The following is a 139,195-nucleotide window of genomic DNA, read 5'->3' on the forward strand; positions in this document are numbered from 1 at the left end:
CCTCTGACTGTTTAATAACCAGAACTTTAAATGTTCTGTAAATAGTCTGATCTCGTATAACGGCAGGTATTGTATCCCTACAGGAGAATAGTGCCTGAAACGGACGACACAGTCGTCTCTCAGCCTGGTTAATCTGCTTTGATTCTGTTTTCCTAATAAATTCTGGTAATGGAGGAGGAGCCGGTCCATTTAGGATGTTGAATACCAGAATAGAGTCCGCACACTTGACCAAGTTATCCCAACTCATGTGCGTTTTTTGTTGTTGTTTTTTTTAAATCCTTCTTGGTCCATTACCTCCACCTCCTCAGTTATTTCCCAGACTTGAGACCAGATGATGTCATGAAAGAATGGACCAGACCTCCTACCCTCTTAAAAACTTCTCAGGGAGAAAAGAACATGGAATCAATTATGCGATCATTAAATCTTCTTATAAGATGTATTTTTACTTGCATAAATCTTTTTGTGTGTGTTTTGTAGCATTGGATTGGAGAACATTGTATTTTGTCTATATAATCTTTATTAACTTTTGATTTATTCCTGTATTGATCTTGATTTCATTTTTTTCCTTCTTACCTGCCTACCTGTGGACTGCTGATGGAGATTAGCTGAGAAGCTGGAATCTGGTTCAGTGCATCTTTGCTCTATTAGAGTTTGATGTTTTTTTCTGTAAATTGTTCCTGATTAAATAAATACATTTCAAAAACTTGGTAGTGGAGTCCGGAGTGAGACGGGGTGTGGGTGTGAACGCGGGTAAAAAGTTACCTGATATTTACCTGAGGAAGCCGGTAGTAAATAAGGCGTTGTTTGTTTGGGTGAACTCTGTCCTTGTTACTAGGCAGGATTACTGCTTTTGTCTAAGAGCAATGGAGGTGAATATGTTTTGGTTTTTCTTTTTTAGCTTTAATTTTTTTTCAGCTTTAATGATACTTTATGAATCCTAGGAGAAAACTGTATAAACAGGTTATCTGTTCACTGAGTCTGAGAGACTGCATTTATACACCTCGTAAATTGGGCTGAGTGATTAGATTATTTTAATCTAATTGCGGGTTTTTTATATTAATATTGCGATTTAATGCGATTTTTTTTTCAGTTTAACTTATGTCTTTTTAAACATATTAGGGCTGTACGATTTTGCGAAAAATCTAAATTGTGATATATTTCAACCATAATTGCGATTTAATTTTGACTTTTCTCTGCATTAACTGCAAGCAACAAAAATTTATTGCAAATGCGATTAATTTTTCAGCCCTACTTGTAAAAAATCAGTCATGTATCATTCAGGGAACCGGCTGAATGAAGAGCAATTTATCAAAGAAACAGGGAGGCTATCATCTGATGTTAAACTCAACAGAGTTTCACTCCAACGCTCAAACTGATATTTTCGATCGTCCATGGCTGATGTCTTGTCAGGAATAAATTAGACCGTATTAAAACAACATTGTGCTGAATCATATAAATCCATTTATGAATCAAAAGTTCAGCGATAATTACAACCGTTAGTGTTGCAACAATTATAAATATTACGTACAATTATTGCTGATTCTGAGCAGATGTCCAAACCACTTCACCTGACTCTAGGGATGTGGCCAAAGGCTCATATATATAGATATAGATATAGATAGATAGATATAGATAGATACCCAGCGGCCCTTGGAATTGTCCTAAAGCCCCCCCTTCAAATGACAGAGAGGGACGTCTGGGCCTCCCTACTGAAGCTGCTACCCCCGCGACCCGACCCTGGATAAGCGGAAGACAATGGATGGATGGATGAGTTGTCTTCCTCTTCTGACAGTGTAATATAACTTGCTCTAATCGCTCATCATCTACACAATCATCACATTTTCCATTACTATCGTTTCCCTATGATGTTAAACGATTCTTCTTCTCTCCTCCTCCTCGTTCAGGTGTGTTTGAGACCCTGAAGCTGCAGGACCAGTGTTGCCTGTTTGGGCGAGTTTCAGCACATTTGGGCTTTGTTTTTTAAACGCCTTGTGCTGGGGGAACAACTGGCTTTGGGCTGCTTTTAAACATTTGGCGGATTTTTAAGAAGTATTCATGGGAAAATCCTATCAAAATAGTTGTCTTTAAGTGGGAGAAAAGTAAAAGACCTTTATCACGATGTAATAAAATGACATTTCCTTGAACTTTTGTTATTCTGTTTATTTTGAAATGTCTAGAATCTGTCACCCCGGACATAATCAATGATTAATAGTCATCGATTAATCGAGTTTCACAATGAAATTGTCTTTCCCAATTGTTAACGCCCCAAAAAGACTTTGCTGTGTTTGAAACAGAAATGTTAGATTGATCTTTACTCATCAGAGAGATGATGTTTATATTAGGTTAGATGTAGGTTGGTTGCCTGATTACACATTTTGTAGAGCTACTATATGGGCAACGTGTTTGCTTTGTTTTAGTGCTATTGTTTGCTAATAGCGTGTTCTTTAGCAATAGCTGTGTGTGTAATATAACTCTACGCTTTTAACATGAGTTCAAGAGAGGTTCTGATTTGGGCTGTTTTTTTTTTTTTGTTTTTTTTTTAAGAATTTGGTGTGTTTTACGTTGGTTTCGGGCGAGAAACTGTCAGTCGGACCTGGCAACACTGCAGGACACCAACCCCTTGAGTTCAGGTTTACCTGGTTAGGACATAGGCCTTAAGGTCTGAGCATGAAGGCAAGGCAAGGCAAATTTATTTATATAGCACAATTCAGTACAGGGACAATGCAAAGTGCTTTACATGATTAAAATATAGCAAATTAAAACAGAATAAAAGCAAGTAGGAATAAAATGTAGATAGAAAATAGAACAAAAAAGTGGTGATTCAGTTTACAGTCGAAGGCAGTCCTAAACAAATGTGTTTTTAATCTTGATTTAAAGGAACTCAGGCTTTCCGCACCTTTACAATTTTCTGGAAGTTTGTTCCAGATAAGCGGAGCATAGGAACTAAATGCTGCTTCTCCTTGTTTAGTTCTGGTTCTGGTTCTGCAGAGTAGGCTGGAGCCAGAAGACCTTAATGGTCTGGAGGGTTGATACACTGATAACAAGTCTGTGATGTATTTAGGTCCTAAGCCATTTAGGGATTTATAGACTAACATAAGTATTTTAAAGTTTATTCTCTGAGATACAGGGAGCCAGTGGAAGGACTTTAGAACTGGGGTGATGTGCTCTACTTTCTTAGTCTTAGTGAGGACACGTAGTGCATGAGTTAGAGGATGCAAACAGGAGGAGAGGAAATTTGTGCAGGGGGGTTGAATCTAAGAGCTGAAACCTAAGTTTGGGAGAGAGCAGATAATTGTATTTGCAAGTAAGCTGGAGCTTTATGAGTATGAATGAGAGCAGCTTTGAGAATAAAAAAAAAAGGATCCTGCTCTGAAATGGAAAATGGTGACTTTTGTAAGCATATTCCCCCCATAGCTGCCGTGACTGGGTCTGAGAGATGGTCATAACTTGGATATACATCAGACAGAAGCATCGGGTACTCGATATGGTTCCGAGGTTCCCATCAAGGTTCGGTGGTTCCGTTGCAGTCCGTCCCCTCCACCAGCAGCAGGAGGAGGCGGAGAATGAGCATGGAGCCGACAGATGAGAGCCATGAAGCGGCTCGGTGCGCTCTGCCCTGCGGCAAAGATCTCCATCTATCAGTGCGCAATAATTGAAATGGCGCATTTGGCCGCAGGCTGTTGGAGGCATGATGAATCATGACGACAGACGCCATTTAGTCCGGAACCACGGGGATGCTGGACCCTCGTGTCCCGGTGGATCGGTGTCTGAGCCCAGCTGACGGTGGAGAACGGCACCGGGCCGAAAAAGCCCCGTTGTCCCCGCAAGAGCGCGCTGAGCGCCGGAGCGCCGCGCTCCTCTCCCCGCTGCTCGACAACAAGTCGGGGCAGGCGGACCTAATCCTGGCCCCCGGGGGTCTGAAGAGCCCCGGGCCAAACTCGTCCTGCAGCCTGCTGTCTTCTCTGTTTGTCTGGCTTGTTTCTACTTCACACCCTCTCGCAACAGGACGGAGACGGAGCCGACCGGGCCGTGAGCCGAACCTCAGCTGGACCCACCGAGCCGCAGTCCATGTCTTCCGTGTCCGTGTCCTCCCAGGTGAGCAGAAAACACGTGTTCCAACCGGATATTTGACACCTTCTGGTTAGTCCTCCTCGGTGTTGCTGACGTGAAGCCGGACTTCGTTTAAGTAACGCTGGTTTTATGTTTATGGGGTTTAAAGCAGCGATGTAGTCAAACGCAACACAATCCATCAAGAACATTAAGAAGGCTTAAAATCGGCACCGGACGCGCGTTTTAAAGATGTGGATTTTTAAACTAAAACGGAACTGTTCCCCCCTTGAATCGCTTCGTGGGCGCTACACGTTCTTCCTGACGGATACGCAGCGCTGGCTAATTTAAACGGGACATTCTACATTTCTGCCGAAAGGACCTTCACCCCCCCCGGGTTCACACAGATGCCCCAGAGAGCCACGATCGGCTGAGAGAAGCTCTGAAAGCGGCGCGCTGAGCCTTGACTGGGAACAAACAGCCCAATGTCCGGACTTTCAACCGGGGACTGGAACAAGGCGCAAACGCTGCTGCGCGTTAACCCACTTGGATTTGAAACGCGCTGGTCACGCGCCATGTCCGCGCTCTGCTTGGCTCGTGCACGCGCACATGCAGTTAGGTAGTGTGTTGGGGGGGGGGGGGGGGGTCTCTGTGGGTCTGGCTTCAGGGCCCAGACTGAGCTGCAGGCTCCTGTTCCCCTCCTGCTCCACAGCCTCATGGCGCCCAGAGAGGGGGGTGGTAATCCGGTTAGACCCTTCTTCTCCTCCTCCTCCTCCTCCTCCCACTAACCCCCCAGGACATCATGCTAATATCTCCAGAGCTGTTGCTGATGCGCTGTCACGCTGCCCTTTGGAGTATGTCAGCCGCTTCCTGTGAACACAGACAGCAGGAGATGCACTATATGGCCAGAAGTATTCACTCGCCTGCCTTGACGCACGTTTGACGTGGCGTTGTTAATCCATATGGGTTCGATATATGTTGGTTCATCTTTTGGTGGAAAGCTTTACCTCTTCTGAGAAGGCTGTCCACAGGGTTCTGGAGTGTTTATTATGGGAACTTTTGACGACTCTCCCAGTTATAAGGTCAGACACTGATGCTGGACGAGAAGGCCTGGCTCTCGGTCACTGAGGTCAGGACAGGCGTGTCGGAAGAGGAAGGGGCATCTCCAAACTGTTCCCACAAAGCTGGGAGGGTGGAGTTGTCTCTTGGTCTTCACAGACACCCCCTCCACCACTGAGCTATATTATACACTGGAGTGCTAATCACCGTCTGTTTGAACAAGTCGCTTTGAAGCCACCAGCCGCCATATTGGTACTCCCTATTTCCCCCCAGTAACTAGGGAATATGTGCGCTACAGCATCAAATAACGAGGATTTTCTCAGGTTAACATTTATAAATATATAAATAACAATATACAAAAACATATATTTACATATGTGTATACGTATATATACATATATACATATACACATACTTATATATACATATATATATTTAATATGAATAACATGTAAAATATTTCAGCACCTAATTTCCTAGTAGTTAATACTGTTAGTACATCCACTGACTGTAGAATTACCTGTGAAACGTTTTCACACAGCCAGAAAACTGCTTGTTGTTGCAACCAAATCCTATGGGATTATGTGAGAGTAGGGAGTAGCAAGATGGCGGCCAGTGACTTCAGTTTTCTCGGCAAAATCAGCACTCCAGTGTATTATATAGCTCAGTGCTCTCCACACACACGCACACCAAACTTTACACTTGGCACAATATGGTCAGAAAGGCACTGCTCTCCTGGCAACTGCCAACCCCAGACTGGTCAGATGTCTGCAGGTTTTCTCTGCTGCTAAGGAGCCTTAAGGTATCCCATAATCCTTTGCATGACATGACGTATAAGCTGTGGCGCCTCCTGAACTGTTTCATAGGGGCAGATGGGGACCACTTAAACTCTTGGGGTGGCACTGAAACTAAAAGCAGCAATTTCAGGATTTTATTCTACTGTTGTAGTAAAGCTCCTGTAGAAAACTATCTTAAAGACTTAAAGGTATACTATGCAACCGGCGTTGATTTTCCAGCGAGGCTCCCCCCAGAGGGCGAAAGTAAAAGTGCACTGTCGTAAATATGCTCAGCTGTTCTCCTGGTTTGTCCGTCAAGCCAGGCGCGGTTGTTTTGAGTTTAGCAGACAGGCGAACGCAACGAATACAAAAGTGGAAAAAACGGCAGTACAAACAATGACTAACCCTGTGAAAGTATGAACATGCACACAGAGAGAGAGAAACCATTCCAATGCAGTGTTTCCCCTAGGAATTTGGGACGACCGGCGGAGCGGGGGAGAGACAAGCTTTGCACCGCTGAGCGGCTGAGCGGAGCGGGGGGCTGAGCGGAGCGGCGCGCATATCGAGTTAGTTTTATTTTTTTATTATTATTTTTTTGGAATGTCGGCGAGGCGGTAGCGTGAGGGAAACCCTACAATGTTACTTACAATCGCATCAGCAGAAACGCGAGGTCCGCGTCAGCCTTGCAGCCTTCTATGTTCACCCGTGTACGACTCCTCTCTCTGTCCAGAGGCCTTTTCCTCTTTCTTGCCTGCTCCAACATGGGCTTTCGCTGTTTTCTCGCTGGTTCCGCCATGATAACTGCACAAATATCGCCACTGCGCTACCAACGAGCACACCTTTCACTGCGGGCGTGTAGCAGTTCTCACCGTAAAGCAAGACCGACTCTCGTGATGCACCAGACTTCTGAGCCTGTGAGTGCGGGCCGAGGGCTCCTGCAATTGCAAGTACGGTATTTCCCCCATAGACCACCAGGGCGGCCGAGAAAACCTTTGTTCAACCTGAAATGACTCATTTAATCATCCAAAACGGTATGGAACACATTAATTAACTGAAAAATGTTGCATAGTATGCCTTTAAGTAAACGCCTACTAACATCTTATGGTTTATTGTTTGATTTTTAATGTTACTAATGATCTAATGTGCAAAGACCAATAACGGTACAGTTAACATTTTGAGTTGAACAACAATTCCTTTTTATTGTGTAATTATATTAGGAATAAGGTGCAGTCTGAAGCTCCTTTCCTCCCCGCGACAAAGTTCTTACTGTTGACCCCGTGAAAGGTTACGGAACAACAGCTACACTGCAAATAAAAACTAAAAATAGGCAAAATGTTCTTAAACATAGTGTTTTTGTCCTTGATCTGAGCTGGTAAATATGATCATTTGCCAATGGAATGAGTATGTTGACCCCTAAATTAAGATAATTAGACATCCTGCACTTGAAATAAGATGATGGAGATGAATTGTTCCTATTTTAAGTGCAAAAATCTTATTCCGTCGGCAGATCATCTTATTTAACTGCTCAAATCAAGGACAGATACACTAATTTTAAGAACATTTTACTTATTTTTAGTTCTGTTTTTGCAGTGTAGGAGCAGGAGCTAGTATTAAGGGTACTCGGATGGAGCCCTCCTCACCTGTTCGCTTGTGTCCAACAGGAGGGGCGGAGCCTGTCCAGGATGTCTCTGAGTCACTCACCTGTCTCCCCCATGACGGCCCAGGGAATCCCATGCCCCGCCCAGCTCACCAAGGCCAATGCCCCCGTTCATATCGACGTGGGTGGGCACATGTACACCAGCAGCCTGGCGACGCTCACAAAGTTTCCAGAGTCCAGGTGAGACTGAGTGGACAGGTGTGTCCGTCACTGGTTTCCCTCAGGCTCCAGCAGGTTTCCAGCATCATTTCTGATTCACAGCTCTGTTTTTGTGACGAAGCTGCGAGCCGGACCTGCTAAGGGCGGAACGGGTTTTTATCAGAAACTTCTGTCTGCATTCATGTTACCGTCGCGTTTCACCCATCACATCCAGAACTCAAACAGCTCGGGAGTTTCAGTCAGCTCCACTTAGGTCTAAGAAATTTGTCGGTTTACAGAAATTTTAATTTGCAGTCGCATCAGAACAACCTAGACCAGGGATCTTTCACTCCAGGCCTTGGGGTCCAGTGTCCTGGAACTTTTGAGTTTCAAAACAGCTGAGTCAAATAATCAGTTTCAGCAGGACTCTGGAGAACTTGACGATATACTGAGGAGGTAATTTAGCCATTTCATTCAAGTGTGTTGGATCAGGGACACATCTAAAGGTTTCAGGACAGAAAACCTCGAAGACCCCTGATCTAGACCATCCAGCTAGCTTTAATCAGCATGTTTTGGCTCCTTTTGTTTCTTTTTGTAGATAAGCGAGTCTGAGCTCTTATCCTCCAAAAACTTGGCCTTGCGGGTGTCAGGTGGGTGTCCACCAATCAGGACCTGTGCCCAGCCCACTCAGAACTAATTCAGCCCCATTTTATTAGTCAGGCCCCGTCTACTCAAGACTAATTCACTCCAACTTTTTTAGTCAGGCCTCGTCTACTCAGAACTAATTCAGTGCAACCTTATTAGTCAGGACCCATCCACTCAGTCCTGCTTTAATTGTAAGGCGTATCGACTCAGGACAAATTTAGTCCCACTAAACCACTGATTAGGCCCCGTCTACTCAAGAGAAATTCAGTCCCACTTTTTTTGACAAACCCCATCCATTCAGTACTCATTCAGTCCCTCTTTTTTTTTTTTTTTACAACTATCCCACCCAGTAAGTTCAACTTAGACTAGTTTGACCCTGCCCACTCAGGACTTACTCAGTCCCACTTTATTAGTCAGGCCCCGTCTACTCAGGACTAATTCAGTGCAACCTTATTTGGCAGGACCCATCCACTCAATCCTGCTTTATTTGTAAGGCCTATCCACTCAGGACAAATTTAGTCCCACTAAACCACTGGTTAGGCCCCGTTTACTCAAGAGAAATTCAGTCCCACTTTTTTTGACAAACCCCATCCATTCAGTCCCTCTTTTTTTTTACAACTATCCCACCCAGTAAATTCAGCTTAGATTAGTTTGACCCTGCCCACTCAGGGTTTATTCAGTCCAAGTTTCACTGGCCAGAGACAGTAACCGGAATTCTTCACAATGAAATGATCTTCGAAATTATGAGTTTCTCAGTTTACAGCAACATTCACTTTAAGCTCATTAAACTCAGGAACAAACACGGAGTGACACAGTAGACTAGCTAAAAGTGTCTCAGTGGGAGTGGAACTGGGTCGCAGTTTAATGCTAAACAGCAGAAAAATTGAAAACAGAAAAAATAAAATCGGCTGCTATTTGATTGGATGCTGGGTAGTAACTGATTTTTCTTCATACTAACGATCGTTGGTGTAATACTGATAAACTGTTCGCAGGATCGGTCGCCTTTTTAGCGGCAGCGAGCCCATCGTGTTGGACAGCCTGAAGCAGCATTACTTCATTGACAGAGACGGAAACATCTTCAGGTTCATCCTGAGCTACCTGAGGACCTGCAAGCTGCTGCTGCCTGAAGACTTTCAGGTGAGCCTGCTCACACGGCCAGCCGAAGGTCACAGGTGGGCCCGTGTTTTTACCGCTTTACACTAGACTCTGGCTCCTCCTGATAAAAAATAAATAAAATGAAACGTACAGCTTCCCAAACTTCAGATCAAATGAATTTTCTCGACGGGTCAGGTCATGTTTCAGTTTAAGAGAAGCGACGGTGGATGGAACTGGGTTCTAAATGTAAATTAACCTTAATATTCAGGAGCTCAGGGAAATCATGTCATATATATATATATATATATATATATATATATATATATATATATATATATATATATATATATATTAGGGCTGAGCGATTTTGGGAAAAAATCTAATTGCGATTTTTTTTCTTAATATTGCAATTTAATGCGATTTTTTTTTCCCCAGTTTAATTTATCATGTGTTTTAAAATATATACAAACAACAAATCAATTAGTTCGCCATGTGGATTAGTTGCTAAAACACCCGCAGCATCTAAACTCAGAGCAGAAATGATTGCGTTCTGCCTACGATATATTTCAACCAAAATTGCAATTTTGACTTTTCTCCACATTAACCAGAAGCAACAAAAATGGCCTCTAAATAAAGCTGTTTGTAAACAAGGACTATTTTAAATATGAACTTTTAAATTTTCTATTGATCAGAATAGATAATAAAGAGAACAGCTTTTGATTTAATTGGACATCAATCCTAGTTGAACATAAAGTCCAACCAACAAGCAAGTCTATGTATTAAACTGATTGACCAGAACTTAATGCTATGTATGATTATACAAACTCTAAAACAAGTAATAAAGTTAGATTATCTCATTGCTGCAACTGTCTTCCCTTCCATGTGGAGGCAAACCCACTTTAAACATTTTACCAACACCTAATGGACGTGTCTAATTCCCTAATTGTTACATAGCCAAAAATTGCAGACCTCTGCGATTTGGAAATTGCGTTTTTTTAAATCAAGATTATATTGAAAATGTGATTAATTGTTCAGCCATAAAAAAAAAATATATAATATATATATATATATATATATATATATATATATATATATATATATATATATATATATATATATATATAAAAAGATTACAGCACAACAAGCTCTACTTGAGCATTCATTCCTCCGCTTGCCTGCTGCCAGATGTTTAGGTCTGGTCCAAGTTCCTTTTTTTTTTCTCTAGCAAAAGCTTAAATGACCAAAATTTATTTCACTGCGCCATTTTCTTCTGTCCCATCGTCATTGTCTGACACTTCTACACGAATAAGAACTCTGAAAAACAGACTTTTTATGTTTACTGGGTCTTCCTGTAATTCTGCTGCGGGCGGCTCCTTAGCGCCCCCTGGAAACGAGTCCATTCCTCCCTCTGATGCCCCCCCTCCCTCTCCCTCTCCCTCTGCCCCCTCAGGACTTCCCCCAGCTCTACGAGGAGGCCCGGTTCTACCAGCTGGCCCCGATGGTTCGGGACCTGGAGCGCTGGCAGACGGAGCGCGAGGCCCAGCGGGCAGCGGCGCCCTGCGAGTGCCTGGTGGTCCGGGTCACGCCGGACCTGGGCGAGAGGATCGCCCTGAGCGGGGAGAAGGTTCTGATCGAGGAGGTCTTCCCAGAGACCGGAGACGTCATGTGCAACTCTGTGAACGCCGGCTGGAACCTGGACCCGACCCACGTCATCCGCTTCCCGCTCAACGGCTACTGCAGACTAAACTCCGTACAGGTGAGCGTCAACGCTGGTTCTGTTCTCTCCCCCCGAGCCTGGAAAACAGAACCGATCAGAACCATCCTCTATAACTGAGCAACCGAGAGACCCACTGAGCTATATTATACACTGGAGTGCTGATTTTGCCGAAAAACTGAAGTCACTGGCCGCCATCTTGCTACTCCCTACTCTCACAGAATCTCATAGGATTTGGTTGCAACAACAAGCAGTTTTCTGGCTGAGTGAAAATGTTTCACAGGTAATTCTACAGTCAGTGGATGTACTAACACTATCAACTACTAGGAAATTAGGTGCTGAAATATTTTACATGTTATTCATATTAAATATATATATATGTATATATATAAGTATGTATATATGTATATATATGTATACACATATGTAAATGTTTTTGTATATTGTTATTTATATATTTATAAATGTTAAACATATATATTTAAATGAATAAAATGCAAAATATTTCAGCACATGACTTTCTCAGTATATGATATTTTTTAGAACATAACATAAAAGTATATGGCATTTGACATTTTAAAAGTCTTAAGCCCCCCCTGAACATGAGAAAATCCTCGTTATTCGATGCTGTAGCGCACATATTCCCTAGTTACTGGGGAAAATAGGGAGTACCAATATGGCGGCTGGTGGCTTCAACGCGACTCGTTCAAACAGACGGCGATTAGCACTCCAGTGTATAATATAGCTCAGTGGAGAGACCCCTCACCTGGCTCTCCGTTTGGTCCTGCAGGTCCTAGAGCGCCTCTTCCACAAAGGCTTCAGCGTCAAGGCGTCCTGCGGCGGCGGCGTCGACTCGACCCAGTTCAGCGAGTACGTGCTGTGTCGAGAGCTGAGGCCGAGCCGGTCCGTCAGCAGCACGCCGGTCCGGATCAAACAGGAGCCTCTGGACTGAAACGCTCCCCGACGGACTGAAAACGGAACCCGCAGAACCCGGTTTACCCGGTTCTGAACGACTTGACCCGCTCCGGACCAGCCGGTGGTGTGAGGGGATGTTTTATTTTATTTCTTCCCCTCCTACCTGACCTGTTTTCTAAGCTTCGTATTTAATGTTTGTGTTGCAGATAAAAAAAAAACAAAAAAAAACTAAAACCACACAGAGCTTCTTCTTCTTCTTCATCATTTTTATTTCATTTTGTAACAAAGGTACAAACGGTGTAAAACTGCATCAGGCTGAATGTAGGAAATATAAATAAGTCCTGAAGCTCAGGAGCTAGATCCAAACTAAAAGCCGTTAAAGCTTAAAGAGTCCGACTGCGATCCGTCTACAGAGTTCTACAGATTCCAGGTTCGGCCCAGTCTCAGGGTCCGCCGGCATGGGAGACCACGAGGAGGAGGAGGAGGAGGAGGAGGAATGTCGGACCTTCAGAACCTGAGAGAGTTCCTGTGTGTCGGAGAACCAGCTCCCTGCAGGGGGAACGCTCCAACACGTCACCCTAAATGGACGTCCTGCTGACAGCCGGCCGGTTGATGGTTGATGATGTCAGCAGGAAGTGAGTTGTTGAACTGTTCCTTTAAACCTTTGAGTATGTGGCTCTCTCTCTCTCTCTCACACACACACACACACACACACACACTCACACACCATGGCAGCCTCCTCTGACCGAGCCGACCATCGGGAACATTTAAAAACACTCAGAGTCCACTCAGAAGGCACCTGTTCAGGTACAGCGCTGGAGTCTGGAGGGGGGCGTGGCCGTTCTGCGCAGCCAATCAGAGCAGCTCACGGTCCAACACATGGCAACGGTCACAACAAAAGTTTAAAAAAAAAAAAAAGCTGTTCCACCTGTTCTGACCCACACACACACCTGCTTTCACCTGTTCCTCGCGGCTGCAGGGGTTTGGGTCCAGACGTGGTTCTGGAGTTAAATCGACATGATTCAGGCTCACTGTAGCTTCTCTGACCGAATCACTGAGAATCAATCGAGGTTATCGGGGGCCCATCGATACGACTGATCCGCTGGTGATCGGATCAGTCGCCTGAGAGCAGAAACAACCAAACTGTCCCTGAGTGAGAAAAGCGTTCTGACATGGTTCTGGTGCAGTTCTGGACAAAAAAAAAAAAAACTATTTAAAGGAGCATCCAGGGTGACGGAGCGGCCCCAGGCGGAGGACAGGACCGAGCTCTGGGTCGTGGCAGGCGACGGGTGGAACCGTCTTTATCGTCTCCGATCTGAACAGCTGAAATCCAACAGAACCGTCAGCGTTTCTTTTTTTTTTTTTTTTGCTTCGGGTTCTCGCACCGCTCTCCAAAAAGCTGTCCTGGTGGTTGAGAGTGCTCCTTTACCAGAACCAGCAGTGCTCTGCAACCGGGCCGTCAGGGTAACCAGCGTGGACCGCCGCGGGCGCCGCGGGCCGCTGGAGGAGCGGGGCGCTGGTCACTTCAGCAGGGCCTTGTAGAGCGTCAGAGAGCGAGCCGTGCTGCGGTCCTGCTCCAGACACAGGATGAAGTCCCTGAGGTTGACCCGGGTGATCCGCTGCCGCAGCTGCTGCCGGGAGGAGGAGGCGGGGGAGCTGGTACCGGATCCTGACGTCACCTGAGGAGAGGGGGGGGGGGGACAGGTAGAGAGGATGAGGCGGCGTCAAACTACAGAACAAAATACACAACACGTCAAAAGGTCTCTGTTCAAAGGTTCTGCTCCTGTTTGGGGTTCCGAGAGCCGATCCATCAGTTTATAACATCATTTCTCCAGGGTCACTGGTTCTGGGCAGCATCAAACTGGGTAGATCCAGAGTTACGTGGAAATAGGGATGGGCGATAAATCGATTTAATCGATTAATTCGAACTTACAATTCTTTAAGATTTCATTTTTGGAAAATCTGGATTTTATTTTGCCAATACACTCATTGGGTTTCCATGAAGAGAACAGCATGTGATGCTGAATATATGTTTAGGCAAAATTATTGTCCAAATATTGTTAAGTAGAAACTTTTTTTTACCATAATACGAGGTACTTCATTTACTTATTTACTTTTTTTTTAACTTAGTTTAAAGTTCACAAGTGCAGTGAAGCCTGTTCTTAGCTCAATGTGTAATACCACTAGCAGCAAATGTTTTGTTATATTTTCATTGTTTATAATGGCACGGCTGCCATCTTGTTTTACAAGCATGTTTCACAGCTTGTTTTTAGTTGCACTTTGAATTTAGGTCAACTCCCTGACGAAATGCTTGACATAAAAGAAAGGTTTTAAAATAATTTCTTTTTATGAAACAAAAAGGAAGAAAAAAAAAAAAATCGAAAAAAAAAAATCGATTAATCAGATTTGGTATGATAAAATCGGAGATTTATTTTTTAATCCATATCGCCCAGCCCTACGTGGAAACAGGAAGTCACCCTGTGACCTTCCACAGTGGCTCTTATTAACTTTGGCTACAAATTCTATTTTTATTATGCTATTTAAATGCAATAATATGTAATAATAATGCAGTTTTTTCTTAGAATAATTGCTTTTAATTTTTACAACAGAATGATGCTAAAAGTGCCAGTAAAATTTTATTTTAAATCAATATTTTTTCATTATGTTGGAAACAATGATTTTTTGTTTCTCCATCATTATCCACAAATATCAGCATCCCGTCCATCCTCTTTTTTTTAAACCTCAAAATAGACATAAAAAGGGTGTTTTCTTTAACAATGACAGCATATTTCCTACAGTAGATCTTTAGCAAAAATTATAACTTGTCTTTTTTCAAAAGGCCGGGCAACATTTGCGGCTCTGAACGAGTTTAATTCAGGTGGACTGTAGGAAAAATGGCTCTTTAGACTGAAAAGGTTGGAGGCCCCTGATCTAGACTCTCTGAGGAACGTGCTGGTGAAGATTCTCAGTCATCCAGGTCATGATCATTGCAAAAAAAGAAAAAAAAAGTAAAAAAAAAAAAAAAAAAAAAGGACTTTTTTCTGAAGTTTGAAGGAGATCATGGATCCTTCCTGTACAGGTGTGTCAGCAGCAGGAGGCCAGGTGACTCCCTGCCCTGGAGGCGCTGGGTGTGAGTTTCCCACCGTTCCACCAAGGAAGCCCTGCAGCTGGGGGAGGGATTCAAGAACAGCAGAGCTTCTCCCTTCTCCTGGAGTATGAGGAGTAATCTGGATCACCTCAGACTGAACAGTCTGTTCCTTTAGGACCTCTGTCAGGCCGTCCCACTCTGAGCTCAGATGATCTTTATGGATCTGAGACACCGAGTGAAACCAGCTGAGAAACCTTGTGGGAAGTCGTGAAGGTTCTCCAGCAGAACAGTCTGAACCCCTAGCCCCCGGATATGAGGGGAAAAGGGGGGGGGGGGTGTTAGTGTGAGCTGGGCAGAAGGGAGGGGTTTTTGGAGCATAAGGAATCCCCCCCCCCTCCCCTCGCTGTCAGAGCCCCAAGCTCATTTCTGCAGAGCTGCCTCCAGGGTGTGGAGGGCTGAGGGGCTCATTAGCTCCCCAGGCCGACTCTGACCCCCTTCTGTTAGGTGGATTATACCCCGGGGGGCTGATGGGTGGGGGTGGGGGGTGGGGTGGGGGGTGATGTGGCGGGGGGGGTCATGCGAGACAGTGCACTCTCAGGACAAAGAAAAGTCAGACTCCAACCTCATGGGCTGTGGGTGAGGCTTACTCTCCTGTTACTACCCACCCCCCCAAAATCACCACAAAGTCACACAAACTGATTACCTCACTGCTCCCTGAAGCTCCGCCTCCAGACTCCAGCTTGCGTTTCTTCCTCGGCCCAATGGCGGCGAGGGCCGTGAGGTTGGCATCTCGCTGTCGCATCTGAGCCAGTTCCTGCTGCTGCATCTGAAAACAGGAAGTTAGAGCGATGAGGACAGGAAGTTAGAGCTGTGAGGGCAGGAAGTTAGAGCTGTGAGGACAGGAAGTTAGAGCTGTTAGGACAGGAAGTTAGAGCTGCGAGGACAGGAAGTTAGACCTGCGAGGACAGGAAGTTAGAGCTGTTAGGACAGGAAGTTTGAGCTGCGAGGACAGGAAGTTAGAGCTGTTAGGACAGGAAGTTTGAGCTGTTAGGACAGGAAGTTTGAGCTGTTAGGACAGGAAGTTAGAACGGTGAGGACAGGAAGTTAGAGCTGTTAGGACAGGAAGTTAGAGCTGTTAGGACAGGAAGTTAGAACGGTGAGGACAGGAAGTTAGAGCTGTTAGGACAGGAAGTTAGAGCTGTTAGGACAGGAAGTCAGAGCTGTGAGGACAGGAAGTTAGAGCTGTTAGGACAGGAAGTTAGAGGTGCGAGGACAGGAAGTTAGAGCTGTTAGGACAGGAAGTTAGAGGAAGGCGTGACACGACCAGGGCTTGCTGATACAGACCCACAATAATATATGCGATACGTATCTCAATATGTTTTTGTTTTAAATAAAGTAAATATAAAAATGGCATCTCAGAATCAAAGCTTTATCCCAAATGTCTCACAGGCTAATTTTTTTTCACACTGGTGTACCATCTAGTGGCGCGCTAAATGAATTACAAACAATTTCGCTGTTAAGTGCGTAATAACTACTACAGAAGCTGCGTAGTGTCATAAATGTGACAATGTCAACATGTCCTCCATGTGTTAGCTAAAAGCTAATAGCTACGGCCATCGTGTGAAATGGTTTTTGGCATTGTTGTCAAGTTTTTTATTTTAAGTCGCTCGTAAATCCCTGTGAGTTTTTTTGGGCTCATTTCTGAACATGCAATCGCCTATTTGGACTCTAAAATAAGCAAATATAAACACCAGTAGAGACTCGGTCTTGCAGACTCTAGTTTTCTCCCGGTTAGTACTTCTTTTTTCTTTCTTGGTTACTTTCTCTTTCCTCTCGCTGGGCGAAGAGTACGTATGGTCCTCAATTTCAACAGAAAACAGCAAATAGAATGATCTACGCTCGTCTTTGCTTGTTTTCTACTCCGCCTCCACAGACAAGATGTCTTTATATATGAAACAAATGGGGAAAAATGCGTATATCTGACAAGGTTTTCCCCTTTCAGCTTCTGAAATCAATAGTGATGCAACATGGCGCCTCCCAGTGGGCACACCGACACCTATGCATTTATAAACTACTAAGTTATGAGAACACTTTCATTTTTGATTTGATGTTATTAGACTTTGCCAGAATATATATATTTATAAAAGCACTGCTTGATTTTGTTCAATAAAAGCAAAATTAGTTACACACTGTCCTGTTAAAAAAACAGCTGGTATTTACCTGCTAAAATCAAGGACAAATACACTAATTTCAAGACATTTTTACTTATATTTAGTTTTGTTTTTGCAGTGCAGAGGGAAATGTCACAAGAACACGCCCGGAAGTTTGAATTCTGTTTTGAAACGGGGATCTATAAGCAGTCCTGACCCCAGAATCCAACATGGCGGTTGCTAATACAACAAACAGTAAAGGTTCTGCATAAACACTGTTTATCAGCTCTTCTGATGGTTTGCATCTCATTAAAGCAGAAATGCACACAGAGCTGAACAGCCTCTGTCTGTCAATGTGTTGAACCCAGAAAGAAGTAATTTCCCTCAGGGATTATTAAAGTACGTCTGATTCTGAAATACAGAGGAATATGTGCCGTGTTTTTCGGACCATACGGCGCACCAAATATTCTTTGAGTACATTGTACCACATAGCATCCATCAGTAAGTACAACTTTAATCATACATACAGGTGCACCATTAGTTTTTGAGAAAATTTAAGGATTTTAAGTGCGCTTTATAGTCTGAAAATACGGTAGTCCTTAGCTAGCTGTGCTAACAGTAGTTAGCACCATACTGATTAACAATGAACTCACAATCAAAACATAATTTTTAGATCTCAGACACATGTGACGCAGCATAAATCTACTCTGACGGTAACTCTCTGGTTCAGGTCCGGTTTTTTCACCAAGCAACAACAGAACTGTAATCCAGAGGTAGACCTTTTACAGAACTTTCAGAAACCTCTTGAACTCATGTTCACCCCTCAAAAGGAGGAATTAAATCTTTAAGAACATCTCCAAATCCAAATCTGGAATGTTTCCTCTTCCCCGCTGCAGCACCAGAGCCCATTCATAGCCGTTACCTCTTTAGCCTTCTGCTTTAATCGAGCCTGCTCCGGATCCTCCTGTCGGGCCCGACTCTGAAAGAAAGACAAAAGTTCTTTAAGTTTTATTTTTTTCTACTCAAAAAAGGTTCTGATGGAAGGCGCTTTAAACCAACAAATGGTGTCATCATACAGCTGAAGTTTGACCTCTCCACTGATGTTACTGTGAGACCTGTTTATATATACTAGGGCTGTGAGATACAGAAAGAAAAATATATAGATAAAATAGAAATCATATTGATTGATATAGCGAATTATCAACAAATTCAAAACATATACACTGCAAAACATGGATCTAAAAATAAGTAAAAATGTTCTTAAAATTAGTGTTTATTTGAGCAGGTAAATAATATTATCCGCCAGTATTTTTACCCCTAAAATAAGATAATTAGACATACTGCACTTGAAATAAGACGATGGAGATTAATTATTTCTATTTTAAGTGCAAAAATCTGATTCTATTGGCAGATCATCTTATTTACCTGCTCAAATCAAGGAAGACTACATTCATTTTAAGAACATTTTACTTATTTTAAGTTCCGTTTTTGCAGTGTATTTGAAGTGCAGCCCTGGACATTTTATGCTGTTGCTTAGTGACTTATTTTTAGATGCAGAAAACACTAAATTTCAAATTCAACCAACTTTTTACCAGACCTGCACGTTTTTAAATAAGAAAAAAAGAACGCGTGCTCTCTGAACTCTTTGAAGGGGGTGGGGCTTGGTTTCTGGTTCTGCTTTGTGATTGGTTGGGACGATGTAACGACTTCAATATTAACCTACATGGCTAGAATGCATAAAGAAGGAAAAGTGTTATTCTGTTGAACTTTATTGACCCTTTTTTCTATCATCGATACATATTGTTATTGAATTATCGTCCAGCCCTAATATATCCCTGTCATCAGATGATGGAGCAGTCCTTCACACCTGAGCGTGAGGTACATATAAACAGAGCATCCGTTCCCACAGATTGACTGTCTGGTACCTTGGCGGCCTTCAGCAGAATCTCTCGCTCCTGTTCGTCCTTTCGCTGTTTCTCCATCCGCTCCAACGCCTCGAAGAACCGCAGCTGGGATCGAACGTCCGACGTCTGCTCGTAGGTCAGGCTCCCTTCATCCTGACGGAGGAAGACGGTGCAGCAGTTACCGGACCAACAGAGCCGACAGCATCCTGGCTCACGATTAACACATCAATAATATCTTGTGTTTACCCCTCCCCAATTAAATCAGTTTAGCAGGCTGGAATATAGGGCCACTACAAAGGCTACACACGCGGGTTCTTACCTTAGCTCCGTCTGCGCGGTGCTGAGCAATCACAGAGGCCTTCTCCAGCAGCGAGCGCAGCCTGGACTCGGTGGCGTGCGAGATGAGGTTCACGACGTCCAGCGGCACCTCGGTCACTCCCAGCTTCTTGGCTGAGGAGCAGAACCAGACGGACCCATCAGCACAGAACCGACTCAGCAGCAGTGAGAGCAGAAACAATGCTGACACGTCAGATCCTCCCCAGCAGCACCAGAAAAAAAAAAAACGTTAAGCATCTGTTGCTCTCTTGAATGGCACCAAAAAAATTATTATTATCACTATTCAATTACACATGTTGAAAGGGAGCCATGATGAAGCAATGGCGGTGGTGCAGTGGCTCCCCCTGGTGGTGAAGACGCATAAATTGGACTCACCTGAGTCCAGGATGCGGCGGTGCAGCAGGCCCGGAGGCAGGAAGGATTCGTCCTTACAGGACCGGATCTTCGTGCCGACTAGCTCCGAGCTTGTTGCTAGGATACGGGCATTTTCCTCGTTAAGGTTGACCCCGGCCATGGACGCCACGTCGTTGATGTCGTCATCGTCTCTGTGAGAGAGGATCTTTCAGATTTGACTCTCTTAAACTGAACGATAACTTTGATAAAACCCGGTAAAGCTGCTGAGTGTGACGTTTTGTTTTTGCTTACAGTCTTCCTGCTGTAACACGTGAGTTTGTCTGTTACATCAGGATCCCGCAGAAGAGGAGGGGGCAGTGAGAACAAGGGGAGAAAACTAACGCCGCTGACAAATTAACTGGGCTAAAACGTCAGAAACACCTGATCTGAGACAAACTCAGACGCCTTGTGAAAATGGTTTCTACACGATCCCGGATAAAAGTTCCTGCAGCCGCACTGAACCGGAAGATTCTCATCCGCAGTTTAAAACTTTAGGGCTGGATTTTACTAACCTGACTCAAGCCAGATTGATGTCGCTCCACCTAGCTTCACTCACATCCATCTGGGACATCTCCCATAGAGAGTGATTTCTCCAACCAATTTTATTGTCCAGCCAATCAGGACGCAGGGCTGGAGTTTCATAGATGTGACGTAGTGGAGAAGCGACCGTGACGTGAGACTGTTTTGATAACAATGGCGGCTCGCATCGAGGAAGCAAGCGTTAACATTGATGCTGCTATTTCTTCCGTGTTGTCCAATCTACCTAATATTGTTTCATTAAAAGAACATCAGAGAACGGCTCTGAAGGCTTTTGTTGGTGGAAACCATGTTTTCACCCTTCTCCTGACCGGATTTAGCGAGTTTTGTTTTTTGGGGCGCGCCTGTGGCGGAGCGGTTAGCGTGAACCATATTAGGAGGCCTTTAGTCCTCAACGCGGTCGGCCCGGGATCGACTCCGACCCGCGGCACTTTGCCGCCTGTCTTCCCCCCTCTTCCTGTCAGCTCACTGTCAATAAAACGCGTGCCACTAGAGCCGCAAATACATAAAAAAAATTTTTTTTCCCTGCGTCGCTCTCATCAGCGTCACGGGTTAGCTTCAGTGTGAGTGGTTGAAATAGCACGTCGATAAAGATGACAGACAAGTGGCTTATCCAATCATATGCAAGGATTTTTGATAAGGCCCAGCCTTCAATAAAGGCAATTCCTATGGCGGTGTCCCAGATGGATGTGAGCGGAGCTAGGCGGAACGACATACATCTGGCTAGAGTCAGGCTAGGATTTTACTACAGCGACCACTAACACAGTCTAGTGATGCCGATTTGGATCATTATTTAGACCCTGCAGTTACTGGCTCAAACAAACATGGGAAATTATCAGGTTTAAAACGAAGGCTTGGACTCACCTGAAGGTCCCGCCCCCTGGATCGGTCGGTTTCTTCTGATTGGCCTGGGCTCCCAGGTGGACAGGAGGTTTACCCGCCATGGTCGAGGGACCTCGTAACAGCGTGGCTGCACGCAGAGAGCAGGTATGAAGACATCAACACACCGAGAGAGCGCCAATAATCAGCCAGGTGGTTGCGTAGGATACATCCTCACCTTGATGTCTGAGTGGCTGACTGAGGACCACGGGAGAGCGGGCCTGGATAGTCTGGACTGCAGTTCTGCCCATCGCCTGGAGCAGAAACCGAGACACATCATTATGTTGTTCAGCTTCCTGTCAACATTAAATCAGCGCTGCGACGAAAACCCCACCGGAGAACACGTGGCTGAGCGTACCACAGCCGCCGTGTTAGCGACAGGCGGGTTCAGGCGGACCGTGGTTCCTGCCGTGTTGACGGGCTGCAGCGGCCTGATGATGGTGGCGGCGGCGACAGTCTGAGGCGGAGCCGAGGTGGTGGGCGGAGCCGTTGTCAGAGACTGCTGGCTGTTGAGCAGAGTCTGACGCAGAGCCGGGAGGCTTTTCTGAGGAGGTACGCAGCGTTAATCACTACAGGAAGCGGCTGGGAAAGGTTTGCTAATCTTATCCGTAGATAAAAATGGGTTTTAAAACCAAATGCCCCAGCTATAATTAATGCAACTAACTTCTAATGGTGCTACAGAACGTGTGCCCATACAGAAAATATCAGGTACAAACACCCACAGGTGCTGGGATCCAGGTTCTAAGTGTTCACTTATATACAGAAAGAAAGTAATTTATTTATTTATTTATTTCACCCTCTTTTCTCAGGTATCACTTTACTCATGTCAGCTTAAATAATAATAATAATACATATGATTTAGCAATTGTTACTCTATTGTATCTGTTGCTTTATGTCTGTTGGTTGTGCTGTTCTTTTTGTGTCTCTTTCCAGGTGATGAAGCAGACGGAAGACGTTTTATCATTCTCTCCCTTTTATCTCTTCTTTCTTTCACCTCCTCTTTCTTTTTTTTCTCTTCTTGTTCTTCCTTTACTCTCCTACTTTCCCACCATAGTGTCCACATAATTTGAAATTCTCCCCGCAGGAATCACAATAAAACTATTTAAATGCATAAATCAAGCGGAGCACTATGGCGAAAGCTGATTGCTCCACTTGTGAAAGCAAAATTTGTTGAGCTCTAACTGGCATTTAAACATCAATTCCTATTGCCACATTGCTAGACAGGACACTGGGGAAAAAAAAAAAAAAAAAAAAAATAAAATAAAATAAAATATATATATATATATATATATATATATATATATATATATATATATATATATATATATATATAGTCTTATTTAAAAATGTCTAAACCTCGACATTGACTGTTGTATTGGGTTATAACCGATCTATCCAGGCGTCTCCGCTTATACTACTATGTTCATAGAAATAAATCCAAACAAAAATCTACAGTCAGTTCTATACTTTACACTTTTAGAACATAAAATAAAAATTATTTCATAAATCTAAAAAGATTTCCTGATTGAAGCGTATCGAAGCGTGACTTTGAAACATGAATACGTACTGAACCATGACTATGGTAATAAACTTCAAATAACTTAGTTAAAGGGACAACTAATTTAGCTTTTAATTAGCAAAAATCTAACATATTCTGTCAAAGTCTAATAAACTCACAACAGAAAGGAGGAGCGTTGTGTGATGCAGCTCTAAGGAGGGGCGCAGGCCATTAACCAGCTACCGTAGTTGGGTCAAGCTAAAGACAAGCTACCGTTAGCTTGTTGACCGGGAGGTTTTTTCCCCAGACGGGAACTTTACTGACCGTTTTATGTTGCTCTCAAACATCCAGGCTTTTAAAATAAACAAACAACACTCAACCTGCCGGAGGGGTGGGTGCAGGGTCTGAAATTAACACTCGACAGACATCAAATGCGAGTAAATTCTCCCTTTGCTAAGTAGATTTCAGAGGGCTAGCTGCCACACGGCGAGTAAATGTTTGTACCAAATAAGTCGTGTTTTTCAGTCATCATTTCAGTGGAAGCTTCTTTATGTTCCTCTGCTGTCAGTATGTATGACAAACGCGCAAGTACACAAACACTCACACATGTGACGCGAGAACGACACCAGCTACGTTGTGTCGGTTTGCTAACGGCTAGCATTTAGCTCAGGCTAATTACGTAGCGGGATTATGTGGAGATTTAAAGCAAGGGTCAGTCAGAAATAATATTTTGGCTGGTAAAACATTATAGTTGAAAAAGCTTGAATATTATGGTTTATTGTGATAATTTTATAGATTTTCCAACAAAATGTGTTATCGTGACAGGCCTAATTTGTCACATTTATGAATCCCTCGCGACTTCTGCAGTAGTTATTACACGCTTAACGGTGAGGTAGTTTGTAACTCATTCATGGTGCACCAGTGTAAAAACCTAACACACCGGGACTTTAACATCTGATCGATGACATTATTAACAACTAATGAACACAAACCGTATTTTTCAGTATGTGTTATTATTTACTATATTTGACACCAAGCTATAAATTGCATTTATTTAGAAAATTATTTCACAAAATTCAAGACCAGAAACTAATATTTAATCTGGTAAGGTAACTTATTAAACTACACAGCTGCATCCACAACATGCAGAATAACACGAAACACGGTCGGTAAAGCTCCTGAACGTATATCAGTGAAGCTGTAAACCATCCGGATAACGAAAGCTACCGCTAGCTTAAGCGGTACAGGAGCAGCATAGCTTTCGCATGCCTAGAGCGCCCTCTTGCAGCTATAGACGGTACTGTTTACTCCTTGGTTCATGTTGGTCGGTATGAGTTACCATTTAAAAACATGTTATATAGATGATATACGTTGCACCTGACTATAAGTCGCAAGATCAGACAAAATGTGGGAAAAAAGTGCGCTTATAGTCTGAAAAATACGGTAAAATCATGTTGTTAACTTAATCCTATGTTAACATTGCATAACACATCAGTTCCATTTATCTAATCTCATTTCTTTGATAACTGAAGTTAATTATGGTCTAGTTAATAAACATAGCTATTAACTTATATGTATTATATGATAATAACAAACATAACATTTAATTACTGTAGATATGAGGTTTTAATTGCATTTACATCATCTGCCCTTGTTTGACAGTGCAACTTTAACCGCAGGTATTTTAACAGGACAGGTACCTTGAGGAAGGGGATGAGGTAGGGCTGTGGGGAGGACTTCAGCTCAGCCTGCAGTCGAGACGTGAACTCCTCAGGTTCAATCTTTGCGTCCTGAGCACAAACACGTGTGTTAAAGCGTGAAGACGTACAGAGAGACACCTTAGCGAGAACTCCAGGTAAACATGAAGAAAGCCAGACAATTCAAAGTTCACGATGAAAACATAAGAAAAGGCGGACTACTGATCGCTACTTTGGCCCAAATTTAATCACATAAAGATATGTCACACACGCACATTGATTTGTTCTGCGATGTAGAGCCGTGTGTCATCTGTGTAGTTATGTAACTACTGTTCGTTATAGTCCGAGTTAGTGGGAGCAAGTAGGATCCTGATCCTTGGGAAACCCCATATGTGATTTTTTTTTTTTTTCAAATCCGATTAAAAGTTACCTACTGACACAAAAAAGTTCCTGTACTTCATGTAAGACTTAAACCAGTTAGGCACTGAACCAAAATGGCCGACACAGTTCTACAGTCGCTCCAGTAATACATGGTCAACTAACTTCTTAATCAATCACTTAATCTGGATGGCATTAAATTGGCCTCTGGTAATAAAGTAAAAAAAAACCTTGCTGTTATTTTTTTAAAATCCCATATTAAACAGGTTTGCTGAAGAAAGGACAGCAGAGACCGGATTTTAACTTCTTACAAGGAGGTCCTGGACGAGGGCCTTCACATTCTTGGACGTCTCCGGGGACGGGGAGTTGTGAGACGCCAGCTTGATGAGCGTGGACAGGAAGTTTTTGCATTTCTTCACGTTTTCCTGCATTTCCTGTTGGGCACAAACGTGCGTTAAAAAACCTGCAGGGGCAGTCAGGAAACATTTAGAGCAGACAAGGGGCCGACCTGCGACACCACGGGGGCCCGGGACCCCGGCGCCGCAGCGGGAGGCGGCGTGGCAGCGGCGGCCAGGGGAGCAGGCTTGACTGTCGGCGTCACTCCCGCCGTGATCACCGTGGGGGTCTTCTGAGGCGCCGCCATCTTCACGGGTCCAGCAGCAGGAACCGTGAGGGGCTACAGGAGACAGAGGAACATGGTGAGAACCGGTTCAGAGCTTTGGTGGGACCCATGACCGGTTCTGACCCTCAATCTGAAGATCTGATAATTGGTAAAGAGCGTCCACATGGGTGTAATCTTAAACCAGTAGTGCAGCTGTTATAATTTTGTTTTTAGAGCATTGTGGAGAGGTTTAAAGCTGGGTTAGGTTCTGTCCAGGGTTCCTACAGCATAAGACAATTTAAATGTAAGACTTTTTAAGACTTTTTAATGCCACTCGAAATAAAAAGATAAGACCAACTTGACGATAAACAAGATAAACCAGGTTGCGACAACTTCACCCAAATGTTTATTTTAACATAAACCATTACTTTCTGGCCCAGTAGACATGTTTAAAATATAGGAAGAAAGCTAAAAAACACACAAATTACAGATATATTTTTAACAAGTACTGAACTGAATTCACAAACTTTGTTTTGTTCCCTACTAAAATAAACTATAAATCAGTTTTAAAAACCACAACATAACCAGTGCCAACTCTTTTTTGCAGCTATGGTCCGGCCGCAACAGTTTTTATTGGTTCCGCTATCGGGACAGAACCTATAATGGTTACGTTGAGCCGTTTGGTAAATTTAAAAATATATAATCGTGTAAATTATTTTACTGTTTGGTAAGGATTACAAAAATAAAATCCTATTTATGACCTGGTAACAATTTTAAGACCTAAGAAAGACTGATTTAAGACATTTTAATGCTAATTAAGGCCTTAGTTTTATATTACAGTATTCAATGACTTTTAATACTTTTTAAGGATCCGCGGGAACCCTGCCTGTCCACTAAAAATTGACCAAATCTGGTTCTTATCGACGGACGGTAAAAAGAAAAAAACACCGTTTAAGAAAGTGATAAGAGGTCCTGTTTGCGGTTTGCCACAAGCCATTTAGAAAACCCAATTAAGAACAAGCTGCTCTGCTCAGATCAAAACTCAACTTTAGGCCCACTTGATTTTGTAAAGTGCCTTGAGATGACATGTTTCATGATTTGGCGCTATATAAATAAAATTGAATTGAATTGAATTGAATTGAAATTTAGACTCAGGGAGGTTGACTAGTAAAATGCACTCCGCACTTTCCAGATTTTTATTTGTAAAAATGCATTAATGTGTTATTTTATTTTATCCAAGGGTTTTTTAGAGAAAACCTTGTTCCCTTAACTTCGTTTTTTGCTGTCCACATAACATCCCAGTAACATACTCCGAGGTCTGCGGTTGTAATGTGACCCAGTTAGGAGCCGCATGAGCCAACAGTTGTTTGGTGATGTCATCATGACAGAAATCGCAATCAACCAGGAAGTGACAGACACGTTCTGCAGCAGCTGATCCAAGTCACAGGAGGCCCCCCTCTGATCGGTTTTCCAGAATACAAACTGTAACTACTCTGCCTTCCTGAGGTTTGGACCGTGTGAAGCGGAGCCGTGATCCGTCCCTTCACCTGTTCCACCTCACGGCAGGTGAACTCACCTGTACAGTGGCGGTGGAGGGAGACTGGACTATTCTGGTGGGAGTGGGTGAAGCCAGCCGGACCGCCTGGGGGCCTCCGGGCGCCTGCAGACAAGAGAGAAGGAAAAATAAAAACAACAGTTAGTTTCAGAACCAAATAATTTAGAAGTTACAGATTTATTACTCAGAATTTACGACGATATTCAGTCCAGTTCTGATGAACCCACATCAGGCATGGAGAACACTCACCGTGGGGGCGGTGCTGACCCGGATGGTGGGTGCGGCCAGCGGCGCCGCGGGTCTCTGGGTCACCACCGTCTGCCCCTGCTGCAGCTTGGCCTGAGCCTGGGCCAGAGCCTGCTGAGGAACCAAGACCAGCTGACCCGTCTCGGTCCGGACCAGAACCATGCCTGCAGGGGAGAAGGATCACAGCCATTGATCGAAAGCGGCTCTACAGGCGGAAAGAATCAGAACCGCCGGGCTGGAAGTGACTCTGAAGGAAAAACCGGTCGATCTGATCCGCTGGATCCCCACAGCTTCATCAAAAATGTATTTTTTTATTTTCTGCTCTTCTCTTTGTTCTCAGCTTCCTCTAATCGGCTCTCCCACATCAACCCCTGGATTCAGGATGAAACACAGTCCAGAAAAGGTCCAGACAGTCGGAAGACGCTGTAACTACAGAACTGGTTAAAATTAAAAGTGTCTCTGCAAAAGATCAGAAGGGATTTGCATGCTTCTCTCCGTCTCTGCAGAGCGTCATGAAACGATATGAAGAATCTGCAGGAACTACGGGAAAAAAAAGCCTGATCTGGACAGGCTTTTTGGACTATTTGGATTTTATTTTGTCAATGCACTCATTGGGCATCCATGAGGAGAGCAGCAGCAATGCTGGATATATGTTTAGATAAATATATTATATAAAATTTTTTTACCATAATACATGACACTTTAATTTGCTTTTTTCTTTAAGTTAGTTTAAAGTTGCACCAGTGAAGTGAAGCCCGTTTGTGGCTCATTGTGTAAAACCGCTAGCAGCAAACTTTTTGTTATATTTTCATTGTCAAAAATGGCCGCCATCTTGTTTTACAAGCATCTTTCACAGCATTTAATTACTTTGAATTCAGACAAACTCCCAGACAAAATGCTTGAAACAAAAGCAAGTTTTTAAAATAATTTAATTTGGGAAATGGAAAGGACTATTTTTTTTATTTTTAAGCCATATCGTCCAGCCCTATTTGGGGATAGAGGTAGTATCATGGTATGGGATGGTATCAGTGGTCTTCAAAAAGTTAATTAATACTTAAATAATGGCAGCGTCAAAGGAAGAAGAGCCCAGCAGAAACTTTAGAGACTTTAAGGCCTCATCTTGGGCAGAGAGTCTTTTCCACCGTGATTGACAATATGTTAAATGTTACACTATTAAATGTTTTTTTAAGCACAGTATTTATGTTTATTGGGCTAACTGACATGCAGTCACAGCCACACAGTTACCTAGGAAGCTGTAAATAATGTTTTATTGTCGATTTTATCAATTATCACAATAGCACCTCAATACATTGCGATAACATTTTAAGTCCATATCCTCCAACCCTTTTACAAACACGCTCTAAAGACACGGCTGCTGGAACGGCCTCATTAGGGAACGTCGGGGAAGTTAGGAGCCTCGATCCAGTGATGTTAGACAGCTTAAGCTGCTTTTGGAGGAAGAGTGAGACCAATCAACACCTGTATCACGGATGGGATGATCGATGTCAGGATAGATTTCACTTTGTGGGAGAAGGAATTGGAAAGTCACAAAGAGGGGAATAAACGGCACCGCTACAAGCGAAACCACCCTGCAGGAAGACAGCCGCTCCAAACAAAATCCATTTGGCTGCAGAGATCAAGCTTTATTGTCATTATGCGTTACCATGATTAACTACACATCATCTTGATTGTATAATTTTTTTTTTTAAACTACTTGATTGCACCAGCCAAACACATCAGCGTGCTTATAGTCTTTATCAGCTAATGGGCTCATTTTCAGACGACAGCACTAACAATAGATCATTATGGTTCTGAATCCCCATCAAAGTCTCTCTCAACATGTCTCAGAGGGAAAAGCTGTTAAGGTTTTAACTGAGATCACATTTTCTCAGCGGCTGCGGTTTCGGAACCTGTCGGAAGGGACGTTAGCTCCAAAAAACGCCTCCGAGGAGTTATTAACGACGCCATGAACGAATCTGCTGAGAACCTGGGAACATTGTGCATTCAGAGAATCGGCTCTAACTGACCTGGCTTTTATTTATATATTTATATATATATATATATATATATATATATATATATATATATATATATATATATATATATATATATATATATATTAGGACTGTGCATAAAGACTGATACAAAGACTCATATTGATGTTTTTAAAAACGATTTAATATCGATATTCTGCCTTTCAATGTCAATATAACTCCCAACCCCTAGAGGGCGTTATTACAACGCGTCATTACTGTTCACAGCGAGGAAGAGCAAGTGAGACGAATTTGCGGAACGGCCAACAGGATTTTAGAAATCAGACGTTTTTGGTTTCTGTGATATTGAACATTAAACCAAATGCACTTTATTTTCCTGTTAATATGTCAGTTTTCAATAAATTGAACATAAATAAAATATGTGGCTGGTTTTGTTGATTGAATGACTTTGAGCATTAATTAATTAATAATTAATAAATATCGATATTGGAGTCAAATCAAATCAAGCTCAGTATCAAGAATCAGATCGAATCGGCTCATCCTAAATGATACCCAGCCCTTATATATATATATATATATATATATATATATATATATATATATATATATATATATATATATATATATATATATACACATACACTCACATTGGATAAGCAAAAAAATGATAGAAATTTTTAATTCTGGATTAAATAAAAATAAAAGTCGCTGGTTTGATTGATCAGCCGACAATAGAGCCCTGAAAAATGTTTAGAGTAGGGGGGGGGGCATAATTTCTCATTAGAAATAGCAGAAAATCACAAGAACAGCCTGGTGCTGCACCAATTTCCAACCTGCGACCGAACCATCTGCTCCATAAACACAGAAAACAGCAGGAGACGGCAGATGAGTCAGAAGAACGTTTGGATCTTTGGTTCAGATAAACAGTTTTAATCAACGGGTTCTGACGAGCTGGACCAGAACCAGGACCCACCATCAGGAGACCCACCAATCAGCAAGCACATCAACCCCAACACGTGATCAGGTGACCCATTGACAGGTGTGGACTCACCTGGAGGCATGGTGAAGCCAGGTGGCAGCTGAATGGTGGTCTGCTGCTGGGGCCGAACAGCGAGGGTGGTCTGGGGGGCAACCGCCCGGGTCGTAGCGGTCACCAGTCCGGGTCTCTGCGGCTGGATGGAAGTGGCACCTCCAACAGGAGCGCCGGCCGGCCTCACCACCCCCAAGGCAGGCTGCGCCACCCCATTGATGGCGGATTTGGCCCCCGCCAGAGTGGTGGCGGACCCGGTTTGGGTCTGGATGATGGAGGCCTGGGCTGCAGCTGGAGGGGGGGTGCTGGTCACCAGCAGCTTGGTGTGCATCAGAGGGTTGCTGTGGTTCAGGACCTGAGCGGCTGGAAGGGAGGGAGAACCTTTGGGGTCCAAACCATTCTGGGCGGCGCTGATCACGGGGCTGGGGTGTCCCTGCAGGGTCACGGCGGGGGAGCCCGCCGGGGACTGGGGGGCAGGAGGTCCAGGCTGTGAACCCACAGACCCGCTGGGTGGTGGGGGGCCGGGTGAGCCCTCCACCTTGACGGCCCCGGGGCTCCCGTTCAGCGACTGTACGCTGGGAGAGGAGGTCCGGATCGCCTCCAACGGGCTGGGAGCCAGGACGGCAGCCCGGGGGAAGCTAGCAGCGGGCTGGCTGCTCAGAGTTACCGGTGCGGGTAACGCGGTCAGAGGGGGAGCTCCTACCGGCTGCAGCCCGGTCCCGGTGTTTCTTATCGTCCCGGCGGTAACGGCGGAGGGAACGGTCTGTTCCGAGAGAGGCTGGTTGGCGCCGGGTTCCCGGGTCGACCCCGCAGTTTGGTGCCCTTGTTGAGGCTCCGAAGACCCCGCTTTCCCTGAGAGGTGGCCGGCCACCGCCACGTCCCGCTTCCCGTTCGGATCAGAAGCCGCGGGAGGTTTTCTGTCGCCCAGCTGGGACTCCAGGGAGCCCACCAGGTCGCTGACCGCCTTCTCGTCCACCTCGGTGGACAGCATGTCCTCCAGCGGGTCGGGGGCTCCCGCCATCTTTGATGCTTCGCTGTTGTGCAAATCGTTTTTTAGAATGTACGCATGCGCCGAGGATCCGGTTGCATTCGGAGCATAGATCTAGACGTAGCAAATGTTTTGTGAACTGTGGGAAAAGCAGAATCGGTCGGTTGGTGTTTTCACGGTAACGTCACACTATATATGGAACAACACGTCAGTCCAAAAGTTACAGCATAACACATTAGGTTTTAAATGAATCAGAGGAACGGAAAAAAAACACCAAGTATTCAACGAAACAGTCCTCAAAATGTCAACAATTTCGTAATTCTCAGGCCATATCTGTCGGTATGAATTGTTATTTATTACTTATTTTTATCTCTGGGTCCTTTACATATATCCATCCAAAATAAAATCGAATTAAAACAAATGTAATGTTTGTTTTCAGTTATCTCATCTCATCACGTACTATTTAATTGTTTAAGTTGATAGGTGTGTCAAAATCTTTATGATATTAAATAGAAAAGCAAAATTTTAGCAGTTATTTTGTGTTTTTACAGATAAGTAACTTTTCGCAGCATAGGAATGAACCATTGTATTTCATTAGTGGCCAGTAGTTTAAATAAAAACTCAGCTTCTTACTTTACTGTTTTTTAAAAGGAATTATTATTATTATTATTATTATTATTATTATTATTATTACTATTATTATTAATAATAATAATAATAATAATAATAATAATAATAATAATAATAATAATAATAATAATAATAATAATAATAATTTATTTATTTATTTATTTTAAGGGAGAATTTAAAATGCGTGTGTTCGGCCAAAGTCCACTTTCACTTCTATTCAACCAAGATCTATGATTCAGGACGCCGCCAAGTCACGCGATACTCCAAATCCCGTTATCCCCCGCGCTCAGAGCGGCGCTATGGAGGTAGAGGCAGCCATGTTGTAGCTGCAAAGCGGCGTCAGCGTCAGAGGCTACGGAACCGAAACACAGGAGAGTTGCTCCAGAACCCTCGTCTGCTGACCGCGCGGCTCGGAGCCACCGACCCCTTCCCATTTCTCTTCCCAGAGACGAGAAGCAGGCGCCATCATGAGCGGCGGAACGCCTTATCTGGGTAGTAAGATCAGCCTGATCTCCAAGGCCGAGATTCGCTACGAAGGAATCCTGTACACCATCGACACGGAGAACTCCACCGTGGCCCTGGCTAAAGGTGAGCGTCTCAGCGGGGCTCAGGGCGAGGCGGAAGCGCCGTGTGGCAGCTGCAGCGGTGGCGGTTATATCGGTTTTAACGGAAACTTAACGAGCAAACCGCTTCCAACCGGCCTGAAGTTAGCTCCTTACTGATAGCCCCTCCATTAAAGGAACATGCTGCTGTTTTTCTGCCAGACATTGTAAATACACCTCGTCTAAACAACGAATAAATATTTGTAAAACTACCATTTTAAACTTTTTTTTTTCCTTTCAAACAAAACCGTCGCCCCCGGAAATGTGCAGAATAAATGTTCTGCTGTAAATATCTAGAATAATCCATGACAGATTTGACTTGTCAAACATGAGCCCCCGTCTAACGTGGTCTACATATCCCTAAAACACAAGAATGATTGTTTATACTCCAATTAATTAAGATTTTTTTAATTGACAAACTGACTCAGAGAAGCTCTCGTCATTGTAGACTAACCCTTTGCAGTTTGACCAGTACAGAAATCTTCCATTTGTAACTGAAGTTTTGGGTTTTGTAAAGTGCAGAATCCTTTTTAAAAATACAGAATATCCCTTTTTATTTAAGCGCTGATTCAGAAACTGGGGATCTGATTATCCTCAGCATCAGGACCCTAAAGAGAAACAGACACAGCCAGGTGAGATCTAAGAAGTTATTATTACACAGAACCGTCTACAAACAAGTCCAATCAGTAATGTTTCATTTCTGGCATCCTAAAAATAAAACCCCAAATACCTTCAGAGAAGAGGTGCTGAAACTTAATGACCAGGACTATAACTGTTAATAAAATTAACCTTTCTAAAAAAGGCCAGGTGGCATCCTGACATATTTCTGTCTCTAGGTTATTAAGTAAGCCAAAGAGCCAATTGTGGCTCTGGAACTGCAGGTTGCAGACCCCTGATCTTTTCTCACTACAGCGGGAGCTTAACGTGAAACAGCTTAATCTTTAATTATTGTTATTTTTTTATATATATATATTTTTTAATTATTTTATTATTGGGTAAAAACATAAACGGAAAAAAAAATACTGATCCAAATGACCAGTCAGTCCCGGTATCTTTGTCAGCATTTATCATCCTAAGAAATGTAATATCATGTTTTTAGTACAGGGGCCATAACAGTTCTACAGGGGCACAGGCCCCTGTTGGCCCATGCCTAGAGCCGCCCCTGGTTCACACACAGGTAAAGTCAGACTCCCGCCAGGAGGGAGAACGCGCCGAGCTCCCTTACAGAATTGGTGTCGGGACAGCGAGATTCAACGGGATAAATATCAAAGGACACATTTGTTTATTTCACGTGGTGCCTGATTACTTCAATATTCTGAGGTTTAATGAGGATGATCTCATTTGTTTTAATTATTATAAATATTAAAGCTCAATGCTGCACTTTCTCAAAAGGAAACGGCTCGATGGTCATTTTCAGAAGTCCTACAAAAACACCATTTGCTTTGTCCCGTGTTAAACCATAATACTGCAACCTGATTGGCCCGAACCGTTTTTGGTTCAGTCCCCAACGATTGAGATGGATTCTCGCCCCGCTCCTGGTTAAACGTCAGCTCCTCCTGGAGGGAAGAACGGCGTTCTGTTTAAGAAAGTGATGTCTGAGCCGGGCTCCCGTACCGCCTGGAATCGGATTTAAGGATGATGGAATAAATCAGTGTGAAAAATATTATGTTCAGTAAAAGTTCCAGGTCTAACACCGCATTTATCCATTCGTTTGTCCGTTGTCTTTCCCTGCATCCCATCATCCACCTGGGGCTGGACGACAAAACGATAAGATCTCTTTTTTCTTTTTTAGAAAATCTGGATTTAATTCTGCAAATGCACTCCTTGGGTTTCCACATGGAGAATATGTTTAAGAAAATATATTGTAAAGAGGAACCGTTTTTATAATAATACGAAGCACTTTGATTTACTCATTTACTTATTATTTTTTTAGTTAGTTTAAAGTTACACCAGTGAAGTGAAGCCTGTTCGTAGGTCATTGTGTAAAACCACCAGCAGCAAACATTTGGTTATATTTTCATTGTTCACGGCAGGGCGGACTCCCAGACAAAATTGTTGATATAAAAAAGTTTTTAACATAATTTCTTTTTCTGAAATGAAAAGGAGGGATATTAATACACCAAATCGGATTTGATGTAATAATATTTGAGGTTTTATCGCCTACATCTCTGTTCATTCTGCAGTCCTGTTTAGGTTTCAGAGATATTTCCGTCTAAATGTGGAGTCTTTGCCACACCTGCTGGCATAATGGGATTTAAATGCTGAGCTGTGTTTTTTTTTTTTTTTCTGCTTCACCTCAGTCCGCTCCTTTGGTACCGAGGATCGCCCGACGGACCGGCCCATTCCTCCCCGGGACGACATCTTTGAGTACATCATCTTCAGGGGCGGCGACATCAAGGACCTGACGGTGTGTGAGCCGCCCAAACCGACATGCTCACTTCCCCAGGACCCCGCCATTGTCCAGGTAAGCTTTTCTCAAGCTGGGGGCAAAATGTAAAAAGCTGTTTCAGGTCGGGTTAAACGTTCAGAGTCCGGTTTTATTTATCACTAATGAATTTCAGCTGAAAGCGGCACCTTCACACTGAATTGACCCCCATCAGGAGAGGGAAAGGTTGTTGCAGCCTCCTGGAAGGGAACTGAAGAGAGCTGACCTGAGAATCGCTCTTTAATTATAATTATTGTGGAAACTGAGTGGTTTGTAATTCTGTGTCAGAGTTCAGGTTCTACTGGTTGATAAGCCGAAGTTCTTCAGGTTCCCCATCATAATACTTCCTTCTGGTGCCCCCCACCATCTCTAATGACTCTGGACTAACTTGGATCGTTTTAGTCGCAACAGATTTTTAATTCCTTTAGGGATCAATAAAGTAATTTTCAGTCAAATTGTGAAACTTTCAGAAGGTCAGAACTACGGCTGCACAATTATGCAAAAATGTCCTCAAAAAGCAGCAGTCGTGTATTTATTTTATTTTTTTCTTTCAGATTAAAAATGCAAAAGATTTTATAGTGAATTATGTTTTTTCATGTTCAACGATAAATTAGATATGAAAGAGTTTGATGAAGGAAAGTAGAAAAGAACAAATTATAACTCAGAAAAGCTGTCTGAGGCGTTTGCCTTAATGAAAAGACTCTACTAACCTTTTGGGTCGAATATTTTCTATGCAACAATAGGAATGTTGTCATTTTTAAAGAACCACCATTTTGTTTTAATTTTTAGGTTTAAAAAAAATAGAATAAAATATTTCCAAAAAGAGGTTGGATACATTTTCTTCTATGGGATGTTGTTGTTTGTGGAATATGATATAAAAAAGGATGTAAAATAATATTACTGCTGGTATTTTAGTAAAATTCTGGAATTATTCCATGAATAAAAAAATGATGGAAAACATCTAAAACCTGCATTTATTAGATCTGTGATTTAAAAACATTTGTTGTTTCTTGATCATTTTAAGCCAGAGTTATTAGGAGCCCTAACCTTCTCTCACTTTGGGGACCCATCATTTAAAGGTATATAGCCACGTTATATGCTTATAAAAAAAGACCAAAAACCGTTTGATAAAATAAAGTTATATACACCAAGCCTCCATCCTGATAATGTTTTAATGGACCTTTTTATGGATAAATATAGCCCCAGCACCGGTCGCAATTAGCAGATATAAACAGACGTGGCGCCATCTAGTGACAGTATCGCAGAACTATCATAATGCCAGTTTGCTTAATTAATGAATTACTTGTAATCAATGCCAGACTGAGCCTGACCCTCTGTAACGCCTCGCAGTAAAGCAGCAGCTAGGCGTGATCAAAGACCGATTAATTCATAGCGGCGTTATTAATTAAATAAACTGATCTACAGCAACTTTAAGAGCCTCATAGCAAAACATTTACTAATGTCAGTCAACTCTGGTCACATCTGCACAATCGGCAGGTTTAGCGTCCGCTTCAGTGAACCACAAAGTTCAGACATTATTCCCAGAGACATTCCAGGCTTTTCACTCTTTGAATCATATTTTTATCATTTATTTATTTGCGTTTCTTTCATTGGATTTTGGACCTTTCTGCATCATTTCTCTGGCAGATGCTAATAGCTGTTAGCCGCTGCCTTGTTTAACCCCTGCTGCACATGAGTAGAACGTACTTCCCTTAAAATCGTAAATAAACATGAAAGGCTTTATTTACTAACAAACTGAGCAAAAACAAAAAAATAACAACTAATATGCTAATAGGTGGTGATAATCTTTCATAAAAACTCTGTATGCAACCAGAGGGAGCTACTGACGTATAAATAAAAAAGTCAATGTGACTATGCACCTATAATGCAGCATAAAGGTAGGGAGGTGATTTGGTGGCTGAGTCATTAAGAGGCCAGCAGCAGCTTTAATAAACTTTATTTTTTATAATTGTTTTTAATAGACTGCTCATATTTTGGTGTTTGCTGTGAAAGCAGAAAGAGTTTAACTCTGTTCACTTATTTATCTAAAGTCATATTTTTATAGCTGCATTCATCATCATTACATATCCCCTGTTTTCCTGACAAAAAGCCCCGTTCAGAGTTCCACAGAACACCGGTTCTGACCCAGTTTCACGTTCACCAGACCCGTTTTTTCTTCTGCTCCAGTCCTCCATCAGCACCAGCTCCTCATCAGCGGCGGCCTCGGCTCCGACTCCGTTCCAGTCCTCGGGGTCCTACGGCCTCTTCAGCAGAGCTCCGGTCCCCGCCTACAACCAGTTCAGCACCAGCCCCCTGGTCTCGCCCCAGTTTGGACCTGTTGGTGTGGGTAAGTGGGTTAGAACTGAGCCGCTGTCACGGCCCGGCATGACATCCAAGGGTTCAGAGTCTGAGAGTGGTTCTGGACCAGGTTCCTCATGCCACAGGATGTGAGGAGGCGTCGGGTTAAGGCGTCAGCGTGAGGCCTTCGCCGCCCCCTCAACATGTTTTCTGCTCGGTTCTGACGGGACGGCACTGGACCGCTTACCTGACTCCGCCAGATAGATTTGCTCCGCATATCCATCTGGAAACCTTCCGTTGAAGTAAATTTGGGAAGGGGCGAAAATACTGGTTAGCTGATTGGCCTATGTTGGTGATAGACGGGCCAAATGAACCAATCAGATTCGTCGTCGCTCTGTTACGAGCGACGACGAAAACACAACCACAAGCCAAGCTACTCTTGCTGCTGCAGGTAAAGGCTCGTTAGCTCAGCAAAGAAATACTCTGTAATTCCGATAAAACTTGCTCGATAGCCACGCTAACGCTAGTTTCATCGGCTGAAGCCGCCATGTTCTTTAGACTGAACTGACGCGCTTCCCGTTGCGTCACACCTCAACCCGCCTCAAAGCCAACGCTGATTGGATGTTCGTTTGGTGAACGGCTCCAAATTTTCTTCAACGGAGGGTAGCCAGACTGATCTGCGAGTGAAACCTTGAAAGCTCGCGAGATCAGGATGGTCTCACGAGGCTACTGGACCGCACAGAAGGAACCAGAGTTCTGTGGGGGGTGGTGTTGATACCGGGCTGTGCTGATTGAACCAGAGACACGTTCTCTGTGGCCGTCTGTAAGGGAGGACGCGATGACTTGCATCCAGTCGGTTTCTGCTGCTGATCCAGTTCTAGTTTTAAAGATCCAGAACCGTCTGTTTTTCTAGTCCCCTGTAGGCTGGACCTCACGTTTTTCCTCCGGTCATGTTTAGTGGGTTCTGTTCGTCTGAGTCTCGGCTTCAAACTCATTTCTTCAGTCCAGGAACCGGTTTGACCCAAACTGGGATCTGCAGTCTGAGAATAAGTTGTTCTGGTGGGAAGAATCGGATCGATGGGAAGAATCTGTTTGGTCAGAGAGCAGATTTGTGTCCAGTTGTCACTCTGGCTGGTTTACGGGCAGAACGGGTCCAGTTTCTGCAGTGGCCCGTTTTGGGCTCCGCTCCAGCTCTGACCGTTCAGTTGCAACCAGATCCAGTCCAGTGTGGTTAGTTCCTCTGGTCGGTCCGGTTTGAACGGTCCAGCTCTGGGTCTGCGGGGCTGATTGGTGTTCTGGTGTCAGCACAGCCCGGGTTATCCGCAGAGGTCGGTCCAGTCGGCTGCAGAGAGAGTTCTGGTCTCAGTCGTCTGCTGTTCTCCCACACAGGGCGCTCCACTGCCACCTTTGTGAACTCCAGTCTGAGTGGTTCTGACTCGCGGTCGGTGGGAACTTTCACTGAAGGTAAAGACCACCAGGAAGTGGACTCTGTTCGTCCTCCAGATCAGGGGTCTGCAGCTCCAGTCCTCCGGTACCGGCGTCCTGAAAGCGGACCGGAGATGCGGACCCCTGATCTAAAGGAGGTCTAAATTTGTGTGTGAGGGTGAAGGTTGGTCTGAAACACGAAGCCTCTCCCTGTTTTCGGGTGTTTTCTGGTCCTGCTCCTGTCTTTCTCACCCACAAACACTCTGCGGTGGATTTCCTGCTGTAGTAAACAAAGTTCTGCCCAGAGTTTCACACGTAAACGTTGTTCTACAGGCTTGGAGGAGTCGTTCTCCTCAGGGTCGTTGTGATGACGGCCCAGTAAGAGTCAAGAATCGGTACTTGATCTGGATTTTTGTGCAGCTTCATGTCGGAGTTCTGCTGCAAACCAGAACCTGGTGGCTAAACTCAGAACCTTGAGCTCGTCTTTCTGCTTTTTATTCGTTTCCTTTGATTCTGGATACAGTTTAACTCGTCTGTTTGGACTGTGCAACCTTAGTGCACTGCAAAAACGGAACTAAAATAAGTAATATTCTCTTAAAATAAGTGTATCTGTCCTTAATCTGAGCAGGTAAAAAGGATAATCTGCCAATGGAATAAGATTTTTGCATTAAAATAGGAACAACTTAGGGCTGGGCGATATGGATTAAAAAATAAATGTCCGATTTTATCATACCAAATCCGATTAATCGATTTTTTTTCCTCCTTTTTGTTTCATAAAAAGAAATTAAAGAAATTATTTTAAAACGTTGCTTTTTATGTCAAGCATTTCGTCAGGGAGTTGACCTGAATTCAAAGTGCAACTAAAAACAAGCTGTGAAACATGCTTGTAAAACAAGATGGCAGCCGTGCCATTATAAACAATGAAAATATAACAAAACATTTGCTGCTAGTGGTATTACACATTGAGCTAAGAACAGGCTTCACTGCACTTGTGAACTTAAAGTTGAAAAAAAGTAAATAAGTAAATGAAGTACCTCGTATTATGGTAAAAAAAAAAAAAACAATATTTTGACAATACATTTGCCTAAACATATATCCAGCATCACATGCTGTTCTCTTCATGGAAACCCAATGAGTGTATTGGCAAAATAAAATCCAGATTTTCCAAAAATGAAATCTTAAAGAATTGTAAATTCAAATTAATCGATTAAATCGGATTTATCGCCCAGCCCTAGAACAACTCATCTCCATCATCTTATTTCAAGTGCAGGATGTCTAATTATCTTATTTTAGGGGTCAAAATACTCATCCCATTGGCAGATAATATTATTTACCTGCTCAAATCAAGGACAAAAACACACATTTTAAGAACATTTTACTTATTTTTAGTTCCGTTTTTGCAGTGTGGGCCATCTGAACCATTTTTCCTGACGCATCTGGACCGGTCCGGTAATAACTTGGTAGAGGCAGTCTGGGTTCCCAGCAGACCCTGAATGCGGCGTCTCTGTGGGACTATGCAGCAGCTCTTCTCTGGTTCTGTTTAACCAGCAGTGGCAGGTCTCTCTGTCTGTGTCGGGTCCGGTCTCTGGGGTTACTAATCGTGTGTGTTTGGTTCTGTCCGGGCTAAGTGAGACCCGTTAACCCTGCTGTCTCTCCTCAGGCCGCAGCAGTCCTGGTCTGGAAGCTCTCAGGAAGAGTCCCACCCTGGATCAGGTGACCCAGAGCGGCCCGTCTGTCCCGGCCTCCAGCACCACGGCTCCGGCCCCTGGACTGGGTCGTAGGAGCCCCCCCCATGGCCGCACCGCCCCTGCTGGTCCCTCTCAGAGCAGCCAGAAGGTTCAGCAGCAGGACGGAGTGGACAGGATGAGGGGTGAGAACCTTCGGTCTTCCTGGTTCTGGTGGATCATCACTGAGCAGCTCTGGGTCTCAGGACTGGTGCTGACACAGGGTTCCCGCGGATCCTTTAAAAGGCATTGAATTCTGTAATATATAAAACTAAAGACTTAATTAGCATTAAAATGTATTAAATCAGTCTTTCTTAGGTCTTAAAATTTTTACGAGGTCATAAATAGCATTTTATTTTTGTAATCCTTACCAAACAGTAACATAATTGACACAATTATATTTTTTAAAATTTACAGAACGGCTCAATGTAACCATTATTGGTTCCGTCCCGATAGTGGAACCAATAAAAACTGTTGCGGCCGGACCATAGCTGGGAAAAAGGGTTGGCACTGGTTATGTTGTGGTTTTTAAAACTGATTTATAGTTTATTTTAGTAGGGAACAAAACAAAGTTTGTGAATTCAGTTCAGTAGTTATTAAAAATATATCTGTAATTTCTGTGTTTTTTAGCTTTCTTCCTATATTGAATGTTTTTCAAAAATTTTAAACATGCCTACTGGGCCAGAAAGTAATGGTTTATGTTAAAATAAACATTTGGGTGAAGTTGACGCAACCAGGTTTTTCTTGTTTATCGTGAAGTTGGTCTTAACTTTTTATTTCAAGTGGCATTAAAAAGTCTTAAAAAGTCTTGAATTTAACTTGCCTTATGCTGTAGGAACCCTGTGACAGCTGACAGGGACGTGGTTCTGGGTAACCTTCAGTCTGCTGCATAAAACCTCAGAGATCTGATCTGAACTTCAGCGCTGCAGCTAATATTTTTGTGGACTACCTACGCTAAACGATCAGAACCTCCTCCGACTGGTTCTGGTAGAAAACGTCTCGGGCCGGGCAGTAAATCGAGATTCTAAGAACATTAAGATTTACTTTTTTAAAAAGATATAAGATGAGACTACATCGTTTATATCGAGGTGGTCCATGTAGCGTTATACCGTATTTTTCAGACTATAAGTCGCTCCAAAATATAAGTCGCACCATAAAGAGAGAAAAAAAAACATGTCACATTTATTTAGAAATTTATTTCACGCAATCCAAGACTAAAAACTGACATTTAATCTGGTGATGTAATTTAATCAACTACACGGCTGCATCCACAACCGGCTGAATAACCTGAAACATACCTGAGAGGATGAATGGAGAACATTAGCATAACAAGCTAGCAACTCCAACTGGGAACGTCGTTACGTTCAAAATTGTCAAAATTATGCCGAAATTAGACGTGCTGAGCTAACAGTACGACACGGATGTTTCAGAGCAACATAAAGCTGCCGTGCATCAGCCAAGTTGTAACCCGCCTGGAGAACAGAGCTGTAAGCTAGCGCTAGCTGCTATTAGCTTCATGGACAGCCTAGTACAGGGTTCTGTCGCTCTGCCGCATGAATGCAGACTGAAACAGTGAAACAACATACAAACATGTGTTCTGTCTTTGTTAATGTTTCTATTAATTTTTAAGTGGTAAAAAGAGCAGCATATAGTTTTCACAAGCCCAGAGCGCCCTCCTGTGGCTATTGACGGTAATGTTTACTCCTCGGTTCATGTTGGTCAGTATGAATTAACATTAAAATTGATATACAAGTCGCTCCTGACTAAGTTGCAGGATCGGCCAAACTGTGAAAAAAATTGCAAACTATAGTCCGAACAATACGATAATTATAGTTTTATGTATTCCAGCAGGTTGGTTTTCAGTTTTTTCACATATTTATTTACAGCTGTTTGTTAAAAGATGTTCCTGTGAGACGTTTGGGATAAACCCTTGATTCAGAGAGGCCTTTTTATAATTTCTTTATGAAAATAAAAACATATCGTGATAAATGTCAGCCTTAAAATGTCGCCCAGTCCTACGCTGCCAAAAGGGAACTTAAAGTAAGTAAAGTTTTCTTGAATTAGTGTATTTTTCCTTGATACGAGCAGGTAAATAAGATAATCTGCCAGTGAAATGAGCATTTTGACCCTTAAAATAAGATAATTAGAAATACTTCACTTGATTTAAGATGGAGATGAGTTGTTCTTATTTTCAGTGCAATAATCTTTTTCCATTTGTAGATCATTAAAACTTGCCTCATCAAATCTAAGACAAATGCACTCGTTTCAATAAAATGTTGCTTAATTTTAGTTTCATTTTTGCTGTGTAAGAACATCCCTCCTGAAACTTGATTCTTGAAATTTGAATCATGGCGTCTTCGTATTTCGGTTCTAATAAAATGAAAGGAGGTCAAAGCTCCTCTGCAGGTCGACATTTCATCAGCAGCTCCAGTCAGAGGTTTATGTTCAGGTTTATGTAACCCTGGCTGGATGTGTGACAACCTTTCCTGGCCCAATTTGTAAATTAATTTATGTTTTTATGCAGGTTGGTTTTCTGCCACAGTTTTCCTAAAAGGTTGATGTTGTTAATCAGTCGCCCAGCGTTACTAAGTGGCTTCTGTCTGTTAAGAAGTTCAGCTGACCACTAACTTTTATCCAAAAACTAAACTTGAGGGGGAGTTCTGCTTAGTCGCTCAAAAAAAACAAAATCCATCCCAGGCAGATCAAGAACAAAACAACTTTAGACCTGGGGTCCGTTCTTCGTACGTTGCTTAAAACATCCGAGATTAAATAACACATCCAAGATGATTTCATCCGGCTAATCCTGATCCGGCTAATTGGGTTCTTCCAACACACCTGTTGTTTACGATTAGTATCACTGGATTGAATTAACTGAGACAACTGCACGTTCATGCGTTTGTTTAAAAGGGGAAATGTATCGATAGTAGAAACAATGATCAGCAGCGCTGCTATTGGCTGTTCAGCATGAACAAAGAACGCCCACAGTTTTTCTCCCAAGCAGAACACGAGCTTTTAATGGAAGGTTATGCCGAATTTGAGTCATTAATTAAAACACCTCAAAATCTGTTAAAGCCAGGAGAGAGGGCCGGCAAAAAGTATCAGACAAATTAATGCGTAAATACTGTCCATGGTAGATGTTTCTATAACATTCTACAGCATGAATTTTTGCATTTTAATAATTTGATATTATTTGTTCTTTTATATCAGAGCCTCCATGGGACCCACTAGAACATGGGGAAAAAGTGAAGTACAAGAATATTCTACAAAATGGTAGCCTTTAAGTATTACACTTTATTTTAAAAAGGCACTTGTTATGTCAAGAGATCCAAATTTCAGTGTCATTCCTTAGACACGGGAAGTAAAGGACACGTGCAAACTGGGAATTTTAACAAAAAAAAAAATCTTTATCCATAAAAAATGAAAATCTTCCTTTTCCAAGTCATCCACAGTTTACACGGTAAAACTGTATTGCTCCGTGTCTAGATAATCCATCCATAGTTTTTTCTAATACAATATACGGCTCGACAGGAAGCAAGATTTTCAAAGTAAAACTAAACTTCACAATAAATTGGCCCGAACAAATCTTCTTACTGAATATGATAAAAATAAAAAGCAAACTATCATACAAATAACTTAAATATTTTAGATTTATGGCTCTAACACCGCTTTTTCCTCTTTAAAAGCCACTGTTAATTGATGTGTTTGTCTGTTTATAACAGCCACCAAGAAAAATCTCTCTACACTGTCGCGCTGCTCTAAAGGATCATGTCTATTGCGCAATACGCGATTAATTCGAAAAACTCTGCAAATTATTCTTGCACCTTCCGCAACAGGTTGCTGTCATAAAAATGGACATGGCTACGGCAGACTTCCCTATCTCCTCCGCTTATAAAGCCGTGATCTAATCTTGTTTACATGAAATAAGCCTCCTCTCGAGCAGGCTTAAGCTGGCGCACTTGTTGCTATGACAACAAGTGCAGGATGTCTTTCGAAGAACCAAACGATCCAAGATCATGCCAAATCGTCAACAATGAAATCCTGCTAACTGAGTTAGCGACGTACGAAGAACGGACCCCTGAGCTGTAAAGAAGTACGACTGTTGCACAGAACGCTGCAGACAGACTGCTGCTCCTGCCGGTCATAGAAACAGTTTTAACCTCCTGTTTCCTGCAGGAATCCAACCCGCTGCTGTCTGGCTTCACTCTCCAGTGTGTCAGGGCTGAGTTTGTGACTGCAGTAGGAGAAGCATCTGCTTTCCGATCACTGTGTGGAGACTCAACGTGTTTTGTTGTTGTTGTTGTTCCAGGATCAGACGTCCAGAGCAGAGCTGAGGGCGAGCAGGCGCGAGGAGAAGGCAGGGAGGCCAGTAAACGCTCCACAGGTTAAAGTCTGCTCCTCTCTGCAGCCATCCTGCATGCTCTCCATGTTTCCTGTCGCCTTCACCTCCTCAGGGATGAAGGAGACTACCATCATCTCCTCCATCCTTCTCTCATTAACTCCTGGAGCCACGCCGCTCCTCTTCATCCTCACCCCCCTGTGCCGCCATCTCTGCTTCTGTTTGCTCCGTTTCTCTTCGTCCCCCCCCCCCCAGCTAACGCAGAGCCTCTGTCTGTCCCCAGCCGCTGCCGGCGGAGCGCCAAGCCGACGCGGCCGAGGAGGCGGGCACCACGGGAGGGGCCGCTTCAACGTGCGCCGGGACGGACCCATGAAGTTCGAGAAGGACTTCGACTTCGAGAGCGCCAACGCGCAGTTCAACAAGGAGGAGATCGAGAGGGAGTTCCAGAGCAAGCTGAAGCTCAAAGGTTGGGCATCAACTGGTTTTACTGAGGGGAGCTGCTGCAAAGCGAACTCCTTTCTGTAATTAGAGGAGCAGCTTTTAATTCAGCGGAGCAGTTTGATATTAAAAGACTGGGATATACTGATGCACAAAGGGAGCTGGTTCAGATCTTTAATGGGACTTTCTTCTCCTCTTTTGCTGTTGAATTTCTATTTATGTCCCTGAACTGTATCTGTGACCGATCCTTTTGGAGTCTTTATATCCAGAGTTGTTCTGCTGCTCAGACGTGCCTCTGTCGTCTCTCAGATGAGAAGTCGGAGAAAGCGGTAAACGGAGAAGATAAGGCAGACTCTGGAGTGGAAACCCAGAACAGTGAGGGCAACAACGAGGAAGAGGGCGACCCGCTGGGCCCAAACTGCTACTACGACAAGTCCAAGTCATTCTTCGACAACATCTCCTGTGACGACATGAGGTAAAAGATCTCAAGTTGGTCCTTCATCCTGCAGTCTGGCCTCAGTGCTGGTAGATGGTAAAGATCGGGACATGGAAAGTGATTCCTGAACAGATTGTGAACCGACTCTCGAAAGTGTCTTGGTTCTCAAACGTGGGAACTGATTGTGGAAGAGATCTGATCAGAGCTTAGAAACGTTTAAACACTGATTATAAACTAATGAACTGATGAAACCGCTTTTCTTCCTGGGTCATCATCTTCTAACCTGACCCTAGCCAGATTTGTCGCTCCGCCTAGCTTCACTCACACACATCTGGGACCTCTCCATAGGAATTGCCTTTATTGAAGGCTGGGCCTTATCAAAAATCCTTGCCTATGATTGGATAAGCCACTTGTCTGTCATCTTTATCAACGTGCTATTTCAACCACTTACACCGAAGCTAACCCGTGACGCTGATGAGAGCAACACAGGAAAAAAAACGTTTTATTTAATTTTTTTATGTGTTTGCGGCTCTAGTGGTGTTTTATTAACAGTGAGCTGACAGGAAGAGGGGGAAGACAGGCGGCAAAGCGCCGCGGGTCGGAGTCGATCCCGGGCCGACCGCATTGAGGACTAAAGGCCTCCTAACATGGTTCACGCTAACCGCTAACCGCTCTGCTGCAGACGCTCCCCGGAAAACAAAACTTGCCAAATCCGGTCGGGAGAAGGGCGAAAACATGGTTTCCACCATCAAAAGCCTTCAGAGCCGTTCTCTGATGTTCTTTTAATTAAACAATATTAGGTAGATTGGACAACACGGAAGAAATAGCAGCATCAATGTTAACGCTTGCTTCCTCGATGCGAGCCGCCATTGTTGTTGGAATCTCACGGTCGCTTCTCCACTACGTCACATCTATGAAACTCCAGCCCTGCGTCCTGATTGGCTGGACAATAAAATTGGTTGGAGAAATCACTTTCTATGGGAGAGGTCCCAGATGGATGTGAGTGAAGCTAGGCAGAGCGATATAAATCTGGCTAAGGTCTGGTTAATCAACTTGGCCACAGATGTCAAACTCCAGTACTTGAGGGCTGCATTCCTGTAACTTTTAGTTGGGTCTGTGTGCCAACACACCTGAATCACAGAATAAGGTCATTAACCGGATATGGGGAAATTCAGTCCAGTTCATCTGAGACTTGGGAAACATGTAAGGCTACGTTCACACTGCAGATCGTGATGCTTGATTCTGATTTTTTTTTTTTAAGCGGTCGTTCATATTACTACTAAATGCGACCGTCATCTTACTTCTGTCTGAACGGTTCATGACAGCAAAGCGACCCGCATGTGCAGATAACAGAAGAAGTCACGCAGCAGCACACGGTTTACGGAAGTGATGGTGAATGTAATTGTTTCTAGAAGTGTTCAATAAAGTTTTGTTAAGAAAAAAAACTCAGACAGGGGGGAAACTCAGATACCAGCCAGCATCCCTCGTTATCATTAGAAAGCTGCTGAGCAATGAGAGCCGACAATATTAATACAACATCATAGCAAGACTAAGGTAAGAAGAAAGCAGCACAGCTGTTAATGATGTTTGTTTTATGGAGCGCTAACTGCTGCTGTGATGATGTGACGTGAAATACGGATAAAATACGACGTGACCGTTCAGACGCTTTGAAAAATATCCGATACGTTTCTGAGTTAGCGCCACACATGGAAGTGGCACAGATCGGAACCGGGCCGTTCACACTGCCGTGAAAAAGACGGATATGGGTCGCATTTCCCTGCTGTGTGAACTTCGCCAAAATGTTGCAGTACACTGGCTCTGGAGGACTGGAGTTTCGGCTTGTCTTGGTTGGTTTCCAGCGGCATTAGGGTCGTTAAGCAGCAGAGGAGGGAATCAGTGACCAGCATACATGTTAGCTTGTTTTCCTGCTCTGATCCTGATCTGCTGGTGTTTGTGTGTTTTTAGGAAAGCGGCGGAAAGGTCCGGAGCCTCAGGTTTCCCTCGGTGAGTGTTTCTCACATCTTTCCTCAGTGAGTCAAACTGATCCAGGAAGTTGCAGCGTAAATCTTTCTGACTGATCATCAGCAGTGCTTCTGTCAGCAGCTCTTTGCCGTTAGATCAGCAGCTTTTTGCCGTTAACGGGGGGGATTAAAGCTGGTGAACCTGGGTTAGCTCCCTCTTCCACGAGTTACTTTTTCTTTCTCCTGCAGGGAGCGCCGTCAGACCTGGGCGGAGGAGAGGAGAATGAACGCCGAGACCTTCGGCATCCCTCTGCGTCACGGCCGAGGCCGCGGAGGTTACCGAGGCCGCGGGGGGATGGGCTTCAGAGGAGGCCGGGGACGTTCGGCCAGCCGGGGGTCTTTTGGTCCCCCTCAGGGCGGCGGCTTCAGGGGAGGATACAGAGGAAACCAGGCGGGCCGTGAATTCGCCAACCTACCCTACAGGGTGAGTCTGGCTCGGAGAAGTGTTTTCCATCATGAGCTTTGCCACTCATAAGGTGGAGATTCATCCGTCTGCATGTGTGAACCTGTCTGATTCAAACCTGGATGTTCACCTGAGTTATACTTAGCTTAAGTTCCCCCGATCCCATCCTAAGACAAAGTCCAGCCAGATATCCAGATTTTAAAAGCCTCCAGAAACCAGGAATCTTTAACTGTAAATATAACATATGATTTCTGTCCAGATTTAAAAGTCTGCCTTTGATTCGCTACTCTGGCATCTCTGTGAAGATCAGCAGGATTTGATTTAGGAGGCGATGAACGGTCAGACTCCAGATCTGACCACCAGCTTCAGGAGGCAGGTTGGACGTGACGGAGCTGGATAATCTCTCTTTGAGTCAAAGCTACATCATCACACGGATACACGAAACCGGCGTTTTTAAATGTATCCACTCTGTAAACGATTTATATATACATATATACACCTGATCTTGTTTTTGTGGGGGCGGGATCTAAACGTTTGGAGTTGGGCGCCGCCGGCTTAGATGGAGAACTTTTCACCAGTTGGAAGTTTAGACTGAATTTGTGCGATTTAATTTAGGTTTGTCTGTGTTAGGGATTGACGTTAATAATAATAATAATAATAATAATAATACATTTTATTTCAAGCGCCTTTCAAAACACTCAAGGTCACTGTACATGTAAAAACAATAAATGGTAAAAGCAGTCGTCATAATTAAAAGAAACAACACAACTTACACAGAGAAAAGTAATATAAAATCATAATGAAAAGGCAATCTTGAACATGTGGGTTTTGAGTTTTGATTTGAACACGGGTAAAGACTCGATATTGCAGATGTCAGGGGGGAGAGAATTCCAGAGTGTGGGCGCGGAACGTGAAAAAGCTCTGCTCCCCATGGTTTTAAGACGGGCTTACATCGGTATTAACGTCGGCATCGGCTCATTTTCTTAACATCGGTATTGGGCCGATGTGTAAAACTGGGCCAGTATTACCCACCAGCGTTTGTTTAGCTAAGGCGAGGGGTTAGCCATGTGGTATTTGTTTGGAGGTTTGTAATCACGCAGCGCAGGATTGGGAATGTTTAACGGACACAAAGAAGCAGTTGGTGTGGCGTTTTTTTTTCCACTGTGTCAAAAAGCGTAGGGAAAAGTATCTAATATCAAAATTAGGCCAGATTTTCATTCCTGCATCCCTCGTCTGAATGATTGCATCAGTGAGATTATGCATTTCTGTCTGTAAGTCTGTTCTGTTCTGTTATAAAGTGCCTTAAGGTGACATTTGTTCTTAATTGTCAACATGAAATGTTTCTGTCTCTGTGTTTCGATGCAGAAGGACAACAAAGCGGCGGCGTAGTGTCGACAGCGGGAGGAGGCTCCGTGAAGCGGGAACTTCTTCCGTGGAAAGCAGCAAAGCTTCGGTTCCGTTCTGTCCACTAAATTCCTGAAGATTGTCTCCTCGTCGTTTCCGTCACCAGCACTGGAGTAGACTCTAAACGCAGCTTACCGTTCCGTCTGTCTCAGACCGCCGTGATACTGATGCAGTTAGAAAAAGCGATCCCCTCTAAATGTTCCGGTGTCTCAGCTCTGGACGCTCTCGTAGCTTTATCAGGGTTCGTCCTGCAGAGGGCGCTGCAGGCGCTCTAAAACCTGGATTTATTTTTTTCTTCTACCAGTATATCATGCGACGTGGGCGACGACTCGCTGAGCTCGTGTTCGTCACTCCTGCACTTGTTGGCCTTTTGTAGCTCTGACGGTCTCTCCTCCACCTGTCTAACATCACTGGTGTTTCTGGTTGTCGTGTTCCTAACTCCCCACTTCACACACATCGCTCCTCTGTTTGGTCTTCTTACTGCAGGTTCACCTTCGGTTCATCTCTTGAGCTGTTTAGTTCAGAATTAAACCTCCAGAACAGTGTTACGTTAAAGCCAATATTAAAACTCGGCACAGAAACCATCTGCTCACCATAAAGTCCAGATGAAGGACTTTTTTTTTTTTTTTTTTTTTTTTAAGTTATTGGGTTGACAAGAAATAAGTCTTTCAAATCACATAAAACAAATTCCTTTAAACCAGTAACTCCTTTGAGAGTTTAGAGTTTAAGAGTAGAGAAACAATCTCCTCTACTGGGTTTGGAGCACAGAACTAAATGTTTTTTTTTTTTTGTTTCCTGATCAGTTTTAATTTGGGTCCATTTGGGATTCCCACCTGGAACCAGCCAGCCGGCCTCATTCCTCGCCCTGTTACAGTCTTCATGAAGCCACTAGCGTCGCCCCGCAGCACTGCATGCCGGCCGGCAGGAAGTGATGTCACAAGTAAACGGAGCTGCGCATTGTAGCATCATCAGTCAGCAATACCCCCCCGCGTTTGGTTTCTAAAACACGTTCGGACCCCCGCAGGTTTCTCAGCCTCTGAGTCGGTCCTGCCGGGCCAGAACCCCGCACGCACCGACCCAGACCGCAGCACGATCAGAACCTCTTATTGATGTCAGGTGTGTTTTTAATGCCGCTGCTGCTCGCTCGGATCTTTATGGTTTTCAGAGATCAGAGATCAGAACATCCAGCTAGCGCTGTGACGTTTAGTGATCCTGTCGGCTGATCCGATCAGAACATTTTGTTAAATAACGGGTGGTTGTTGCACCCCTGAGCTTGGTCTCTTGACCCAGAGTCCTTTTTTTTTTTTTTCTGCTTTGATTCGGACAGCAAACCTGTAGATTCTCCTGAACACTTCCCATGATCCGACATGCAGAGCCACCTTTAAACTGTGCTCAGGAAACAGGAGAGGACCGGTCCAAAAGGCGGTTCCATTCAGATAAAAAAGAACTGTTTCAGACATTAAGGTTCTTAACTGAATGTTGGTTTTGATTTGCTGAGGAAAACATTTTGTTCTGGTGTGTTCAGTGAAAGATTCTGGTTCCAGTCTTGGACCCACACCTGGGGAAAAAGTGATCTTTTAAACGATGCATTGTAAAATAAAGAACTTAAATAAAGACACTAAGTTTGCATAAAAGTTTGCCGCTTCTTTCTTCTTTTTAATGATTTTTTAAACATCAGAAAAGGTCACCAACCTTCTTCACCCAGGGCTATTTTTACTGGTGTCATACGAAGGGCTATCAGTGCTGACCTTTGAACAATAAGATTCAGAGATTACCTTAAAAGTATGTAAAATAAACTTTTTCTTGCTTTCTTATAGATATTGTCTTTTTTAAATCTATATAAATGTGAATAAACGGGAAGAGTAATGGAATAAAATAAAGTTTTACATGCAGCTCACTAGTGGATTATGCTGCTGCTTTTTTTTTATTTATTATAAACAAGTTCACGGCCACCTCATGTGGTCATCAGGGGCCGCTTGGTGCCCACGGCCCCCCATGTTGGTGACCCCTGTTCTAGAGATGTATGCATTCATCCAGGTGCAGACGAATTGCTCAGAATGCTGCAGGTGATATGAACATGTTGCTGCATCAGCGCCAGTACAAAATAATCACACTTCAGGAGTAGTATGACAATAAGTTGAATAATCACTGTTGAAACCATACATGTAATATAACTACACTTTTTATTTTTGTACATGTATGTTGGATTGTGTATATATAAGATAAGATGGGCTTTATTGATCTCACATTGGAGAAATTTACATGTCACATCGGCTCAGTAGTCATAGGAAAGAGGAGTCAAGTAGGACTAGGTGCATCAAATATTTACACAGTGTCCTCGTTATACCATGGATCAAAAGAAGTAGGTAAGAAAAAGCAAAAAAGAAAAAATACAAAAAGAAATAAGGTAGAGGATGTCTTCTGTACGTTCGCTGTGGCTTATAGGTGTATATGCAACTTATTCAGCACAATATTTAATTTTTGTGTGTTGTCTAGAGATCTTGAAATATATGGCATATAAACATAAACATATATCTATATATAGATATAGATAAATAGATATATAGATATAGAAAACAGCTTTAATTTGGCCATTAATCGCCCTCCATACTTCTGGCCAATGACTGCTACTTTTACGCTACATCAGCCGTGAGCTACAGCCAATCACGGTAGGTTTCTAGTGTCAGTGGGCGTGGCTACGTAGCGAGAGCTGTGCTGTGATTGGTGGAGCTCGGCTTGACCGATCCAGGCCTTCAGTTCTCCTCCAGCTGGGCCGTCAGAGCATCCTGAACGGGGCCGACGGAACATCTTCTCACCTCCGAGCACCGACGAACCGCAGCCACCATGGCCCTGAGCGCAGACCCGAACTACAAGAAGCTGGAGCAGTGGTACCGGACCAATGCCAACACCCTAAATATGAGGGCCATGTTCGAAAGCGAGCCGGACCGATTCGCAAAGTTCAGGTGAGGACACGAGATGCGCGTTAAGAACCAGAAGTCCGGTCGCTGGGAGGCTCCAGTTCCCGGCAGCAGAGCGTGGTTTCACCGCGACAGACAGTCGGCGGGTTCCGGGGCTCTCTCCCAGCTGCTCCCGATGGTCCTCCTGTCTGTCACAAGGTCACTCCTCCGCCGTTGATTTAAGCCAATAATACGGGTCCAGGTGGACAGTCCCGTCCGGACCGCCTGCTGTCCACCTCTAACTGCGTTCTCCCCGTTAGGATGAGGTCGAACCGAACCGGAGAACCTTCGGTGCGGGACTTTCGGACCCACCTGGCTAACCTTAGCCTGTGTGCTAATGTCACAGCTTCCATTATCGGACAGGGGCGTGTTCTGGTTCCGGGATGTGTGAGAAATACGGATCGGGTTCACTACTAGAGCCACGAGCCGAACCTGACGAGAGTTTTTTGTAAAAGTCCGAACCGGTTTTAGACATAAATGTAACATTTAATGTGACTCCTCCTGACACCCACCTGTTCCTGGTCCAGTATGAATTTACAACTTCATCAGACTGGACCGTCCGGTACCGGTACCCTGCGCGGTAACTGGTGAAAATCGGTTCCGAACTCTTCGGCCCAATCACTGGACTTGATTTATAAACCATGTTTTTGTTGCACGAACCCATGCGGGTCTCTCTGAGCGGAACAGAACCGATTCTGTGGACCAGCTCAGTAATCGGATCGTGGTTCTGTTTGGGGGAAAAGTAAATAAAATAAATCCCTGTCTACCTGAGCCGCCTGGTCAGAACCAGGCGCATGGTTCTGCAGCAGCGGGCCAGCGGGGTTCGGCTCTGACCGCAGAGGGGACGCTGTCAGGCGGCGACGTGCGCAGCCGCACTGCGCAGAGATGATGCGGCTGCAGACGTGACTGAGCGCAAACCGATGATGAGGAGGATGAGGATGAGGGTGCATTCCCTCATGGTTACCCGTGCTGTCCTCCGGTCAAAAACATCAGACATAATCAAAGGGATTTCTGTAATGTAATTTACATTTTACTAACTTACACAACTGCATGTAGGCATATGAGCAGTGAGCAATATTCAAATATCTCATTTTAAAATGTTGAAATCAAAAAAATCTTGATTTATTTATCATTTATTATTATTGTGACATCAGTGTTCACAAAACAAATAATGCATGGTCTTTCAACAATTTCAAGTAAATAATATGACAGTTTATGAAAAATATATTTTTAAAGCATGTGTCATGTGGTACCCCCCCCCCCCCCCCCCTCCCATGGTTGGTGCGCATGGGCACTGGCCCTTATGGATAATCCGGTCCTGTTCTGTCCGTTTTGGGTCCAGAACTTGATCCTGTTTCCGATGAGTGTTTCCTTTTTAATTAGGGCTGCGCAAATAATCGCATTTGCAATATAATCGCGATTTTTTAAAAAAATCAACGCAATTTTCCAAATTTTTGGTTATGTAACAATTAAGGAATCACAAACTTCCTTTAGGTGTCAGTAAAATGTTTAAAGTGGGTTTGCCTCCACATGGAAGGGAAGAGAGCTGCATTAGTGAGATAATCTAACTTTATTACTTGTTTTAGAGTTTATATAATCATACACAGCATTAAGTACTGGTCAATCAGTTTAATACATAGACTTGCTTGTTAGAAGTTCTTGTTTTAAATAGTCCTTGTTTACAAACATCTTTATTTAGAGGCCATTTTTATTGCTTGTGGTTAATGCAGAGAAAAATCAAAATTGCAATTTTGGTTGAAATATATCGTGGGCAGAACACAATCATTTCTGCTCCGAGTTTAGATGCTGTGGGTGTTTTAGCAACTAATCCACACGGCAAGGAAACAGATTGATTTGTTGTTTGTATATGTTTAAAATGCCAAGATAAATTAAACTGGGGGAAAAAATAATCACATTATATCGCAATATTAAGATAAAAAAAATCGCAATTAGATTATTTTCCAAAATCGTTCAGCCCTATTTTTAATCCAAACTAGTGTGGAACGAACATGGATCCAGTCGGATGATGCCCAGACAGCTGTTAGGTGACAGGCTGAACATCTGGCCATGTGACATCCTGGGTTGACGGTTCTATTCCCTTCTTTTCGGTCGTCCCAGTTAGACTCCTTCTCAGGACACGGCTGGTTCGACCTTCTACGGTTCTCTCTGTTACCACCAGGCCTTTTAGTCGCTCTGTTCAGCAGTGGAGATTTTCTAATCTCTTAACCACTTCTCTGTGATTGTCTCTGATGACGTCATGCTGATTGTCCACAGTACGACCCTGAAGACGGACGACGGAGACATCCTTCTGGACTACTCCAAGAACCTGATCAACCAGGACGTGATGACCATGCTGCTGGCGCTGGTGAGGAAGCTTGACTCATGTTCCCATGAGGCATTGCACCAGTTCTGTTGACCGACACCGATTTCTGCTTTTCTGTGAGATCTTTGCTGCCGATTTCTTTCCCTAAAAGCTGTAAAGCCTCCAGAACGGACCTGTTTAAAACTTGGTTTTATGTATTTATTTATTTTTTTTAATCATAACATCTGAGAGAAATTACACAGACAAAATCACAAAGATGGGAGAACCAGTTTTAAAAGAATACAAACACAGAAAAAAATGTCCAGTTAAAAAAAATAAAAATCCACGAAAAAACATAAAATTAAGTTGAAGCCATGTATATATTTATTGAACAGAGGGATGATGGGTAATTAGATTTTAGGTGTGTGCACCAAATCCATGACATTATAGTCGTCATAATCATCATCTTCAATATTAAAATATGATTGATAGAATTTATTATTATTATTATTATTATTATTATTATTATTATTATTATTATTATTATTATTATTATTATTATTATTAACTATCATTAGTTGTATTATTCTTGGTATTATTAATGCAATAATAATAGTCTTTATTATTATCACGCCACCTTTACCAATAATATTATTCTATAATTAATTTCAGATGTGGTATAGTGGATAAAACATAAGATTAAATAAAAAGCAAGTAAATGTATAAAAAAAATATTACTATTGCTATTTAATAATAGTAAAAATAATAAATCATTCCCTGATTGGTTGGCACTAGAGTGACGAAAACAGCAACAAATCGATTTTAATTCAGTTTTATTTATATAGCGCCAATTCCCAACAAGTCATTTCAAGGCACTTTACTTTACACTTTAAATTCTATTCTTGATTTAACAGGAAGCCAATGAAGGGAAGCTAAAATTGGAGAAATATGATCCCTCTGGTTGATTTTCATCAGAACTCTTGCTGCAGCATTTTGGATCAGCTGAAGACTTTGAACTGCATTTTGTGGACTTCCTGATCGTAAAGAATTACAATAGTCCAGCCTTGAAGTAACAAATGCATGGACTAATTTTTCAGCATCACCCCTGGACAGAATATTTCTAATTCTGGCGATAATCCAGAGGTGAAAAAAGGAAACTATAGAAATCTATTTAAAATGGGTCAAATCTTGGTCAAAAATAACACAAAGGTTTTTACTTTATTACCAGAGGCCAATTTAATGGCATCCATATTAAGTGACTGATTGAGACATTTACATTGTATGCTTTTAAATTCAGACAAGATAGAAGAAATTTTAAAGTCATCAAGACATGCCTGTATTCAAAGCAGTTAACTGGATTCATCAGGATTTATGGATAAATTTAGCTGAGCATCATCAGCATAGCAGCAATTATGCTACAAGGTATTCGTTATGTCTGGCACATGTATATTTTATTTCACTTTATCATCTTCCAACGTGTAAATTGGACAAAAGCAGACAGAATAAAGATGCTGCAGACTCCTGATATATTTAGCAGCTTGGAGTCTAGAAGGACGCAAAGGTTTTTGAACGATATAGTTTCTGGATCAAAGCCTGAACAGTCTTTGAGTTTCACAGAGAACAGGATTTCTCATGGCACATTTATGGACCAAATCTGCTAGTTTTGATGCATCCATCTCACAAGGAACATAAATAAACCCCTGTTGTCACTGAACAATCTAAAGGAAACCCAACTGATTTGATCTGATCCTTCCCAGGTGTTTAATTGCTGAACCTGAACCCTAAACCTGAGCGATCTGATCGCTGCTCCTCTCGTCGGGTCTGGACCCGTGTGGGGTCCTCAGGTGCAGGAATGTCTGAAATGTCCCAACACGTCTTATCTGAGCTCAGCTCTCTGTCAGACACGCTTCGTAAACTGTGCAGGCTGCAGCTTCGGGGAAAAGGGAACGTTGCAACGCTTTGTGTCGACAGAGCAAAGATGTTGAGCCACGGGAAAGGCGAAACGTGACGAAACAAAGCTGAGACCACTTCCTTCTGTCAGAAGGAGGCGGCGATGGAGAAATCAGGTTTCACCACTTGGTGTTTGTCCACACTTCATCACAGCCGTGTTTGGTTTACCAGGGAGCTGATTGGGCTGCAGGAAGTTCAGAACCTTAAAGCTCATCTTTGTGTCAGACGTGAACCAAAACTGAATGTTGTCAGCTTCACGTCTGGACAACTGACCCAGTGGGAGCCATCTGGATCTTTTCCATGTCCCGCATCTCAATGATGAATCATTCAGTAGTCAGCTGGAGATGCTGGAGGCCGGCTTCAGTCTTTGTGACAAGATGTTTCTGTTCAATTCTCGTCTTTAAAAAATGGCTTTGCTGCGTCATGCAGATGAACGAGAAGCTTTCTGAGGGGAGAATAAGACTGGTTCTGGTTCTGGTTCTGGTGTGTTTCAGGCCAAGTCCAGAGGCGTAGAGGAGGCCAGAGAGAAGATGTTCACCGGAGAGAAGATCAACTTCACCGAGGTGCCGAGCTTCGCCTGTCTCGCCTGTCCGATTTTTAATTTACCGACGTGCGGTTGTTCTGAACCCGGGTTCTGTTTTCCGTCCCCCAGAACCGAGCCGTGCTGCACGTGGCCCTGAGGAACCGCTCCAACACGCCGATCCTCGTCGACGGGAAAGACGTGATGCCCGAAGTCAACCGCGTGCTGGACAAGATGAAGGCTTTCTGCCAGGTGTGTGCGTCCCACGTGCCGGTCCGATGTGTGCATGTCGGGGTTTTATTTTTGCACGTTCGGACCTCTGGTTCCGTCCCACCGCGTGTGCATCTGTGCGTGCGTCGGTGTGCGTTTCCCCTTCACGTCCTGATCTGTGTGTTTATTACAGAAAGTGCGCAGCGGTGAGTGGAAAGGTTTCAATGGGAAGAGCATCACAGATGTGGTCAACATCGGAATCGGAGGCTCTGACCTGGTGAGTGTCATTAAAACAAAGGTGTGTGTGTGTGTGTGTGTGTGTGTGTGTACATTTTCATTTTCAATTTTTTTCTGTGGCCTGACTCTAACCTTTACCAGTATATACCTAAACCTAATTGACAGCTTAGTCCTAAACCTACCCTAGAAAAAAAGTCCTCCCTTTACATCAAAGTTTAATGAGCAAAATATGTTCTCACTCAGCTGCAGCAACAAGAACAAGAACACCCTCACTCCATCAGTCCTTCTCACTGTGAAGCTGATGACCATCATTTGACTTTCATTATACGTCTTTTCTGACTAGTTAAAATTGTGTTGCCTGGCTGAGGAACGCCTCGTTAACCAATCATTACTACTATTACATGGACAACAGTAATCTGAATAAAAATGCGTCATGTAAACACGACAGTCGGAATTTTGTGATCAGATTAAGCTCAAACAGAATTAAATTGTTTTCTGAATAGCGATGTTTACAATGCACCAAATTTCAAGATCGGATTAAACTGTATTTGGATTAAATAATCGGATTTTACCGTTTATACGGGCACACAATCAATTAATCCGATCATAATGTGTGTTTATCTGCACCTGGCTTTATTCAGAATATAAGAAATCTGACATGCGCAGTTATCAAATCCCCCTAAAAAAAAAAAGCACAGAAGAAGAACTTTCGTCTTTGCTAAACTGCAAAAATTGCAAACTAAGCAGTATTATGAGTATGTTTGTCTTCTGAGCGCCCAGGATGGACTCGCACGATGTTCTAATTACGGTTGAAACGTTACTGAGAATGCAACAATTTTTAGCTTTTATTTTATGAACAGGGAGATTGTATCTCGAACACTTACAGTTTTGCTTTCTGACGCATTTCTGCCACTCACCAACGCAGAAATATGTCACGTAGGGTGCACTCGGGTCATTTTGGCACTTTCACGTTCACATTTTGAATAAATTAGGTCTGACAAAAGCCACCCCTCTCATTCAGAATAGAATTTATATCTGATTGAGCTTAATCCGATCATCATGTTCCGATTGGCTTGCTTTTTTTTTTTTTACTTTTACTTTTGCCCATGTAAATATGGCTACTGAGAGGGGTGGTTTATGCCGATTGACAATCCAATCGACATGCATGGAAACTCTTGTCAGGCTTAAGTTATTCCGAATGACGTATTTCTGTCAGGAAACTTTTCTATTTGAAACATTAAAAGAGCTCCAAATTATTATTTATTCAGTAACGTTTCAACCATAATGACAAGCTGGTCCAAGTCCAGCAACTTTTTTTTTTTTGTTCAGCAAAGACAGAAGTTCTTCTTCTGTGGTTTTTCTGTAGGGGAATTTGTTAACTGCGCATGTCAGAGTGGTTCTGTTCTGAATAAAGCCAGGTGCGTATACGCGCACATTATAATCAGATTAATTGATTAAATGTTGAAAGTTCTCCTCAGATCTTGAACCAAACTATTAAATTCAGCTGCTCACAGAACTTTCCTCAGGAAAGTGGATCTGGACCGGTTTCCTTTTTTGAGATTTAAACACAGAGCAGCTGTGACTCCACGATTCCTCCTCCAATCACAGTCGGCGTTCAAACCCTCCTGACCAATCCGAAGCTCCCGTTCCGTTCGGTCCACTTCTGGGAGAAAACAGGAGTCGTTCGCTTCTGTCACGGTTCAGGATTTTATTTTAACCAAACTCAGACCCGTCCGATCCGAATGACGGAGCAGGAAGTGCCGTAGAGCTGTCATGTGACTGTGTGGTGCGTTCAGGGACCCCTGATGGTGACTGAGGCGCTGAAGCCCTACTCAGACGGAGGTCCGAACGTCTGGTTCGTCTCCAACATCGACGGGACTCACATGGCCAAGACGCTGAAGCAGCTCAACCCGGAAACCACGCTCTTCATCATCGCCTCCAAGGTGCCGTGCACGCTCACACACGTGCACGCTCACACACGTGCACACCTGTCACCTGACCTCCAGGTGTGAGGTCACCTGGTGCTGATGCTTGTGTTGTCCGACCCGTTGCAGACGTTCACCACCCAGGAGACCATCACCAACGCGGAGTCGGCCCGGGACTGGTTCCTGCAGGCGGCCGGTGACGTGAGTTCTGTCGCCTGAAACCAGAACCGGCTCTGGTCCAAAACCGCCTTTCTTTTAACAAGTGACGCTGAGTTTGTGCTCCTCCTCAGAAATCCGCCGTGGCCAAACACTTTGTGGCGCTGTCCACCAACGCGGTGAGTAAACGGGCCAGAACCGGAACCAAAGCTTTACTGCTAGACTGGTTTCCACTAGGGCTGAACAATTAATCGCATTTTCAATATAATCGCGATTTTAAAAAAACGCAATTTCCAAATCGCAGAGTCTGCAATTTTTGGCTATGTAACAATCAGGGAATTAGACACGTCCATTAGGTGTCAGTAAAATGTTTAAAGTGGGTTTACCTCCACATGGAAGGGAAGACAGTTGCAGCAGTGAGATAATCTAATTTTATTACTTGTTTTAGAGTTTATATAATCATACAAAGCATTAAGTTCTGGTCAATCAGTTTAATACATAGACTTGTTTGTTGGTTGCACTTTATGTTCAACAAGGATTGATGTCCAAATCAACTAAAAGCTGTTCTTTTGAATAATATTCTGATTAATAGAAACATTAAAAGTTCTTGTTTTAAATAGTCCTTGTTTACAAACATCTTTATTTAGACGCCATTTTTGTTGCTTGTGGTTAATGCAGAAAAAAGTCAAAATTGCAATTTTGGTTGAAATATATTGTAGGCAGAACGCAATAATTTCTGCTCTGAGTTTAGATGCTGTGGGTGTTTTAGAAACTAATCTGCACAGCGAGGAAACAAATTGATTTATTGTTTGTATATGTTTAAAAATACATGATAAATTAAACTGGGGGAAAAAAATCGCATCAAATCGCAATATTAAAGGCATACTATGCAACCGGGGTTGATTTTCCAGCGAGGCTCCCCCCAGAGGGCGAAAGTAAAAGTGCACTGTCGTAAAGATGCTCAGCTGTTCTGGTTCCTCCGTCAAGCCAGGCGCGGTTGTTTTGAGCTTAGCAGACAGGCGAACGCAACGAAAAGTGGAAAAAACGGCAGTACAAACAATGACTAACACAGTGAAGGTATGAACATCAGGGTTTCCCGCAGCGCTATCTTGGCGAGGCGGCGGCGGCCGCGGCAGTTTTATTATTATTATTATTATTATTATATATTTTTTTATGTTGGCGAGACGCTACCGCCGCCGCCTCGCCGCGGCCGCCGCGGTAGTGTCTCGCCAACATAAAAAAAAAAAAAAAAAAAAAAAAGATAATAATAATAATAATAAAACTCGATATGCTTGCATGTTTATTTGACGTTAACACGCGGTTCTTTGTTGTTGCTTTCGCGCGTGCATATAGTGAATGGCAGGGCAAAAACACATGGAGTTCTCGCCGTAAAGCAAGACTTCTGTGTGTGCGGGCCGTGAGCTCTTGCAATTGCAAGTGCGGTATTTCCCCCACAGACCCCCAGGGCGGCCGAGAAAACCTTTGTTCGACCTGAAATGACTCATTTAATCATCCAAATCGGTATGGAACACATTAATTAACTGAAAAATGTTGCATAGTATGCCTTTAAGAAAAAAAATCGCAAATAGATTATTTTCCAAAATCGTTCAGCCCTAGTTTCCATCCATCAGAACTGCTCGGTACCAGTTACCTGGGCCACGTTCTGATTACCGGTGGTTCTGATTGGGCCACCAGAACATTTTCGGGTCGCTTGACGCGTCTCTCTCTGTCTCTTCAGGCCAAAGTGAAGGACTTCGGCATCGACCCGGCCAACATGTTCGAGTTCTGGGATGTAAGTTTGTGCCGGTTCTGCTCCGGAGGGCGGACTCTGTGGCGGCTCTGTGACATTTGGACCCAATCGGAACCTCCCGGGTTTCAGCTGGTTTATTGATCCAGGTTCCAGGTAATTGGATCGCTCGGGACGATCCGGGTTGGGCCCCGATTCACCGACCGCCACTGAGCTCTGAACTAAGCCTGCCGATGCTTTTATTTTGAAGTGCTGTGCTCTGATTGGTTGGAATGACCGTGTGCTGTCGTGTCTGCTCGTCCTCAGTGGGTTGGAGGTCGTTACTCACTGTGGTCGGCCATCGGTCTGTCCATCGCGCTGCACGTAGGTACGTTACTACCTGGCGGGGGGGGGGCTGGATGACCGACCCGGGTTTGGCTTAAAGAATCTAAAACCTTCAGCTGAGACTGCTTTCAGACCGCGGGAGCAGAACGTAAAGGTTCTCGTTCAGTCCTGCCAGAGACATCAGTAGGCCGGACTGGGTTCTGACCACTGAGCTATATTATACACTGGAGTGCTAATCGCTGGCTATTAGAACGAGTCGCTTTGAAGCCACCGGCCTCCATATTGGTACTCCCTATTTTCCCCCAGTAACTAGGGAATATGTGCGCTACAGCATCGAATAATGAGGATTTTCTCATGTTCAGGGGGGGCTTAAAACTTTTAAAATGTCAAATGCCATATACTTTTTGTTATGTTCTAAAACTATCAAGTACTGAGAAAGTCATGTGCTGAAATATTTTGCATTTTATTCATTTAAATATATATATTTAACATTTATAAATATATAAAAAACAATATACAAAAACATATATCTACATATATGTATACATATATACATGTACAAATATTTATATATACATATATGTGTATTTAATATGAATAACATGTAAAATATTTCAGCACATCATTTCCTAGTAGTTGATAGTGTTAGTACATCCACTGACTGTAGAATTACCTATAAAACGTTTTCACACAGCCAGAAAACTGCTTGTTGTTGCAACCAAATCCTATGAGATTCTATGAGAGTAGAGAGTAGCAAGATGGCGGCCAGTGACTTCAGTTTTTCTGCAAAATCAGCACTCCAGTGTATTATATAGCTCAGTGGTTCTGACCCAGAGAGGCAGAACATCGTTGGGCTCACGGGTCTGAAAGCAGCTCGATTGGTTGGGACTTCAGATCATGGGGGTCTGCATGATGCACAGTTTGGTGACTTTTAGGTTCCCTTTCCTCACGTTTCAGGTTCCTGTCTGCGGTTCTTGGCCGTGTTCTGATCGTGAGTTCTTTAAACGTTAACTACTGTCTTCTCCGTCTGTGTTTCAGGCTTTGAGAACTTCGAGCAGCTTCTGTCCGGAGCTCACTGGATGGTAGGAGAACATTTCTCAGTTCGGAACCAGAACAGAAACGCTTTGAGTCAGTTTGTATCAGGGGCCGGACGATTTAGTCGATTTAATTTGAATTTACACAATTTTTTAAGATTTATTTATTTAGAAAATCTGGATTTTGTTTTGCAAATGCACTCATTGGGCTTTAATGAGGAGAATAGCAGTAATGCTGAACATACAATATGTTTAGGACAATATATTGTAGAAAGAAACCTTTAATTTACTCATTTACTAATTTTTTTAAGTTAGTTTGACGTTACACAAGTAAAGCCTGTTTTTAGCTCATTGTGTAAAACCACTAGCAGCAAACATTTAGCCATATTTTCATTGTTTACAGTGGCATGGCAGCCATCTTGTTTTACCAGCATGTTTCACAGCTTGTGTTTAGTTTTACTTTCAATTCAGGTCATCTACCAGATGATTTGCTTGAAATAAAACCAAATTTGAACATTTATTTTTGTGAAATGAAAAGGAGGAGAAAGAAATTGATAAATCCTATTTGATAAAATAAAATCATAGATTTTATTTTTAAGCCATATAGCCCTAGTTTGTATGAGGTCCGATCCGAGGAAAGTTCCTCCGGTGAACACAAGATCAGGTTCTGAGCCTGACTGGGTTTAATTCTGCTGCTGAGAGCCACGAACCTGCAACAGCCAATCAGAGAACTCGTCTGTCTGATTAGCCTGAGGCTGAACTCTGACGGTTGATCCTGATTGGTTGAGACGGGGACAAAAAGGGAGCGTTTGATTTTTTTTTTTTTTTGCTCCTCTGTGGTTCTGACGGACTTTTCAACAACAGAATCAGGTTAAACTTCATGTTGTGTCCTCCGTATCGGTTCTGGTGTCCCGCAGGTTCTACGCTCTGAAATAAGTTAATCGTGATGGAAGGAATGAGAGAACCGTAGAACCAGATCATCAGAACCAGCCGGGTCATGATGAACAGGATCGTTTGCTGCAGCAGGAACTAAAGTTCTCATAAAGCCAGTTCTGGGAACCGGTGCTGGAACTAAAAAATGAAGGGAAACCTGCACTGATCAGAACCATAAAAACAGTCCCTGCGTTCTGAAAGCACCTTTTTAAAAGAACCCTCCAGGTCAGGGGTGTCCAAAGTTGCGGCCCGGGGGCCATTTGTGGCCCCTGTACTGACTTTGTGTGGCCCTCCCTGAACCGCATTTCAAGAAAGATTTGTCTGAACTTTTTATTTTTAATTATCATTGCAGACAACTTCAAATCTTATGATTTAAGTGTTATGTCAACACAAGATTTGTCTTTTAATAACCACACTTTTTTTACATTATCTTTAATTAAATAGTTTTACAGCTAACCAATTACTTTTACTTTGGTGCTCTAAAACCTGATTAGAATTTATTTTTTATTTTATTTTTATTTATTTTTATTTTGCACAGCAGGTTAACCAAATTATTATTTTTTGGTTATGTCATTCTTTTTTATTAATTTTTTCTTTGGCCCCGTGCGTGCTTTGACCTGACAGTTTGGACGCTCCTGCTCCAGGTCCTATAAGGGTTGTTTGGAGGGAAAAGCTGTTCAGTCTGAGAATAAAAGCTGTAAAATAAACGATAAATTGATTTTAATTGTGGGGGCTAAACTGCTGCAACTCTCTGGAGTTCATCTACAACCAACATCTCCCCTTTTTCTCCAGGACAACCATTTCCGCAGCGCCCCCCTGGACCAGAACGTCCCGGTTCTGCTGGCCATTCTGGGCGTCTGGTACGTCAACTTCTTCCAGGCCGAGACGCACGCCATGCTGCCGTACGACCAGTACATGCACCGCTTCGCCGCCTACTTCCAGCAGGTCAGCGAGTCACGATCAGCTGACTGAGGTTCTGTTGGGTCTCTGCAGACATTGGAGGAGGGGGGGGGTATTTCTTGGTTCCGGTCTGCTAAGGTGAGGCTACCTGCGTTATTGACCCGATCTTCTCCTCTGCTTCCAGGGCGACATGGAGTCCAACGGGAAGTACATCACCAAAGACGGCAGCCGCGTGAACTACCACACCGGGCCGATCGTGTGGGGGGAACCAGGGACCAACGGGCAGCACGCCTTCTACCAGCTCATCCACCAAGGTGACTGGCTGGGTTTGCTGGCTCCTCCGTAGACATCATTAACGTAGGCGCCTCGTTGGGCGGGGTCTGCCTATGCTGCGATGCGTCAGAGCGTCCGCCATGTTGAATGTGGCAAATTTGCAGTTACTTAGTCACTTAAACAGTATCAGAGGGACTTTAATCTCAGAATATACTTTATATTCGTAATATTTTTATTTTTGTAATATTATGAGTTTATTTTTGTATCCCTTTGGCTCATTCTCCTAAATTTATACTCGTAGAGAATAAAAATAATTGAAATAATCTAACCTGGCCCTATTACTCCAGGAGTGAAATAGTTCTGCAAACTGGGACTATTCTGGAAATGTTCCACCTTAATTCTCATAATATGACGTTTTTCTCATATTTCCATTTTTGTCTTTTTTCTTTTTTTACTTTATTGTCCTAGGACTTTTTTTTCTCATATTTAGTAATTTTATCTCTTTAATACTCATCCAAAACGTCTGTTCCTAATCTGTGACTATACCAGAACTTAAAAAGTTCACATGTGACACGGTTTTATGAAATAAACAATGTTTAGATTTAACCAATTGACTTTATATATATATATATATATATATATATATATATATATATATATATATATATATATATATATATATATATATATATATATATATATATATATATATAAATAAAAAATAAATAAATAAATATATAAATAAATAAAAAGCGGTTGGTAACTTAACTTCTTTCTGGCACATACAACATGGCGGTGACGTTGACGTACGATCCCACGACCAATGAGGCGTCTACGTTTATGATGTCTTTGGGCTCCTCTGTCGCCTCACTGACCGCGTGTTTTGCTCCGCAGGGACCCGGATGATTCCTGCTGACTTCCTGATTCCTGCTCAGTCGCAGCATCCAATCAGAGACAACCTGCACCACAAGGTAACCCCGACAGGTCCTGCTCACCTGGACCCTGGTTTGGCTGGGAGGTTTACAGCAGCTGGAGGAAATATGCAGTTTACATGTCCTGGTTTTAGGGTTACTGGTGTTGTAAAAGTCCATCTGGGCTTCCGTAGAGCTCGCTGTCTGTCTGTCAACTACAGCACAAAGTGTAAATAAGTTTTTTAGCATTTCGTCAGCAGTTACGTTTTAAACATCCTTCAGATAAAATGGATTATAAACTTATTAATAAAACACATTACATCGGTGAGATAGATGCTACTGTTGCTATTTAAAATGACTAAAATAAGACATATTTTACGGCCTTTAAACAAACAACCTGGCAGCTTTTATGAAAGAAAAACAAAATGTTTCTTTGGATTCGGTTTGCAGCGTTAAGTTACTGCAAAAAAGGACATCAAACATTGCATTTATTTTTTTACTTGAAATGAGTATTTGTCCTTGATTTGAGCCGATAAGTTTAGATGATTTGCCAATGGACTAAGATTTTTGCACTTAAAATAGAAAAAACTCATCCCCATGGTCTTATTTCAAGTGCAGTATATCTAATTATATTATTTTAGGGGTCAAAATACTCATTCTATTGGCAGATAATCTTATTTACCTGCTCGAATCAAGGACAAATGCACTCTTCTCCAGAAAATGTTACTTACTTTATTATTATTATTATTTAGACTGAAGTTTTTATTTGGCATATACACTTCTCTGTGTGTAAATATTTCCCTGTAATGTGGCCTTTGTGCAACAAAATAAGATTTATATTCTACCTTTTTAAAATAAAACACTGAATTTTTTTATATTTTTCTATACTTAACAACCTACTCCAACGTTACTGGTTAACCTTAGTTTTAGATTTTGATTTAAAGCTTTTAGTGGATTCCCAGACAGTCAGATGTACCTGTAAGCAACTAGAGCTGCTGAATAACGACAGCATTAGCTGATCTGGGAGGCGTTGAAATAAACCGTTAGCCTTGAACTAATGCTGGTCTGGCAGCCGCGTAATTAATCGTTATGCATCTGTGTCCAAACATTCATCCATCCCTACATTGTGTCACACCACAGCGTAAATGTTTCATTTATTCATGGTGTCATCTAAACGTAGGTAGACAGCTGGGAGTTGAAAACCTCACCTGAAGCTGAAAGCAGATGAATAAAGCAGGGAGGTGGGGCTGCAGGTGTGTCTCCAGGCGTTGACCTCTCGTCTCGGTTGCAGATCCTCGTGGCCAACTTCCTGGCTCAGACCGAAGCTCTGATGAAGGGGAAAACTGCCGAGGAGGCTCGCAAAGAGCTGCAGGCAGCGGGAATGTCGGGAGATGTTCTGGAGAAGCTGCTGCCACACAAGGTAATCCTGACACACCTGTCTCCATTTTTTTTTTTTTTTGTCCTGCGCAGATGGTCCTCCTCTGTGAAGAGGAAGTCGTTGTTGCTGTTTTGTCCCGGCGTTCAGTTTCAGGTTGATAATCCGACTTTTCTTTTCCTTTAAAGGTTTTCCAAGGGAACAAGCCAAGCAACTCCATCGTTTTCAAGAAGCTGTCTCCGTTCATACTGGGAGCGCTGGTTGGTGAGTTCTGGGAGTCCAGGAGTGGGCGGGCTCATCACAAGGGGGGGGGGGGGGGGGGTGTCAAACCACTGAGCTATATAATACACTGGAGTGCTAATCGCCCGCTGTTTGAACGAGTCGCTTTGAAGCCACCAGCCGCCATATTGGTACTCCCTATTTCCCCCCAGTAACTAGGGAATATGTGCGCTACAGCATCGAATAACTAGGATTTTCTCATGTTCAGGGGGGGATTAAAACTTAAAATGTCAAATGCCATATACTTTTGTTATGTTGTAAAACAATCAAGTACTGAGAAAGTCATGTGCTGAAATATTTAGCATTTTATTCATTTATTTATATATATATATATATATATATATATATATATATATATATATATATATATATATATATATATATATATATATATATATATATATATATATATATATATATATATATATATATATATAAATAAATAAATAAATAAATAATATGAATAACATGTAAAATATTTCAGCACCTAATTTCCTAGTAGTTGATAGTGTTAGTACATCCACTGACTGTAGAATTACCTGTGAAACGTTTTCACTCAGCCAGAAAACTGCTTGTTGTCGCAACCAAATCCTATGAGATTCTGGGAGAGTAGGGAGTAGCAAGATGGCGGCTAGTGACTTCAGTTTTTCGGCAAAATCAGCACTCCAGTGTATTATATAGCTCATTGGTCAAACGGATACTAAACTTCCTGGTTTTAGTGATCAGCTGACCTGAGGGTCATGTGACCTGTCCTGTTTTTCTTTTTCAGCCATGTATGAGCACAAGATCTTTGTCCAGGGCGTCATGTGGGACATCAACAGCTACGATCAGTGGGGGTGAGTTTCCTTATCCTGACAGACGACCCACACCCTGAACCTGGAAGCTTTTATTCTGAAAAACGTTGACTTCCTGCAGAAGCTGTTAGCAGCAGCAGGACTGTAGTTTAACTATCAGATCTCGTCCTCTGACCTGCAGGAACCATTTTTTTTTAAGTTGTTCCTGACAGACCAGTGGTGCGTTTAACTCTGTGACATCACATGTTGTTTCTTTTGTGTGCCCCCCCCCCATCCCCATCCCCATCCCCATCCATCCATCCTAGAGTGGAGCTCGGGAAGCAGCTGGCGAAGAAGATCGAACCGGAGCTGAGGGACGCCTCTCCGGTCTCGTCTCACGACTCGTCCACCAACGGCCTCATCAACTTCCTGAAACAGAACTTTGCCTGAGCCCCGCCCACCCACCTGTCCTGCTCTGTGATTGGTTGAACCGTGTTGTTTTGAGTGTTAAACGAGCTTTCAGTGTTGCTTTCCGTGTTGCATTTGTGCACATGTTCTTGTAGGCTGATAGCTGAGACTTTCACAATAAAAGCCCCGTCTGTCACTGCCGCAGGTTGGTTCTTACCGTCTGATCAAACTGATGAGTCCTGTTGGTTATTCCTATCATTCAGCGTTCACCAGAAGCCCCTTTAATTATAGCTTCTAGCTCCTGCGGGGAGGAAAGGAGCTTCGGACTGCTGTGCAGAATTCGGACAGCCTTTAACTCCGACGTCGTTACGTGACGGAAACATGGATGATGAGTCAAATCCGGCTTACAGCTTTCCTGAAAATTAACTACAAAGTTCACAATCTCTTCTCTCTGGATATTTTCGTTAATTTCTGTGAGGGGGTTGTGCTTATACGTCATGTCATGCAAAGGATTATGGGATACCTAAAGGGTTCTTAGTGCCGGTAGGGGACGTTGTGGGGTTCCTAGACAAAACTAGCCACAGGAGGAAGCATAGTGGAAACTTCTTTCAGACCATAAGGCGCACTAAATATTCTTCTAAGTGTGTAATATCACTCCTCCACGTCCACAGCTCTCTATCCGTCTCTGTCAGGAGGACAGAGTAGCTGGACTATACTGCTCTGTTTCTAACATAAGGCTAAAATAAACAACTTTTATATTTCATTAACTTACTAGGTTTATTGTTGCTAGCGCGTACTCCAGGCTGCCTTACATGAATGCACTTCTATATTAGACATTACAGTCAGGCAGTCTTGTAGACAGCTCAGGGGTCCTATCAGGTAGTGACACAGTGTAACGTAATGCTCCTAATGTCTATTGAGCGGAGCAGCTTAATTGATAAACAAAGTGGCTCTTACACATTAACAGATTTTTGAGCGCACTGTACCACATAAAATCAGTCAGTAATCATATATAAGGCGCGGAATGAATGTTTCATCCTAAGGATTTTAGGTGCGCCTTATAGTCCGAAAAATACGGTACTTTTCCTGCCTCCTTCCTTACTGACTGCACTATTCGGACAGCACTAATCATGGCGACCACTGATGCACTTCTGCTTTAACTAAAGAGTCCTTACTCTATAAGGATATTTGGATTTAGCCTCACCATGAGACAAACATGGCCTTCCTGATCCCACGGCTCATCTTTGTCACAGTTGTTTTTAGTTAGGGGAAGATTATCCCCAACATTAAAATCTTAAAATATAAAATGTTAGGTACAAAAGGTGTCTGTCGAAACAGGACTACATCTTTTACTGAGAACTTTGTTTCAATAAAGAACCACAGCTCATCCCTCTGTCACTAAACAACAAAAACTGACTATTTAAAATAATGAATGCTTAAAAAAAACAAACGGTAAATGCTTAAGTTTGTTTTGCAGCTAAAAAATGTTTGTTGTAAAATATAATTTTTTTTGGTCGTGTTGACTAGATGATTTTATCCCATGTGAGGAAAAACTTTGGACCCCATTGTTGTAAGCTGGGAGCAGATTCAGGGTTTCAGTTGTTCTGAGACTGTCCAGATTGCAGCATCTGTCCTCACTAGATCTCAGGCCCACCAGCAAAATATTTAACTATTAACTGGGGTTTTAGTTTTTACTCAATACCTTTGGATCCACTAAATTAAAAAAATACAGGAAGGGTTTTCAGATAAAGTGGTCCATATACTGTTCTTGGGGAAAAAAAACATTAAACCACCAGAAAAACGTCAACCTGTGTGCCTTTGGAAACGTGCAAAACTTAGTCCAGTGTGTTTTAGTACTGGCCACCCTGTCCAGGGTGTTTTTACTGAGATTTGTTAATTTTCTAAGCAGGTAATAGAATTTAAACGACATTAAACATTTTAATTAGTTCTTCCTATTTGCCAATTTCGGCCCCCATGGCAAAAGCTTTGCAATTCAGTTTAACATTAATTGTGGATTACTTTGAAAAGCCTTTTAATCTAATTTAATAGTCATTCACTTTGTTTAGTCACTGTTTTAGAAATAAGTAATTTGAAACTAGCAGCGAGCCTCTGTGACGTCTTAGTTTGCTTTCCAACAAACCGTTTCCTGTCGTAACTTTGCAAACATTTAATTTTGAAAAGCTCGGCAAGTGTCCTGAGTAAATTATTTTTGTTCAGTTTATTGTAGTTAAGACCTTTTACCCAAGTGTGAAAAGTGTACATATTCATGTAAAAAGTGTGATTTCTTATCGCTTATCTGACACAATGAGAACATTTAGATACCCTTCAAAATAAAAGCCTGTTGTAAACGTGATGAACTGAAGGCACCATCAGTACTTTTATTTCCCTTTTCGATAAACCAGCACCTGCTCAGGTGAGTTCTGACAGAACCTAGAGGGAAGTCTCTGGACCATCCTCTCATATTTAAGGATGAAGGATTTTACACGTTTAGACGACATGTTGAGGTTTATTTAAAATGACTAAGTCACATTCTTTTCTTTACACATTCAGATAAAAAAAATAACCTAAAGCATCACAGCAGATGTCAAAAAAATTTACATTTTTTTTTCCTCTTATAAAGTAAAAAAAGTTCAGAAACAACTCAGCACTTCTGACGTCAGCTCAGTCCAACCAGCCTGGTTCTGAAACAGCTACACGGGACAAACGGTTAAACGACAAGCAGGCAGAACTGGTTCCTCTTGAGATTCACTGCAGAGTTTTAGTGACGTGGGAATTGAACCAGCAGCCTCCCCAGTCGGCCTACAGGTTCTGTGTCAGAGATCCTGAATGCTTCTCTCCGCGGGTTTTAAACCCCTGAAGATGTCGGCGGTCAAAGCAGCTTTAACACAGCAGGGTCTCAGGTGGTACCGGGTCCTGTTGGTACCTTTTTAAAGCTCGTTCCGTCTGGCAGAGACGTCAGGAGGATTAAAAACGAGACTGGGCGGCGTCCTCTCCAGTCACAGCCGCGCACCCCCCACCACCAGTTAGAATCTCTTCAGTCCTGAGGTTTCAGGAAAGCTTTCTTCGAGGTTTTCTCAACGACGTTCTGGTTGACGTCGTCCTCGTCCATCGCCGCTCGCTCCCGCTTCTTTGCAAACTTCTTCTTCAGGGTTCCCACCAAACTCTCGTACCTGAAACACAGGAAGGCGAGGCTGTGAGCCCGAGCTGACCAATCAGGAGCCACGCACCTGCAAGCACGGAGCAAACTTTAACCTGAAACCATATACCGTATATAAGTGGCATTTTCCCCCCCATAGTTTGGCCGATCCTGCAACTTATAGTCAGGTGCAATTTTAAACGGTAAATCATACTGACCAACATGAAGTAAGGAGTGAACATTACCGTCTAATAGCCACAAGAGGGCGCTCTAGGCTTGTGAAATCGATATGCTGCTCTTGCACCACTTAATTAAATGAAACATTAACTTATAATTAACAAAGACTGAACACATTTACATATGTTTCACTGTTTCAGTCTGCATTCATGTAGCGAAGCGTTGTGTCTAATAACAGCTAGCGCTAGCTTACATGTCTGTTGTTTGGGCGGGTGGGTTACAACTTCGCTGATACACATGAGCTTCATGTTGCTCTGACACATCCGTGTCGTGCTGTTAGCTTAGCACATAGCATCGTTATGCTCACAGTCCAATTTCAGCGTAATTAGACTGAAATGTTCAGACGAGAACTTTCCAGGTTAGAGTTGGTGGCTTGTTTGTGCTAATTTACCCCATTCAACCTCCCAGATATCCATCCATCCATTTTCCTACACACTTATCCCTGTTGGGGTTGCGGGGGGTGCTGGTGTCTATCTCCAGCTGTCAATGGGCGAAAGGCGGCATACACCCTGAACAGGTCGCCAGTCCATCACTGGGCCCTCTCAGGTACGATCCACGTTATTCAGCCGATTGTGGATGCAGCTGTGTAGTTGAATAAGCATCTTTACCAGATTAAATGTCAGTTTTTATTCTTGGGTTGTGTGAATTAAATTTCTAAATAAATGTGTAAAGTCCGGTGCGACTTATATTTGTTCTTTCCTCTTTATGACGCACGTTTTGACTGATGTGACTTATCTTCCGGAGCAACTTATAGTCCATAAAATACGGTATATTCCCTGAACGCCACACAGAAGCTGCCGGTTCATCTCAAACTGCAGCAGAGCATCCAGATGTGAACACGCAATAGTAAAAGTTGAAAAGGTCATCCTCTCAGCTTCATTAACCCACTTCTGACTGGAGGAAGAAGTGGGTTAATACCTGGGGACGCTCTGACCGCGGTTAAGACGTGCGTTAGAAGCATGGCGCAGCTTAAACCTGCACATAAACCATCATTAAATATTAACGTCAAGGTGGACAGCAGCTTCCTGTCATCTACACAGTCTGGATGTCTCCAGCTTCCTGCTGAAGGAAAAACTTCGAGCCAGCGGCTCAGAGAACAAACCTACAGACACATTCTGAGAACGATGTGAGGAGATCCAGGCTGAAACTTCAGTTTTTACCTCAGAGCCATTTCTTCATCGGTGACGTCTGTCTGCATGTGGCTCACATCCTCCTCCTCATCCTCCTCCTTTTTATCTTTAGGATTCAGCAACAGCATCAGTTTCTGGGACAAAAGGGAGGAGAAACGTCGTCAGACTGCAGGAAAGGTTCGGAGCACCTCTTTAAACCGGGTTCTGTTGGAGCTGCTGGTTCTGATAGAAAAGACACAAACCTCCACCTCTGGATTAAAGCCTTTGAAGGACAGGCGGCCAAAGAACAGGTCCTCACAGGGAACCAGGCTCTTCTCCTCGATGATCATGTTCCTGAAACCCAACATCACCGACATGAGCAATAACCACATGGACAACGCCTCCACCAGCGCTGGGTCGGTTCTGTTTAAACTTTTAGGCTGTTTCAGAGGATACTGATATCCTCCCTCAGGAGTAACACGAGGTTCTCACATCTGCTCTGAGGAACGCGGAGAACCGGCTCTTTAAATCTCTTCATTAATAAAAACCAAAAACTATCCCTGTGTGATAGCCTGAAAGTAATTTTAAATGAATACAACAGTGAATTTTTAATATCTGCTAAAATGAAAATTATAAATCTATTGAAAATTTTCTTTTTTTTTTAAATAGAAAACAAATAAGGCCATATCTCAGCTGGTCTGTGAGGACACGTTAATATTAAATGATTTAATTTCATCAGCCTGATTATGGTTTCATCTGCTCAGGACAGATTCAGCTTTAGAATCCCATTTAAATACAATAATGTCAGTTTTAGTTAAGTTTGGATCATTTTGCTAACATCAAACATACATATTTATTTTAAGATTTTACATGAAATCCATCTTTTGAGCGTTTACACAAACTGGATGTGATGCAGGAACTACAGCTACCACTAGAGGTCAGTAAAGTGTCACAGAAATGTTAACAGACTGAGCTTTCAGTGAAATATTTAAAAGTATACAGCCACGTAATATACTTATAAAAAAAATACCAAAAAACGTTTGATCATGACAAAATAAGGTTATATACACCAAGCCTCCATCCTGATAGTGTTTTGATGATCCTTTTTGAGCCGAAAGATAATTTCCCTGTCGGGTGCGATAAACAGACGTGGCGCCATCTACTGGCAGTATTGCAGAACTCTCATAATGCCGGTTTGCTTGATTAATAAATCCCTTGTAAATAATGTCGGACCAAGCCTGACCCTCTGTAACGCCTCACAATAAAGCAGCAGCTTGGTGTAATCGTAGACCAACGTTATTAATTAAATAGCAACTTTAGGAGCCTCAAATCAGAAGATTTACTTACGTCATTCTGTATTCCCAGAGACATTCCAGGCTTTTCCCTCTTGGAATCATATTTTTTTTTTTTTTTTTTTTTTTACTGGATCTTGGACCATTTTTCATTGTTTCACTGGGAGATGCTAATAGCCGTTAGCCGCTTCCTTGTTTTAACCCCTGCTGCGCATGGGTAGTGTCTAGTTAAACTGTTTTACTGAAACATCATTAGTTCAACTTTGTTTCTATTTTTCCATGTTCTATTTTGTTTCTACACTTTATTCCTACTTGCTTTTATTCTGTCTTTTCCCCCCTGTATTTTAATCATGTAAAGCACTTTGCATTGTCTCTGTACTGAAAAGTGCTATACAAATAAATTTGCAATACCTTGCACTTCCGTTATAATCGTAAATAAACACGAAGGCTTTACTTACTAACAAATTGAGCAAAAACAAAGCATAAAACAAAAATAATAACTAATACGCCAGAAGGACGTGATAATCTTTCATAAAAACGGACGGATAAATAAATAGAAAAGTCAAATAACGTGGCTATGCACCTTTAATCTTGAGCTGTAACAAGACTCTTCTACAGACCTTACAGAGTTAAAATGAGCCTTAATACAAAATGTCAGATCATCTGAAATATCTAAGACTCATTTTAAACGATAACAGAAGGAAGATCAGACCTGTGAACGCTGTAAACATGTTATCCAGGTAATGTGCATCAGGCTAACAGGTGGTTTACTGTCTGCAGAAGGTTTGTAGGTGAACTCAAAACCAGCCGACTGGTTAGATCTAGTTAATCATCAAGATTCATTAATGTCAAATAAACCCAACAACGACAACCTGAAGCTGATCTGAGATCAGCAGCTCTGGCTCTCTGAAACGTACTCTTTGGCTTTGAGGTCTGGCAGATCCAGGTACCAGTGCTCGTCGCTGATGATTCTTTTCTCGTCTTCTTCCAGCTGCTTCTTCGCCTCAGCGTCCAGCCCTCTCTGCATGAACTACAGGACATAAAGAGTTAATGGTTATTTCACACAGCTGACGAAAAACAAAGCCTCCTCTGACTTTAACCTTCCTTACTTTCATGTCTCGGATAGAACATCTATGAGGCAACACGCTCGCAGAACCAGAATAAACTTAAGAAAGCAGCAGTTTAAAGTGCATCTGGAGGCAGCGGCTTGTTCTCAGCAATCCATCAGAGACATTTGGAGGAGGAGGATGGATTTCAGGTCAATGTTCTTTAAGAACATATATTATAAAGCAGGGGCCACAGACCTTTTTTGAAATTGAGAGCTACTTCATTGGTGTTGTGTCGTACGAAGGGCTTCCAGTACTGACATTGAACTAGAAGAGTCAGAGTTTACTTTAACTTTGAGTAAAAGATGCAGCTCACTAGTGAATTGTGCTTTTTTTTTTTTATTTATTTTTTTTAGAACAGGCACGTGGCCAACACATGCGGTCCTCAGGGGGCTTCTTGGTGCCCGTGGGCCCCATGTTGGTGACCCCTGCTATAAAGAATGCCACAAGTCCTGTAGGCTGATTTTAATTGTTGTGGTTTTGTTTCAACCCAGGTCACATGACGGAAATAATTCTGATCCAAAATGTTTTTTTTCAGTTAATCATCAGCTTCATTTTGAACCAGAAACCCAAAGACCACGCCATCCTGTTATTTCAGGGCTGAAATGCCAAATCCACAGTTTGGAGAATGAGGGCGACAGGTTAAAATGTTTGTTTTGGTGTAGTCAAAGTCTTCACAATATAGCCCACATTAACTATACCTTCGTTACCTTACCCTGCTGGTCATAAAGGTCTTGACATTTATGCTGATAGTTGCTTATAATTTAAATTAATTAAGGTTTGTGTCCAAGACTGATCCATTGTCTTCTCATTACAAGCCACTGTAGCAGAAACGCAAATTAGCTGACTTTAAAATCAGTAATGTTTACCGGTCTGTAGAAAGACAGATTTAATCTGGATCACAATAGCTGCAGATGCTGGATTTAGATTCAGCTTTGCTGTGGCTTAAGGTCAAAAGTTAGTATTTCTGTCACATTAGACAGAATAAAAATTTGGACAATCGAGTCATAATCATGGATAAAGTATGAATGTTTTTAAACAGTATACTAGAAAACGGCCATTTACTTATAAATGTACAGTCTGGGATGTCCTACTTGACATACCGCCGAGTATTTTGCATATAAATTTAAAATAAATCATGCTAACGCTGGATGCTAGGTCTTACCTTCATCCTCAGCAGGTTTTTAGACAACCTCACCGAGTCCCCCGCCATCTTTGAATCACTCAGGAGATAAACTAACCCAGACTACTAAAAAAGACTTAGTTAATTAAACTAAATCCGTTTGTTTTGAAGCGAAGCTGCCAGCACGAGTTGGAGGACACGTTGCCCAGTCTGATAATTCGAGCGCCGATCAGCAGCAGCAGTTTCCAGCCTCGTTTAATCGAACACGATCAGTTTCCGGTTGTTCTTTTTGTCTAGCGCCCCCTCTTGATGCGGAGTAAACAATTAATTATTTTACAGATGACACCTCAAAACGCCCTTAGGGTCATTACTACAGGCATGAAGTCATTATTTAAAAAATACTGGCATAAGAATGGAGTTATTTCCATTAAAGATATTTTGGATGGTCATGGTGATCTTTTGGATTTATCATAATTTGTTAAAAAATTAATCTAAGGTACTGTTCTAAAGATTTTATGAAGGTTTGTGAAGCAAGCCCTTTGGAGTTGAGTCACTTAATTAAAAACATAATTGGTTATTGGTTATCCTAAAGTGACCCTCTTAATGCCAACCTTAAAGGTAAATAATTGCAGCTTAGTTGACCATAAATGTAATAATAAAATTATAAATGAATGTATAAGACAACGGATTTACTTTTACTCTAATACAGATTGTTTCAAGAAATATCCCAAAACAAAAGATAAAACTATGAGTTGTGCTTGTCCCAAATTTATAAAATAACTTATAACTTCTAAAGTGAAGGGCACCCATTTCAAAATCATTAACAAAATATATCCTGTTGCCAGAACGCTGGAAATAGGCACCAGCAACCCCCACGACCCCATGAGGGAATAAGCGGTTTGGAAAATGGATGGATGGATGGATCCTGTTGCCATATTTCTTGAGATTTAAATTTGATGTTGATCTTTGCGGGTTTTTTTAAAACAACAGATGAATCCCCAGAGCATTTGTTTTTTTTTATTTCATGTCAATATTTACAAAGCTTTTGGATAGACATTAGAAACTGGAATAATCTTAAACTTGACATTCCTTTACTTGATACTAATGCTATTTTATTATATGTGGACAATTTAAATCCAGCTTTCTCTGATGTCATAAATATTGTTGTTCTTTTAGCTAAACTCTCCACCCTTCTCCTGTCTTGTAAACAAATTTAAAAGATATTATTTAGCATTAATTAAGGTTAAACAATAGAAAACAGCGAAAATCATCTCACAACAGATTGCTAAAAAACTTCTGTTTTAAGCTCTTCATTGCATGGCTTTGCTCTATTTTTTTTTTCTTTGTTTTTGTACAGCTTACATCTTTTTCATGCCCCCTAACTTGTTATCCTCCACGAGAGTTTGTATCCTAATATTATATGTTGGTTAAATTGACCAAATGAAACGTTTTTAACATCTTAGAAATTAAAATTACAGATCAACCTTATTTTTTTGAATCAAGAACATACTGAAATCGCAAAATATGTTTATATGGAACAATACAGAATTGTGAAATACACTTTATTGAACACTGATCAGCTGTTTCTTAAGGATCAATTGGGTATTAGTACTCAGAAGCTTAAATCCACTATACAAACCCAAAGGTATCAGAATTGAAACCAGGAAGGTTGGAGGTTTCTTGCTGCGTTCCACTTGCAGTCAGAACTCGGAAATCCCGGCTTCCAATCAGAAAATCAACTGTAATAAACGGCCAGTATACTCTGATTTTCTCCTCGGAAAGTCTGAGAAATGTTTTAAGGCAGATTGTCAGATCCAACATGCCAGCTTCTCGCTTCAACAACAGTAAACTGTGATGAAACACGTTTATTTTACAAGACACAGTTCCAAGAGTGCATCTAAAATCAATGTCACATGTAGCGGCTGCAATTCTGAACAGAACAAATTAAAAGTGGTGTTTGTATGTGTAAAGTACAGCTTTAAAGGATTTTTAAAAGAGGCACTACAAACTAAACAACAGCTTTCCTGGCTGTTGCCGTATTGGAATCCTAACCTTTTGTTTTTGTTTTTAATTTGGCATCCCGACTTCTGTCACTGTATTAATTGGAGCATTTTTTTTACCCGGGTTTACCCCATTCCCAGCTCCTATGTTCAATTTCCGAGGCAAATGGAATGGAACATCTAACCAACCCTAAATGTAAAATCAAACATCAAACACGTTGAACATTCTCTGCACACTGTTTTTCTCCTGCATTGTTACATTCTGATCACTGCTGCACTTTATATTGTAATGCTGCCTTATTAAGCTGTATGCAATGAAATTTTGTTCTGTATTCACTCTGTACATACAAAATGACACTAAAGTTGTCTAAGTCTAAGTCCAGACATTGGACACCTACATCTTTTATGGACACCTACATATTTTATGGAATGAAGAAAATAATCAGAAAAGTAGTTGTTTTAATTGTAAAAATAATGTGTTTTATATCAAGCTGATCTTCAAATTTGTGAGACTTCTGAATTAAGAGATTTCATTTTGAATGTATTTGTTCAGAAGAATTAAAAATCCTCCATAATCAATAGTTAGGACCAGTTGAAACAACTGATCAATTATTTAAGAGGGTGTCAAATCGATGATGATTATTAACCAAATAAAACCTTTATGGAGCTCATGGGGTCCTTATGAAATTCAAATAGTCCTGTTTCAGGTTCTCAGGAAAGTCTTGGTTCCTGTTCTTCCTCAGACGAACTTGTGGATCACCACCTCCTTCAGGGAGCGGAAGCACACCTCTCCTCTCTCACCGTTTCGGAGGGCTGTGAGTTCGTCCTGCAGCTGAGCCACGGGACGTCCCAGCTGGTACCCCAGGTCCACCAGCAGCTCCAGCAGGGCCGCCCGGTAGGGCTTCAGCCCATAGCGTCTCACCGGAGGGAGAGCTCGCTGAGCGGCTGAGAACGCCTGCTCTGGCTCATCCAGGTCCCGGTAACACACGGCGATGGCAGACAGCGCTGGGACGGTCAGGGTGGACTTCTGCCACGGCAACAGCTTTTCCTGGATCTCCAGAACCGTTTTCAGCAGCTCCAGAGCGGCAGTGAACTGCCCCGCTCGCAGCAGCACATGGGCCTGCTTCTGCTCCTGCTCAGTGAAGAACTCCGAGAAGTGAGCTGAGTGTCTGACACAGCGGGTGGCAAAGAGCTTGGCCAGGTAGTCCTGCAGGGCCATACGCCGCTCTAAAATGTTCTCGCAATTGAAATTCCCCGTCAGAAGTTTGGGGGGCAAAACAACATCCTCCAGTTCTTCGTCAAACTCCTCCAACAGTTTGTGGTGAAGCCGGAAGAAGTCACTGTAGCGGCGTTCTACGGAAACACGGTGGGAATCAAAGCTGCCGGACCGCATCACCACAATCTGGTACACCTGCAGACAGAGAGGAAGATCCTGTAAACACATTCAGTGTTATGTGGGGACTAGCTGTCCTACCTGATTGCCCCCCCCCCTCCTGCCCACATGTCTGTCCCATTTTACTGTTTCTCCTGACTGTCCCACTTGAATAGACAGTTTTTCATGAATAGACAGTTTTTACCAAACCGCAATAACAAAACTAAATGCAACTAAAAATAAGCATTAATCATCATGGATGATGTGTGTGAGAATGTGCTATTCTTATTTATTAGTTGTTGTTTTTTTTGTTTTGTTTTTTTATCAGTTATTTGTCATTTATTTCTTATATGGTGTGTAAATTGTGGGACAGTGATTTTTTTTAAACATATGCACGGATTGATGGCACTTTTTAAATTTTGTTGTTCTTTTTAAATTTTATTGTCATTGACAATGACAATAAAGAGAGAAAGATTCATTCATTCAATATTACGCCAGAACTAAGCCTCCAGACTCCCCAAGGTTACTATTATTATCTAACATGACAATCCTTTTTAACTGTATCTTCTGACTGTCCCACTTGACTCTGTCCCAACTGTCCCACTTAACAGTCTCTACTGCTTCTTCCCTTTGACTCACCCACAAGACTAACCCAAGTGACTGTCCCACTTAACCATCTCTCCTGCTTCTTGCCCTTGGTTGTCCCACTTGACTCTGTCCCAACTGTCCCACGTAAACAGTCTCTACTGCTTCTTCCCTTTGACTGACCCACAAGACTAACCCAAGTGACTGTCCCACTTAACCGTCTCTCCTGCTTCTTGCCCTTGGTTGTCCCATTTGACTAACTCTTCAGCTCTTGCTTGTTGACTGTCCGTCCTGACTCTCCCATTTGTCCCATGTGACCTGACTGCATTGTGTTTCTGCTGGTCATCTCACCACATGTTTGTGCAGCAGCTGCTCCACAACTCGACTCAACGGGATCTCAAACAGCAACCGGACAGGTCGCTCCTTTTGCTTTGCCAGCTTCCAGTTCTGTTGGAGCTCCTTAGTGGTTAAGCTGGAACAACCGGGGCTTCCACCTGAGACAGAAACAAACATAGATCCGAATCAGTCGGAGCAAATCTGTTTTACAGTTAGAATGGACGACACCCACTGGTCTGACTCAGAAGCAGCTTTCTTTATGGGCTACAGAGGTACCAGGATCCAAACCAACAATGGGAACTACAAATCACGATTCAGAAGAGGGTTTTTAGGATTTCAATGCTGGGTCTCAGATCATAAATAGTTTTCTCCATTAAGGTTGGCTAAGAGAACTCTGTGTCCACATATTTCAAAACAGTGTCAGATTTTAAATCCACCAATTTAAAGGCTATCCTTTCTGACTTGGGAACATATGGGGATCCTTTGATGGACGGACAAGCAGAGGGACGAATGAATGAAAGGATGCATGGGTCCATTGTTGGGATGAATGGATGGTTTAAAACATTGACGCTACATACATAGCACCAAACAGCACAGAGTTGCTTCTGTGAACTTTTAAAAAGCATTTTAAAGCCATCTTGTTTAAACAGGCTTTCTGTTGAATGTTTATTTGTACATCATGTTTTATTGTGTGTTATTTTATCAGCACTTAGGTTTAATAGTTGTTTTATTGGTTCTCTGTGATGAGAACCAGTAACTTTAACTTTACTTACCTTTAACTTTACATGCCTAATGTACTTCTGAAAGCAGACTTAAAGTTTTTGGACCAGGAAGAAGGTCTAACTTTCCTAACAACAGCTTTTTAACACGTGTCATTTCAGCGAACGCTTTGTTGAGCCTTTGAAATGTTTCTTTGTGCCGTTTGTTTCTGACGGACTTGATTGCAGCATCTGAATGTCAATGTTATCAACATTTGTCTTCCTCTTTGTTTTTTGGGGAAATGCCTTGAAAACTCTTCTGCTTTGGGTTTTGACATTTTCCTTTTTTCGGAACACAAAAAGCGCTTTTATTCAGAGCAGAAACCACTGAAGTTTCTGATGCCACAGCTTCACAGCTTATGCGGCGCTTAAAACCAGAGAAAAATAACCTGCTTCTTTTTCTTTAAGTAAACACGCAGTTATGTTCTGGAACCTCTTCAGTTATAAAGAATAGTTTATTTTAATTTATGCATCTTTGAAGCTTCCTGGTAAACGGATGAATGGAACCTGTTTCTAAGATCCTCCTGGTAATGAAGATCATTATAATTAACCTGTTGGATTAACCGAATTCAGGTTTTATTGCACTTGATATAATATTCTGGTTCCGCTGCAGCCAATCTTTGAAGTTTGAGTTCATGTGAATCCTACAGAACTCAGATTAATCAGTTATATAGCTGAACTGTCCCGTTAACAGAAAACACTATGAGACAAAGACGGCGGTACCTGCAGTCATCGGATCCGAGCCATTCGGGTCCTCAGACCCCCTCCCTGGTTCTGCCATCGGGTCTTTGCAGCTGAGCCTTGGGTGGAGAACTCCAGAGGTCAGAGCTGCAGCTGAGAGACGTCCAGGTTCATGTTCCTCTCATTAAACTGGATCAATCATAAAACTGGTTCAATCATACTGGTTCAATCATTAAACTGGTTCTGGTGCCAAACAGGTCGGTCGGAGCTCCTGCTGACTACCCCGAGGGCAAAAACTAAATAACGTGTTCAAATGAGGAAGTTCTTCTGCAGATAGAACAGGAACTGAAGAATGTGAAACAAAGTCCAGCAGCAAACTGACTGAGGAGGAGCGCTTGTTTTCGGGTTGCCAACACAGCAGGTGGGTGGAGTTAAACCCAGTGAGCGTGAAAGAGAATAATTTGGTTCTGCAGCTCAAACTGAAGTCAGGTTCTGTGTAAGAGAGAATGAATGGGAGGAGGTACAGATCCTCTCTAATCCACTGGGTGATGTTAGAGCTATGTTTGATCTGCAGCAAAACTAAACTGGACCACATCTGAGAACATTAGAGGAGAGGAGAGCCTCAGATAGAACCATGTGAGAACCTCTGAGGAGAAATCCTAAGGAGAGCAGGAGAAAATTGCATCATGACACCAAGGAGAACATCCTAGGAAAAGCATCTGAGGAGAAATCCAGAGGAGGCCGTCTGAGGAGAACATCTACAAAGAACGTCTGTCGAAAATATCAGAGGAGAATACCTAAGGAGAACATTAGAGGACATCATCCGAGGAAAACGTCAGGGAACAACATCTCATGACACCACAGGAGAGGACAGCACCATTAAGAACATCACAAGAGAACATCTGAGAACTACACAGGAATCAGACCGGTTCTGGTGTTTGGTCGAAGAAAATATCCATCTGAAACTGTCAGAAATAAAAATCACTAATAGTGAAATAAGACAAAAAAGCAAACGGCATAACAAAACCCCAAAAATGGATGGAGTCGGTTAAAACTGGGTCAGAAACTGTTTAAAAAGTGGACAAAACGAACATGAAACAGAACCAGAACCAGCAGGTCCTAGGAGGAAGATCATCAGACCCTCAGAGGGAAAAACTCCTCTGATAACAGCTGTCACAGAGGCAGAACTACAGCTCCCAGAGTGCACTTCGGCAGTGAAACTACAACAGCTGTCTTGCTGTGGCGAGTTGACCTTAAACATTAAATAAACTGATTAAATATTCAGCAGAATACATGTTTAATATAACAAAGATCGTGATGATAAATATTCAGAGCAACACCAATAGATTCTAACCAGCAGTGGGAACTGTGCGAGGCCCATTTTTACTGGTCCTGACAGATAAAACATTAAATGTGAGACATTGTTGGGTTTTGGTTGTCTGAACAGATTAATATGGCTGGCATGTTGATTAAAAGCCGCATTAAAGTTTATGCTTCGTTCGTTATGTTTGGGGAAGAGTAAACAGTTACCTTGCTGTCAAAAGCTGTTTTCTGTGCAGCTGCAGCGCCACCCAGCGGCCGTGGCAATATTTCACAAAGACGGTGCTTCTGATGGCTGGCAGCCGCAGGTTGAAGGTAAGTCCTGGTTCTGGTTCGGTTTCGGACGGTACGAGGGCTCGGTTGTGTCTTATGGTTCAGGGAGGCGCGCTGTGCGGCTTAAGGCTCGTTCAGGTGCTGCAGGACTTTACGACTTTGTTGTTTCGGCGAAAAGTGAAACTAAAATGTTAGACCAGGAACTCAACTTCAGACAAACGCCATATGTTTTAGTCTTTATGAGCTAAAACAGTTTATAGGTTTGTATGAAAAAATAAATAAAACGTTTTACCCGCTTTTTTTTTTTTAACCAGCAATCTACTCGTCTGGTGTGTTCAAGGACATTCGGCTGGTTTAGGCTAACTGAATGGTTCACACAGCCTGCAGACCTGGTTTGGGGACAGGTCCCAGGTCTCTCTGCTCCAGCCCGTGGGAAAAAGACTTTTCAGAAGAAATCTGAGACAAAATGTTCAGATGGTGCCAGCTCGAGACTGTTAAAAAAAAAAAAAAAAAAAAAAAAAAAACAAGAAACAAAAGTCAAACACAATCTGCCTATCATTCGTTCTTCTGTGTTTTAAATTGAAACCAATGGTGACGGAACTATTTAAAAAAAAAAAAGTTTCTTTTTCGTTTTTTTCATTGTTGCTTTCAGTAAAAAAAAAAAAAAAAAAAAAAAAAAAAAAAAATGAACGAATGATAAATGGATTATTAAACACCCTGAAAGTGTTCCGTTTATTTATCTGTTCCTGCTCAGATAGGAACTGGGAAAGAGAATAATCTGTCCCGGTTACAGAATTACAAATACAACAAACAATAAATTCTAAGAAGATCAGAGTGAAAAAGTGAAAACATCTAAGCAAACTGTCAGGAACCAGATGGAGAAAGAAGCATCTGTGGGGCCTTTGTCTGTTTTTATTTAACTTCAATGGCCAAGCTGATATATCTGGTACTGAGTGAAAAATAATTAAATTACATTTTATTTTATTTATATAGCGCCAATTGACAACACATGTCATCTCAAGACACTTTACAAAGTAAAATTCAATCAAATAACCCAGACAGATTGGTCAGAAAGTTTCCTCTCTAAGGAAACCCAGCAGGTTGCATCAAGTCTCTCCAAGCAGCATTCACTCCTCCTGAAAGAGCGCAGAGCCACAGTGGACAGTCGTCTGCATTGTTGATGGCTTTGCAGCAATCCCTCATACTGAGCATGCATGAAGAAACAGTGGAGAGGAAAACTCCCCTTTAACAGGGAGGAGAACCTCCAGCAGAACCAGAACCAGGCTCAGTGTGAACGCTCATCTGCCTCCACCCACTGGGGCTTAGAGAAGACAGAGCAGAGACACAGAAAGCACAGAAGCTCACATTGACCCAGGAGTACTTTCTATGTTATATGGTAATAGTGGATGATCTGCCTCCCCTGGATGATGTCACAGCTAACAGAACGCCAGACCAGGTGTATCTACTGTGAAGAGGAAAAAAAAAAAACAGAACAAGAAGTTAAAAGTTGAAATAACAACAAACAATGCAAAATAGAGAACAATAGGAGAAATCAGCAGATTGAGAAAAATAGACCCTGATGTCCTCCAGCAGTCTAAGCCTATAGCAGCATAACTATAGAGGTAGCTCAGGGTAACATGAGCCACTCTAACTATAAGCTTTGTCAAAAAGGAAAGTTTTTAGATTAGTCTTAAAAGTAGACGGGGTGTCTGCCTCACTGACCAAAACTGGGAGTTGGTTCCACAGGAGAGGAGCCTGATAGCTAAAGGATCTGCCTCCCATTCTACTTTTAGAGACTCTAGGAACCACCAGCAGACCTGCAGTCTGAGAGCGAAGTGCTCTGTTAGGAACATACGGGGTAATCAGAGCTCTGATATATGATGGAGCTTGATTATTAAAGGCTTTATACGTTAGAAGGAGAATTTTAAATTCTATTCTTGATTTAACAGGAAGCCAATGAAGGGAAGCTAAAATTGGAGAAATATGATTCCTCTTGTTGATTAACTTAAGCAGAAAAAGTTCAAATAAAGAGTCTGAAAGACCTTCAGAGGGACAGAACCATAGACTCAGACCTCTTGAGGAGATCCCAGTGTGTCTGGAAGAGATGAGATCAGGAAGATCTCTGTGGGTCAAAACACGCCGAGAACATGTGGAAAACTGTGATCTGCTCCATCCCCTGCAGGTGAACATGGAGAGTCAGCAGGAACCTGCCGACGTGTTGAGGCTGCTGGAGGAATACTGCAACCTGAGGTCACGTCCAAAGATATTTTACCAGTCAGCAGGGAGGCCTTCACACTCGCTATCCAGGAGAACAATCCATAGATCGCTGCCTTCATCTCAGCAATACTTTTTTAAAGTAGTGGCTGACTCCCCTAGAGATTCTGAACCTGTGATCAAAGGTCAGAAGCACATCAAGTCTTGAGTGTACATGCAAATCATCTAAAGATAAAGACTTTAGATGATTTCTGCTACATAAATGTAACGACGTCTCTGATTGGTCCACAGCGCAGGGTCCAGGGGGGACTGAGAAAACGGTCCCGGAGCGATTGGCCCAGATCGCAGATTTGGCACCGATCACAGACCAGAACCTGCAGACGCAAGATGGTGAGAACCATTAAAATCACCTTCAGTTCCCCAGACGGCAGCCGGATCTTTAGCCGATGGCTCTCTGGGTTTTACCGACAAATTAATTCTGAAAATAGAACCAGCCGAGAATTTAAAGCAGGAACAAACGGTAAAGGTTCAGAGGGAAACAGTTCAGAGCATTTGCAGAAACATCTGGAAGCCGCTCCATCGGCGGACGGATCGGTGCCGGGCCAGGGCGCCACACTGCAAAAACGGAACTAAAAATGAGTCATATTTTGTTGAAATGAGTGTATTTGTCCTTCATTTAAGCAGGTAAATGAAACTATTTGCCAATGGAATAAGATTTTTGCACTTAAAATAGGAACAACTCATCTCCATGGTCTTATTTAGAGGGCAGAATATCTAAATATCTTGTTTTAGGGGTCGAAATACTCATTCCATTGGCAGATAATCTTATTTACCTGCTCAAATCAAGGTCAAATACACTAATTTCAAGAAAATTTGACTTATTTTTAGTTCCGTGTTTGCAGTGCAAGACTGGAAGTAAAAGGGAGCATCATCAAAAGTTCAGTTTGCAGAACCAAGTCTGGGAATAACCGGTTTGACCTCATCGACCAGTTCACTCTCAATGATTTCAGATCTCTGTCCAGCTGTAGCTTCCTTCAAAATGGCCAGAACCCAGATTTATCTGCACAATAACAGCTCACATACTCGGTTCTGAACAGTTACAGAACACCATTGTCAGACCTGAATGGTCTTCTGATGGGAGAATCTTTCAGAACCGCCTCTCCCGCGTTTCTATCCTTGTTCTGTCTGCGTTTGTCTGGATGGAGGAGGTTCTGACCACTTCCCTGTGTTGCTGCAGAGATCATCCGGAGACTCGTCCAGCTGCTGATAACGTTTGGAGATGACATCGAAGAGAAGGTGTGCTCTGAACCAGATCCAGAACCACACCGCAGGTCCAAACCGTCTCTTAACCACTGTCTCGGTTCCCACTCAGCTCAAACAGAACCCGGCCTTGAGGCAGCAACTTCAGAACCTGAACTACGGCATGTTTGAGAAGCTGACTTCCACCGTGCAGAACCTTGTGGCGCCGTCGGGGCGGGCAGCGGGTTCTGACCCTCCGGCCCAGAAGCAGAGGATCGCCTGGGCCTTTGAGGTGACCAGCAGGCTGTCAGCCGTGGCGGTGGTCCACCGCAGGGCGGTACTGAACTTCGGAGCCCGATACATCGAGGAGAACCACGCTGGCTGGCTCCAGCAGCATGGAGGCTGGGTAAGAGGGGGTGGTTCTGATCCAGTTGTGTTGAATAGTTCTGAGCTGTCAGCAGACAGCAGTCAGAGTGACATTAGGCAAGGCAAGGCAAGGCAATTTTATTTATATAGCAAAATAAAGTACAGGGACAATGCAAAGTGCTTTACATGATTAAAATATAGCAAAATAAAACAGAATAAAAGCAAGTAGGAATAAAATGTAGATAGAAATTAGAACAAAGAAGTGGTGATTCAGTTAACTAGAACAGTTGAAGGCAATCCTAAACAAATGTGTTTTTAATCTTGATTTAAAGGAACTCAGGCTTTCCGCACCTTTACAGTTTTCTGGAAGTTTGTTCCAGATAAGTGGAGCATAGGAACTAAATGCTGCTTCTCCGTGTTCTGGTTCTGGTTCTGGTCCTGCAGAGTAGGCTGGAGCCAGAAGACCTGAGTGGTCTGGAGGGTTGATACACTGATAACAAGTCTGTGATGTATTTAGGTGCTAAGCCATTCAGGGATTTATAGACTAACAGAAGTATTTTAAAGTCTATTCTCTGAGATATAGGGAGCCAGTGTAAGGACTTCAGAACCGGGTCCATGTTCTCTACTTTCTTAGTCTTGGTGAGGACGCGGGCAGCAGCGTTCTGGATCAGCTGCAGCTGTCTGATCCACTTTTTAGGCAGACCTGTGAAAACACCGTTGCAGTAATCAATTCGACTAAAAATAAACGCATGGATTAGTTTTTCCAGATCCTTCTGAGACATCAGTCCTTTAATCCTGGAAATGTTCCTCAGGTGATAGAAAGCCGACATTGTAATTGTCTTAAGATGCTTTTGAAGGTTCAGGTCTGAGTCCATCACTACTCCCAGATTTCGGGCCTGATTAGTGGTTTTTAGCTGAATTAGTTTGGAAAATAATGTAATTTCTCACGGAGAGAACCGTTCAGAGGAGATTATCTCGTCTAAAGGATTTCAAATCTGGAACCTGTCGTCATTTGTTAGAAAATAGTGTTACTTCTTTCTTCTTTGTTTTAACTTTTTAGCTTTTTTAATGCCTTACGGAGATGGTTTACTGTATACTTTAAGAAAAATTACAATGACTTGACTGGCTGAGATGAAACTTGTTCAAGAAAATAATAAAATGGACAAAATGGATGACAGATGTTGCGGGCACAGTTTAAACTAAGTTCACTGCAAAAACAGAACTAAAAATAAGTAATATTTTCTTAAAATGAGTGTATCTGTCCTTAATTTGAGCAGGTAAATAAGATGATCTGCCAATGGAATAAGATTTTTGCACTTAAATTAGGAACAACTCATCTTCATCATCTTATTTCAAGTGCAGGATGTCTAATTATCTTATTTTAGGTTTCAAAATACTCATTCCATTGGCAGATAATTGTATATACATGCTCAAATCTAGGACAAAAACACAAATTTTAAGGAACATTTTACTTATTTTTAGATCCGTTTTTGCAGTGTTTCTCATATTCAGGGTCTCCTGTTTGTTTGTTTTCCTGCATGCTTCTTATTGGCTTAGGAACCTGCAAAACCTGTACAGCAGCAGAGGAAGTAGTGGAACTACTTAAATTAACACATTTAAAATGTTGTAAAGATGGCAAAAAAAAAATTTTCTTTTTCCACCAACCATAAAGAAGGGGAAGTTTTGAAATCAGGTTCTCAGGTGTTTCTCTAGTTCAGCTATTTTTATTTTAAGGTACTTCACAGATTGACTAAATGTGCTTTTCTCAATATGGTTTTATAAATGTATTTTGATGTAATGTACTTTTCTGGTCTGTTTGTTGGGTCTGGGATTAGCTGGTGGCTAGTGGGCCTGTTGATATAAAGGGAAATGGTGACATTGAGTGAAATGTCCCTGACCAGGTGAACTTTAATTAGGTGCAGATGTTTCACAGGTATCACATCTGAACATCTCAGAACAAGATGATGGATCGAGAGTTTACTGTGTTTATTTTTTTTCTCTGCTTCATTACAAAATGATCTCTTATCCTGTTTCTATGTGTCCATCAGGAGGAAGCTTTTGACTGATCTGCAGATCTGTCAGATGGAGGCGACCAAACTGTGAACGACCTGAAGATATTTATTGTTGTTTTTTATTTAGATATTATTCTGAATGTTTTGGAATAAAATGAAAATTCTAAAATAAACTGACAGTTACAGCTGGAATAATTTAAAACCGCTGAAAACTGATCCTCTGATCCCATCCATGCATCCATGTCAGCTGGTTTGAAGCTTCAGAAATTCACCGGCTGAACCAGAACCAGCTGTGTTTGCAGGACTTAACTGGAAATAATGGGTTAGACATTGTTTTTGGAAAATGTTAAATTAGCACCTTCCCTATGGACTGATTTTCAGAGATCTAAAGCGGCATTCATCTGAGCATTCATGAACCTTAAAGCTCGTTGTTGGTCTTAGTGGATCTCTGTTCACCATTTGTTACAGGCAATTAGAAACTACTGACTGATGAGGTGGTGGAGGTGGAGGATTTTAAGTACTTGGGGGGCTAACAGTCAATAGCAACAGTGAGTGTAGAAAAAGGATAAAGAAAGGTATCCAAGCAGGTTGGAACAGGTGAAGAAAAATGTCAGGTGTGTTGTGTGATAATGAAAGGAATGGTGAACAAGATACCAAAGGGAAGATTTATGGATGGAGTTAAAGAGGACATGAAAATGGAAACATCTGTGCCAAATGGGTCCTAAACTTATTTAGTGGACCAAAACCTCTCTGTGTCATTTGGCAATTACAAATCTGAGTGGGTGAAGGTTACATATGGAGTTCCTTAGGGCTCCATTTTAAGGTCAATTATCTCAATATCAGAATTCGCTTTATAGGTTATATGTTGCTGTTAGGTTTAAAAATCTTGTGTTTAGAAAAAATGCTGAGTTTTTCAGAGAGTCCCTAGATATCTATCTATCTATCTATCTGTTTTTTTCTAATATAGACTGTAGTTTGCCATTTTTCTTGCATTTGCTTATCTGTGAGTACTGGAATCCAAAGTCAAATTCCCTATTTGCGCCTTCAAACTTGGCAAATAAAGTTTTATTCTGATTCTGATATATGTAAACCTCAAAGAATATAAATTAAAGGATCATAGGAGCTGTGTATACAGCATTTGTTTTATAAAGAATAAGAAGTGGGCTCTGCAGCATCGACCTGTGGGTAAAAGTCTGTGTCCAGGATGTGTTGGATCTGCAGAAAGGTTAGCTGTCCTTTTTCCTGACCCTGAAATTGTACAAACCCTGAATGGAGGGAAGGTCAGCCCTGATGATCCTTTTTCTGTAGACCTCATACTTTGTCACGGTCTGTCCTGTTTTGTTGAATCAAACCACACAGCGATGGACAAACTCAGTGTAGAAGATGACCAGCGGCTCCTGTGGAAGGTTGTGCTTGAGTTACGAAGTCAGACATACATTTTAACATCCCCCCTAAATTAGATTCCTAAATCAGCAGATAGTCATTGTGAGTAATATTGGCAGAATTAAAATGGTTTTCTGCCAAAACATGATCAAGAATAACTGCTGCATGCCTTATCTTCAATAAGTTATATTGCTGTAATGGCATCTACACAGTTCTCTGTAAAAAAAGAAAAAGAAAAGACAATTTAACCAGCTGTAACTTATTCAAAGTGGTGCTGCTGAAGTCCTGAGCAACACCAGGAAAATTATCATGATCTGATGGGTTTATGAGGTTTGCTCCCAAACTTATTGATTCCTTTTCTGTGGATCAGTTAAGTTGGTCATCCTGTTCAGAAACACTTTTTGTAATACTGGGTAAAATTGTTCTTTTAAGCCTGCAAGTAGTCAATACATCATGTATTCACAAAATGGAGGTTAACATTTTTTTTTCTGTGGGAGCTGCAGACCCATAAAAACTCAAACCAATCCACATGCATTGTTCCACATGCCAATCTGACACGCTCACGTAACACCAGTGTCTGTGCTCGTTCCTTCATGGTTTCCGCTTGCTGGCTGCGCATGTGCACATCTAGTGTAAGCGGTTAGCTTAGCGGCTAGGTTAGAGCAAGGATCACCAACCTTTTAGAAGTCGAGCGCTACTTCATCGGTACTGTGTCCTACGGAGGGCTACCTGTACTGACCTTGGAACTAAAAGAGTCAGAGCTCACCTAAACTTTATGTAATATACATTTTTTTAATGCTTTTATCCTTTTAAATCTATGTAAATACAAGTATGATTAAAAAGGAAGAGCAACTAATTAAAATAACATTTTATATGCGGCTCACTGGAGGGTAGTGCTATTTTTTAAACAAACGTGAGGGCACCACATGTGGTCCCTGGGGGCTACCTGGTGCCCACAAGCACCATGTTGGTGAGGTTAGAGGTTAGCTTAGCGGCTAGGTCAGTGGTTAGCCGTTCATGGTAGCTCCACTGCTCTCACCGTAGATTTTGTACATGGCTGAGAGTCGCATGAAGCAAACTGTGTTCATGTTTATGAGAAGAAGAGGAAGGCCTCAGTAGAAAGAGATATGACCAGAGTGGATTTGGGAGATTTTTAAGATGCGGTCCCCCTGAAGAGTGGAAAAGCGAGGTAAGCTGTTCTTCTGCATGCGTAGTTATTGAAAAAGGGATTTGGGGAAACTGACGGAAAAATCGCTGACCCTAGCATTAAAGGAAGACAGGCTGCCAGTGGGATTCTTCTGTTTATTTTTACATTTTGAACTCAGTTACAGTAAAAATCACCTGAAGACACTTCACATGAACAGAGCAGACAGTCACACATTAACCGGATGAACTCAGACCTGCGGACATGAGAAATGCTGGGCAGAGGTTTTTACAGACACTTGAAGGAGATTTACAATCTGACAAAACCTAGTCAACCTGTTTGGGCCTGATCAGGCTCTGTGTAGTAAATAAAAAATGTTAAATAAACAGATGACGCCCATGCGGACCAATCAGAGCTTGTTGGTGGGTTGGAAGTCGGCCTCAGATGCCCAGGTAGGTGTTCATCTTCCCGAGGGCGTCACATACCGTTGTGAGGTCGCTGCGCAGGTCCTGCACCACGTTCTCGATGCTGCGCGTGTCTTTAAGCAGGTCCACGCTCTGCGTATACGGGTTGTAGTACACGGAGAACGGCCTCTTTATAGATTTGGCGAACTCTCTTTGGGGAAGAACCAACACAGATCTGGAAAGTCAGCGGTCCTGTGTCTGCAGTCAGGGTTTACAGAACAAAACTGATCTGGTCCTGAGGTCTGAAGAAACACCTTCAGGCTATAACACCTGGAGGTGTTATAGCGTAAACATCTGTCTGGACTGAATCTGGACCCTGAGTCTCAGTTTTATTCCCTCCTCAATTAAAATCCAGATGAAGCAACATCTCTCTGAGCAGCTAAAAGGAACGAGCTAAACTCATCCTGTTGAGATGTTTTCTACATGTATGTGTGTGCTTTGTTGTTCACCTCATCTTCTCCTTGGCCTCCTCGAAGCTCTCGGAGACAAAATAAACATCCTGGAAGGTGGTGATTAGACACTCCTGGTTGCAGGTCGTCTTCGGATCGAACATCTTCACACAGGCTTTATCAGACAGAGCATGCTGGAGAAAAATAGTCTGATCAATTATTCTATCATTAATGATTTCTAAACTCTTTAATACGAATTGCATCTTGTTGTGTTTCAGGTCAGTTCTCTGTTTTTATCAGGTGCAGAAACATCTCTAATAAAGTTATTTAGTTGCCTAGTGAATTGAAAGAGTCTGTAAGGGATTAGAAACCAGCATATGTCTGGTTTTACAACCTAATGTTGATCCGAACCAGAAGAAACATGTAAATGAAAAGAAGAGACCCTAGAGCAGAATCCTGAGGAACTCCATAAGTTATAAAACTCAAACCTGTTTCCCATGGCAATTCGTTGTTTGGCTGCATTTTGATCTTACACAAAACTACGGTTTTGAAACATCTATGTTTGACTGGATACCCGGAAAAAAAAACTTTATTGGATCACCCTGCAGGTATTTATCTGTAAACTGTTTAACATCACATTGATGACAGCTGATCTGGACCCCGTGGAAGAAGGTTGGAGAAAAGAGAACAACGAGGAACTGAAACAGAAGCTAAACAAAACTGAGAAAATCAAGATTCAGCAAATCTCAGCAAGAAACACAAACCAGAACCCGACCCATTTACACCGAATGCACTTATAATCTGGGTCCAACCCTCTGCTTGCAGATCAGGTGTTTCTAGAGAATTAATTTAGTGTTTGATTGTCTAACTGAGGGTTAAGATCCGGTGTGTCCTGGTTAGGATCAGGGTAAGAACATAGAAAGGAATGAAAATTAATGAAAGTAGAGGCAACTTCCTTAGTAAGTATTTAAAATAAGGATGTACGTGCGTTCTTGTACTTGCACCCACATTTTTTGCTTATTTTACAAGTAAAGTGAGAACTTTGATATAAAACGAGGACCTTTTTCTGGTCCCCACTTTTTTTCTGGGCTAGGTTTAAGGCAGTAAGGTGTCAATTAGGGTTAGGGATAGGTATAAACTGGTAAAGGTTCGGTTTAGGGTCATACCATATAAAGGCTTGAAAATTAAGGGAAGTCAATGGAAGTAAAGTCACGGTCTTCACTGTGTGTGTGTGTGTGTGTGTGTGTGTGTGTGTGTGTGTGTGTGTGTGTGTGTGTGTGTGTCCAACCCTGAGCTCTCCGATGGACGACAGTAATCCGGCTCCATAAGCTCTCAGCTGACCGTCCTGTTTGCAAAGTCCAAACTCGATGGTGAAGAAGTAACACTGAAACAAACAGAACCAGAAGCATCAGTCGGGGTTTTTGGAGAGCAGCGCCACCATCAGGTCGCTATCTGTAACTGCAGAGAAGCTGTTCTGTTCCCAGCTGAAGTTCTCCTGGTCTCTCTGCCAATAGTTAGTGGAGGTAACCCATATGCTGCCAGAACCACTTAGTCACATGACAGTGCATAGCCAATCAGAGCAGAGTGTATAGGTAAGATTAACAAGAAGAGTCCGAATGATGGTAATAAATAGAAGCTAAACCATGTGATCAATGTTTGGGTCGTACTGATTCAAGTATTGACTCTAACCGAGTACAGATCAGTGTTCGGATCATTCTTCCCTGGCATTAAACAGGTAATGTCAGGGTGGCTGATGTGTTAAGGTGCATCGCCCCCACTCACCGTGGCCAGTTTCTGGACATCCTCATCAGACGCTCCCAGAGAGGCCAGGCCGATCTCCTGAGAGAATTGGGCAAACTTCGGGTCAGCCAGCAGAGGAACATGACCCAGCAGCTCGTGACACGTATCTCTGAGAACACAAAGACTAGGTCGTGACCGTTTGGACCCCCAGATCAGATGCTTCCTTAATGGTGGAATACATAACTCACTGAAGTCTGTTCTTCAGGGTTAAATTAAAACATAATCACGGTTTTCTCACAATTGGAAAATCCCTTAAATCGTCTAAATCAATGCACTCAATTAAGGTTTTCGTGAGTACCTATAGAGCAATGGATGTAAGTAGTGTTTGGGTTTAAAAAGATGAATCACAAAACGAAACACCCCGCTGACTCACTAAATGAATGATAAACATAATCTGTGACAGCTCCACATTCTCAGTGCTGAGAATAAGATTTTTTCTGGATTACAGGAGTCTTCAACAGCATTTCAGTCAGGATTTATAAACAGCAGCTGGTCATTGTCAGTCTGTTTAGAGATCGGCTGCTCACAGTTTCAGGTAGCATTTATGAGCAGCTGATGAGACGCAGCAGTGTTTATAGACAGAACCACAGAGATTAAACGGAGAGATTTCTCAAGAGAAAAACCTGAACGTCTCCAGAGGGTAATTACTACCATCTGGGTTAGAATGAGCAAATATCCGTTTAGTCCGAATCTCAGCCTCTCCTTCCCGTATGAAACTCTTCTCAAATAATTGTGAGTTTTTGAAAACGTATCATTTAGACTAGAGGGTTAAATATTATAGAATTATTTGATACTATCAACATAAAAATATTAGCTAGTTTTGATTTCCAGTGCCCGTATTCACAAAGAATCCTAAGACTAAAGGTAGCTCTAAGAGTGTCTTAAGCAGAGAAAATGGTGGAAACAGAAAGAGTTGATTGGCTGTTAACTTCTTTAACAATCATGCAATTATTAATATGTAGATAAAATAAACTGTATCATCCATAGGTAGAAATTAATTGGTTTTCAGCGGCCCAACCGATTAAAGGCTAGTAACATCATTGAGGATAAATGAATAATCATGGATCAAAATTGGAGAAATGTACAAAGAATATAGTACAGAGGAATTTTTATATTATATTATTTACAGAAACGATCTCAATAATAAACATTATTAGAAATAATGGAAAAAAAACACAGAATAAAATATATAATACACTCTAGACAAGATAAAAGAGGTAAAAGAGGTGCGAAAGTATTTTCTCTATTGTTAATGATGATGACATTAGCCTAAATGGTGATCTAGAAGTCTGCTTGTGTGACGCCTTCTCCTCCGTGGCTTTTGACTTCTGCACGGAGCGCTTCTCACATTCCAGGCTGGTGCGTAAAAGCAGAGAAAGGACACACAGAGAAAAAGGCCCAATTATCTGCAGCAATGTGCTTCATTTACGCCGTGATCCAGGGACCAATTTACCTTTCAACACTGTGGATAGATGCACTGCTCCTTTCATTTTTTTCTCTTTTTTATGTTGGTAATTTTGCCAAATAAAACTGCCTTATAAAAGCAGGCAATCCGGGTAAAATGTTGACAGGTGAGTTCATGTTATTATCAAAAATATGAAGTAGTAAAATGACCAGTAAACATGAGTAAGTAAATCAAAAATAATGATGAAGATGGAAATAAGGTGTGTTCAAACATTTTGATGCTGCGTGACAATTATTTAATTTAGCTAAGTGTCATCATCATGACACACATTTATTAATCCAGTTAATTGATTAATTTCTCTCCATTGATCACTAAGAGCACATTTGTGCTTTTGTTTTTGTTTGTTTCTTGTATCAACCAATCACAGCTCTTAAATTACAGGATCACACCTGGTCAACCAAACCTCCTCACTATAATAAGATAATATTTTTTGACACCTCCAGTGTCAAATTAATGGCGTTCATTCCTCTGCGTCTGCTGAGATCTGAACTTGCGATACAACCAGTTTACTGGGCCTTAGTTGGTACAAACAGAAAGAGCTGCAACAGGTTTGGTGGTGAAAAAAACAAACAAAGGGGTGAAGACGAGAGGCTTTGAGGGACGGAAAGACTGTGAAGGAAATGGATGAGTGGAGAAGCAGGGAAATGATGTGATTCTGAGTTTGGTGACATTTAAGTGCAGCAGATTGCAGGTTTGGACTCACGGTTCTGGTGTATAGAGCGGGTCAGTGCTGTGACGAATGTACTGAGTGCAGTTAAACACTCTGTAGGCCAGGCCAGCCAGGAAGTCTCTGGGAGAAAGGTAACCTGCCACAGGTCGCACCGTGAAGCCGGAACGCTCTGAAACACACAGGAAGTGATGTCAGGGCACTTCCTGAATGGGATGGAAAAGGAATATTATTCTGATTGTTTGCAGCAGGGTTTTTTTTTTGGGGTGGGGGGGAAGATCTTTCAATTACAACATTTATCTCTGCCTTTTAAGACATGGCTTGAAACATTCCTTTTTAACAAGGTCAGGGTGGCTCGGTTTATTACTGAAGGTATCCCGCTATTTTAGCTCACCCAGCTTTTTTCTCCTACTACTCTCCTTTTATGCAGCCTTTAGCTTCATGTTCTCTCTCTGTTTTTAATTGCTCCTATAGAAAGTACCACTGGGCCTGGTTCTGCTGGAAGCTTATTTAAGTTTAAAGGGGGCCGTTCTTTTCCAGTATTACTACGCAGTCGTTTAGGAGGAGCAGTGTTGTAGTCAAGTCACTATGCCTCGAGTCCGAGTCCAGGTTCGAGTCTCCATTGTTCAAGTCCGAGTCAAGTCCAAGACATTAAAAGAAAATCCGAGTCAAGTCCGAGTCGAGTCCTTATTGATCAAGTCCAGTCCAAGTTTCGCACTTAAGTAAGCATAGCCTACATGTTTTTAAACAAAAAAAAATCCACACTCCACCACATTGCACTAATAATTTAGATATTAAAATCATACACCAAATAATATTCTAATGACATATTAAAATTATAGCCTAATGATATTAAAAAAAGTCGAGTCTTTTTCTCAATTTCCGAGTCAGAATGATCTGAATGTAGGAGTCCGAGTCCAAGTTCGAGTCATCAGTGCTCAAATCCAAGTCAAGTCACGAGTCTCTAAATTTAGCTAATGACTCGGACTCGAGTTCAGTCTTGGACTCGAGTACTACAACACTGAGGAGAAGGGATCGAAACAACGTTGTTGCACGGGACAGAGACCCACCTCTGAGAAAGCGGGAGACGTCCTCCAGCTGGGGGATGTTGTCCTCTCTGTAGCCACAGTGTTTGGTGAGCAGCGGCAGGTTCTTCAGGTACTCTTTGCAGGCGTGGGTCGGGTACAGCTTGGTCAGCTCTCGGAACACCACGCCCCACGTCTTCACCTCCTCCGGGGTGTACTCGATCCGAGGGATGGGCTGCCCGCTGCCGAGGAGACAGACAACGATTAAAAACATACAAATGGGAAGCTTTACGTCTGGGGTTTGGTTTAAAGTTTAGATACAACAATGGTCGTTAATGTAGTTGTGCTGGTACATCACACTGCATTTTTATTTCAGAAACAGATTGTCAAATTTGTCATTTGTTGCTGATTAAGACCACCTTAAAAGAAAAGCTGGATCAGTGGAAGGCCACATAAAGAAATCAGGAATTTAATCACAACTGGGGAACCAGTCGACTCACAATTTGTAGTTCATGGCCACCTCCACAAAGTACTTCCTGCGCTGACGATACACGTTGTCTTTAAACCCCTGTCAGAAGGGAGGAGAAGAACAGAGACAGGAACATCCTCAGACTCTCTGCAGGGTCACCTGACTCATCAGAAAGTCATGTGACACTAAATGAAGCCACGCTTCAGGTAGAGGAGCATCACACACGCCTCACGATAAACTCACAGGATGGTCCGCATCCAGCTCCGACCCGTACATCAGCACTCTGTGGGAACACTGGTCCAACTCCGCGATTTTCATGGGAAACCAGGGAACGTCGTCTTCATCTGGGAAAACACCACAAAGGTTACTGAACCTTCTGTTAGGAATACCTGTTTTAGACACGTGGTTGAACAGATACAGCCCGCCTATTAAACTGTTTACAAAGTTCAGATTCAAATCAAATAAAAAAAATGCTAATTTCAAACATACAGCGCTATTAAAAACTTTTTTCCCCTCATACATTCTTTCACATTTTGTCACATTTGAATATTTCACATCAAATCTGCAATGCAGTTTCTATAGGATAATTTTATTAATTAAAGGTGAACTATCATTCTTTTTATTTCTTCCTTTTCATATTTTAATTATTCTGTTGTGGTCTATACAATGTTGAATTGTAATGCTTTGGTCTGAATTCCTTGATAATTTACCCTCACATTTACCCTCATTTACACCTGAGGTTTGTCTGAGAGCAACTCGTTTTGGTACCGTCTCTTTAAATGCAAATGAGGTACTTAACACCCCGCCCCCCCTCCAGATCACAGAGCGTTCCCCTCCACCCCGTTCGGCCATTTTTGTAGTATGCTGGAACCAAACTGAACATTTTCATTTATCCACTCAAAGCTTTGGTTTCCTTGAGCTTTGGACTACAAAATCGCTGTGAAAAATAAAAATAGCAGATTCGCAAAATTGCCCTATACAGAAAAATAACCATCCCCCTTTTTAAATAATTTACTAACAGTTTTTTAACCACATTTTTTGGTTTAATTTCACTAGTGACACACAGGGCTGATCACTGCTAGGCCCTACGTGATTAAGTAATCACTTAAATAGAACCTATCTGACAGCATGAAGTAGGCTAAAATTATCGTAAAAATCAAAACGCTATGCCCAAACTTTGCAAATAAAAAATCAGTTGCAAATGGTTTTCACATCTTTAACTCTGGAAAGCGTTGCAGAGCTATTTGTGAGGTTTTGGGACTTCAGCTAACCACAAGTAGAGCCATTATCCATAAATAGAGAAAACTTTAATTGGGTGAACCTCCCCAAGAGTGGCTGGGTTTCCAAAATCTCTCCAAGAGGGCGTCAACGAATTGCTCAGAAGCTCAGAAAAAAACCTGATGAAGCTTTTGTGGTTCAGGCTTCATTTCTCTCGGTTGAGGTCGGCATCAAAGTGCCATCTTGATGAAGGCCAGGATTATTGGGAAATTATTCTGTGGACTGAAAAGACATAAGTGTAACCTTTTGGAAGGTGTTGGTCCTAAAAAGGCTGTTCATGTTCAAAACACCTCCACTGTGGCTCAGTTAAAACAATTATGGGAGCAGGAATAGGCCTGAATTCCTCCGTATTTACCTAAATGAATTGCTGTCTGTAATGGCAAAAGCTCGACGGCAGCTGCTGCCTCAAAGGGTGGCGACAGGAAGAATTTAATTTATTGGGCAATTACTTGTTGAAAACCAACAGCTGGTGGCAGATTTGGGTAGACTACGTAAAACTTAAAAGATCTGATGTAATTTTTGGAGACCAAACTTGATTAGATCTCCTCGACAATCCACTCTCCTATGCCAACCATACTAAATAATTATTTTATATTGTGTTTTTTTTTGGTGTTTTGTGTTTTATGTTCTTGTTTACTCTTTCACATTCTCTTTACTCCTTGCTTTATAATCTTTCTGAGGGAAGTGAAGTTGTAGTTTTGTTTTGACTGTAATAATGCAATTGCCTACTCGTCCACCTTGTTTCAAATGTTGGAGTTAGTCTTGTGATGTAGAGGCCTAAGTTTATGTAAACAATACTTTCCTGAGAATTAATAAAGATAAAAGAAAGAAAAGGAAACCAACAGCTGAAAACCAAACGTGAGAAGAAACCTGGAGCAGCAAGGCTTTCAGATCAAAGTTTTAACCTTGAGGAGTTGGTGAGGGAGTAAAAGGACTATGGGTTAAGAAATGTCTGGACCCTGTTTCCTGTTGCACTTTATGCGGGGTGCTACGGGGTTCCCGGATCAGAGTCAGCTCCTTTCAAAGTTTAATGCAATAGTTATCAAGCATAAAAAGCTGGAATGGTCCCTGCAGGTTGGAGTGACTTGGGTACCAGGGATCCTGGTGTTCCTCAGTATCAGAGAATGGGATTGATAGAGGGACCTGAGCTTGAGGACATTCTTTGGTTGCATAGTAATTAAGAACAAAAGTAGCTTAAAAGATTAAATTTGCAATCCACCCCTCACCTACGGTCATGACATTGACTAACAACAAAATCCTACATACAAGCAACTGAAATAAGCCTCTTCAGCTGGACTTAGGAATAGAAAAGACGAGGAGCTCCATCATCTTGATGGAGCTTGGAGAAGAGCCACATGAAAACCTCAGCTGAGGTATTTATCTGATTTGAAATAGGGGGAGGTCTGGATTTCCCTCCTCAACCTGCTACATATCTAAACTGACCTCAGATAAGGGAAATACTGTGATTAATGGTTGATTTAAAACGGCCAATCTGTGATTATACCTGTATCTAAAATGCTTTCCAGCCCATGATAATGTTGTGAATGTTGTGAATAATATGGAATTTAAATCCCATATTAAACAGGTTTCCAGGGTTTTGCTTTTTTCACCTCTTGAATATCGCCAAAATTAGAAATATTCTGTCCTGGGGTGATGCTGAAAAACTAGTCCATGCATTTGTTACTTCAAGGCTGGACTATTGTAATTCTTTACTATCAGGAAGTCAAAAAAAAAAGTTCTTCAGCTGATCCAAAATACTGCAGCAAGAGTTCTGATGAAAACCAACAAGAGGGATCATATTTCTCTAATTTTAGCTTCCCTTCATTGGCTTCCTGTTAAATCAAGAATAGAATTTAAAATTCTCCTTCTAACGTATAAAGCCCTTAAAATTAAAGCTCCATCATATATCAGAGCTCTGATTACCCCGTATGTTCCTAACAGAGCACTTCGCTCTCAGACTGCAGGTCTGCTGGTGGTTCCTAGAGTCTCTAAAAGTAGAATGGGAGGCAGATCCTTTAGCTATCAGGCTCCTCTCCTGTGGAACCAACTCCCAGTTTTGGTCCGTGAGGCAGACACCCCGTCTATTTTTAAGACTAATCTTAAAACTTTCCTTTTTGACAAAGCTTCTAGTCAGAGTGGCTCATGTTACCCTCAGCTACCTCTATAGTTATGCTGCTATAGGCCTAGGCTGCTGGAGGACATCAGGGTCTATTTCTCTCACTCTGCTGAGGTCTACTGTTCTCCAGTTTTGCATTGCTTGTCGTCATTTCAGCTTCTAACTTTTTACTCTCTCTCTTTTTTCCTTCATAGTAACTTCACCTGGTCTGGTGTTCTGTTAGCTGTGACATCATCAGGGGACGACAGATCATCCACTATTACCATATAACATAGAAAGTACTCCTGGATCAATGTGAGCTTCTGAGCTTTCTGTGTCTCTGCTCTGTCTTCTCTAAGCCCCAGTGGGTCGAGGCAGATGAGCGTTCACACTGAGCCTGGTTCTGGTTCTGCTGGAGGTTCTCCTCCCTGTTAAAGGGGAGTTTTTCTTTCCACTGTCGCTTCATGCATGCTCAGTATGAGGGATTGCTGCAAAGCCATCAACAATGTAGACGACTGTCCACTGTGGCTCTACGCTCTTTCAGGAGGAGCGAATGCTGCTTGGAGAGACTTGATGCAACCTGCTGGGTTTCCTTAGAGAGGAAACTTTCTGACCAATTTGTCTGTATGATTTGATTGAATTTGACCTTGTAAAATGCCTTGAGATGACATGTTTCATGAATTGGCGCTATATAAATAAAATTGAATTGAATTGAATTGAATGTGTTGCCTCTGTGTCGTTCCTACCTTCCTCAGCTGACCACACGTGAGCAGGCGTGTTGAAGGAGATGATGTTGACGTGGTCTTTGAGGTGCTGCAGCAGCTCGTTGAACTCTTTCTTGCTGCATTTGCAGTCGGCGAAGATCTCCACCTCGTTAGGAACCCGCTTCGACATCCGGGACTCGATGTGGTTCAGGTTGACCCGTCTCTCCTGCAGGAAGGGGCCGGAGGCCAAAGGGACAGAGAAGAACTCGTTGCAGTGGATCTAAATGCGGGTGAGATCCGGTTCTGGTTCTGAATGTGGATGTTGTTCTGGACCCGGGCTTGGATCTGTTTCTTATTGTAGATTTAAACGGGGTTCTGAACCTGATTCTTAATTTGGTGTTGGACCTGACTGTGTTGCGGATCTGAGTCTGAATGCAGTGCTGGGCCTGAGTGCGGTTCTGGTTCTGACCTGGAAGAGTCTGAGAGCTTTGACCAGACAGCCGACCTCGTTCTTCAGCGAAAACACCACCGCTGTTTTCCCAGAATCCTCTTCGCTCTCGCCATCTGGCTTCTCGTTGATCGGACAGAAGGAAGTCCGTCTGGACTGATGATGATGATGAAGACGACGAAGACAACAAATAAAAACAACAACGGGTTGGATCAGCAGTCGAGGTTCTGTGTAGGAGCTAAAATCTTATGAGACACCATTTAAACAACAACCTGCAGAAAGTAACTGAGTACATTTACTCGGTTACTCTAGCTGCTGTTTGACCTTTAGCAGCGGCGCCCCCTGCTGCAAGGATCTGGTGTTGGGTTCCTTCCCCTGCGGCCTGAAATGGGCCGGTTCTGTTCCTCTGACCAACAAGCTTGAGTCCTCTTCTGATGCTCGTCGTGTGACCGGGTCAGAATAAAAACTCGTATCCAAACATGGCCGACAGCAGTTAAAATCAGCGGCAACAGACTGAGGATGAATTTAGATTTATTTTACAAATAAGAATCTGATTAGTGTGGCAGGCATTTGTATTCAGCCCCCTTTATTCTGTTACCCCCAAAATAATATCCAGTTCAACCAGCCGTCTCCTAATTGGTAAATAAAGTCCAAGTGCCCTGGTTTACTAGAATACACTCTAACTAAATTGTTTTTTTTAATCATTACGACTTAAATTTCCTCATATATGCACCCACAATGCACGGTGGGACAGCTGGTGGTGCTGTTGCCTTGCAGGAAGATAATTCAAAAGCCATATATATGGATTGATATTAGATATTAGATATCAGAAGAACAGTTTTCCTTCCTTTTGCATTCTAGCCTATCATGTAAGTTAATATTACAGCCATCATATCTTCCTAACCAATCACAAGGCAGACCCAGGAACGCTCTGTCACTAAGCTCCGCCCCCTTCAAAGAGTTCAGAGACCCCGCGTTCTTTTTTCTTGTTTAAAAAAACGTGCATTTTGATAAAAAGTTGGTTAAAAAAGGGTTGAGTTGAATTGAGTGTTTGTGTGTACTGTAAGTAATTAAGCATTCACAAAAAATGCACTTAAACATCCATCCATCCATTCTCTAACACGTCTATCCCAGCTGTCAATGGGCGAGAGGCGGGGTTCACCCTGGACAGGTCGCCAGTCTATCGCAGGGAACTTAAATATATGTTTCGCATTTTTATTATGATTTCTCTTTTATCCATATGCTTTTTTTCTATATCCAGCCCCTGTCCCGGGTTTTAATCCCAGCCTGGGGTCTTTCTGCATAAATGTTCTCTCTGTGCAGGCGTGGGTTTTCTCTGGGTACTCCAGCTTCCTCCTACAATCCAAAAACATGACTGTTCAGTTAACTGGGCTCTCCAAATTACCATTAGATAATGGATGGATGGATGCACCCACCACCAGAATTATTACCTTAGGGGGGGAAAAGGAGAGTTTTCCAGTACAGATCATTAATTGTTGGGACATAAAAATTCCAGAGCTTTCCTCACACTGCAAAAACAGACTAAACTACACTAAAAATAAGTTTAAATTTCTTGAAATGAGTGTATTTGTACTTTATTTGAGTAGGTAAATAAGTTAATCTGTCAAACGAATAAGATTTTTGCACTTAAAATAGGAAGAACTCATCTCCATTAACTTATTTCAAGTGCATTATATCAAATTATCTTATTTTAGGGGTAACATTACTCTTTACTTTAGCAGATAATCTTATTTACCTGCTCAAATCAAGGACAAATACACTCATTGCAAGACATTTTTTACTTATTTTTAGTTCTGTATTTGCAGTGCACAGACTTCATATTACTCAAGGAATCTGGGTCCTTGTTGGTCCAGACTGTCCACAAAGGAAGCTTCTGGGATTTTTAACTTTCTAACGGCACAAAGGTCGGATGTTCGGAGAACTCAGACGCCGATTTTAAAACTTCCTAAAGTCTGAATGCTGCAGTTCGGCCTGGAACCTCCTCACATCTCTTTGTAGGAAGATCCGTACATCGCCTGATGTGTACTTAATTATCCTTATCTGGGAGTAATGACGAACTTCCATGGAAACATTCAACACTGAATATAAAACCTGGGCTGACTACAGAGGAAACCAATCTGACTGACACTGGAGCCAAAGCAGCAAAGAAACAGCAGAACGTCTCAGAAAGCTGAGCGTAGAACCTGATAGCAGGGCTCTCTGCTGGTTCTCTGCAGATTCAAACCGACAAACCGATGGAGCCTGAACGCGCCGACCTGCAGCGAAATAACAGGAACCTGCGGCTCTTATTTGCTGCCGACTGTTCAAACAGAGAAGCTGCAGCTGTTGCTTCCTGGGTTAAATATGGAGACGCTGACAGACAGAGAGGAAGACGTGCAAACCGTCAGCTACAGGAGAGAAGATCCACGGTTCTGTTCATTCAACATCATCCAGAACTCCCAATACCCGGCCGGCCCACATACATTCGGATAATAAATTATGACTGATAATAAATGCTTGTTAGAAGAGCTAATAAAGCTGACAGGTTCTAAATGAGCAGAACATGTGGAACTGATTGCCTGATGGTGCAAAGCTTGGCTCTGCTCAGTCAGAACCTTACAGTCAGAGCTGAGGGATTACTGAATCCCACTTTAGTTTGAGTTTTCCCTGTTAAAACATAAAGATATTAGATATTAAGTCCTGAGAGAAGACTGCAAAGCAAACAGCTCCTGCCAAACTACATTCAGGGACAAATTTAACCTTCATTAAAACAGCAACTGGAGAAACAATTGATTCTGAGGATAAAAATCTTTATATTAACTTCGGGTTTAGGTCAGAAGAGTCTGCCTGACAGAATATTTGTTAATTAATGTTAATTAATGGCTGGTTTTCGTCTTGTTTTCTGTTAAAAAAGAAGAAAAGAAATAAAAGTGAAGCCAGCAGAGTACAACTGGCTCCCAGATAGACTGGATCTAAAAAAATCGCTTGATTGATTTTCAGGAACAACACACATGACAGGTTGCTGGTTCCAATCCAACATGTAGAAAAGAAGAGCTGAACCTCAGCTGGATGTCACATTTCTGAATTTTACTCAATTCTTCTTCCGGTTGGGAACGCCGGGATGAAGGAAATCCACCTCCTGGATTGTCTCTCCTCATTTTATTAATTCAAAGGAATAAAACTAATAAAATATGACCCAACTCATTTAATCTGTTATTAACATCACCGTCTCCCTGCAACTGATCAGTTTTATGAAAGACTGTCAATTAATTTATTCAACAAACTGACTTAAAACGTAACGATTTTCACCAAATTGAAGTAAATTATTTTTATAAAACAAATGAAAAGAACAGTAAATAAATACGCTATTTCTGTAAATCATTATATTTAGAATAATAAATATGTTCTGAGCTGAGCTGAAGCTGCCCCCAGGTTAACCAGAACCAGCAACAAGAGACAAACTTCTCCTCTTCATGGGTCAGAATGATGAAGACCGACCCGGACCAAGAGAGGAGAGGAGGATGAAGAGTGAGGAGGAGGAGGAGGAGGAGTGCAGGCTCTCACCATCCGTCCTCCGGTGTGTCTCTGCTGCTGCTGCTGCTGGTTCTGCTGCTGGTTCTGCTGCTGGTGGTTCTGCTGGTCGAACATGGCTGAGTCCAGAGACATCCCCCTCCTGGACCAGTACTTGCTGGAAAACATCATCATGGCCGGCTGCATGCGAGGTATCGGCTCCGGCCCGCCGTCCTTCAGCACATGGGCCGAAGCCATGGGGAACCAGTGGGTGTACGAGTACCAGGGCTCCAGCCTGCCGTCCTGATGATGCTCCTGCTGCTGATGCTGAGGACCAGGACTGGCAAGCCTGCGGATAAATACTCCCACTGGAGGCGAGGCTCCACCCACTGATGGATGGGGAGGAACGGGCTGTGGGGGGTGGGTGGGTGAACCTCACCCTCTGCAGGAGAGGGGAGAGAGAAACCTTCCCCTTTGGTCGGAGACAGGAGGTTCTCCTTGATGCAGGAAGCTGAGAGTCAGACTGTGAGGATGCTGAACACCTGGAAGGGCGGGGCTTCAAAACATCTGGATCCATCAGAACAACCTGGAAGCTGTTCTCCTCTACACTGCAAAAAGGGACTAAAAGTAAGTCAAATTTTCTTGAAATTAGTATATTTTTCCTTGATTTAAGCAGCGAAATAAGACTATTTGCCAATGGAAGAAGTATTTTTACCGCTAAAATAAGATTATTAGATATCCTGCACTTGAAATAAGATGATGGACATGAATTGTTCTTATTTTTTAAGTGCAAAAATACTCATTCCATTGGCAAATAGTCTTAGTTATCTGCTCAAATCAAGGAAAAAGACACTAATTTCAAGAAATTTTTATTTACTTTTAGTTCCTTTTTTTGCAGTGTATAGACCAGGGGTGTCAAACTAATTTCTATATGGGGCCACTTTGGCATCATGAAGTAATTAAAAGGGCCGCTTGCATGTGTAGAAACGATACTTTTCATTTCATAATTTCATTCCAGTTCAAACGGTAGTATAAAAAAATGCACAGTAACATAAAAGTAGCACCCTTAGGCCCAACTTATACAGTTTATCTGCAAAAAAAGTTGATATTGGGGTGAGTTACACTTACAGGAGGCACAGTTTTAGCCACTTTATACACTTTAAAAGGATATATGCCTTTTCTTTTGGCTCTCGAGGGCCGGATAATTTACCTTGACGGGCCGGATTTGGCCCGCGGGCCTTGAGTTTGACACCTGTGGTATAGACAAAGGGTTCGCTCGGCTTTTTAATCAAACAGACCATCATCTTCATCTCTCAGCTGTCTGCTCTGTACGCCTCCTCTTCCTCTTCATCCCCTGCAGAAGAACAGCCTGCAGGAGCTCTGCACGTTTTCACCTCTTTAGATCTAATTTCCTCAAATGCACCAACGTGGTGCCCTAAGCAAGAAGGCAAGAAACTAATGGGGAAATTTATTATTTTTGTTTGTTAAAACACATTGTTTTAAGAGCAAAAACACAAAACCACTTTCATGTCTGGTTTGATAAATTAATACAGTGAAAAATCAACGTTATATGCAAATAAGAATTTTAAAATACTTGAATGCACCTGCAATCACACATCAGGAAACCTTTGGTTTGAGATTAGTATTCTTAAAGTCTGCTGGTTTTTAACATCTCTATTAAAATGTAGTATATTTAGTTTCCACAATTACACGATACATCTAAGTTAAAGAAGATATGGGAACGTTTTTATGTTATCCTGGTCCTCCTAAAGCAGACGATGAATATTGAATGGATAAATTGAGGTAACAATTTATCCATTCAATATCTTCTGCTAATCTTTAAATAGGGTGACAGGGGCAACAGGTGCAGGAGGGAAACCCAGACATCCCGCTCCCCAGCAGCATCCTCCACCTCATTCTGGGGGAACCAAAGGCGTTCTCAGGTCAGATGGGATATATTGTCCCTCTTCACTGCAAAAAGGGAACCATAACTACCTAAAAATGTCTTGAAATTAGTGTATTTATTCTTTATTTGAGCAGACAAGTTTAAATGGTCTGCCAATGGAATAAACTGGGAACAACTCTTCTCCATCATCTTATTTCAATTAGATATATGAAAGGATAAATGCACTCATTTCAAGAAGATTTTAGTTATTTTTAGTGCCGTTTTTGCGGTGTAGGTGGTGAAAATGCGCCACCAGATCATGAGACATCACGTCACACCACCAGGATACTTTCTGGACCCCAAACATCCTGCTGTATGCAGGGAAAACAGAGCGGGAAGCAGGTCAGCCATGGCTCAACCGGCTCCGGGTCTGGAGCTCCGAGTCTGGACCAGAACATGAAAAGAGCCGAGGGAAATCTTTTTTAAATTTCTCAGAACCGAAGGCGTTGTTTAAATGTCAAGCCGGTCCTCCTCCTCTCCGTTGCTCCCTTTGTCTCCTCACAGTGACGACGAGGAGCAGCAGGTCAGCAGGTGAGGCCTTGACTGACGCTCCGTCTCCTCATAAAGCTGAGAGGAAGCGGCTGATAAGCAGCGGCAGCCGTCGGCCGCCTCTCTCCCAATTTCCTGCAGCACAGGAAATGAAAGCCGAGCCGCTTTGTTCTGGTTCTGATGCAGCTTTATGAGTTAGATGGCAGCTGATACCGCCGGCCGTCTCCTCCGCCTTCAAATGGCTCCTATCAGACCAGGAGGAGGAGGAGGAGACGTCCATCAGCGCCATGGAAGCTGCTCCGCTGACATTTAAAGGAGGCTTCAGCAGACGTGACATTTAAGAGTCTCTAATGAGGAACTGGACAGAAAAAAAAACAGGTTAATGGGAACAGAACCTCCAGTTTCCCTCAGAACCACCAAGTGGGTCCTGATCACTCTGAGGTCCACCTGGAGGAGTAAAGATAACTGCTTAGTATGGTGTGTGGCTGCTCAATGTTCAGACTGAAACTGCTGGAAAATTCACTAGAAAACTGATTAATGCATGAATTTCTGCCGGCGTTTACATTTTCAGGCCCTGAACATGTGACAGGTAAGCTGCAGGAAGAGAAAATGATCCCATGGTTCATTTTGTTAAAATAAAACACGACTGAGAGAGCTCTGACTGACAAGTTTAACTCTTTTTCACTTTAATCAGGACGCTTCGTCTGATTTTACCTTTTATTACTCAGATCAAAACCCACCGATTTACCAAAAATAATCAGTGCAGGTTATGATTGCGTTATAATATAACAAGTTTAAGGTGTAATTTTGACTTTGAGACGGAACATGGAACGTCTTGATGTTCAGACGTAAAGAATGGTGCTTTGGCTCGTCTACGACATTTCTATTTGGTCTTATCTCGGTCTCAGGTCCTCCTGGATTTGGGATTTTGTCTCCGTAGCAGTAAAGAACACCTTTTTTTTATTAGTATTTTTTTTTAAATGTCAAACTTCTGGTGCTGGAGATGGGAGGGATGAGAAAACAAGAGTGAGAAAGCTTTTCCAGTGGAAATAATTGGATGTTCTGTCTGTTGAACTCCAGGAGAAAAAGTGCAACTGCATTTTGGCAGCAATTTTAAGAGGTGGATAGATGTACAATATAATAGTGTTGTAGTATCTGTACATGGGAGGCTTACTCCCCCATTTATGGTAAAAGCAGGAGCGCCACAGGCTTGTCAGTTATCTTCTATCTTATTTATTACAGCCACATAAACTCTTGCATAATTAGAGGAGCAATTCTTCCTGGCAGTAAATGGCAAAGAAGCCAAATTTACAACGTATATAGATGACTTGACCCTCTTGCTTTCAGATAATACAGCGATATGCAGAAGTCTACAGGTGTGTGAAAAGTTTAGTTTAGATTCAGGCATGAAAGTCAGCAGTCCATCAGTGGGTTAAACAGAACCAAGCACACTCAGACCTCAGGGCAGTTTAGAGACCCACCACTAGGGGGCGTAACAATACATCCATCCACATCGATATATTGATTAATTAATTAATAATCCAATGACATCGATACAAAATGAAAATATCGACCATAATCGTAAATTTTTTTTTTTTTTGAAAATCACAAGGCATGAGAATAAAGTGAATAGGTGATAAATTATTAAGAATGTTGTCTTTGATTTAAATGACTGCTTAGAAATAAAATGGTCAAATCATATTTATATTTGTGAGTTGATAATATAGATAAAAGTGTTACATGGGCAGATAATATCACATCATATTGATAACATTGATCGTAAATCGTAAAACTGTGACATTGGCAAATGTCGTATAGCCATCTGAACAAATTGATACATCATATCAAGATAATGCTGGTGATTTACACTCCTACCAGTTATTTTTTTAATATAATAATAATTACCTAAGCAGTCACGTTTTTGGACTGTGGGAGGAAGCCAGAGTACCCAGAGAACCCATCTACACACAGGGAGAACATTTTAACCCAGAACCTCTTTGCTGCACAACAGTGCCACTCCCAACATGGAGGACCCTTTTTATGCTTTGGCTCTACAAAGATTTCCAAGCGCATTTTTGTATATAAATCACACCATTTTGCTTGATTAAACTATATAAAATTCAATTAATTGTGTGTCCTTTGGGCAAAAAGTTTAGACACCACAGCTCTAGACCACGGAGAGTCTGCTTACACACGGGGTTTGATTACGTCAAGATATGTTCATCTAACTGGAAGGTGAAGCACGCCGGAGTAACGATCACTGAGCTATATAATACACTGGAGTGCTGATTTTGCCGAAAAACTGAAGTCACTGGCCGCCATCTACTCTCACAGAATCCCACAGGATTTGGTTGCAACAACAAGCCGTTTTCTGGCTCAGTGAAAACGTTTCACAGGTAATTCTACAGTCAGTGGATGTACTAACACTATCAACTACTAGAAAATTAGGTGCTGAAATATTTTACATGTTATTCATATTAGATATATATATGTATATATAAGTATGTGTATATGTATATATGTATATATATGTATACACATATGTAAATATATGTTTTTGTATATTGTTATTTATATATTTATAAATGTTAAATATATATATTTAAATGAATAAAATGCTAAATATTTCAGAACATGACTTTCTCAGTACTTGATATTTTTAGAACATAACATAAAACTATATGGCATTTGACATTTTAAAAGTTTTAAGCTCCCCCTGAACATGAGAAAATCCTCGTTATTCGATGCTGTAACGCACATATTCCTTAGTTACTGGGGGGAAATAGGGAGTACCAATATGGCGGCTGGTGGCTTCAAAGTGACTCGTTCAAACAGCGGGTGATTAGCACTCCAGTGTATTATATAGCTCAGTGGTAACGATAGTCTGGAGCTTCCTTATAGGCTAGCTTGCTAACGAGCTGCCGTCAGGTTGATTTACGGCAATAAACCCGTCATTGTTACTGCAGCAGAAACGAGTTTAAGGTGAAATCAGTTAATCTTCAGATTTAATCAGTTTAAGGTTTAAAAGGAGCATTTCATTATTCTGTAATATATAGTGATAAATGTAAAGAATTTAAGGTGGACTTTTTATTTTCATGTAATTTTTTCAACTGTAGCGGGTTTTTGGTACAATTTCAACACACTTTTGTTTAACAGGTTGAATTCTTATATCCAAAATTAGGGCGGATTTATCTTCAAATGTAACACGTTGAAAGGTGGATTCTCATATTTATTTCCAATAAAGAGAAGGAGAAAATGCATCGTATGCTGACTAAGTGATTTTCACGAGGAATTTCATAACCCTCCGAGTGTTTTTAATAAACACTTCTTATTGTATCATTAGCAAAAGTCAAAGCAGCACTGAAGGAGGAAAGCAGAAATGCTGAACAACTATCAGCCTCAAATATTACTAAGGCAAGAGTGAAGAGTCTTGATGTATGAAAAATAATTACTGATCACTAACTGAGCGATCAACCTAATCGAAACCTCTGGACCTCTTTGAGCGCCCCAGCAGCTGCAGGAACATCTGGAGCAAGCTGAGGATGATGAAGCTGTTAAAATGCAGAGACAAAAAGGTTTGTTGGCAGCTTTTTAATGAAAGAAAACAATGCGCTTCAGTTTGGGACAGACTGAGCAGTTTAAGGACGTCACTTTGGGCATTTTACACTTTAAAAATAACAAAAAACAAAACGTAAGAAATCAAAAACCAGCCGATGCATCGATAATAGAAATACTGATTAGCTGCTGTCTGAGAGCGGGACAGATTCTCAGGCAGCGGTCGGATCTGCAGGCGAGTCCCGACTCAGGAAACAGATGCACACCCGTGTGGCACATGTGTGAGAGTCCAGGTGAGTCCAGGTGAGTCCAGGTGAGTCCCCACCTGCTCCTTCCTGCTCCGTCCTGCAGGCCAGGATTTTTTAGAAAACATCAGGAGCAAAGAGACGATACAAGAAGTTAGAAAAATAAGCTTCTGAATAATCTTCGATCCTTTGTACACCTTTCTCCGTTCCTCCTGGGGGGGGGCACGCAGCGCCCCCTGCTGACCTACAGCCAGTCTGTGCGACAGCTACGACGTGGAGACCCCTCTGCAGCTGTTCTGGGGTCTGCTTTCTCTGCAGTGTCCGTTAGAACAGGCGTCCTGCTGCGGAGCGGGCCGAGGAGCCGCTCCCAGACCGGCCTGGTTGGGAACCTGCCGCTTCGCGTCGAAGCCCAGGATGGTGCTGATGGAGTGAGGCAGGTCCTGCAGGGAGGAGAAGCCCGTCAGAATCAGAGCTGGGTTCTGGTTCTGGCTAAACCGACGGCATCTTCAACATCAGGAGCTCCGCGGTAATCCAACCAGGGACACGCAGGGACCACTGAGCTATATAATACACTGGAGTGCTAATCGCCGTCTGTTAGAACGAGTCGCTTTGAAGCCACCAGCCGCCATATTGGTACTCCCTATTTTCCCAGTAACTAGGGAATATGTGCGCTACAGCATCGAATAACGAGGATTTTCTCATGTTCAGGGGAGACTTAAAACCTTTAAAATGTCAAATGCCATATACTTTTATGTTATGTTCTAAAACTATCAAGTACTGAGAAAGTCAGGTGCTGAAAGAGGTTAGCATTTAGCGAGAGAGCTATAGATATAGAGAGATGAGAGAGATAGAGAGATGAGAGAGAGAGAGAGAGAGAGAGAGATATAGAGATAGAGAGATATAGCGATCGAGAGAGCTCGATCGAGAGAGAGCTCGATCGATAGATCTCTATCTATAGAGAGAGAGAGAGCGAGAGCGAGCTAGATCTAGAGCTAGAGAGCGATATCGATAGAGCTAGATCGATATATCGATATCTAGAGAGAGATAGATATAGAGATAGATATATAGAGATAGAGATATAGATATAGATATATATAGATATAGATATAGATCTATAGATATAGATCTATCTATATCTAGATAGAGCTATAGATATCTAGATATAGCTAGAGATAGATATAGATAGAGATAGATATATATATATAGATCTATATAGAGATATATATATATATAGATATCTATATATATATATATATATATATCTATATCTATATATATCTATATCTATATATATCTATATCTATATATATAGAGATATATATATATAGAGATATATATATATAGAGATATATATATAAATATATATATATATATATATAATATGAATAACATGTAAAATATTTCAGCACCTAATTTCCTAGTAGTTGATAGTGTTAGTACATCCACTGACTGTAGAATTACCTGTAAAACGTTTTCACTCAGCCAGAAAACTGCTTGTTGTTGCAACCAAATCCTGTGGGATTCTGTGAGAGTAGGGAGTAGCAAGATGGCGGCCAGTGACTTCAGTTTTTCGGCAAAATCAGCACTCCAGTGTATAATGTAGCTCAGTGGCAGGGACAGGAAAACCGAACACCCACCTTGCAGCTGTGGATCTGAAGGCAGATGCCCTCAGCTTTCTGCAGGATCTCCTCGACGTCCAGCTTCATGGCGAGCTCGTTGATGTGCTGCAGCACAAACACACAGAACAAACCCAATGGATCGGTTCCGCCAAAAAAAAATAACGCTTCAGCGTTCAGCTGCCGGCTCGCAGGTCCGTCACAGGAACCGGAACGAGTTCAGCGGCCAGCTCGGCTCTGCGTTACCTTCAGGATCTCGTTGAAGCCGTAGTTCTCCTCCATGATCTTCTGCTTCTCCGAGTCCAGGATGGCACAGCAGATCAGCAGGTGGAAGTTCTGACAGGGCAGCCCGGTCCACATGACCTGAGGTGGGAGGGACAAGAGACACGACGCCATCAGGGGACCAGATATGGGGGACCACGGCCATGTTGGGATGAGTTCGGTTTGGGATTGAGGCTTCCAGGTGAGCGGTGCCGGTTTGGTCCTGTGGTCTCTGGACCAGAGGAGCCGGTCACACATCCGAGGCTCAGAGGGATGATCTGTTCTGTGTGGGCGGAGCCTCAGCGGGGGCTAAGGGAACTAATCAGCTTTGGATATTTTTCACACCAATTGCATCAGAACATCTTCGCCTGTTTTCACAGAAGGATGAAGAACCCAACACTGAACTCTATGCATGCCTGAAACATCAGGTCAGACTATGAACTCCATCCTCTGCAGGCCTCAGAGACCTGCTGGAAGAACCTTCACAGCATGCGATCTTCAAACTGACCTCCCAGAGCCGCAGGACGTCCTGGAAGCTGAGCTCCCTCTTAAAGCGGATCAGCAGCCAGCGGAAGCAGAAGTACAGGTAGCCGGACTCCTGGGACTCTGAAACCCAAAGAAAACCAGGATCACGTGACGGAGAAAACACAGGAAGACGCACAGACATCATATACGTAGACGCGTCATAGGGCGCAGGTTCGCACGTCAACGTCACCGCCATATTGTATGTGGCAGAAAAAAGTTGAGTTCTATTATTGTGAACGTGGATCAGAGAAGATGCCTCATTCCTGTGCTGCATGGAAATGTATTCTGGCTGATTTCACTACTTGTATCTGCCTTCTATAAACTAAGGCTGCACCATGTTGCAAAACTGGACACACTAAAGCTGCAGAGTGGTAACACAGGCTATTTATTTATATATATATATATATATATATATATATATATATATATATATATATATATATATATATATATATATATATATATATATATATATATATATATATATATGTGTGTGTGTATGTGTTATGAATATAAGGATCAATGTGTTAAATATAAACATTGTGGTCTTCATTATTTCATAAAACCGTGTCACATATGAACATTAGGAACAGACTTTTTGGGTGAGTATTAAAGAGGTAAAATTAATAATATGAGGAAAAAAAGTCCTAGGTCAATAAAGTTAAAAAAAAAAAAAAAAAAAAAAAAAAAAACACAAAAGTGGTAATGTTATGAGAAAAATGTCATATTATGAGAATTAAGAAGGAACATTTCCAGAATAGTCACAGTTTGCAGAATTATTTCACTCCTGGAGTAATAGGGCCAGGTTAGATTGTTTTAAATATTTTTATTCTTTAGGAGAATAAATTCAGGAGAATGAAGCTAAAGGGATACGAAAATAAACTTGTAATATTACAAAAACAAAAATACTACGAATACAAAGTATATTCAGAGATTAAAGTCCCTCTGATACCGTTTAAGTGACTGAGTAACTGCAGATTTGCCACATTCAAGATGGCGGACGCTCTGACGCATCGCAGCATAGGCAGACCCCGCCCAATGACGCGTCTACTCTTATATTATGTCTATGGGAAGACGGGCAGAGAGAGAGAGCCGACCGGATGCTGCGTACCGAGGTAGTTCCAGAAGGCCAGGTCCAGCAGTCTGAGCAGCGTGCTGAGCTGGATCAGCTGCGTCTTCATGCCCTGCATCTGCTCCTCGAAGTTCTGGTGCTGCAACACAAACAGACCCAACATGCAAAACGCGACGGGTCAGCTGGTCGCAGAGTTCTTCGCACAGAACAGGTAGGTCCACTCTAACATCAGAACCACAACCCAGACTCTGCTCCGCCTTACAGGACGTGTTACAGAACCGCAGATTAAACTGAGACAGACTGTTGGAGTTCTTCAGACTTAAACTACGGTTCTGTTCCTGGTTTGTTCTTCGGTTTTCAGGCTCATGAGCTACTACAGTTTGCACACATCAAACATTGGTGGCTCCGTATGGAGCTAAGTCAGCGTCATAATGTTTGTTCAAAAACTAAAAAAGTATGAAACCGACAAGAATAGATTTGAAAATAGAAAGAACATTTAAACTTTTTTTCAGACTCAAAATATTTTGTTTTTTACACTTTCAGATTTTTTTTTTTTCCATTTTCAAACCTTCGGCCCTGTTTTGGCATGGGGGGGAGGGGCGCTCAGATAACAGCGGTGTTGAATTATGGACAAACATTCCCAGCTGTTGCTTCAGGAACTAACGGCAGCAGGAGAAGAAGAAGAAGAAGAAGAGGCGGCCATGCTGGGTAGAGCGGTGCTCCGACGCTACTGCTGCAGTTCGAAGGTTCCCATTTTAATTAAAGAGCATAAGAAATGTCCAAGATTGACTGAAAAAGCCGTGCAGATTCATCAGTTTTTTAAATTTTTCTACTTTGTGTTGTTCGCTGACGTAAGCAGCTTACATCGGTGAAGCATGTTGTTGTTTTAAAATCACATGAACAGAATATCTATACCGTTTTAAAGAGATATTCCCAGTTCCTACAGTTCTTGAACACAACAGCTGGGGAGTGGTGCCCTAGTGGTTAGTTAGAGTATTGCGCTTGTGTCCCGGAGGTTTTGGGGTTCAACCCCCACAGACTGCCACTCTGGGTCCCTGAGCAAGACCCTTAACCCCTCATTGCTCCCCGAGCGCTGCACAGTGGTAGCCCACTTATCCCTAAGGATACGAGTTAAATGCAGAGAACAAGTTTAATTGGAATGTATGTCGCAATGACAATAAAGATTATTATTATCATCATCAACAGCTGGGAATGTTTAGTCCAGCCCCGTGTTGAGCTGTCATTCATAATTCAACACCGCTGTTATCTGAGGCCCCGCCCACCAAAACAGGATAGATAGATAGACAGACAGACAGACAGACAGACAGACAGACAGACAGACAGACAGACAGACAGACAGACAGACAGACAGACAGACAGACAGACAGACAGACAGACAGACAGATAGCCTACCATCTGGTCCATGAAGGACACGAAACACCAGAACGCATCGACCTCGTTCTCCATCACGTAGAGGATCGGTGACAGCAGGTCGCTCATCCCCTGAACGTAACCTGGAGAAACATGGTCCGGTCAGTCATTAAGCGGAGGGGAAAACAGAACCTCAGCACCCCAGCAGGTACCAGGCCTGGTTCTGACCAACCCAGGGTAATCAGAACCGGCGCCTAATGATGCTGTACGCTTCATCCAACACCCTGAAAATATTATACATGATAATCTGACATGGTGCGACAGCTGATTGGTCGGTTTTCTTGAATCTTGAATGGGTTCAAAGGTAGTTGGTTAAATCAAGTTACAATTATTAAGGCTGATCTCTGACTGATTATCAATATGATGAAGATTTAATCAGACATGTTTAACAAACATTTTAAGATTCTGAAAATAGTGAGGCTAAAATAATCATATAAAGTCATTTTGCACATTTACTTCATTGCATCCTTATCCAGCATTACAAATGCTGCCGAACTCTCAGTCTCTAAAATGCACTCTTGCACAAATCATTTCTGCACATACAAATGTTTTTTTAAGAAATACTCACCTGTACATATTGATCGCACACAGTCTCTTTCTCCTGCATTGTTTACATTTCAATTGTTGTACTGTTAAATCACTGCTGCACTTTATCCTGTACATTCTATCCTGTAAATTTTATCCTGTAATTTTACTTTATCCTGTAATATACTGCAATTCACTGTAATTTTCAAGCTGTATGCAAACGAAATTTCGTATGCATACAGCTTGAAAATGCACAGAAAATACAAAATGCAATACAATTCTGTGCATACAAAATGCATTCTGTGCATTTTGTATGCATGCATATTGTAAGCACAGAATGTATTTTGTATGTATTCTGTGCATACAAAATGCACAGAATGCATTTTGTATGCATTCTGTGCATTTTGTATGTATTCTGTGCATTTTGTATGTATTCTGTGCATTTTGTATGTATTCTGTGCATTTTGTATGCACAGAATGCATACAAAATACATTCTGTGCATTTTGTATGCACAGAATACATACAAAATACATTCTGTGCTTACAATATGCATGCATACAAAATGCACAGAATGCATTTTGTATGCACAGAATGCATATTGTAGGCACAAAATGCATTTTGCATGCATTCTGTGCCTACAATATGCATTTTGTAGGCACAGAATGCATATTGTATGCACAAAATGCATCCTGTGCATACAATATGCATTCTGTGCATTTTGTATGTATTCTGTGCATTTTGTATGCACAGGATACATACAAAATGCATTCTGTGCATACAAAATGACAAATAAAGTTGTCTATAAGTCTAAGTCTAAACTGAAGGTTTGCTGTTCAGTGCGAATGTGTCTGACGGTCTGAACTTTATTATTCTCTGCTGACAGAAACAAAAACAAAAAAACACTAACGGGACCTTTATAAGTTGGACCCCTATGAACGTCAGAACCGCCCAGTGGAACCCGACATGCGGCGCAGCTCTCACCCAGGTCGAAGTCGTACATGCAGTAGGTCATCAGGATGTCGTGCAGCAGAGTCAGGCCCGGGTTGTTCAGACCTTCGTAGAACCGGTTCGTTCGGTCTGTTCGGTTCACGTCTTTTTCTGCAGCGGAACAGAACAAACACGGCGGACGTCAGACGTTTGAGCGCGTCGCCTCCATCTGGTTTCAGATGGAAGCGGACCCGTCCCATTTCTGTCTCCATCAGTCTCCAACTGAGCTGGAGCCGGGTGACAGAATTTTATTCGGCATCATCTTCCTGGAAAACAGCCGAGTCTTTATGATCTCAGATTGAGACGAATGAAAGCTCTGATCACCCGGCTGCGTAACTGTTGGTTAGATCCGGACAGGTGAGGCCGACTCACCTGAGACACCTGGATTCTACCACTGTGGAACAAAAAAAAAAAAGGATAATTCTCTTCTGATCTATTTATAAAACAGGAGCTTATTTTCTCCTGAAGCACAGTGGAAATCTGGGCGTAAAGACTCACAAAGATGACCTCTGTCCAACTCCTCGCTCCGGTCTGAACATGTTGCATTAAAGGTAGTTACATACGTATTTGCAGTTCTATTTTATTTTTATTTATTCAATGACCTGATGTGGAAAAAAGGCAGGACCAAAGCTTCAGCTAAACATCTGATCTTCACTTAGAGCAGTGAGATCTCTGCAACCCTCCATGCGTCACACGTGTGGCCTTATGGTGACATTTTGGATTGAAATGACGATTCAAGTGACAGCAAACGGGCTTCAATCAGGCAACCGCCCGGTTTGCCTCCTATTTAGGCCTGTTTGACCCGGATAACTGAGAATTTGCACAGGCACGACAATTTAGGCGTATCCTCCTCATTCTCACCAATCAGACTCCTGTAGTCCCTCAGTCTGGAGTTCCTCCTCTCCTGCTCCTCACTGATGGACTTCCACTGCAGCTTCATCCGGAAATATTCATCTCTGCCGACAGGGACAAGCACACACACACAGTCACCGTTAACCAGGCTAAACCCCATAATCTACCCGTCTGAACCCGACCCGATGAGTTATCAGATCGGTGAGTTCGGTTTTAGCTCAGTGGAGCTCAGAGTGACTTGATTTCAGCTCCAAACGAGCCGCCTCGTTCAAAACCGGCAGCTGCTCTAAGCTGGAAGAGTTTTGGAAATCAATATTTGGGATTTTGAATGTTGCGTTTGGCCTACATGTAAAACCTAGTCCTTTAAAGGCAATTTTTGGAGTTGATGCTAAGATTTCTAGCAACGAAAATGTTGCAAACGAAAATCGCTTGAAGGAGAATACTTCTAGAATGGAAACCCCAATTTCCACTTAAGGCATCAATGTGGCTTTCCGATATGATGATGTTCCTAAAAATTTAAAAAGTGAAATACTTTCTGAAAGGATCGACCAAAACTTTTTATAAAATTTGGGACCCTTTACTGGGTTATTTTGACAAACTTGCAACTCTCCCTTCTAACTTGTTTTTTTTTTTTAATTTAATTTTTATTAATTTAATTTCCATTTTTTTTTTTTTTGCCGGCACAGGGATAGTTGGGGTTGGATGGGGTTTAGAAAAATATAAAAATGTTGAATTGCTGTGTGGTTCTTGGTATATTGTACATTGCTAAAGGAATTGTAACAACTGCTAAACACTATAATCTGAATGGCATTGTACATCTATTTTAACAACAATAACAATATGATAAAAAAACAAAAAAACAGCAGCTGCTCTCAGGTTAAACTCGGTCCTGAGAAGCTGAACATCTGAACTCAGTCTGATGGAGAACAATCTGAAGGTCCAGTCTGATGCAGCGGGAATGGCTGCAGAGGTCAGCAGTCTGCAGTGATCATGTTATCAGTGTGTGTGTGTGTGTGTGTGTGTGTGTGTGTGTGTGTGTGTGTGTGTGTGTGTGTGTGTGTGTGTGTGTGTGTGTGTGTGTGTGTGTGGCGTCGTACGTTTTGGCCTTCAGCAGTGACTTCCTCTCCTCCAGCGTGCTGCTCCACGGATAATACCCCAGGAGGAACTTCCAGGCTTCTTTCCTCACGGCGTGACACAGACCCTGCAGGTAACAAACGGACCCCCGGTCGGTCACATGGTCTCATCAGTAAAGTCACATGACTGACCGTGATCTCTTTCATTCTCAGGATTTGTTTAAATTTGATCCAAACAAAATGTACAGCTCCTATTGTAAGCGTGCAGTTGGTCCCTGCAGGTTCCTGTCTGAGCGGGGTGCATTGTGGGTAAGGTAGTTCTTATGTTAACAGGCAGCAGGGGAGTTCTTTCAGAAATATACACAAAACTAAATTTCTAAACCCTAGAACACTGCAAAAAAACAGAACTAAAAAATAACTAAAAAAACTTTTGAAATCTTCGATTTGAGTAGGTAAATAAGATTATTTGCTCTTTTGCACTTAAAATAGGAACAACTCATCTCCATCTTATTTGAAGTGCATTTTATCTAAGCATCTTATTTTAGGGGTCAAAATACTCATTCTATTAGCAGATATTTTTTTTTACCTGCTCAAATCAAGGACAAATACACTAATTTCAAGAATTTTTTTTTACTTATTTTTAGTTCTGTTTTTGCAGTGAAGACCTAATAAAGGCCATAGGTGTTGTTTCAATTAAATTTCAAGGATTTTTTTTCTCAACTTTGTTTCATTTTTGGGTAAAACTGTTACCAGAACTAAACAAGGAGAAGCAGCATTTAGTTCCTATGCTCCACTGATCTGGAACAAACTTCCAGAAAACTGTAAAAGTGCGGAAAGCCTGAGTTCCTTTAAATCGAGATTAAAAAGACATTTGTTTGAAATTGCCTTTGAATGTTCTAATTAAACTGTTTTACTGTTTTAAATGTTCTTTTTTGTTTCTACATTCTATCCCTACTTGCTTTTATTCCTATATTTTAACCATGTAAAGCATTTTGCATTGTCTCTGTACTGAATTGTGCTATATAAATAAATTTGCCTTGCCTTGCCCGTCTAATCTGTCCACCCACAGTCAGGCTAAAAACATCTGTTAACATACTAAATATAGCTTTTTAGTCCCAACTCTTGCATCTAGTTGGTTTCACATCAACTTCTTCAGTAGGTTACCAAAGTATAAAAAACAGCCAGAAATCAACCTTGAATCTTATTTATTTTAGTATTCCTGAGGTTCCAGTTACCACTGGTGAAAACGATCGTCCACTCTAAAAGCAAATATCCTTTTTAAATAAATCAACCAATTCCACGTGAATGTTGCACTTTCATGAGGGACAGAAAAAAGGAGGCAAGAGGGAAGGAATGCCAGTAGCCTCACTGCTCAATGTGGATAAGCAGATCTACCCTTCATCTCTAAGGGAGTCCAGTCACTGAACAGACTAACATTATTTCTGGGTTTGTGTGGGTTTGTTTGCTGAGACTTACTCCCTTAAAGATCTTCTGTCTGAGCGTAGCCTCGTCCTTCATCCTCCCCTCGGGGTCCTGATGTTTGCTCCAGTCGTCTGCAGACAGCGGCTCTGCCCGGCTCACACGAGGCCTCGCCCCCAGGTCGATCTGTCACATCACAGGTAATAATTATAATAATTATAATAATACATTTTATTTATAGGCCCCTTTCTTGACACTAAGGTCACCTTACATAAAATATAAGACAGTTTAAACTAGAAAAAGCTGTTCCTGCGTAACAGCGAGTGAGAATGCTAATCTGCAGAATGATTGAGCAGAAGATGCAGAAAACATTGAAATCAGATTTGAAGAATTGGAAAAAATAGAAGAATTTGAAGGAATTTGAAAAAAATTTGAAGAAATTTGAAAAATTTGAAGAATTTGAAAAATTTGAAGTAATTTGGAGAATTTCAAAAAATTCGAAGGAATTTGGAAAATTTGAAAAATGTTAAGAATTTGAAGAAATTTAAAAAATTGTCAAAAAATTTGAAGATTAAGAACAATTAGAAGAATTGGAAGTATAGGAAGAATGTGAAGAATTTGAAGGAATTTGAAGAAATTTGCATTGATTTCAATGGGAACAGCCCAAAAAAAAAAAGAAAAATCGCACAAAAAGTGAAATATTTTAAAAAGTATAAAAGTTAGCATAACCATGAGTCATAGCAGGCATGTCGGGAAGGAGCCGAACGTTTTGACCCCAAAATTGTTGAAATCGGTTGAGGTATGCGAGAGTAGTTAGACGCCGACGGAATAATAATAATAAAGAAAAACCGGAAAACAATAAGTGAGAATGCTGTATAGCGAGTCTGTGTTACGGAGGTCAGGTGGGACGTGAGTTCCAGAGGGACTGAATGCTCTGCAGGGGGGGGGGACAGTAAGATAAATGGAGGAAGAGGATCTGAAGGTCCGCACAGGTGTAGCAATGTGAAGAAGAGCAGAAATATAAGGAGGGGCGAGGTTGTGGATAGCTTTGAAGGTAAAGAGGAGGACTTTGTAGTTGGTTGAGCCAATGAAGCTGCTGCAGAGTGGGTGAGATGTGATGGATTGAAGGGCTTTACATGATAATACGGGTTTGTGAGTTTAGGAGCAGCTGTAATTTATGAAGTATTTTATGTGGGAGACCGAAAAGAAGAGAGTTACAGTAATCTAGACAGGCAGTGACCAGACTGTGAACAAGAAACGATTTATGCTACGAAGTTGGAAATAATCAGACCTTTTGACCTGTGGAGAGGGAAAGACGGAGGATTTATCGACAGGAACAGGAATGTTACGTTGGTTTGTTTGATGTCGATTTTGTACCTATTAAAAGAGGCTCTGTTTTGTTGGAATCTAATTTAAGGAAGTTTGAGGTTATTTCAGGGAGGCAGTCAGTGAGGGCTGAGCTTTAGGAGTGTGGAGTTGGGTTTGGTCGAGACGTAGAGCTGGGTGTCATCCGCATAGCAGTGAAAGTGAATATTACATTTTAGAAAAATTATGACCAGGGGGGACAATGTAAATGAGGAACAACAGAGGCTCCAAGACAGAGCCATGAGGAACACCGGAGGTGACAGAGGACTGGAGAGGAAGTGAATGATTTTAACTGAATGCGGCCTGAAAGGTATGAAAGAAACCAGGAAAGGGGCGAATTCATGATACCAAGAGAAGGAATGCGTGGGAGATTGTGTCAAAGGCTGCGGTCAGATCAAGCAGAAGGAGAATGGATGGTAAACCAGAGTCAGCAGCAAGGAGCAGGTCGTTAGTGACTTTAGGTGATTTTAGGTGATTTTAGGTGAGGAACTCAGAACAGAAACAACTTCCTCCACAGGGTTCATCACGGTTCAGTGAGTGGCCGTTTTCATCACAACATCCCTGCAGACGGGTGTCCACAGGGAGATTTAGTCTAAACAGGTTAACTGTACTCCAAGGGATGACCTCTGGGGGGGTTTGCAGCAGAAAGTGCTGATTAAATTCATCATGCGATAAACAGATTGTACGTGTGAGAATCTGAGCCGCTTACCCTGGTGATGACCTCGAAGCCCGGCTCCTCCTGCTGGTTGATCTCCAGACCAGGAATGACTTCACCCAGCAGGTCTGCAACCTCCTCCGGGGGGCGCTGCTGCTGCTCCTCTGCCCCCCGCAGGGCGTCGTAGATGTAGTTGGTGACTTTGGAGAAGCTGCCCAGTGTCGCCACATACGGGTCGCGCTTAAACTTCTGCAGGAGGAAAACACCGCAGAGCGATAACAGCCAGATCAGAGCGATCAATCAGAATGTGCAGAGAAAAAAACCCAAAAAACACTGAAACTTTTCCTCATTCCTACATAGAGAAAATTGTAAAAACGTGGCAGTGGGGATTATTTTAAGATGCAATGTCGAGCTCACACAGAAACTAAATAAAACTGCAGAATAAACAGGAGCTTCAGGGTCCTATCAGCAAGCTGAGCCCTGCTGGTGTGCGTTTGTGTTTCGTTCTCACATGAACGAGACCAAAGTTGTTGTCGTCCAGCAGGTTCTCGAAGGATTGGGACAGAGCTCGGTTTGGAGTGCTGACCATTAGACACGTCTTATCCTCAGGGCACCTGAAACACACACAGACACGCTGCATTCAGACCCTCTGTGTTGGGTGTGTGTGTGTTTAGCAGCGTAAGCAGAACGTCACTCCGCCACAGATCTGAATCCAAACATCCGGCAGCGCTCCAGCCTTTCACTGAGCTGCAGATAAGAACTTTAATAAGAGTTATCAGAGAGCCTCGCGCCGTAATCCGACTCCATCTCAGCCACAGAAACATTTCTTCATTGCAGAAATTAACATATAAATGACGCGTCTCTGCAGACAGGCCGCGTGTATCTCAAAATCAAATGCGATCAAACGAGAGAGCCGACAGCTCCTGCTATTAGCGGCTACGCCTCCAACCTGCAGCCTTACAAACTGCTCCTAATGTTTCTGGACCCTGAGTGCAAGTGATTTCATCTTTTTAGGGCTCTGAGTTTCTCCGAGAGGTAAAACTGAATCCTGTGCGTGAGGAAGTCTGAGAGGACCAGGTGATCTTTTATCAATCCAGGAAGTCCCTGAAATACTGAGGCATGCACAGCTGGGCTCATTGTCACAGATCTGACCCCGTTTCAGGGTGACAACAAACTTTTCTACTAACACACGGTCTAAAAAAAGATTTCTGCTTATGACTAGCTTCCTGTTAAATCAAAGTTACAAAATTTTAAAACTCATCATTTCATATATAAAGTCCTTAATGATCAAATCCAGCGCAGGGTAAGGCAGCTGGGGGATATACAGACCATTTTCCTCACTCTACTACTTTCTCCTACTACTCTCCATTTATCAATTATCTGCAATTATTGCCGCCATTTATGTTCTCTCTCTGTTATTTTTAACCTAACTTAGCATGCAAATGAGCTATTGCTGCCAATAACCTAATGTTCTTTCTCTATAGAGGATAGACTTGGGTCTGTCTTTCTGAGTTAAACTCCATTTCTCTTCTGGATGGCTGCCTCTTCACTCTAAGTGCTCTGTTTTCCGTCCTAAAGATTGTACTACAGGTTTACAGCTTTTTTTGTTTATATGTGTGTTCTCTCCTGGACACACAAATAATACTTCCACCATTAATTGTGTTTTTCTTTCATGTAGACAGGAAAAACATTTTATATAATTCTTTTCCACTGCCGCAGCATGTTCGGTGGGAGTCAAAACCATCGCCTGGTCTTTTTTAGAAAACGCTTCTTTTCTTTAGTCTCACTGAAACAAATGAAATAAAATTTGTGAGGGTCTATATCTGACTGTAGAGCAAACCTTAGCCCACTTTCTCCCCTAAATAGCTGCAGGAATCCGAACCATGCTGCTTCAGTAAAAACTCCACAGATACTAACTCGGTCAGCAGAGCGAATCTCCTCAGGCAGTCCAGGAAGTCTTTGCTGCCGCCCTGGTGGAAGTGCAGTGCCGGCAGAGAGCTGAAGGCGTCCTTCAGCTTTAGGATGAGAAAGGTCCACCCTTCATCCTTCACTGTTATGGACTTCAGGTCACTGATGTTCACAGAGAAGGCCCAGCGGCTCCGCTCTTGGCTGTGATTCAGAGAGCCTGCGAGACAAGACGCAGGGCTCAGCAAACACACAGGAGAACGACCGAGGTCCTCCGTCAGTCTTCTGACAGGAGGGTTGCAGACCCACCCTCTCCGTTGGTGCAGTTCTTCTTCCTGAAGGAGATGGCGTTCACCATGTCCCACTCGGTCTCGTAGCTCTGCTGCGTCTCCAGCTGCTGCCGGGACTGGGACTTCTCCCCGGGACACTGGGCCCACTCCACCACCGAACTGGAGTCCTGGGGAGAAACGCGGCACACCTGAACACCCCCTGATGTCACCACAACGCTCTCAGATGGTCCGACGTCACAGAGCGAGCAGAGACCAACCTGTCCAGCGCACAGCATGTTGGACGGGTCCACGCTGTCCTCCAGAGGGCGATATTCTACCAGAATCTCTGCATCCTGCAGGTAGAAGGAAGGACTGATCAGCTGACCGTTAAACACAAAACGATTTCACCTTTTTCTGCACAGATCACAGGTGAGCGGGCCAAAAATCAATCCAGTGGCTCTGGAAAAAGAGCGATTTGATCCTAAGACGCCAAAGCCGTGACAACCAAACACGGGCTACGTTCACGCTGCAGGTCTTCATGCTCAATTACAATTTTTTTTTGCTGAAATCGGATTTTCTTTTTAGGTGGCCGTTCATTTTACTATTAAATGCGAACGTCATCTTACTGCCGTCTGAACGGTTCAGGACCGCGACCTACATACGCAGATAACAGAAGGAGACGTCACACAGCAGCGCACCGTTTATGGAAATAATGGGGAACGTAATTGTTTCTAGAAGTGTTCAAGAAAGATTTGTAAAAATAAATAAATAAATAAAATAAAGACATGGATAAAGGCCGGCGGCCTATCTCCTTATTATTAGAAAGCAGCTGAGCAATGGAAGCCGACAATATTAGCCCCATTTACGCTAACCTTGTTAAACCGATCCATGCCGAGCTTGGATCAGTTAACCGTGCCGAGTTTGGTTCTGACGACCGTTTACACGTCACGCTAGCACGGTTCCTCGCCTCCTAGTGACGATCTACGGTACTACTGCTCTCTAGGATTGAAGGAGGGAATTAAGCAAATAAAATGGCGGCGCCCGTAACATTCAGGAAGTTATGCTTGGTTATAATTGTGATATTTTGTTGTTTGCGGAGAGTCAGGTGAAGAAGGCAACCATTGGTGAATTTATTTGACAGAGTCGGCTTTTAGGAAATGGATAAGACAAACAAACATCTAATCAGGAAGCAACGACAGACGTTGAGGTTCATCACACTGCTAAGCAGAATCATCACTGGAAACCGTGTGACACGGTAGAGAAGCTAGTATTTTTATGAATGTCTGAAACCGCTAAATTAGTCAGCTGAGTGTAAGGAGATGAAGCGGTCTGCTCATGCGCTCTTTGTTATCAGAGAACCGAGCCACTGATGAACCGTGCCGAAACCACCTATCAAACTGGTCTAGATTTAGCGCGGTTCGGTTGTGTCTGGCACAGTTCAGTTCAGTTTGCGATCCATTTACACTCGATAGTTATCTGAGTTATCGAGCTCGGACCGTTGTCTACACGGTTAAAAAAAAGGGTAGTGTAAACGGGACTATTAAGACCACATCCTAGGAAGAGGAAGTAAGATAAAAAAGCAGCGCTGCTATTAATGGTCTTTTATGGAGCACTAACTGCTGCTACTGTGTAGTGAGAGACAGGAGAGGGACGTAAAAAACAAATCCGGCATGACCGCGCTCAGACTGCTGACGCTTTGAAAAACATCCGATACGTATCTGAATTTGTACGACATATGGAGGTGGCACATATTTGACTTTTCCTCATTTGTGGGTGAAAAGATCAGAATTGTGCCGTTCACACTGCTATGAAAAGGACGGATAGGTGTCGCACACGGACAAAAAGATCGGATTTGGGTCGCAGACGGTCGCACGTAGCCTTAAGACGGTTTCTGTGTGAAATATCTGAGACGGCGCAGGAGGTTTACCTTCTCCAGGACTCGAAGGGTTCCTGAAACCAGCAGATCTTGCTCCGGGCCTCCTTCATCTGGGCTCGGATGGAGGAAGATCCCATCATGTTCAAATATCACCTGCAGGGGGCAAAGTTTAGTTACTGGGAGACAGGAAGGTTACCTGAAATCTCTGGTCCAATCAGCAAGCACAGATCCAGGTCAGATTTAAAGAACGTTCTGAGCAGATTACTGTATGCAAAAAGGACGTTTGACAGGAAGAAACCAGAGTTTGACCGGAAAAGTCCAGCCTGGATTGTTCTAGTTTCACTATCAGTGTTGTTTGTCCAACAGGAACCACAATTCAAATAGGACTGAGTTAAAGCAGAGTTAGACTGAGAGGGACGAATATTTTACCAAATACACCAGTTTATCCCATCTTTAAACCCGGATTGCTTTCATTTTAACCCGCTTTTTACTGTTTCTGGGAACTTTGCTGGCAGCACCGGAGGACGGGGGGAGGGGGCGGAGAGAGACTCGGCCTGAAGCCGGACCAGCAGCTGTGTTTCTGGGCGTCAGTTTCAACAACACCCCGTGGTCCCACCGGATCCCACGGCTCCCCGCCGGCCACCGGAGAACCGGACCCGTCTGGAGGAGAACCGACTCGGAAGTTAACCACAGACTGGAACCGTCGCCCTGCTGGCAGTGACCACCCTCCCCTGTGCTGCCTCCTCCTCCTGGTGCCGATAACCCGGCAGCTAAGCACCGCGGCCGGCGGCCTGAGCTGCAGCCCGCCTGGTCCCCGCGGAGCTCCGTACAACCTGAGACCAAACTCCGGGCTTAAAACGGCGGCGGAGATCCATGTTTTCCTTCATGTTTTCTTACCTTCAACAGCTCCGCCATGTTGCTGCTCTACCTCTGACGTCAGCACATCATGTGACCAGCAGCTGCCAAAACAAAGCTGACAGCTCAGCTTCCGGTGACGCGAACACGGTGTTTCCGGTAAAATGAAAAACCAAGAATTAAAAAGATTAAAACCAAAGCAGAAATTTAAATAGAAGTATGTTACAAAAACAACATATTACACAATGAATTAATTTAATTCGAAATTGTTTATTTAAATCTAAATCTCCTTGTTTACTTAGAAGCAAAGCCGGCCGGGAATAAAAGCAAACTTTGGAACCTCATAAAATGTGTCAAATGCACACAGTTTAAAGCTAATTAAATTAATTTTTTGGTGTTCAAGCTCCGAATATATCTAATGGACACAAACAGATCGCGCATAAGCCTTTTTTCTGTGGTTGCCCCGAATAAAACTTATAGTCAAGTAACTGCAGGGATTGTCCAGAGCAGAATCCGGGAGAGGGGTAAATTTTTTAAATATCAGATCATGATCTGATATTGAAAAATTTCACCCCTCTTCGCTCTTTTGTTCCACTTCACTGTATGAGTTAGGAAAAATTAGTTAATCTGTGTCAACAGCAAGAAAAAAAAACCTAAAAAGGAAGAAATAAAGTAATAAAGATAGAAAGAAAGGAAAATAAATTACCTCAAATTTACTTGAATATACTTTTTTTAAAACTTAACTTTAAAGTCATCAGTGAATCTTTATTTATTTTCACCCACTGTAATCTTCTGAGTTCATGAAACCTTCATATAATTATTTAATAAATTATTAAGTGTGTTAACTATAAAATTTTTCCATTTGATCTGGTAATTTGGTATCTGGTTGTGAACAGAACTGGCAGCTTAACCTGGGCAAAGAATACAGAATATCTGGTAAAGGAATCTCACAAACTTTTATACTTCCCACAAAATATGAGAAGATCAAATCTCCCCCACCCACTGTCACCAACTTCTAGTTTCATGTCTATTCAGTTTCACTTCAGTTTATTTATATAGTAACAGCAAACAGGCTTAAATCGGAGGCAACCGGACTTTCTCTCTGTTTTTTTTCTGACAACGTTTCAACATCTGTCCAGGAGTCTTTGTCAGTTCTGGTGGCTCATGACCAACCTGCAGTTGTAGCGCTGCTGTTTTTAAGGACATGGAGGCCCTTCCTCCTAGGCTTATTCTCAGTCAGATGTAAATCAATGACCCACTGTCACTGTCCTGGGTTGCTAGAAGCTATTGCTTGGAGTGAGTGAAGTACTTGATCACCTGAATCATGACAAGATGCTGATGTAATCTCTCTGGAACGTGTTGGAGGAACGAGTTGTAACACTGAAGAGTTGGAAGCTCAAACCTCTCCCTCTGTTTAGTGAAGGCTTTTCTCTTTGGACCAAGATGGCTTCTTTCATCCCTCTTTAAAACATTTATTCTCTCTGTCTAAAATCTGGACATCATTGTCGTCAAAAGAGTACCATTTGTTCTTGAAGTGCAGGTGGACTGCAGAGTCTGGCCCTCCTGTGCTGCTCCATGCGTTTATGTAGCTGTTGTTTAGTTTCTCTAATGTAGGAGTCTGAGCAGTCCTCGCTGCATTGGACACAACGCCACTCAGCTGTGGTTTGGCTGTTCTGTCTTTGGGATGAACCAGTTTCTGTCTGAGAGTGTTATTAGGTTTGAAATCTACTGGTATGTTGTGTTTAGAGAAAATTCTCCTGAGTTTCTCAGAAACCCCTGACACATATGGAACAATGTTTTTGTGTCTCTCTGTTCTCTCTTCTGTGTTCAACACTCTTTCTGCCAGCTTTGTTGGCTGACTTGACAAAGGCCCATTTTGGGTAACCATAAGCTTGCAGTGATTTCCTGATGTATCGTGTTCTTGCTTCTACTCTGTGGCAGAAGGAATGTTGTCAGCCCGGTAACTCAAGAGCCAGATGACAGAGTTTGTGCTCCAGTGGGTGATATGAATCAGAACGCAGATATTCGTCTGTGGGCTTCCGGAAAACCTCAGTTTTGAGACTCCCATCTTCCTCAATGTGTACCACACAGTCCAGAAAAGGGCCCATGTTGTTCTTGGCATCCTCTCTCCCAGTGACACAGTCTGGCTTGCAGTCATGTCCAGAGTACACAAATTAATTCTAAACTCAGTAGTCAGGGAAGCTAGAACAGTTAAACTGGTTATGCTTCCAAGATTTACAAGCTGTATGCAACAAAATTTCGTTCTGTACGCACTCTGTGCATACAAAATGACAAATAAAGTTGTCTAAGTCTCTAAGTCTAAGATTATGTGAATTATACAGGTGAGAGAATTAAGAGGGTTTTTGGGGCCCCCTGGTGGTCTGTGGGCCCCATATTTCAAACAGGTAATCAAAATTGATTTGTTTGTAAATAATTAATTTTAAATAAAAATTAGAGCATCCATTGTCTATACCTGCTCTTTACAGGGTTTATTAAACTAAGTAAAAATAATTTTAACAATTTTGATTCTCTTTCTTCAACGTATTACATCCAGTCATCATAAGGCAGCTCATAGGGAAAAAAAATCTAGACATAATATTCAATGTTTAAATTTAGTTTAGAATGGGTTCAATTCAAATCTTATTTCATTGCAACCAAAACCAATATAGCAAACTTTTAGATGCAAATATTCATTAACTACTGTATTCCAGTTAAATAGTAAAGTGAGGCAGCAGCTAATCCCAAACATGTAGGATAAAGTTTAATAACTCGTAGGAATAGTTTTCCAATTAAACACCAGGAACTGATAAATCTGTTTATTGATCCAAGTTCATAGACGAGCTGGTTCGTCAGGTGCGCTGCATCTCATTTTAATCCGTTTTCTTCTGTTTTTTTAGCCATATGTAGACGAGGCGCTGCAATTATTTTCCTCATGGATGATTAGTTGATCCTCATCTTCATCAGGAGTTCATCTGCTGGCGTTTTCAGTCCACTGCCCCACAATAAAGCATCTTCAAATCAGTCTTATGTTCAAATTTAACAAATCAAATCTAAACCCTCGTTTGGAAGTCTTTTCCAAATTAAAATGTGCGTTTGTTCGTGCAGAAACATTTCAGAAGCGGTTTTTCGCTCTGGCTGCAGCACTTCTGATAGAATTATTACTATGTCTACATATTTTATGTTATTTACTATTTTCATTGCATTTATCAAATATATTTACTCTTTACTAAGAAATTTTAAGGTTTTAGATCTATCTCTTATATTTGCAGAAGGCCTGCACAAAGCAGAGAAATATGCTGTGACTATGATAAGTGTTTTTATGAACTCTATTCAGCCATCTGGAGTGCTGCGCTGTGTGAACTGCTTGGTTTTATCTGGAAGGTCACAGTTATTTTGCTTATCCCTACCCCTTAGCTTGACAATGGATCCAGGGATTCCTTTTCCTAATAAATAGAGAGGGGGCGACGGATTTGCTTCAGATCGGATTTGGACATCTGTATTAAGCATCTCCGTTCGATCTCCTTGCAAGATTATTTGAAAACCAAACCTCATTGTTGTCTCTCCTTGTGTTGTTAATGAATGTTTTAGGTGTTTGAACCTGACAACGTCTCAGTTGTGCGAAACAAACACTCAAGACTCAAGAAAAACCCACACAACTCGTTTCCATTTTTATAAAAAAAATAATTTAATCACATCCGACATGTAGAAAACAACAGTGGCAGCACAAATGTCTCTTTAGGTGTCGGGACGACAGATTGCACATGAGCAGTCCGGGCTGAGCTCGGCGGCTTCCCGCGGCGACCTTCGTTTCCGTGGCAGTCTCTTAAAATACTCAGCCAATCAGAAAACACTACATCGGCAAGGCGGCCATCTCCGCACAGATACTGGATCAATAGCCTGAACACTTGTCTTTCGTCAGGTTACCAAAATAAAAGTCCGCTAACAAAGTAAACAAAGAGTGGGGGAGAGGGTGGGGGTGGGGCTGCCCCACCCCTTCTTAGGTGGGTGAAATAAAAAAAAAAAAAGGGAGGGAAATGAGTCCAACTGAAAGGTGAGAGCAACTAAAGAGAAGGTGATGAAGAGCAAAGGCGTCACTCAGCAGCAGCAGCAGCAGCTCATACTTACATTCACTGAGGTAGGGTGGCAGGCTGGGGGCGTGGCCTTACCTCGTCAATCAGTCACCTACTGACCAGCTCTACTTATCAGTCTGATCACTGATCCACCCCCCCGATACTCAAGTTGACCCCCGCCTGCTGACAGCCGTCCACCAGCCGCCGCAGACGGTCAGAGGCTCCGCCCTCCGCCGCCTCGAACAGCAACCGCTGCAGACAGGAGGGGCAGAGAGGGGAAAGAGAGCGAGAGAGGGGAGAGTTTGGGGGTGGGGGGGGGTGAACACAGAGGAGCGGGGAGGAGGAGGGAGGGAGGGAGGGGGGGACAGACAGATGAGGTCACACAGGGATGGAAGGGATGGAGGGAAGGGCCAGGTGAACATGCTGTACACAGGTGAGTCAAACAGCTCAGCTGATCTCTCCCTGACCAACACGACTGGATCATGTCTGAAAACTCAGCCAGGCTTCTGCTCCTTTAACCCCCCCCCCCCACGACAGTCGCCTGGGGTCCTGCTCCAGAACCACGCCTGGGTCAGCGTCTGATGATTCTGGTCTCCTCCAAAAGAGAACCGTCTAACCTTTCCCTCAAACGGCTGGGATGACAAAAATGCTCCTGGCACTGAGTTCCAGGTGATTAAATAAAAGAAAAAAAAAAAAAGCCAAAACCTTTAAAGGTTTTCTGGGTGCAGATGCCTGTAGACGGCTGGAGACGACAACATGACGTCGGCACCAGTCCTACGACAAACCTAAAAAACATTTTCTTTTAACGGTGGGAGACAGAAACAATCTGCAGCCATATGCGGAAATCCTAACTGAGCGTGCTCAGACCCTCCTACTGCACAGAGACCCCCCCCCCCCGAGTTGTGTTAAGGTCCATTCATACCCTATGTATGGCCTACACGTCCGTATTTCTGTCCGTACGTTCTATCCGTTGACTCCTTCATACCTCCGTCCGTTGAGGTGCGCAATAACCAATATTTCCTGTAGGTGGCAGTGCTGGGCGCTCCCTAATTTCAGCCCAATGGGGTACCGCGCACGTGACGTCACCGTCTCAAGAGCAACGCCCCTTTTGCCGCTTTGGTAGGGCATACAGGTAGAGAACGCCCGTAGCAACCAGCTATTACACGCACAACAGAACCAGCGATATGACCGACTTTACAGCCGTTAAACTTTCCCAAGACGATGTCCCAGGCACACGGATTACTGGCCGCACTGTCGAAGAACACACCAACCTTCAGCTCAAACGATGGCTTGAGTGTCGAGGGTTTAAAAAGAACGGAAAACAGGCCGAGTTGATGAACGGTAAGCTTTGTTTTTTTTTTTTTTCCTGCGCGGCGATCATGGCAGCGTCGGCCGTTTTTTTTTTTTGTTGTTGTTTGCAATCACCGTCCAGGGATCGGTATATGTTTAATGTTTGTCTCATTTGAAATGTTTTTGAGTAAGCTATCCTGGTAGCAGGCTATCATGTTAGCGCCTGCTACCATGATAGCCTATATGCTGTCATGGTAGCAGGCGCTACTTTATTAACATGTCGGCCACCAAAATACTCTTACCTGTTCACTACTTGATGTCGCTGGAATTGGGTCAGGATGTTCTTCGGTTGGGCCCTTTCCTCCGACAAAATGCTTGCTACATATGTACTTGAATTTGGTAACTTTTTCCGGGTTGAACTGTTGTGTAGGCCGACCGCCCCGGTGAACCCAGCGCACACATTTCTCCTTGGCAGTCTTGAAGAAAACATCCTTCATATGCGGCCGATCAGCGTACCTCGAGTCGCTGTTGCACGTTCCATAGCAACAATGTTTAAAAACCATGGTCTTAGATTTGGAAAAAGCAGTCGTTTACCGAGTAAAACCTAGGCTAACGCACGTCTGTTTTACAGCAAAACAGCGGCGGACTATGCAAGTTTGCCCTACTGCGTACCACGTGATGTGTCGTCATCGTGACCTTACGTTTCTAAAAATAGCTCGCTCGCGGTACGCTATTGGACTTTACGACATCCCCTGTCATGCCCAGAGCCTCCCCGATTTCCTAAAAGCTATTCATAACTTTTTGTTCCGGACACGACACATCATATGTGTGGGTAGTTGCGGACAATCTCCGAAAGTCGTTCCTCAAAACCTGCCATTGTTTAAAGCCCAGAATTATAACCTTCTTTGTGATTCTGTTGACATTTTGTACTACAAACTCAATAGCGCCCCCACCTCTTCCGGTAGTATTGCTCCGTATTGATCCGTAATCGTAAGCTCCCAATTTTCGTGTCAAAATACGGACGAAATCGACGGTTAGAACGTATGAAACACTCCACACGTATCAGTATCCGTCTTTTACGTGAGGTATGAATGGGCCTTAAGACTTAGCTCAAAAACATCTGAGGGGGGGTCTTTCAAAATAAAAGACTGCATCACTCAGACTCAGCAGACGAGGGAGCATCAACAAACTCTGTGTTTATGAGTGTTCATGTGTGTGTGTCACAGGTGAATTACATCTTTCCACAGGGCGGCGCACAGCGGCAGGTTTTGGAGAGCTTGCTGATACAGCAGACGCATCTAGGAGAACAACAGACAGAGTAAAAGAGACGAAGAAGAGTGTCGGCTCCGTACAGCAGAGACAAACAAAACGGGTGGATTACAGCCGGAACAGGTGTGGACAGGTAACAACAGCAGATGAGCCTCAAAATTCATGTCAAAGTGCTCTTGGTCCAGTCCGCAGCAGGGCGTACACCTGCAAACACCTGAGCGTGGGTTAGGACAGGCCCAACTCTACAACAAACACCCAAAGGCCCGCTGCTGCAGGGACGATGTTTATCAGCAGAGGCGCAGTGATGGGAACCCGCTGATTCTAGACCTTATTGCTGATTGGCCGGTCGGAGACTATAAACGGGACCCTTCTTTTTAATTAGCCAACTCGTCGTTGAACTTGTGCGAATAAAATCTCAGCCGGTTTCTGCATTCTAAAAGTAAAAAGGACGTCGCCTCTGGTCCCAATGTCACGATGACGAATGCCTGGAGAGCTACAATATTTAACTGAACGATTTTACCGTTGGAATATATCGGCCCTCGTAAATAAGAAGCGGGACACAACCTTACATGACTGTCGTCATTTCAGCTTTTAACTTTTTGCTCTCTCTCTTTTTCTTCATAGTAGGTACACCTGGTCTGGCGTTCTGTTAACTGTGACATCATCCAGAGAAGACGGCTCACACGCTATTACCATCTAATGTAGAACAGATTACTAGATCAATGTGTGCTTCTGTGCTTTTTTGTTTCTCTTGTTGTGTCTCTGTTCTGTCTTCTGTAACCCCAGTCGGTCGAGGCAGATGACCGTTCATACTGAGCCCGGTTCTGCCGGAGGTTTTTCCTTCCCGTTAATGGGTGGTTTTTCTTCCCACTGTCGCTTCATGCTTGCTCAGTATGAGGGATTGCAGCAAAGCCATGTACAATGCAGATGACTCTCCCTGTGGCTCTACGGTTCCCCAGGAGTGAATGCTGCTTGTCGGGACTTTGATGCAATCAACTGGTTTCCTTATATAGGACATTTTTGACCAATCTGTATAATCTGACCCAATCTGTATAATATGATTGAACTTGACTTTGTAAAGTGCCTTGAGATGACATGTTTCATGATTTGGCGCTATATAAATAAAATTGAATTGAATCTGTAGATGTTTGCCAAATTACAACTGAGACATGCTAAAGAAATCGGGGAAGACTGAATTTATGTCCAAAGCAGGAATAGAATATTTTCAATGTGTTTTTATTGTTCATGGTGGGAAATCGGAACAAGTCACAACGTCAGATAATCTCCGCGGTTGTGCAGCCAGTGTCCGAAATTAACTTCCTGATTCACCGACGTAAGAATCTGGTTCTGCTGGAGGTTTTCCTTCCCGTTAATGGGTGGTTTTTCTTTCCACTGTCGCTTCATGCTTGCTCAGTATGAGGGATTGCTGCAAAGCCATCAACAATGCAGACGACTCTCCCTGTAGCTCTACGCTCTTTCAGGAGGAGTGAATGCTGCTTGGAGAGACTTTGAAGCAATCAACTGGTTCCCTTATATAGGAAATTTCTTGACTAATCTGTATAATATGATTGAATTTTACTTTGTAAACTGCCTTGAAATGACATGTTTCATGAATTGGTGCTATATAAATAAAACTGAATTGAATTGAAGAATCAACCGGCCCATCTTATTTTTTTTTTTTACCGGCCAATATTGTTCATTCTCACCGACTCCTGCTAAATGTCTCCACATTATCCCGCTACGTAATTAGCCTGAGCTAGTTGTTAAACGGACGTGACGTAGTTGCTGTAGTTGTCGCGCAGCGTTACATACGTGTTTGAGAATGTGCGCGATTGTTGTGTGCGTCGCGTGGTTTCAGTCCTGCTGGGAGACTCAGATCCAATTAAAAAAAAAAAATCGATCAACGAGCTGTGATGACAGCGGAGGCGAGAACGTTCTGCAACAGATAATCTGAGCTCTGACAGAACCGACAGCTCCGCTTCGACTCTAGATGTGTTCAGGCTTAACAACAGGTGTGACCCCTGGTGGTTGCTGCAGACCGAGTGATACGAGTTAATGGATAACGCAGAAAACCCCCACCCCCCACCCCCCCCAGTGCCGGCACTCACCTGGCCACGCTCCTTCAGCTCCCGCTCCACAGCGATCGCTCTGAACACAAACACCACAAACAGTCAGTCAGCTCAGATCTCACCGGCTCCATCAACCATAAATCACCCAAACCGAGGCCAACGTGGAGCGAGCTCCTTCAGACTCACAGGTGAGCGCTGCTCTGAGGCTCAGACTCAGGCTGTGTGCAGCTTTTCTATCACACCAGACTGTTTGAACACAATAATTGTTGGCTAATAATATACTCCAAGTGTTGTGTGCCTGCATTTTACATGGTAATGTAATATTTAAACAGATTCTCAGGGCAGGATGGGAAACAGAGACGAGGAAAATAAAACAGCCGTAGATCACAACACCAGATTTTCTGCCTAACTCAGAACTCATGGCAACATCTGGAATCAGCTCCACCTGAGAACATCCACCCAGAAACGGATCAACGGATTAGGGCTGGGCGATCTGGCTTCAAAATATAATCTCACATCTTATTACACACTGGCTCCCTGTATCTCAGAGAATAGACTTTAAAATACTTCTGTTAGTCTATAAATCACTGAATGGCTTAGCACCTAAATACATCACAGACTTGTTATCAGTGTATCAACCCTCCAGACCACTCAGGTCTTCTGGCTCCAGCCTGTTCTGCATACCGAGAACCAGAACTAAACATGGAGAAGCAGCATTCAGTTCCTATGCTCCATTTATCTGGAACAAACTTCCAGAAAATTGTAAAAGTGCGGAAAGCCTCAGTTCTTTTAAATCAAGATTAAAAACACATTTGTGTAGGATTGCCTTCAACTGTTCTAGTTAACTGAATCACCACTTCTTTGTTCTAATTTCTATCTACATTTTATTCCTACTTGCTT

The 139,195-nt window shown here is 42.6% G+C and overlaps 10 protein-coding genes across 12 annotated transcripts in view; 4 read left to right on the top strand and 6 right to left on the bottom strand.

The window, feature by feature from the left end:
* Positions 1–3,450: 3,450 nt before the first annotated feature.
* LOC105929621 (BTB/POZ domain-containing protein kctd15) lies at positions 3,451–12,264 on the top strand. The gene is made up of 5 exons (XM_036125405.1): positions 3,451–4,095; positions 7,544–7,719; positions 9,315–9,459; positions 10,868–11,173; positions 11,922–12,264. The coding sequence occupies exons 1-5, from the start codon at positions 4,069–4,071 to the stop codon at positions 12,081–12,083; spliced, it is 816 nt and encodes a 271-aa protein (XP_035981298.1). The 5' UTR covers positions 3,451–4,068; the 3' UTR covers positions 12,084–12,264.
* Positions 12,265–13,521: 1,257 nt separating this feature from the next.
* On the bottom strand, positions 13,522–31,494 carry LOC105929708 (transcription initiation factor TFIID subunit 4). The gene is made up of 15 exons (XM_012867594.3): positions 30,354–31,494; positions 27,312–27,472; positions 27,084–27,167; positions 25,415–25,582; positions 25,218–25,340; positions 24,532–24,621; positions 21,668–21,877; positions 21,512–21,587; positions 21,319–21,424; positions 19,900–20,069; positions 19,508–19,638; positions 19,210–19,341; positions 18,207–18,263; positions 15,838–15,960; positions 13,522–13,725 (listed from the first exon to the last, which is right to left on the bottom strand). Exons 1-15 carry the CDS (start codon positions 31,351–31,353, stop codon positions 13,567–13,569), a joined length of 2,790 nt encoding a protein of 929 aa, XP_012723048.2. The 5' UTR covers positions 31,354–31,494; the 3' UTR covers positions 13,522–13,566.
* A 724-nt stretch (positions 31,495–32,218) lies between these two features.
* Positions 32,219–51,096, top strand: lsm14aa (LSM14A mRNA processing body assembly factor a). 2 transcript variants are annotated; one of them, XM_021318994.2, is made up of 11 exons: positions 32,219–32,538; positions 34,853–35,016; positions 37,165–37,324; positions 38,665–38,739; positions 40,361–40,570; positions 44,731–44,805; positions 45,044–45,226; positions 45,508–45,673; positions 47,600–47,638; positions 47,845–48,079; positions 49,424–51,096. In XM_021318994.2, exons 1-11 carry the CDS (start codon positions 32,418–32,420, stop codon positions 49,445–49,447), a joined length of 1,452 nt encoding a protein of 483 aa, XP_021174669.2. In that variant the 5' UTR covers positions 32,219–32,417; the 3' UTR covers positions 49,448–51,096. The 2 variants fall into 2 exon arrangements, with proteins under 2 accessions (XP_021174669.2, XP_012723056.2); XM_012867602.3 differs by lacking the exon at positions 38,665–38,739 and having other exon boundaries at positions 32,222–32,538.
* A 1,116-nt stretch (positions 51,097–52,212) lies between these two features.
* Positions 52,213–68,905, top strand: LOC105929622 (glucose-6-phosphate isomerase). The gene is made up of 18 exons (XM_036125416.1): positions 52,213–52,425; positions 54,694–54,784; positions 57,166–57,234; positions 57,324–57,443; positions 57,595–57,678; positions 59,435–59,581; positions 59,693–59,764; positions 59,854–59,898; positions 61,458–61,511; positions 61,773–61,833; positions 62,829–62,872; positions 64,550–64,702; positions 64,842–64,971; positions 65,825–65,901; positions 67,133–67,261; positions 67,405–67,480; positions 68,265–68,331; positions 68,595–68,905. The coding sequence occupies exons 1-18, from the start codon at positions 52,307–52,309 to the stop codon at positions 68,716–68,718; spliced, it is 1,662 nt and encodes a 553-aa protein (XP_035981309.1). The 5' UTR covers positions 52,213–52,306; the 3' UTR covers positions 68,719–68,905.
* A 2,126-nt stretch (positions 68,906–71,031) lies between these two features.
* On the bottom strand, positions 71,032–76,910 carry mphosph6 (M-phase phosphoprotein 6). Its single transcript, XM_012867580.3, has 5 exons — positions 76,722–76,910; positions 75,368–75,480; positions 73,422–73,512; positions 73,210–73,313; positions 71,032–71,846 (listed from the first exon to the last, which is right to left on the bottom strand). Exons 1-5 carry the CDS (start codon positions 76,767–76,769, stop codon positions 71,711–71,713), a joined length of 492 nt encoding a protein of 163 aa, XP_012723034.1. The 5' UTR covers positions 76,770–76,910; the 3' UTR covers positions 71,032–71,710.
* Positions 76,911–79,212: 2,302 nt separating this feature from the next.
* Positions 79,213–83,059, bottom strand: snx20 (sorting nexin 20). Its single transcript, XM_012867579.3, has 3 exons — positions 82,454–83,059; positions 80,988–81,130; positions 79,213–80,090 (listed from the first exon to the last, which is right to left on the bottom strand). The coding sequence occupies exons 1-3, from the start codon at positions 82,509–82,511 to the stop codon at positions 79,419–79,421; spliced, it is 873 nt and encodes a 290-aa protein (XP_012723033.2). The 5' UTR covers positions 82,512–83,059; the 3' UTR covers positions 79,213–79,418.
* Positions 82,918–90,011, top strand: si:ch211-218c6.8 (apoptosis facilitator Bcl-2-like protein 14). Its single transcript, XM_021319013.2, has 7 exons — positions 82,918–82,931; positions 83,971–84,046; positions 86,187–86,403; positions 86,510–86,608; positions 87,456–87,514; positions 87,591–87,863; positions 89,872–90,011. Exons 1-7 carry the CDS (start codon positions 82,918–82,920, stop codon positions 89,887–89,889), a joined length of 756 nt encoding a protein of 251 aa, XP_021174688.2. The 3' UTR covers positions 89,890–90,011.
* Positions 90,012–92,506: 2,495 nt separating this feature from the next.
* On the bottom strand, positions 92,507–107,079 carry tph2 (tryptophan hydroxylase 2 (tryptophan 5-monooxygenase)). 2 transcript variants are annotated; one of them, XM_012867490.3, is made up of 11 exons: positions 106,731–107,079; positions 103,188–103,322; positions 102,761–102,944; positions 98,885–98,985; positions 98,673–98,740; positions 98,218–98,414; positions 97,184–97,319; positions 94,998–95,124; positions 94,504–94,599; positions 93,276–93,409; positions 92,507–92,977 (listed from the first exon to the last, which is right to left on the bottom strand). In XM_012867490.3, exons 1-11 carry the CDS (start codon positions 106,932–106,934, stop codon positions 92,803–92,805), a joined length of 1,557 nt encoding a protein of 518 aa, XP_012722944.2. In that variant the 5' UTR covers positions 106,935–107,079; the 3' UTR covers positions 92,507–92,802. The 2 variants fall into 2 exon arrangements, with proteins under 2 accessions (XP_012722944.2, XP_035981325.1); XM_036125432.1 differs by lacking the exon at positions 106,731–107,079 and adding an exon at positions 105,569–105,641.
* A 5,606-nt stretch (positions 107,080–112,685) lies between these two features.
* Positions 112,686–129,724, bottom strand: tbc1d15 (TBC1 domain family, member 15). Its single transcript, XM_012867622.3, has 17 exons — positions 129,640–129,724; positions 128,794–128,895; positions 127,145–127,219; positions 126,907–127,054; positions 126,610–126,817; positions 125,204–125,306; positions 124,747–124,941; positions 122,730–122,858; positions 121,278–121,381; positions 120,190–120,284; positions 119,323–119,439; positions 117,798–117,898; positions 116,424–116,523; positions 115,296–115,393; positions 114,773–114,889; positions 114,548–114,634; positions 112,686–113,350 (listed from the first exon to the last, which is right to left on the bottom strand). The coding sequence occupies exons 1-17, from the start codon at positions 129,655–129,657 to the stop codon at positions 113,177–113,179; spliced, it is 1,971 nt and encodes a 656-aa protein (XP_012723076.3). The 5' UTR covers positions 129,658–129,724; the 3' UTR covers positions 112,686–113,176.
* Positions 129,725–133,257: 3,533 nt separating this feature from the next.
* Positions 133,258–139,195, bottom strand: part of LOC105929624 (zinc finger C3H1 domain-containing protein) — a 43,740-nt gene continuing 37,802 nt past the window's right edge. Inside the window, 3 exon segments of the mRNA XM_036125451.1 lie at positions 133,258–133,919; positions 136,193–136,255; positions 138,335–138,374. Of these exon segments, the coding sequence (XP_035981344.1) occupies positions 133,809–133,919; positions 136,193–136,255; positions 138,335–138,374 (214 nt within the window). The 3' untranslated portion in view covers positions 133,258–133,808.

This window comes from Fundulus heteroclitus, chromosome 2 (genome assembly GCF_011125445.2).
Source record: "Fundulus heteroclitus isolate FHET01 chromosome 2, MU-UCD_Fhet_4.1, whole genome shotgun sequence".
Lineage (NCBI taxonomy): Eukaryota > Metazoa > Chordata > Actinopteri > Cyprinodontiformes > Fundulidae > Fundulus > Fundulus heteroclitus.

Coding starts and splice junctions, on each gene's coding strand:
- LOC105929621 (XM_036125405.1), top strand. CDS start 4,069: ATGTCTTCCGTGTCCGTGTCCTCCCAG. Junction 4,096..7,543: donor CCGTGTCCGTGTCCTCCCAG/GTGAGCAGAAAA, acceptor TGTGTCCAACAG/GAGGGGCGGAGCCTGTCCAG. Junction 7,720..9,314: donor ACAAAGTTTCCAGAGTCCAG/GTGAGACTGAGT, acceptor AACTGTTCGCAG/GATCGGTCGCCTTTTTAGCG.
- LOC105929708 (XM_012867594.3), bottom strand. CDS start 31,353: ATGGCGGGAGCCCCCGACCCGCTGGAGGACATGCTGTCCACCGAGGTG. Junction 24,622..25,217: donor CCCTCGTCCAGGACCTCCTT/GTAAGAAGTTAA, acceptor GTTTGTGCTCAG/GACGCAAAGATTGAACCTGA. Junction 19,342..19,507: donor ACCGCGCAGACGGAGCTAAG/GTAAGAACCCGC, acceptor TTCCTCCGTCAG/GATGAAGGGAGCCTGACCTA.
- lsm14aa (XM_021318994.2), top strand. CDS start 32,418: ATGAGCGGCGGAACGCCTTATCTGGGTAGTAAGATCAGCCTGATCTCC. Junction 38,740..40,360: donor GGTGGGAACTTTCACTGAAG/GTAAAGACCACC, acceptor GTCTCTCCTCAG/GCCGCAGCAGTCCTGGTCTG. Junction 40,571..44,730: donor CGGAGTGGACAGGATGAGGG/GTGAGAACCTTC, acceptor TTGTTGTTCCAG/GATCAGACGTCCAGAGCAGA.
- LOC105929622 (XM_036125416.1), top strand. CDS start 52,307: ATGGCCCTGAGCGCAGACCCGAACTACAAGAAGCTGGAGCAGTGGTAC. Junction 52,426..54,693: donor GACCGATTCGCAAAGTTCAG/GTGAGGACACGA, acceptor GATTGTCCACAG/TACGACCCTGAAGACGGACG. Junction 68,332..68,594: donor AACAGCTACGATCAGTGGGG/GTGAGTTTCCTT, acceptor CATCCATCCTAG/AGTGGAGCTCGGGAAGCAGC.
- mphosph6 (XM_012867580.3), bottom strand. CDS start 76,769: ATGGCGGGGGACTCGGTGAGGTTGTCTAAAAACCTGCTGAGGATGAAG. Junction 73,314..73,421: donor GCTTTAATCCAGAGGTGGAG/GTTTGTGTCTTT, acceptor CTTTTGTCCCAG/AAACTGATGCTGTTGCTGAA. Junction 71,847..73,209: donor GATGAAGAAATGGCTCTGAG/GTAAAAACTGAA, acceptor CCTGTGTTTCAG/GTACGAGAGTTTGGTGGGAA.
- snx20 (XM_012867579.3), bottom strand. CDS start 82,511: ATGGCAGAACCAGGGAGGGGGTCTGAGGACCCGAATGGCTCGGATCCG. Junction 81,131..82,453: donor CTCGGATCCGATGACTGCAG/GTACCGCCGTCT, acceptor TTTCTGTCTCAG/GTGGAAGCCCCGGTTGTTCC. Junction 80,091..80,987: donor AGCTGCTGCACAAACATGTG/GTGAGATGACCA, acceptor CTCTGTCTGCAG/GTGTACCAGATTGTGGTGAT.
- si:ch211-218c6.8 (XM_021319013.2), top strand. Junction 84,047..86,186: donor CTGGCAGCCGCAGGTTGAAG/GTAAGTCCTGGT, acceptor CATCCCCTGCAG/GTGAACATGGAGAGTCAGCA. Junction 87,515..87,590: donor GAGATGACATCGAAGAGAAG/GTGTGCTCTGAA, acceptor GTTCCCACTCAG/CTCAAACAGAACCCGGCCTT.
- tph2 (XM_012867490.3), bottom strand. CDS start 106,934: ATGGCTTCGGCCCATGTGCTGAAGGACGGCGGGCCGGAGCCGATACCT. Junction 98,986..102,760: donor CGTGTGGTCAGCTGAGGAAG/GTAGGAACGACA, acceptor GTGTTTTCCCAG/ATGAAGACGACGTTCCCTGG. Junction 93,410..94,503: donor CGTCCATCGGAGAGCTCAGG/GTTGGACACACA, acceptor ATTTTTCTCCAG/CATGCTCTGTCTGATAAAGC.
- tbc1d15 (XM_012867622.3), bottom strand. Junction 126,818..126,906: donor GAACTGCACCAACGGAGAGG/GTGGGTCTGCAA, acceptor CTTGTCTCGCAG/GCTCTCTGAATCACAGCCAA. Junction 115,394..116,423: donor GGCCTTCTGGAACTACCTCG/GTACGCAGCATC, acceptor TTTGGGTTTCAG/AGTCCCAGGAGTCCGGCTAC.